The following is a 119,962-nucleotide window of genomic DNA, read 5'->3' as shown; positions in this document are numbered from 1 at the left end:
GAGCTAGGACGGTAGGGGATAAGGATGTTGGAAACTGATATTCACAGGGGCAATGACATGGACACAGCAGCAGGTTAGGAAGAGCAGGGAGGAAGTAGGAACCTGGGCTGGATTACACACACAGTGCAGTAAGGGAGAAAATGTGATGTATGAGTTAGAGCAGCGGTTCTCAACCTGTGGGTCGCGACCCCGTTGGGGGTCAAATGACCCTTTCACAGGGGTCGCCTAAGACCATTGGAAAACACATATATAATTACATATTGTTTTTGTGATTAATCACTATGCTTTATGTTCAATTTGTAACAATGAAAATACATCCTGCATATCAGATATTTACATTACGATTCATAAGAGTAGCAAAATTACAGTTGTGAAGTAGCAACGAAAATAATTTTATGGTTGTGGGTCACCACAACTTGAGGAACTGTATTAAAGGGTTGCAGCATTAGGAAGGTTGAGAACCACTGAATTAGAGTCTTGTATGTCTGGCCACGGATGAGGTAAACATGTCCACAAAGTGTTCTAAAAGTCTCTCAGGCAACATGGAAATGCAACTCCTGAGTAGTCTTTAATAGTGTAGTAGACCTGTAACTATCTCTGAAATAGGATCCCTGGCATCCTATCAATAAATCTTAGCTGACAGTAATAATTGAATGAAGCTAAGAACAAGGCACTTTGCCACTGAACTGAAATACTGGTAGTATCCATATATTCTGCTGCCATTAGGCAGGCAAGCAATAGTGAGTAAGGCTGACTAGTATTATATTGTACTTAGATATCTGATTGGAGAAGGATACTTTGTGTGACCCAATGTTTGTAAAATAGGAAAATAATGATTATAATATTTATCCAAATGACATGGCATTTATTTCAACTTTAATATACTATGCAATTAAAGCAAATTAAATGTGTACTCATTTTTATAAAATAATCTTGAAAATTACTGCAGTGAACAGCTTAATAAGTACTTGTCAAAACATCCTGCTATGAGTTAAGATGTCTACCTAGAATTAAAATACTGACAATATAGTAATTGTTTTAGGCTATTTAGTACTTTGGAGTCATAATTGAATAAATATATTCTCCCACAGTGTGCTGAAAGTACCAATTTACACTTACACATTTTAAATCAAAGACTTCTCCAAGTGTGGCTTAATTTTTTTATTACTATAAATATTCTGAACTAGTAGACAAGTTTAATACATCCTATATAATAAAAGGCTAATATGCAAATTGTCCCCTCGAGAGTTCAACCAACCAGTTTGACCACTCACTATGATGTGCACTGACTACCAGGTGACTTGGAATGAAGGAAGACCCTGGCCAGCAGTCAGCAGCCAGGGGAAGGAAGGCCCCGATTGGCCCTGATCACTGGCCAGGCCTAGGGATCCTACCTGTGCATGAATTTCATGCACTGGGCCTCTAGTAGTAATATAATATATAAAACTGTATACGTTTAAAATACTTTTTATGTGATAAATTTTAGTTGATTAAATTAGTTTTGTAAATATAATAAATATAATTCAGTATAGTTAACAGTACTATCTGCCTAATGCTAATATTACTACAAAAGAAGCCAAAAAAAAAAAAAAAAAAAAAGAAGAGCAGTATTGTACAGACAAGGTTGGGGGTTTGGAGTATTATTATAATGTTTGTTTTCTCATCCATAAGATCTTTCCTTGAATCCAGAGTCAAAGGCACTCTTTCCTGGGGAACATGTATTTTTTCTTTGTATTTGGTATTTCCTCAGTTATACACAAAAAGGAATTGGATAGAACTTGGTAACAGCTAGAGCTCCACATTAACATTTGTTTCACAAGCCATGAATAATGACAGCAGTCCTTTGCGTACATTAAGAAGCTCCTCTTCTTGCTATGGCCAAGAAAGAAAATTGTCATTATTAGGGATTCATTTTAAAACAACCCCTTCCATAATGCTGTAACAAATGTACTCATTCTCTGCTTCCCCAGCATCTAGTCCTAGATATCTACAGCACTTGATGATCATCACTGATCACCAATTGAGAGACGACTTTCAGTCTTTTCAATCCCAAGTCAATGAAATTTATATTTAATATTTAAATAAAGAAAGTAAAGTAAACAATTTCAAAAAGGATCAATCTAGTTAGTTAGCTTGTCTGCTTCAAGCTCAACATCCTGATCTTCAACTATTTCAGCATGTTGAGCTTCTATTAAAATTTATTAAATACATTATGGCCTATATAAAAGGATTAGTACCAAATATACAAAAACATGTCTACTCTCTTTGAGAAAAAACCGACACGCTCACTTGGAGCAGTGCCTTCAGCCCCCATACAACTGTACTTTCCCCCAGAACCAGCTCTGGTCTAGACCTGTAAGAAGCACTTAATTTTATCCCCAAATCTATGTATACAAAGTCTTGCTGTCCAAGTGGATAATAATTTTTGGGGGGTTTCCTGATACCCCTTCTCCTGGAGAAGGCAGAGTTCTACTGCTCTGCATAGTGCTTAGACTCATTCTTCTAGAGACAGTTCAAGTGGGAAACTGATAGTCTTTTTTCTTTTAGGAGGGTCTCTATTTATTCACTATTTATTTATTTATTTTTAACACATATTTTTTATTGATTTCAGAGAGGAAGGGAGAGGGAGAGAGAAAAACATCAATGATGAGAGAGAACTGAGCCCCCCAAGCCAGGCATGTGCCCTAATGGGAAATCAAACCGTGACCTCCTACTTCATGGGTCAATGCTCAACCACTGGGCCACACAGGCAGGGCAGGAGGGTCTCTTTTAAATCACCTCTAGTATTTTACTATAAATATGCTCCCATTATCCTAATTTACATACCAAAGTCAACTAAGCTAAAACTGCCTCCTCTCAATCTAAAAAGAAAACCTGTGAAACAATTTCCTGTTAAAAGAAATAAAGGCATATTTATTCCATTTGAAAAACCCAAACTAGATAATTGATTTACCATTTTCTTAAGAAGCTTGTCTTGCAGAATTTTCATGTTTTCTTTCATGGAACACATCTGTAAAATCAACATATGTATTTTCCCCATGAAATTTACTATAAAATTTTCACAAAGATAGACTAACCAATACTGAAATTATATAAAAAATATGAAATTGATACCTCAGATGTACAAATAGTTTCTTCTTGACCCGTGCCATAGAAGACATTTTTGTCCAAGGAAGCTTTCAAATGGTGAAGCCTAACAAGTAAAATAATGACAAGTTACAAAGGCATTTATCAGGAAGTCAAATTAAATCTCTATAGTATAGTATATAAAGTAAACATTATAAATAATACAAACTAGTTTTATAGATTCCAGTCCTAGAAAGTGTCATACTAACCTCTCTTGTTCACTTTTTTGATAGACACTGAACTTCTGAACCATCTTTTCTCCAAAGTCCTAAATTTTAATACAAAAACTAGTTATGCTTTAATAGCATTAAATATTCAAAGTTGACAGAATTTTCTATATTTCTATTTCTAATTTAAATAAACAAGCTGGCTACATGCTAAGAATATTCCAGATGTTATAAACTCTTTCTAGATAAAAAATATTGAAAGTAAAATCTCTCTTGATTTCTCCCTCATCATAAATTTAAAGTCTATAATTTAAGTGTGTTTATAAGAAATTGACTAAAAATATTTATGGAGGCTCTAAATGCAGGTCACCAGAGGTTTTCCTGAGTGTAGCTCTTTAAAAATGAGGTTATACAATTATTTTTAAATTCTTAAAACACAAACCGCGAATTCCTTCTCCAAATCTTTTAAAGACTGTGAATCTTTTTCAAAATTCTCCAACTCTTTTATGATGCTGAACTGGAATTTATCAAGTTTTTTTATCCTATTAAGGAAACAAAATAAGATTATTTTTAAAAAACTATAGCACTCAGAACATACAGCGTTCAAAGGAGATTTTTATTACATACCTGTATTCCTGAATATGACGGTTCATTATTTTCAGATGTTGTTGAGCTGTTTTCCAAGACTGCATAGTAAAATTATCCATCAATTTGTGGTGACTCTGAAAAATATTTGTTAACAAAATGAAAAACAAAGCCTTTTCCACAAAACGTAAATGACTAAGAACTTAGAAAAGTGAAAAATTAACAGCTCAGTGATTGAGCCGGAAGTGTTAATGAGTAAGCTCAGGCAGAGCAGTGTCTGTTTCCATCAGAAAGGCTTTGACTAAGGGCTGAACTGGCAACTAATCATTTTCATAAGGACACTACACTCTACAATATTTTTTAAAAATGCGAGTGATTACAATTCCCTTCAGGAATACAGCCTCAAAGTCAGAGTCAGAATTATTTATCACCATTTTTCACAAAAACATATACAGGCAGTCCTCGGGTTACGTCGGACTCAATGTACATCATTTCGTGGTTACATCGCTACTCCCATCTATACTAATAAAAGGGTAATATGCTAATTAGACCAGGAGACCTTCCCAACATCCTTCCGGACAAAGCCATGGTGGTGAGGCCAAGGCAGTGGCAGTTAGGGGCGATCAGGTCAGGAGGGGAGGGCAGTTGAGAGCTATCAGTCTGGCGGGGGGCGGGGGGCAGTTGGGGGCAAGCAGGCTGGCAGGGGGGGCTGTTGGGAGTGAGCAGGCCGGCAGGCAGTGATTAGGGGCGATCAGGCAGGCAGGCAGGTGAGCAGTTAAAAGCCAGCAGTCCCGGATTGCAAGAGGGATCCCAAATTGGAGGGTGCAGGCTGGGCTGAGGGAACACCGCTCCCCCCACCTCCGTGCACAAATTTCATGCACCGGGCCATTAGTTTATTTATTAAAAAAAAAAGTTCCGTCATTTTGATGTATGTACATATGTGCTTTGTTTTTTATCATTTATTTACCACAAGTAAAGGTTAGGAATTGTTATCATTATTTTAAATTTTTTTACTGTTTCACTTCATTACTGCTGTGTATGTGCTCCATGTGGGTGATATAGGTGCTTATGTAGGTGGGTTCCAACTTACAGTGAAAATCGCATTACTTCATGCCATAGGAATGGATCTCTGATGTAACCTGAGGACCTACTATATTCACATCAAGCCAGATGTATAATACAGGGTGTGGCAAAAGTAGGTTTACAGTTGTGCATAAGGATAATAAACTGTGTTTTGAGTACTCAGAACTGTAAACCTACTTTTGCCCCACCCTATATACAAGTCAGGGCTTCTCTATTTTTTAAAAAATATATTTTATTGATTTTTTACAGAGAGAAAGGGAAAGGGATAGAGAGTTATAAACATCGATGAGAGAGAAACATCGATCAGCTGCCTCCTGCACACTCCCCAGTGGGGATGGGCTCGCAACCAAGGAGGGCTTCTCTATTTATACTAGGTCAACCTCAAATAAATCAACATGACCACATTGGAACCTCAATAACTAAGGATAGATATATACTAGTAAGTACAGAGCTGGTCAAAGTGAAATGGGATTTCTCTGACAGGCTGCTCATCCTTTAGTACCCTCACTAGCTGTCACCTCTGAGATTAAAAAAAAAGAACCACCACAGAAGAGTCAAAATGTTAAACCAATCTACTTATATAAAAACCATGGGTGGTGTTCATCACATCCAGAAGAACAGCTGCGACCAACCGGAAGGAAGTCAGTCCTACAGGGGTTGTCTTGGCAATGGCTGCACCCTCCCCAGCTGTTTCCTGGAGCTGTTTCCGGCAAGGGCGGGGTTTGAGGCAGGAACCCACCCTGGGAGCGTGGTTCCCTGGGAGTGTGCCACACCAGCATGGCCAGGGGTAAACCTGAGTGGGGGTGGCTGAAACACTTAGAAAAGACAGACAAGAGAATGAAAGCCGGGTCTCGGTGGGACACTGCTTCTCTGAGAGACAACGACCCTGCCCACAGCCATGCCTTTATTTTATAGCAGATGCTATGAGGCAAAATAAGGGTGTGACCAAGTTGTTTACAACATTCTCCTAGGTTTCAATCCTACTCAACAACATGCACCTGAACTCTATCAAGCCCACATCACTCAGGCACATGGGGCCACGTGTTCGGACCATAGGTTCAAGCTTACAGCTACAGTTGTTGGCTATAATTGTGCTGAGAGGGCCCTGCCCTCCAAGCTGGGACCTGCACATGGCAATGAGAGGACTGTGCCCTCTCCTCAGTCCAAGGCTTGAACCTGTCCAAAACACTAGCGGCTCCCCACAATAAAGTTTTAATTGTTTCTTTGTTACTGATGTTGTGGCCCCATCCCAAACAAAGAAACAGTTTCCAGAGGATGAGGCCCAGGAATCAGGATTTTAAAAAGATTCCCAGGTGATTCTAATGTGCAGCCAAGGTTGAGAACCACTGCTATAGATAATATTAAAAATATATCTAAACGTGCAATTCTTTGTCCAAAAAATGAGCATGTTCAAAAATTAAATGAAGAAAATTTGGATATACTCGGAGATTTTCACACATATTTGAGTGATGATTCCACTGATTCCACAGATGATGCTGAAAAGAAAAATTTTCCCATCGAATTTCTTAACACATTGTATGCGGGAAACGTATTCATACCTTTTACGTATTTATATGTTCTACCAGCGTAGTAGAGCGCGGGACACGTATTAATACGTTTTTTTATAGACTCACGGTAGAATGCGGGTAATGTATAAATACGTAAACTAAAGTTATCGTAATTTTCCTGAACGTTGCCATTTGCACAAAAAATTAGCAAAAATGGCCCGTGCCACCTGTTAGCACACGATAAAAACTACCCGCAAACAATGTGTTAATAGTATTAGTCCTTCGGGAATGCCGTGTCATAAATTAAAATTGAAAGTGGGTGCAATCATCATGCTATTGAGAAATCTCAATAGTAAATAGGGTCTTTGTAATGGTACCAGATTTATTTTCAAAATATTACGACCTAACATTATTGAAGCTGAAGTATTAACAGGATCTGCAGTGGGAGAGGCTGTTCTGAATCCAAGAATTAATTTGTCCCTATCTGACACTGGCCTCCCATTTAAATTGATTCAACGACGGTTTCCCGTGATGCCAGCATTTGTGATGACTATTAATAAATCACAAGGACAAACTCTAGACAAAGTAGGCATATTCCTACCTGAACCCGTTTTGGCACATGGTCAGTTATATGTTGCTTTCTCTCAAGTTTGAAGAGCATGTGATGTTACAGTCAAAGTTCTAAGTACTTCATCACAAGGGAAATTAGTCAAGCACTCTGAAAGTGTTTTCACTCTTAATGTGGTGTACAGGGAGATATTAGAATAAGTTGAATCACTTTATCAGTCATTGTTTCCATCACTGTTGTTTTCATATCATGTTTTTGACATTTTTATGTCATGCCTCTGTTGTTGTTATATCCTTTTGATACTGTTTATTAATAAATTTATATATGATTTTCATATACATTTTACTAATTTCCTTTCATCTCTCACAGTTATTATAGAGAAAGGGCAAATAGCAATATTAAAATATCTCTGCTAATTAATTCCCTTTTTAAAAATATATTTTATTGATTTTTTACCGAGAGGAAGGGAGAGGGATAGAGAGTAGAAACATCGATGAGAGAGAAACATTGATCAGCTGCCTCCTGCACACTCCCCACTGGGGATGTGCCCACAACCAAGGTACATACATGCCCTTGACCAGAATCGAACCTGGGACTCTTGAGTCCGCATGCCAATGCTCTATCCACTGAGCCAAACCGGTTAGGGCAATTAATTCCCTTTTAATGTGCATGAATTTCATGCACTGGGCTACTAGTTAAAAAGAAAAATAGGATAAAGAGCCGAAACCGGTTTGGCTCAGTGGATAGAGCGTCAGCCTGCGGACTGAAAGGTCCCAGGTTCGATTCTGGTCAAGGGCATGTACCTTGGTTGCAGGCACATCCCCAGTGGGACATGTGCAGGAGGCAGCTGATCGATGTTCCTCTCCCATCGATGTTTCTAACTATCTCTCTCCCTTCCTCTCTGTGAAAAATCAATAAAATATATATATATATAAAAAAAGAAAAAAAAAGAAAAATAGGATAAAGAGAAAGAACCTGTAGGAAAAAAAAACAATAGGGATAATGCACGGCTTTTAGAAGAGAAATACACTCATGAGATAAAAGGTTTTCACCCAGGAAGCATTCCAATTTTTCACCAGTGCATGAGGAAAGTTGAATTCACAAATGGGTGTTTTGTTGCCAAAAGATCAAACTAGTGGATAGTCTAGAACAGTAGTTCTCAACCTTCCTAATGCCACGACCCTTTAATTCAGTTCCTCATGTTGTGGTGACCCCCAACCATAAAATTATTTTCGTTGCTACTTCACAACTGTAATTTTGCTACTCTTATGAATCGTAATGTAAATATCTGATATGCAGGATGTATTTTCATTGTTACAAATTGAACATAATTATAGCATAGTGATTAATCACAAAAACAATATGTAATTATATATGTGTTTTCCAATGGTCTTAGGCGACCCCTATGAAAGGGTTGTTCGACCCCCAAAGGGGTCACGATCCACAGGTTCAGAACCACTGGTTTAGAAGAAAGTAGGGTTACTGGGTATAATTATAATGTTACTGGGTATAATTTAAATAACTCACATTATATTTCTTCTTAAATTCTGTATTGAACTGCTCACACATCATGTCTACATCTGAAATTTCAGTTCCCCAGTTCTTCACAGGAACAGAAGAGTCATTTGCTGATAATGGACATGTACTTTCAGACACTAAAAAATGAAGGCAAGCAACCAAAGTTAAAATACACTTTACGAATTTAGCCTTACTTGTCATGAGCTGAGAACAAAACCTTATTTTCAGGTTCTATGTGTAAAAAAAGGCAGACATATTTTTAATTTAAAAAGTTGATTTATAAAAAATGTTTTGGCATGGGTATTTAAAGCAGGAATGGTAACATTAATATGGAACATTTTAGATTATTTTTAATGGTTTTAGCTACTTCCATACTCCCCAGTATCTAGTAACACACTAATTTCTCACTAAGTTCACACGCTAGTACAATTTGTATGAGGTAATCAGTAATAGAAAGATGAAGGATATTTATGAGTAAAAAAGACTCTTACTGCATTATTCACATCAATACACTTGTGACAAAACATGGCCCTTCTTGGATTTGACCAAAGTTGTCTTTACAAAGGATTTGTTTTGTAGATAGAGTCACTCAAGATCTACGAAACTACCTTCCCAAATAGCTACATTTTGACAAACACATTTGATCTACCTACTTTTGTGACTGTGATGATCTGCATTTTCCATTTTAGACAGTTTTTTGGGAAGCAAGTTTGCTCTCCCTTCCTCTTCTTCTTCCAATCCTACTTCAACAGGATTAATATCTTCTATGTACATTCGTTTGCGATTAAGATGGTGTGTAGGGCCTTAAGAACAGTTAAAAAATTAATAGTGCTATAATCTTGATTAAATACCTAATATGTTCTTGCTTTTATGAAAAAAGAATTTGTTTCATTAATTATTTATGTCATTTTAGGCAACTGTGCATTAAATTCTATCTAGTTCCTTGTTTTCATTTTGACATGAACTAATGAATAATTTAGTATGACTTAAAATATATAATTCCTTTAGATGAACTTTCACAGCATTTCAATAACTTAGAAACAAAAGCAAGGCTGTGAGTCAAACCTGATAAATGAGCAGAGTCACAGGGCATGTCACATCTTATTTTCTCTCCTTCCTCACTAGACATGGATAGTAGAGATGCTGAATGACTTTCCTAAAATATATATCAAAAATTGAAAAAAATACCGTTAGTATTCTTGGACTCACCTTTGACCATCTCTCTCAAACCCTAAAGTCAGGAAATTACAAAAGCAGTAAATTCTTTTTTTTCAGATTGTCTTGTTTCTCTCCCTCTTTTCTTTTTTTTAAAAATATATTTTATTGATTTTTTACAGAGAGGAAGGGAGATAGTCAGAAACATCGATGAGAGAGAAACATCGATCAGCTGCCTCCTGCACATCTCCTACTGGGGATATGCCCGCAACCAAGGTACATGCCCTTGACCAGAATCGAACCTGGGACCTTTCAGTCCGCAGGCCGACCCTCTATCCACTGAGTCAAACCGGTTTTGGCCTCTTCCTCTTCTTAAAGGATACCTTTCAGCATTTCATATAAACCTGGTTTGGTGGTGGTGAACTCCTTTAGCTTTTCCTTATCTGTGAAGCTCTTTATCTGACCTTCAATTCTGAATGATAGCTTTGCTGGATAAAGTAGGTTCTTGGTATTCATCACTTTGAATATTTCTTGCCATTCCCTTCTGGCCTGCAAAGTTTCTGTTGAGAAATCAGCTGACAGTCGTATGGGTATTCCCTTGTAGGTAACTGAATTTCTTTCTCTTGCTGCTTTTAAGATTCTCTCTTTATCTTTTGCTCTTGGCATTTTAATTATGATGTGTCTTGGTGTGGTCCTTTTTGGATTCCTTTTGTTTGGGGTTCTCTTCGCTTCTTGGACCTGTAAGTCCATTTCTTTCACCAGGTGGGGGAAGTTTTCTGTCATTATTTCTTCAAATAGGTTTTCAATATCTTGCTCTCTCTCATCTTCTGGCACCCCTATAATTCTGATGTTGGTACGCTTGAAGCTGTCCCAGAGGCTCCTTACACTATCCTCGCATTTTTGGATTCTTTTTTCATTCCGCCCCTCCGGTTGGGTGTTTTTGGCTTCCTCGCATTTCAAATCATTGACTTGATTCTTGCGCTCCTCTATTCTGCTGTCGGGAGTCTGTATAATATTCGTTATTTCAGTCCGTGTATGCTTAATTTCTAGTTGGTTCCCCATCATAACACCGAGGGTCTCATTAGTTTTCTTGTAGATCTCATTAAGTTTATCGGCGGCTTCTAAACAGTTCTTGAGAGACCTTAAAAGTGTGGTTCTGAACTGAATATCCTCCATTGACAGTTTTGTCCTGTTTCTTTGTCTCCGCATTTTGTTATGCTTCCTTGGTGCACCCCCTAGTGGTCTTTGTGCGCGGTCTTGTAGTTAAGCCTTGAGTGTTGTAGCTAATACCAGGGAGGGTTTGACCTCCAGGCCAAGTGGCTGTGACAATCAGCTGTGTCTGCAGTGAGAGAACTTCTGTCCTCTAGGGAGGTGCTAATCTAGCCTTTGCCTGAGGCTATCTGGCAAATGCCTCTGTGTAGGGCTTGGGTGGGGCAGGTCGCACAGGATCAACAGGGTGGGCCGGAGAGAGCAGTTATGGCGGCTCTCAGTCCTGTCCCCAGGGGCTCTGCCTCTCTGAGTCCCAGCACCCGCTGCAAAGCTCGGAGAGAAAGCTGCACTCGCTCTGACTGAAGCCAGACAGTCCCGCTTCTCCCGTTTGAGTCTGGGTCCCTAAAGACTCGCCCGTATCTGGAGCTCAGAGTCTGTGACTCCCTCCCGATTGAAAATGCCAACCGCGCCCTCCGCCGCCAGCCCGCTCCGCGCACTCCGCACCTCAGAATTTGACTTCAGCACTGCGCCTCCTCTGAGTGTCCGTATGCATTTCTCTTTCCTCCTAGTTGTAGGACTTCCACTCAGCTAGCGTTCCTGTGGTTCTGGGTGATGTCCGTTCCGTCTTTTAGTTTCACTTTTGAAATAGTTGTTCAAGGCAGCAAACTCCGGCGTTAACCTATGCTGCCATCTTGGTTCTCCCTAGAAATCTGTCTTTTCATCTTTGACACTATTATGCATTAATCTAAATTCCTAGGTGAACCTCAATCTTAAACTATGGTAATAATTTCGAGCTGGCTTTTGTGACTACTCCTACTTTTCAATTCTTCCTTATTAGGGTTTTAATTTATTTGAGTCAGAAACTGGGGGAATATAATAGAAAATAATTCTAAACTTTTTTTCAAGCTGTATCTTTAAGACATCTTTTTCATCTAACCTTGTGTTTTACTGTTTCAACATACAGGTTTCTTTCTTCCAGTCAAATTTCATGAAAGTGTCCACTTCCAGTTCCCTTCCTTTACGTAGTTTACTGTTCTTACTCCATTTAAGTCTAGGGCGAATCCCTGCCCCTCCATGCTTTAAAATTCTGTTTTAACTTTCTGCATTTTACAGATTAAAATATTTTTGTTGATGGAGTGACGGACTTTTTAGTGGCAAAAAATCAACCAAATTCCTATATAATCATGAAGCCTATAAAGTCCTAGTTATAAATATATAAGTCATTGGTTCAGCAGCTATATCCTCACCATTTAAGACCTTATTTCTTCTCATTTTAAAAACTTTTGCTTTTTGCCCTAGCCAGTTTGGCTCAGTGGATAGAGCGTTGGTCTGTGAACTGAAAGGTCCCAGGTTCAGTTCCAGTCAAGGGCACATGCTTGGATTGCAGGCTTGATCCCCAGCAGTGGGCATGCAGGAGGCAGCCAATCAACGATTCTCTCTCACCACTGATGTTTTTCTCTCCCTCTCCCTTCCTCTCTGAAAGTAATATATATAAAAGCCTACGTGACCATTACAGCAGAGTGACCAGAACCAGTTGCTATGATGCGCACTGACCACAGGGGGCAGAAGCTCAACGCAGGAGCTGCCCGCTGGTGGTCAGTGTGCTCCCACAGGGGGAGCGCTGCTCAACCAGAAGCCAGGCTCACGGTTGGTGAGTGCAGCTGCAGCAGCACAAAGGAGCAGTCAGCCGAGCTTTAAGGAGCAGCGAGCAGGTGGGTGTAAGGAGCGAGAGGTACCAGACTGCGAGAGGGCACAGGCTGGCTGAGGGACGCCCCCCCCCCCCAGTGCACGAATTTCATGCACTGGGCCTCTAGTATATATGTAAAGAAAGTATTGAATTCTGTTTTAGAAAAAAGAAAATAAAAATTTCAGTTTTCTATGATCCAATTATCTTACATATTTTAAACATGAGATTTACAGATAATAGTTGAAAATATTACAATAATTATTAAAGGCCAATAATTGATTCTTATCAGACCACCTTAGTTTAGGGAAAGTTTTATGGCCATACTACCATATATACCTCTCCCTTTTGCTTTATATATGATTGTTATTGATATTTGGAGGTTCACTATCTATAAACTGTTTTTTTTCTGAACTATAATTATTTACATCTGAATAGCTATTGCAATTTTATGTTTCTTATTTAAAAACAACAAAATTTACATTTTTTTCTATTCACAATAGTATTATTTTTAATAGGAGTATACTGGGCTATGAATGAGCAAGATATATAGAAACCCAAAAAATTATTTAAAGCCAAAACTATTAAACCAAAACTATTTAAATTTTGAGGGTATAATTCATTTGCTGCTAAAATTCAACATCTATTCAAAATTATAAAAGAAGTCCTTAGATAACAAGAACATTAATTTGATAACAAGTATCTACCAAAAACCATGGCTAAGCATCTGCTAGCACAATATCTATTTAACATCGCTCCAGAGATCATAGCCACCTTAATAAACAAACAAACAAACAAACAAACAAACCCCAGAAAGAATAAGGAGTGGAACAGAATGCAAAATTATCAGGTATAGCAGTTTGTGATTGGCTATACGCAAAATCCAGGAGAATCTAGATTGGCAGGCAATTCTGGTGGAACTGTCAAAGTTGTGGGAGATAAAAAGGCAAGATAAATACTGGAAAAAAATTTTGTGTTGTATATAACCAATACAGAATTAATGTCCAGAGTATATTAAGAACTTCTATAGGTTTGTAAGAAAAATCAAACAACGCAATTTAAAAGTAAGGAAAAAATAGGCAATTCACAAAATGGTCAAAAAACATATGAAAACACTAGATACTGTTAATCAGGAAAATGAAAATTAAAGTGAGAGACATTACATAGGCATCAGGTTGGCAAAAACAGAAACATTTGATAACAGCCAGTTAATGAAAACTATAGAGAAATGAGCACTGTTGGTGAGGGTAAAGTATGCAAGCTGGTACAACTAACTTATAGAGCAAATTTCCAATACCTAATTAATAGCACACAGTAAGTAGGAAACAAAATGTCTCATATAAATGTCCAGCCAATAAATGTAACAATTTAAATTCCATCTAGTACAAAGTAGCATCAAAGAAAGTGGGCGATTACCTAGGTTTTGAGATTTGAAAACCAGGATACCGAAAGGATAAAAGATTCAGTGAAAGTAAGGCTGATAGAGTAATACTGACAAAGGACCATAGGATGATAGTCTAGTGCAGGGGTGGGCAAACTTTTTGACTCAAGGGCCACAATGGGTTCTTAAACTGGATCAGAGGGCCGGAACAAAAGCATGGATGGAGTGTTTGTGTGAACTAATATAAATTCAAAGTAAACATCATTACATAAAAGGGTACGGTCTTTTTTTTTTTTTAGTTTTATTCATTTCAAACGGGCCGCGGGCTGTAGTTTGCCCACGGCTGGTCTAGTGGGAAACTGTTTTTCAAATTGTGGTGTGCAAAAATTGAGAGCCCTGCAAAAGTCCCTTGGGGTTACTGGAGAGAGGCTAAGTAGGCTAAGGTTTAGATCAGGGGTCCTCAAACTTTTTAAACAGGGGGCCAGTTCACTGTCCCTCAGACCGTTGAAGGGCTGGACTATAGTTTAAAAAAAAACTATGAACAAATTCCTATGCACACTGCACATATCTTATTTTAAAGTAAAAAAACAAAACGGAAACAAATACAATATTTGTATTTGCATGTGGCCCGCGGGCCATAGTTTGAGGACCCCTGGTTTAGATCTCCTATCTGCTCTAAACAGCATAGTTCATTTTTATCTGTTTGGCACATTGGAGGTTTCATATAAAAGTCTGTTTGAAAAATATGGTCTGTGAAAACTACTGGTTAAACAGAATAAAAGGACCTTAAAACATTTCTAGGAATAAAAACACTGTTTGAAGTGGTAAAACATAAGGTTGTTTTTATTAGAGGTTGTAGATCTTGGCTATAGGTGTTCTGAACTGTCATTAATTCCACTTTATATACAGAGGTTAGTACATATCAAGAGAATTTACTATGTAAGTATTTGAATATTTACAATGTATCAGGTATTATGCTTACGTAATCAGCCTATTTAATTTTTCACAACCCCATTTGACAGATGAGAAAACAGAGGTGCAGAGGGAATCATCAACTTGTAAAATGTCACACAGGCAACAAATAATGGAGCCAGGCATGGTTTGATTCTGATCGGGGCACATTCCTGGGTTGCAGGCTCAATCCCCAGTGTAGGGGATGTGCAGGAGGCAGCCAATCGATGATGCACTCTAATCATTGATGTTTCTCTCTCCCTTCCTCTCTAAAATCAATTTAAAAAAAAATAGTACATGTAACAACACATAAAAGGAATTTTCAATATATTAAATTTAATATGCATAGTATTTACCTACCAGTTTTAAAGTTCCTTACAAAACTCTAAAGCAGCGGTTTTAAACCTGTGGGTCGCAACCCCTTTGGCGGTCAAATGACCCTTTCACAGGGGTCGCCTAAGACCATCCTGCATATCAGATATTTACATTACGATCATAACAGTAGCAACATTACAGTTATGAAGTAGCCACGAAAATAATTTTATGGCTGGGTCACAACATGAGGAAGTGCATTTAAAGGGCCAGAAGGTTGAGAACCACTGCTCTAAAGCAAATACTATAGTCATACTGTTTTTCTTCCTTTTTAAAAAAATCTTTATTGTTGAGATTATTACAGATATCCCTATTTTTTCCTGCCATAGACCTTCTCCATCTGGTTCCCACCTCGCCCCAGGCCCCTGTCACCCTATTGTCTGCGTCCATAGGTAATGCATACATGCATATAAGATCTTTGTCTAATCTCTTCCTGCACCCTCCTCCCCCAAAGCCCCATTCCTCTGAGAATCGTCAATCTCTTCTATTTCCATGCCCAATTCTATTCCATTTACCAGTTTATTCTGTTTATCAGATTTTTTCTTTGTGTGGAGAGTGACTACAGTGTTTGGACAGGTTCAAGCCTCATGAGAGGGCACAGTCCTCTCATTGCCATGTGCAAGTCCCATCTTGGAGGGCAGAACACTCCCAGCACAATTATAGCCAACAGCTATAGTTGTAAGTTTGAACCTATAGTCTGAACACGTGGCCCCATGTGTCTGAGTAATGTGGGCTTGATAGAGTTCAGGTGCATGTAATTGAGTAGATTAGAACAGTGTAAACATCTGAACCATGCCCTTACTTTACCTTGTGGAATCTGGCTATAAAATAAAGACTTGGCTTGTGAGTGCCAAGACTGTCTCTCCATCAGAGAAGCAGTGTCCCACCGAGACCCAGCTTTATTCTCTTGTCTGTCTTTTCTAAATCCTTCACCACCCTGACTCAGGTTCACCCTTGGCTGTGCTGGCGTGGCACATATTCATTTGATTTTTAAATTCAATTGTTGATACATATGTATTTGTTGCCACTTTGTTGTTCATATTTTTTATCTTTACCTTTTTCTTCTTCCTCCTCTTCTTAAAGAATACCTTTCAGCATTTCATATAATACTGGTTTGGTGGTGATGAACTCCTTCAGCTTTTTCTTGTCTGTGAAGCTCTTTATCTGACTTTCAATTCTAAATGATAGCTTTGCTGGGTAGAGTAATCTTGGTTGTAAGTTCTTGCTATTCATCACTTTGAATATTTATTGCCACTCCTTTCTGGCCTGCATAGTTTCTGTTGAGAAATCAGCGAAGAGTTGTATGGGTACTCCCTTGTAGGTAACTGCTTTTCTCTTGCTCCTTTTAAGATTCTCTGTTTGTTTTTTGCCCTTAGCATTTTACTTATGATGTGTCTTGGTGTGGTCCTCTTTGGGTTCCTCTTGTTTGGAGTTCTCTGTGCGTCCTGGACTTTGAAGTCTATTTCTTTCATCAGGTAGGGGAAGTTTTCTGTCATTATTTCTTCAAATAGGTTTTCAATATCTTGCTCTCTCTCTTCTTCTGGCACCCCCATAATTTGGATGTTGGTATGCTTGAAGTTGTCCCAGAGGCTCCTTACACTATCTTTATATTTTTGGATTCTTTTTTCTGTTGTTTGGGTGTTTTTTGCCTCCTCATATTTCAACTCATTGATTTGATTCTCGGGACCTCTTGTCTACTGTTGAATCCCTGTATATTATGCTTTAGTTCAGTCAGTGTATGCTTAATTTCTGACTGGTTCTTTTCCATTTTTTTTTTTTTTTTGGCATTCTCACTAAGATCTTTTTTTTTTTTTTTTTTTTTTTTTTTTTTTTTTTTTTTTTTTTTGTTATTACTTTCTTTTTTTTTTTTTTTTTTTTTTAATTTTTTTATTGCTTAAAGTATTACAAAGGGTATTACATATGTGTCCATTTTATCCCCCCGCCCTAGACAGTCTCCCAGCCTCCCCTATCCCCCAGTGTCTTATGTCCATTGGTTATGCTTATACGCATGCATACAAGTCCTTTAGTTGAAGATCTTTGAAAGTCTCACTAAGTCCCTTGGAGGTTTCTACAAGATTCTTGAGTAACCTTATAACTGTGATTTTGAACTCTATATCCAGTAGTTTTCTTTCTTCCATTTCTTTCATTTGTGACATGTTTCTTCGTCTCCACACTTTGGCTACTTCCTTGTGTTTGTTTCTATGTACTGGATAGCTGCTAAGTCTCCTCGAGTTGGTAGAATGGCCTTGTGTAGTAGGTGTCCTATAGGGCCTTGTGGCCCAGCTTCCCCAATCACCTGAGGTGGACACTCTATGTACACCCCTTTGTGGGCTGTGTGCACAATCTTGTTGTAGTTGAGTCTTGATTGCTGATGGTGTCACTGGGAGGAATTGACCTCTGGCCAGTTGGCTGTGGGCACCAGCTACGACTACAGTGGGAGAGCTGCTGTGCAGCAGACACCCTTATGAAGCAGGACTTGCTTCAGTGGGGCTTTGGTGTTCACTGAGTCTTCCCCTTAAGTGTTTTGCTTATGGATGTGTAGAGTTTTAATCCGGTATGGTCTCACACTGACCACTGGGTACACTGGCTCTTGGGTCTCCAGAGAGGTGCAAAGTCAGCCACTGCCTGGGACCATCCAGCAAGAGCTACAGAGAGATCTGCATATTCCTTCTTTTTGTATTAGGTTTGGAAGTGCCCAGAGGAGGCCCAGCTGTGAAGCAAAGCAGGCTGGTGCTGGTGCTGGGTCTTGGGCCTTTTAATAGGTTTGGGGCTCCCCAACCCAGCTGCAGCTTGTTTGATAGGTTTTTAGCCTGATAAAGGACAGGGGATTCATATGCAAAAGCTGCTGTGCATAGCTTGGATGGGGTTATAAATTGGGTGGGGCAGGTCTCAGGGAATGACCAGAGCAGAGCAAACAGAAATGGATGCCAGTCAGTCCTGCAACTGGGGAGGTCCCTGCACAGGAACAAGACTGCTGCAAGTACCTCCGTCTGGAAGAAAGCCACGCCCGAGTTCCTGCCCTGATGCCAGACAGTCCAGTTTCTCCTCATATGTGTCTGAGTCCCCCAGAGCCTCACCCAGCACTGGAGCTCAGAGGAAGTGGGAGCTTGTAATTTCAATTCGTGGTGCTGGCCTTTTAAGAGGAGCAGCTGGGTCTCCAGCAGCCTGTGTCACTCAGCTCCAATCTGCGCTGGTTTTTATAGCCCATAGTTCTTACTGCCTGTAGGGACTTCTTTTCCAAGCTCTGGGACTCTGGGCTGGGCATCTGGTGTGGTGCTGGGACCCCATGCTCCTCTGGGTGGCCTCTGCAGAGGCAATTTCCCTCCCGATTAAAAAAGTGGCACATGTGGGTATCAGTCCAGCCCCTTCCATGCCTCCGCACTTCCTACCAGTCTCAATGTGCTTTCTTCTTTACTTCTCTAGTTGTAGTACTTCCATTCAGCCAGCTTTCTGGCAGTTATGGATGATGGTTGTTCTGTATTTTAGTTGTAATTTTGATGTGGTTGTGGGAGGCAGCGAGTACAGGCATTTGTCTACACTGACATCTTGGTTTTCCCCCAGCATACTGTTTTCAACTGCAATTCTTGGCAATTTGCTTTGTCAACCTGTGATTTAGTAACTAAAGGTTACAAACTTCAAATTACGGTAGAATCTGAAACAAGTGTCAGTGTTGCAGGACTAAGCTTATTCAAATCTAGAAAATAATTTCTGTAGTTTTGATGTATAGACAAATAAGTGTGCCTCTTTGGAAACAAGCCTTCCCATCACAGCACTCTTGCCAGCACTCTGTGCTTCTCATACCACCACTTTCCTCCTGTCCAGCAGCTCTAATCAGTCTATTAGGTTTATTGAGGCTATTTTACTTATTGGTAGGATCCTCTTCTCCCCCAGACCAGACACAAAAGCTTAAGCTATAGTAGATAAACAATGTGTATTTGATTAGAGGAAAATGATTTACTAACTATAAATATATCTGATTAAGGAAAATATTCTATAATCTTACCAAAGAGAATAATTGTGGAATTGGTGAACAACTTTCTCTTGCACAGAGTAAATTTTTCACACTGTTTTTCAGTGACTTTACTGGTCTTTCCACTCCATATTTACTGTTGAAGGATTCAGGTGAGGAAGTTTTTGTATTAGATGATATGGATTTTGTTATACAGTCATGATCCTGAGTAAAATCCCTTCCTGTTATTTTTTCTGTGCCTATATTTCCTCACAAGACACAAATAAAAGAGAGATGGCAGGTTTTAATGATGTCTGTTTTAGAACAGCATGATTAATTTAAGTTCTAAAGAATATATAATTTATCAAATTCTCAAGTCTTAGCTGTATTTAAAAAGGGTAAACTTTCACTAAATCAAGACCAAAGTATGTTTAAAATATTATATAAGACTTTGAAAAATATTAAATGGGTCCATTTAAAATGTAATTGTAACCATAAGAATAGTCCAAATATTTCTAAACAAAATTATCTATAGTATAAGCTGCACTACTATAATGAGCAACCAGAGTATTTGACATCAGTACTATTATATATAAGTCACAGAATTTTATGGTTGGAAAGACTTGGCAAATCATTTGGCTTAAATCCTTCATATATATACTAGAGGCCCAGGGCATGAATTCGTGCACCCGTGGGGTCCGGCCAGGGGGAGGGGCCACAGGCAGTTGGCTGGCTGGCCCTGCCCCCTGGTTGAACTCCAGGTTGAGGGGACAATTTGCATATTAGCCTTTTATTACATAGGATGAGGAAATTCATGGCTAAAATAAATCAATATAAGTGAATTCTCAGTTTTCAGAACAAATTTCTCAGTCTTCAGAACAAACTGAGAAACAAATTCTCAGTTTTCAGACAGGGCATATGCATCTGTCTTCGTGAGTATATGCTTATCTGACAGCATTCCCAAGCATTATGAAAATATTCTAGAAAAGAACAAAATAGTCACTTTAGAGGAAGTGTATATGTTAACTGATGTAAGTCTTTAATTTTAACTGAAATTATAGACATTTAGAAACGCTTAAAACACCCTTTAAAGAAACTGAAAGTATAAAAAGTGCAAATATGAACAACTTCAGTGTCATAGTAACATTGATCCCAAGTCTACTTATACTTAGCAAAGACCAAGTTCTGAGCATTAACTAGTTTCAAAATAAAATTTTGACTACCTATAATCTTAATACATCTCTCAAAATTAGTCTTCAAATTATATTTTCATATAATTAGTTATAAGGTTTTTAAATATTCAACTAAAGAAATAAGAAGATACTGACATCTCATTACTTCTATAGAGGGTGAACTCCCAGGTAAAGACACAGAAGATAAGTCAAGGCTGTTGTCTCTTATAGTAGTACTTTTTAGGAGAGATGAGTTTGCCCATTCTTTTGATATATCCTTTTGTGTTTCCGCAGAGCAGGCATTCTGCTGTTTCTTTGGCAGCTTCATGGTTTTGCTTCTGGAATGGATATTCTCCTCCTAAATGTATTAATAACTTTCAAATTATACTATAATACAATTTAAATTACATTGAAATATTTATGAAATGTCTTATATTACTACATATGAGCATAGCAGGGGCTGCAACATGAGTAGTGGAAGACTCTAATACCCCCAAAGACATATGGGAAATTCACCAGAAATATAATATATACACTACTAGAGGCCCAGTGCACGAAATTCATGTTGGGGGTGGGGGTCATCCCTCAGCCCAGCCTGCACCCTCTCCAATCTGGGACCCTTCGGGAGATGTCTGACTGCCTCTCGCAATCCGGGACCACTGGCTCCTAACCGCTCGCCTGCCTGCCTGCCTCATCATCCCTAACCACCTCTGCCTGCCTTCCTGATCACCCCTAACTGCTCCCCTACCGGCCTGATCACCCCTAACTGCTCCCCTGCTGGCCTGATTGCCCCTAATTGCCTCTGCCTTGCCCCACACCCAGGACCCAGGATTCCCTCCTCCAGCCAGTTGCGGACACCCGAGACCCGGGCTTCCCTCCCTCTGGCCAGCCACAGGCACCCAGGCCTGGGATGGCTTCACCCAGGCCAGCCAAAGCTGCAGAGGACCATGGGTTGGCGGCTTCACCCAGGCCACAGCTGCAGGTGCCCAGGACCGTGGTGTGGGTGCTTGTCCCTCTCCTGGGCCACAGCTACAGCCACTGGTGCCCAGGACCATGGGGCAGGCGGCTTGTCCCTCTCCCGGGCTGCAGCCTGGCTGGTCCCCATTCCTCTCTCCCCAGTGTTGAGTGTCTGAGCAGTTACAGTGTGATGGCATGAGGGCATGAGGACCATTTGCATATTAGCTCTTCATTATATAGGACTAGAGGCCCGGTGCACGAAATTTGTGCATGGAAGGTAGGGGTGTCCCTCAGCCCAGCCTGCACACTCTGCAACCTGGGACCCCTTGGGGGACGTCTGACTGCCGATTTACTATCCCTGTGGGATCGGACCTAAACCGGCAGTCAGACATCCCTCTCACAATCCAGGACTATTGGATCCTAACCACTCACCTGCCTGCCTGCCTGCCTGCATGCCCCTAACTGCTTCTGCCTGCCAGCCTGATCACCCCTTAACTGCTCCCCTGCTGGCCTGATTGACACCTAATTGCTCGCCTGACTGACGCCTAACTGCTCCCCTGCCGGCCTGATCACTCCCAATTGCCCTCCCTTGCCGGCCCGATGGCCCCCTACTGCCCTCCTCTGCTGGCCACCTTGTGGTTGCCATCTTGTGATGACATGAGGGAGGCCATCTTGTGGTGGCCATCTTGTGATGGTGACACCACCTAGGCTTTTATTATATAGGATAATAAATACCACAAGAGATAACAATAAAATAAAGTTCAGGAGATTATACTCCGTTTAGTGAAAGCAGAGAGAGTTCCTGGGTTCCAGGGTTCAGGAGTCTGGAAAGGAGGGTGGGGAGAGAAGGAGCATTGAGAGAATGGAGGCCTGCTGGCACACAGAGTAGACAAGTACAGGTCTCATTTGGAAACTGCAGGTATTCTGACTGTCACAGCCCTGGGGGTACACTAGGGAGGAGAGGAAATAAGCTTGGGAAGGTATTTTGATGCTTTGAATGTCTGACTACATGGAGATAGATACTCAAAGTTTTCCTTTGAAGATGGAGAAGATGAGAAGGTGGCCTGGGAAGACTGACCTGACTACATGTATAGTAAACTAAACTAAGACATTACCTTAATGTCTTCCAGGTAAGAGATAAGGTTACAAACAAAGGGATATGGAGGTTTAACGATTTAAAATCAGAACAGTGTAATGGCCAGAGACACATACCTATAGTGCCAAACTCTTTAGGTTCAAACCATTTGTTTACCACTTCCTAGCTGTGCTGATTTGGGCAAGTTCTTTCATCTCTCTGTGCCTCAATTTTCTCATTTGTAAAATGAGATGTCAATAACAGTACTAGTAAAGGGAACACTAGTTCACTGCTGGTGGGAATGCAGACTGGTGCAGCCACTATGGAAAACAGTATGGAGTTTCCTCAAAAAAATTAAAAATGGAACTTCCATTTGACCCAGAGATCCCACTTCTGGGAATATATCTTAAAAATCCTGAAACACCAACCAGAAAGAATATATGTATCCCTATATTTATAGCAGCATTATTACACTAGCTAAGGTCTGGAAACAGCCCAAGTCCCCATCAGTAGATGAGTGGATAAAAAGCTGTGGGAAATTTACACAATGGAATACTATGCAGCTGTAAAAAAGGAGGGATCTCTTACCCTTTGGGACAGCATGGATGAACCTGGAGAATATTATGCTAACTGTAATAAGCCAGTCAGAGAAAGACAAGTATCACATGATCTCACTTATTTGTGGAATCTAATGAACAAAATGAACTGATCAACAAAATAGGACCTGAGGCATGGAGACATGGAACAGACTGACATACCTTGATGTGGGGTTGGGGGGATGAGAAGAGATAAACCAAAGAACTTATATAGTTATATGCATAGCCCATGGACATGGGCATAGGGTAGTGAAGACCTGGGGGATGGGTAGGGGCTGGGAGGAAGGCGGGGGGAAGGGGAGACATCTCTAATACTATCAACAATAAAAAATACATATTAAAAATAATAATAGTACTAGTCACCTATAGTACTTATGGGATTTTAAGAAGTCAAATTTACAAAGTACATATAGATGTTCCTCAATTTACAGTGGGGTATGTCCCTATAAGCCCACTACAAGTTGAAAATATGGTTGTAAAAAATGTACTTACTACATCTAACTACTGAACTTCATTAGTCTCATCTACTTAACTGTGCTCAGAACACATTATCCAAAAAAACCCTGGCAACACAGTGCACTACAGTGTTGTTTGCTGACCCTGGCAATGGTGTGCCTGCCTGGGAGCTGTGGCTTGCTGCCCCTGGCCACAAATTGCTAGTCTGGGCAAAGATAAAACTTCAAAACCTGAAGAATGGTTTCTACTAGTTTCACACCAGTGTAAAGTAAAAAATTATAAGTTGAACAATTGTAAGTTGAGGACTTTCTGCACTTAAAATAGTACCTGGCACATTATAAACAACACTTTAAAAAATATATATTTTTATTGATTTCAGAGAGGAAGGGAGAGGGAGAGACAGAAACATCAATGATGAGAGAGAGTAATTGATTGGCTGTCTCCTGAATGCCCCCTATTGGGGACTGAGCCCACAACCCAGGCATGTCCCCTTGACTGGAATCGAACCCGGGACTCTTTAGTCCTCAAGCCAACGCTCTATCCACTGAGCCAAACCGGCCAGGGCTAAACACCATTTTTTAAAACTTCATTTAAAAGCTTTCAAGCACAAGTGAGTAGGAATGGCTGTGACATTATGAGATCTAAGGAAGAAGTCAGGGATGGACAGAGAGAAAATAATGTATGAGAAGAACCTCAGATCCAGTAGTTTTACTTTCAATCAAGAGAAAGATCTATAGTTTCCTATCAGTCTGTACTTTCTTGAAGCTTTTTGGAAAGATCAAGTATTTCTCTAATTCAAGGAGAAGTACAAATTCTTAAAGTTACAATTCTACTAGAGTCAAACATCTGTTTTGTAACACTAATGACAACTTATTACAAACATTATATTGCCTAAGGATCAATTTTTAGAATTATATAAGTTTTCTCATATAGAGGATTAAATCTTAAAAAGAAGTGAACAGATACATTTGACATTTAAAAAAATCCTATATTTAATATTTTAAAAGGCTTTTAGAAATTATTAATCTAAATTGTTTCTATTTACCTTTACTAGCAATTTTTCTTTCAATGAGTGTGAAACTTCTTGTTCACATTCTGATTCTGAATTTGAGAGATCTTTATAATTTATTTTTGTGTTTGCTGCTCTTCGTGGAAGTCTGGTTCTCCCATCTGGAATGGTTTCATCCACCTTTTTGGTGATATTCTTCTTGGGTGTCTGGGGGAGAAAAATTCCTGAATATTATATCAATATTTGAGTTACAAGAAGCACAAGTTATTTGCTATAATATATTTCTAGAAATAAAAGATTTCGGATTAGTATTTTTAAAAAGACAGGATTTTACAAAAAAGACTAGAATATACCAGAGTATTACTTAGTGATAAAAAAAACCTAGAGAATATCATGTTAATTAAAGTAATTCAGAGAAAAACAAATACTGTATGATTTCAATTACATGTAGAATCTCAAAAACAAAACAGAAACCAACTCAGATACAGAGCAAACTGAAGGTTGCCAAAGCGGGAGGGGGGAAGGAAAGACAAAGGGGCTAAAGATTAAAAAGCATAAACTTCCAGTTATATATTTTAAAAAGACTGGATTTTACATTTCCATTCCAAATATCTTCTCTATTGCCTTTTTATCCCTGTAATTAAAGGTTTGAAAGCCTGATTTATATTACCTAACTTAAGTAAAAAAGAGAGAGAAAAAAAGAGATGTCAAAAATACCTTTCACCACAGAATAAAATAGACGTACAACAGGCTAACATGTTTAAAAAGGCAGAAGGTAGGAGTAAGGGTGCAAAGACTGACACAATTATGAGAAACAAGTGACTGATAAGGATAAAATTATGTGATGACACATGAATTTTTTTTTCATGACAAAGAGAAAAATGATTTTAAAGGGATGTGTGAACACAAACTTCCAAGTTTTACCATTTTAGATCTTGGTTGTTCCCTTTCCAAAGATGGTCCTGCAATTCAAGAAAATAAGGTTAACATTTTCAAATGGTTAAAAACTGGCATTAAAACTTATTGGCCACTTGAACAGGTATAAGGTATCTCATTGTAGTTTTGATTTGCATTTCCCTAATTGCCAGTGAGGTTGAATAATTCTGTTAGAAAAAGCTAAGAACCATATGATTTCACTCATATGTGGGATGTAAGACTGAAACTCATGAACACAAACAGCAGCATGGTGGTTGCCAGAGGTAAGGGGGTGGGAGGAGAAAGGGGTTGTAATATAAAGTTACAGAAGATTTGACTTTGGGTGGTGGACACATGGTGCAATATACAGATCTTGTAAGATAGAAACCCACACCTGAAATCTCATTCATGTTGACCAATGTCACCCCAATCAATTTAATAAATGAATAAATAAATAAATGAATAAATAAGTAAATAAATCTTATTAGAATATTTCTGTATATAAGTTGAAATCATAGAAAATAGGAATACATTTTTAAACTCATTCCAACTTTAAATTTAAAGATGATTTGAGGCCAAATTGACTTTGAAAACTTTAACTGTATAGTATTTGATATCATGTGACTTACCCATTTCCCTTCTCCTTTATATTATAAAACTTTTTAAACATACAAGAGAATATGTAACGTAAGTTATAAAGTTAACAACCATGATGCTACTATTCAGTTTAGGAACTACAGTGGAACCTCGGTTCTCAAACTTAATGCGTTCCAGAAGGCTATTCGAGAAGCACTGAATCATTTGTTCAAACACTGAATCATTTTTTCCCATTAGAAATAAGGTAACTTGAATTAATCTGTTCCAGACCCCCAAATGATTCCATTTTATTTAACACTAGAGGCCCAGTGCACAAAATTCATGCATGGGTGGGGTCCATAGGCCTGGCCAGTGATCAGGTCCAATTGGGGCCAGGCCGATCAGGGCACTGCTGGAGAGGGAGCAACAGTTGCTGGGCGGGGCATGGAAGGAACAGACGCCGGCCATGGCCACTGCCATCATCATTGGCACTCCGCCACTGTGTAGTACTCCCCTCCCCCTTTCCTCACCGCTGCGCCACCACCACGGTGGGAGGGTGGCATGCTGATCGGGGCCTGCTGGCCAGAAGGAGGGATGAGGCATGGGAGGTTGGCTGCCGGCCCTGAGGAGGGAGCCGGCCCTCAGCCCCCTGGGAAAGGGGCCATGTCTGCCGCTACCCATCCCCAATCCTCCTTTCCAACCCCAGGGGCCGGCCCTGATCGGGTGATCAGGGCCTGCTGGCTGGTGGGGAGGGACCCCAGGAGGTTGTCCGGTTGGGGGTGGTTGGCTGTGGGAGCCCACTGAGCACCAGGAGTCTGCTCCTGCATTGAGCACCTGCCCCTGGTGGTCAGTGTGCGTCATAGCAACCGGTCATTCCAGTTGCTTAGGCTTTTATATATATAGACTAGAGGCCTGGTGCACAAAAATTTGTGCACTTGGGGGGGTCCCTCAGCCTGGCCTATGCCCTCTTGCAGTCTGGGACCCGTTGGAGGATATCCACCTGCTGGCTTAGGCTTGCTCCCTGGGGGATCAGGCCCAAGCTGGCAGTCAGACATCCCTCTAGCAGCCCGGCAGCCCTTGGGGGATGTCCACTTACCAGCAGGGAGCAGACCTAAGCTGCAGTCGGACATCCTTAGTGCTGCTGAGGTGGAGGGAGAGGCTCCCACCACCACCACTGTGCTAGCAGCCATCATCCTGGCTTGTGGCTGAGCAGAGCTCCCCATGTGGGAGCGCACTGACAACCAAGGGACAGCGCCTGCATTGAGCATCTGCCCCCTGGTGGTCAGTGTGTGTCATAGTGACCAGTCATTCCCAGTCATTCTGCTGTTAGGATCAATTTGCATATTACCCTTTTATTATATAGGACAGAGGCCTGGTGCATGGGTGGGGGCTGGCTGGTTTGCCCTGAAGGCTGTCCTGGATCAGGGTGGGGGTCCTGCTGGGGTGCCTGGCCAGCCTGGGTGAGGGGCTAATGGGTATTTGCAGGCTGGTCACACCCCCTTCAGGGTGGGGGTCCCTACTGGGGTGCCTGGCCAGCCTGGGTGAGGGGCTGATGGCTGTTTGCAGGTGCTCACACCCCCTTCGGGGTGGGGGTCCCCACTGGGATGCCTGGCCAGCCTGGGTGAGGGGCTGATGGCTGTTTGCAGGCTGGTCAAGTCCCCCCACCCCCAGTGGGGACCCTCACCCCATGGAGGTTTGGCGAGCCTGGGTGAGCGGCTGATGGCTGTTTTCAAGCTGGCCACACCCCCTTTAGGGTGGGGGGTCCACTGGGGTGCCTGGCCAGTCTGGGAAAGGGGCTGAGGGCCATTTTCAGGCTGGCCAAGCGCCCCCGGCGACGGAAGCTCCCAGCCTCTTCGTTTTTTCTTTCTTTTTTAATTCTGAAGTTTATTTACCTTCTATAATTGAAACTTTGTAGCCTTGAGTGGAGTTCAGAGCCGGCCAGGGTGGGCCAGAAGCTTGGCTTCCTCCATTGCCAGGGGCAACCCAAGCCTCCTGCTTGCTCCAGCTCCGTGGCCACGGCTGGCTGAAAGCAGGTATCTGGGGTTTATTTATCTTCTATAATAGAAACTTTGTTGCCTTGAGTGGAGCTCAGAGCTGGCCGCGGCAGGCCGGAAGCTTGGCTTTCTTCATCACTGGGGCAACGAACCCTCCTGCTTGCTCCAGCTCTGTGGCTGCTGGCCGCCATCTTGGTTGGGTTAATTTGCACATAGTCACTCTGATTGGCTGGTGGGCATGGCTTAAGGCAGTGATTCCCAAAGTGGGCACTACCGCCCCCTGGTGGGTGCTGCAGCAATCCAGGGGTGCGGTGATGGCCACAGGTGCATTTGTTTTAACTTTTTTTGTATTACCTTTCTATTCTGAGTTCAATAAATAGTTTCATAATTTCAAACTTCAATGTTTCTAATTTACACCTTTCTTTACTATATTTTACTAAAAAGGTAGAAACATTAATACATATATCTTTCTGTTTAATTGCTATTAAAATTTTAAAAAAATTAATTTCCAGGGGCGCTGAGTAATATTTTTTCTGGAAAGGGGGCGGTAGGCCAAATAAGTTTGGGAACCACTGGCTTAAGGCATAGCGAAGGTACAGTCAATTTGCATGTTTGTCTTTTATTAATGTAGATTTCTTATATATAATACAATGTGTAATGTACTGTGTCATCTATAAACACTTCTTAACTTTATCGAACCACCCTCTACTAGCCTTAAATGAATTTTAAATATATCACTGCCTCCAAAATGCTATCACGGGCTAACTGCTTTTCCTTTATCCAATCAACAACAGTTTTTATAACTATTCAATTGCCCATGATTGTTGTTTTATGAGCACTTTCACATCCTTATCAACATTAATACTCTTTTTTAATTGCTGATCTGTGGTCTTTGTTCTTTATTTCTTATTGACTTCAGAGAGGACAGGAGATGGAGAGATAAAAACTTCAATGATGAGAGAACCGTGGGTTGGCTGTCTTCTGCACACCTCCTACTGGGGATCAAGCCCACAACCCGGGCATGTGCACTTGACTGGAATCAAACCAGGGACCCTTTAGTCTGCAGGCTAATGCTCTACCCACTAAGCCAAACCAGCTAGAGCAACATTAACACTCTTGATGGTCTCTTTGTTTTAAAATTGTGTTAATCATCGTATTCACCAGCAACAAAAACATTCCCTCCTTTGTTGCCTGAGAGATGCTTTTTGTCATGCTGAAGTATCAGCATGAAAGGAATATCAGGTTGAAAACTGAAGTTTTGTCAACAACCGAGACATTATTTCTGTGAAGAACTTGGTGGAGAACCACACTGTTTGGGATGGGAGATGCTCAAGAAATGAGGTTTGACTGTAGATTGTCAATATGTTGAATCTACTTAAATGTATTTTTTTATGTGATCCTCTACATTCCCTCTGCTAAAGGGTAATCACTATCCTGAAATCTGTGTTTCTCATTCATTTGTCTCAAAAAAGGTTTTAATTCGCAAATATGTATCCCTAATCAATACAATCAACTTTATAAAAGTCATATTTTATGTAATATTCTATGACTTGCTTTATTTTTCACCCATTCTGTTTCTGAGATTTATTCACATTCTTGAGAGTAGCTTTAGACCCTATTCCCTTTTTCCTTTCAAGCACAATTTCAATTTCCTGAATATTCTCTGTAGTCTAAGAAGTGGGATTATCCAAGCAAAGCAAGCAATGAAGTTCTGGAAGAAAGATTCCCAGTCTTGGCAATAAGACAGCTCAGACATATTGACTTATCATTCAGTCCTTCAGCAGAGGGAATATGGAGGATCTCATAAAAGAATACATGTAAGTAGATTCAACATATTGACAATCTACAATCAGTCAGACCTCTTTTCTCAAACGTCTCCCATCTTGAACAGTGTGGTTCTCCACCTAATTTTTTACAGAAAAAATGTCTCGGTTGTCGACCAAAACTTCAGTTTTCAACCTGATAACCCCTGACAAAAAGCATCTATTGGGCAACAAAGGAGAGAATGTTTTTGTTGCTGGTGAAATCAATGATTAACACAATTTTAAAACATAAAGAGACCATCAAGAGTGTTAGGGTCCAACCCCAACAGGTCCAGGGGTCCCCAAAGGTGTGGATGGAGTCGGTGAAGAAGGAATGACACAGAGACAGCGTTCAGTTGATCAGCAGCCTAGCCAGGATCTCTAGCCAGGAACTCCAGCCAAGTTCTGGCTCTTGTCTTGTTACATCTGTATTTATACCAGTTGATTTTAATCCTGTCAATTTCTATTGCAAAGGTTAGGGCGTTTCTTATCTCCATTCCAGGGAGTAAAGATTATGTAGCTTAAGGGTGATTGTTTGTAGTTAAAGTGATTAACTACCTGCCTGGCATTTAGTTAAGGGGTTTTATTCCCTCCATAACTTCAGGGAAAAACCCCTACCTGGGGAAACAATCTTTCTTGGAGAGGCGACCTTGGTTAAAAGACATAGCGCCAAGAAGGTGAGCAAACATATTAAGAACAGTATGCCATATATGCCAGGTCCCCTGAAACATATGCTGTGCAGATGTTTCTTCCCTGCAGCGACTGTGTCAAGCAGCAAGGATGGACCGGCTTCCAGCACAAGAGTGTTAATGTTGCCCTAGATGGTTTGGCTCATGGATAGAGCATTGGCCTGTGGACTAAAAGGTCCCTGGTTTGATTCCAGTCAAGGGCACAAAACAATTCACTCAGAAGTTCAACTTTAAAAGTAATTACTGACTACAATATTCTAACCTTTCATGTCTCCTAAGATCTCTAATCTTCCACTTTGTCTTTATTTGTACATCTTCCCACTAGACTAAGTTCCCTGAGAACATGTGAATCTTATGTTTCTCCAATGCTTCAAAGTCCACTAGCGATGACTAGATCTAGTCACATCTTTGAACATTTTCCCACAAATTTGATCTACATTCTAATTACTACAATACTGCATCCTCTGAGCACACTAAGCTACTTCATACTTCTGTCTCTTTTTTATGATAATCCTGTTGCTTCTCTTCCTTGTGCATATGACTGGCCTCTCATCTGTCTTCAAAAATCAGCCTCATATCTAAACACATGACAAAGTTCATTTCCATATCTCTATTTTTATTTCTTTTTAAGCCATTACCTCTTTTCCCACCTCACAGGTTGCTACTGGTTATTTTTATCCTGAAATAAAATAAAAGCTGACTCCCAGAAAAAAAGAATACAAAAAGATGTAGGAGCCTCTGGGACAACTTCAAGGGTACCAATATTTGCATCATGGTAGTGCTGGAAGGAGAAGAGAGTGAGCAAGAAGTTGAAAACCTATTTGAAAAAATGACAAAAAACTTCCCTTACCTGGTGAAGGAAATATTCATACAAGTACAGGAAGCTCATAGTGTACCAAATAAGATGAATCCAAAGAGGCCCACACCAAAACACATCATAATTAAAATGCAAAAGTTTAAAGACAAAAAATCTTAAGAGCAGCAAGAGAAAAGCAGTTAGTTTCCTACAAAGAAGCTCCCATAAGACTGTCAGCTGATTTCTCAACAAAAACTTTGCAGGCAAGAAGGGATTGGCAAGAAATATTCAAAGTGATGAAGAGCAAGGACTTACCACTAAGACTACTCTATCCAGCAAAGCTATCATTTAGAATTGAAGGACATATGTAGAGTTTCCCAGACAAGAAAAAGCTAAAGGAATTTACCTCAAACCAATATTATGTGAAATGTTAAAGTGTATTTTTAAAGAAGTAGAAGAAGAGTAAATAAAAAAATATGAACAATAATATGGCAACAAATGCATATATATCAACAAATGAATCTAAAAACAAAATAAATGAAGAAACAGGACACAAACAGACTGATAGATACAGAGAACATTTTGATGGTTGCCAGATGGGAAGGGAGTTGGAATTGGTAAGTAAATGAAGGGATTCAGAGGTCCAAATTGGTTGTTACAGAATAGTGATGGGGTTGTAAAATATAGCATAGGGAATATAGTCAATAATATTCTAATAACTATGTATGGTGTCAGGTGGGTACTAAATTTATCAGGATGATCACTTAATAAGTTATATTAACGTCAATCACTGGGATATACATGTGAAACTAATATAATATTGTATGTCAAATGTAATTGAAAAAAATGATTTAAATTTAAAAAGCTGATTCCCTTGAAATAAGTATAAATTAAACAGCTCAGTTATGTTGTCTTTATTAAAAATGGAATATATTAAGTCTTTGTGTTTTAGTAAACATTAAAATTGATGTTAAACAATGAAAATGGTCATTATGTCTAGCCCAAAACACATACCTCAAATTCTTATCCAACTACTTCAGGAGATTTACTAGAGAAAGCAGAAGCCATATATATGCTAGCAAAACACTCTGTGAAAATTTGGGAAAAATATTTCTACAAAAAAATTGTTTTCCTTTCAATATATATTTGCTGCATCTGAAAACTCATGTGTGTTGGGTATGGCAGGGAATGGGGATGTTGTCCAAGCTTTGATTTTATTTAGGGTGCTGGGTTCATTAGTACTTAATTATTCACAATAAATACCCAATAACTGAATAACAGTAGGCCAAGAACAGATACATGGTAACAGTATGTCATGAACCCAAGATCATGATAAATCATACTTTATGTCCCTAAAGATCCCATTTTAAAAAAAGCAATTTAAATATAACCATCTTACAAAAGTAATAAAACAAAAAGCAAAACCACTGTAGTGGTTTGTGTATTTGCTTTCACTCTTTTTTCTATTCATAAGGGTGTGTAATAAAAAATACTATCCACATATAAAAATATACTTAGCTACCAACAGAGCATTTTATATAGCTGAAATAGTAAAATTATTTGGAACATTTCTCTAAAAAGTGATTTCTTACTTGATTTCCCACTTTTCTCTTTCTTCTTCACACTTTTATTTCTGCTATATCCTATTAGCTGTGGTTTTGATTTTGATTCTCTTAGCCAGCTAATGTCAGTCTTGCCGTCATCACAGCTGTATTCTGTGTCAGTATCACTAAAGAGGTTTTTATTTTTATGACTTGTTACCTATTTAAAAAAAAAGAATACTCATAATAGATGAAGAAATGTGTCTTATATGGCATCCAAAGTAAGTTAAACCAAAAATAAATTCCACAAACAAAACAACAAACAGAATAACTTCTCATGTTTTTAGCAAACTAATCTACCTGGCATTAAGGACCTATCCAAGAAGTCATGAGAAAATCCAGATCAGAGATTTGTATTTTCTTTTCTGTGCTGTTGTTAATTAAAAGCTGAATCACATCAGCTTGCTTCCATAGAGACACAACCTATTACCATCAAAGAAAGGAACTAAAGTTGTCACATCTATTACTCAATGATCACAGTAGCTCAGAGACCATTAAGAAAAGTCAAATTGGGAACATGGATAAGCTCTGAGGAAAAAAAGATCTAATTGTTTATGTTTTCCAGTTCTGTGACAACCTTTGGTATTGGAAAATTATTAAAAGAAATACTGGTTTTAATATGAGGATATTATAACTCACTCTTTTATCTTTGGTTTTGAGAGAAGGTTCGAGTTCATCATGATTCCTTAAACCAACCCTTAAACAAAAATATACATTAATTTTAATTAATCTTAAGTACTTTTTTCTTAAGGTAGCATGCATTGAACAGTTAGATCTGGATTTTCAGCCTTAGTCTTTACTAATTCACTTATATAATTCTAGCCAAGTGATGTTTCCTGACTTCACTTAATTATAAAATTACAAGATTAGATGAAAGTACTACTAAGTCCTTTCAGTTTTATCATGTAAGATGTACAACTAATATTAAAAGTGCACAGAATCTGGCCCTAGCCGGTTTGGTTCAGTGGATAGAGTGTTGGCCTGCGGACTGAAGGGTCCCGGGTTTGATTCCGGTCAAGGGCACATGCCCAGGGTTGTGGGCTCGATCCCCAGTAGGGGGTGTTGCAGGAGGCAGCTGATCAATGATTCTCTCTCATCATTGATGTTTCTATCTCTCTCTCCCTCCCCCTCTCCCTTCTTCTCTGAAATCAATAAAAATAATAATATAAAAAAGTGCACAGAATCTGCATTATTAACTTTAGAAATATAGTTGACTGTTAAAAAACACAGGATTTGAACTGCGCAGATTCCTTAATACACAGATTATTTTCAATAACTACTACAAATGTATTTTCTCTTCCTTATGATTTTTTTTACATTTTCTTTTCTCTAGCTTACTTTGCTGTAAGAATACTGTATATAACACATACAATATACACAGTATGTGTTACCAACTGTTTATGTTATCAGCAAGGCTTCTGGGTCAACAGTAGGGTATTAGTAATTAAGTTTTTGGGGAGTCAAAAGCTATACTCAAATTTTTAACTACATAGGGGGCTGGTGCTCCTAACCCCCATGTTGTTCAAGGATCAACTATAAATGCTGAAATAATAGGATAATAATGAGAGTAATTATGACAGTATTTCATATATTAAAAACTCTCAGATAAACGGGAAGGAAATGTTTAAGAAAAAGAACAATTGAGACAAGTGTATTTTAATCTGATTCAACTAATTATAATAAAGCACTTACAATTTTATTGAATTATCCATACAGGCTTCTCTAGCTGTAGCTTGAAATTCCTGGATCTATATTGTGAGTAAGCATTAATTTTTTTTTCTTAGTGTCAAAATAAGGTAAACAAAAACTAAAAGAAATAAACACAAAATCTAGTTTCTATCACTTCATATAGTCTTAAGATGTGACAACAAAATTAAGTTTAGAAAGCTAGAACTGTAAAATATACTAAAAATAAAATAAAGAGTAACTGTTTTTAAATTTTCAAGCCAATTGTAAATATTTTAAATTATTGTATCTATAAGAAAAGTGATTTTCTTGATGAAGTAGTCTGAGTTCCTCCATGTCCCAATTACTCATTTTTCTCTATTTCAATGAGAAGTACTTGAAAGGAAACTAAATATAGCTAGGTAGATACCAAACAAATTTTAAAATGTTTAAAAATGTTTGGAAAGAGACTGAACTTTGGGTAGTGAGCACACAATGGAGTATATATATATATATATGTCTTCTTACAAAGTTTTACACTTAAATTCATGTTGTTAACTAATGTCACTCCAATAAGTTTAATAAAAATAAATAGAATATATATTTTAAAATATTTTAAAGCACATAGGTTATAATAACGTTATGGTCATAAGGAAACCCCTCTAATGTGTGGAAATAATTAATGTGTGAAATAATTAATATGTGAAATGTTTGCTGTGTGAAGACCCCAATAACTCTGTAACTTCCAAATGTGGTGAACACCCCACTATCTTGATGTGAATGCCCTAAAGCCCTTAAAGCATAAACACCCTGCTCCTAGCACAAGGCACACCGTCGGGCTCACACTAATAAGACACAAGTTGTTTACCACCGACTATACAAGCAACAGATTTTTCTCCAGTGAACATCTCCTGCCTGATGAAAGGAGGACTCCATGTCACTCTGTGAGACAAGCCCCTGATTGACTGCCCTGCTGTGTGAGCCTGAACCAATTGTGGCCACCTGTCTGTCTCTATCTTCCTCGTCCATCTTTCGGTGTGCATCACCAGGTGGCCTTTGCTGGAGCCTAGGACCACTAGGAATAGGTAAATAAACCTTCTGTGACTGCATACTAATTCTGTCTTGTGTGTTCATGTGTTCCAGTTCGGCTCAGCTGTCTAGACATTGAAGTACCAGGGGATAGGCTGTTATTGCTGACTCCTGGTCACCTGCGTTTGTCCCACTAAGTCTAGACAGATAATCAATTAATTGGGGCATAATTGGGACAACATCTATATGAGGATGGAAATAAAATATACACGCTAATAACTGCATCATAGTTACAAAATAAATACTGAATAAATACAAAATAACTAGACTTCTAGCTTACCCCAAGTTTTATAATAGGCTCATCAGCTCCACTCAAATTAAAATTGTAAACATCATTCCTGTAAAAATGAAGAGAAAAATTAACTCTATTATATAATAAACTTGTTTTCTTCAAATATAAAACAATTTGTAAAATTTATGAAAAATTACTTACAATGAATGTTCAGAAGTAACATTAACAAAAGTAGTCTTCAGTTGTCTATAACATTTTTTCTGACCCTTTTCCTAAATACAAAAGTTTACATAAAACTATTCAAACTTGTATATTATTATACTTGGCAAATAAAGAACATGTGCAATTAAATTTTCATATACTTTCTAGTTGTTTTTCCGCTAATATAAATTTTACATTTGTAACAGTTTCTTTAATGTGAATTAAATAAAAGCATTAAATATCCATACTTAAAAATACTGAAAACTGCCCAGCCGGCGTGGCTCAGTCATTGAGCATTGACCTATGAACCAGGAGGTCAGGGTTTGATTCCCAGTCAAGGCATATGCCTGGGTTGTGGGCTTAATCCCCAGCAGAGGGTGTGCAAGAGGCAGCCAATCAATGATTCTCATCATTGATGTTCCTCTCTCTCTCCCTCTTCCTTCTTCTCTAAAGTCAATAAAAATATATTTTAAAAATACTGAAGACTTCAGGATTAACTAAAAATATAATAGAAAGTATTGAAAATCAAATACAAAATATAAGACCTTATTGAACTTAGATAAAATGACCTCTCTGGTATTCCACAAGCTGAATTTTAGTGATTCGAGAATCACACATACACACAAAGCACCTTTTTAAATACTCATTTGCTTTAAATTCTTCAATAGAAAAATCTTTGGGACAGGCTAAGGTTTATGTAAAATCTCAAGTGTAAGGCTCAAAATTTTATCAATCTACTAGGGCTCTTAGGGAAAAATATGTGTGAGATTATTCCTATAGACTACTGTTCAAAATGTATTCAACCTGATCAAAAAATAGTGAGGGCAGAAAAGTTATTAAATAAAATTCCATAAGACAAGGAAACAGCAATAGGTATATTTCCATAAGACAAGAAAATTGGAAGTAGCCAAAAAAGGTCTATATTTACAAAATAAAGAAGGAACAAAGCCCAGAGGGAATAGGAGGACAATGAAAAAGGGGGGCCTCAGGAGTCACTATAGCAACCAATTTGAAAGGGAATATTGACCAATCAGAGGGGATATTAGGACACAGGAACTACAGCCTTTATAAACTATGGAAACAGGAAGTCAGTGGGACTCTTCCCCCTCCCTATGTGGGAGTCTGTACTTGTTCTTTAATAAATTTCCACCGTTGCTGTACAATTTTTTTTAAATAAAATTGTTTTATTAAAATATTTAACTACTAGAGGCCCGGTGCACAAAAATTTGTGCACTCGGGGGGTGGGGGGGTCCCTCAGCCCGGCCTATGCCCTCTTGCAGTCTGGGACCCCTTAGAGGATGTCCACTTGCTGGCTTAGGCCCGCTCCCTGGGGGATCGGGCCCAAGCTGGCAGTCAGACATCCCTCTGGCAGCCCAGCAGACCTCGGGGGATGTCCACTTGCCAGTGGGGAGCAGGCCTAAGCTGCAGTCAGACATCCTTAGTGCTGCTGAGGAGGCGGGAGAGGCTCCCACCACCACTGCTGTACTGGCAGCGGTCAGCCTGGCTTGTGGCTTAGCAGAGCTCCCCCTGTGGGAGTGCACTGACCACTAGGGGGAAGCTCCTGCATGAGCGTCTGCCCCCTGGTGGTCAGTGTGTGTCATAGTGACCAGTCATTACCAGTCGTTCTGCTGTTAGGGTCAGTTTGCATATTACCCTTTTACTATATAGGATAGAGGCCTGGTGCATGGGTGGGGGCTGGCTGGTTTGCCCTGAAGGCTGTCCTGGATCAGGGTGGGGGTCCCGCTGGGGTGCCTGGCCAGCCTGGGTGAGGGGCTGATGGCTGTTTGCAGGCTGGTCAAGTCCCCCCACCCCCAGTGGGGACCCTCATCCCATGGAGGTTTGGCGAGCCTGGGTGAGGGGCTGATGGCTGTTTTCAGGCTGGCCACACCCCCTTTAGGGTGGGGGGTCCACTTGGGTGCCTGGCCAGTCTGGGTAAGGCAATGAGGGCTGTTTTCAGGCTGGCCAAGCCCCCCGGTGATGGAAGCTCCCAGCCTCTCCTTTTTTTCTTTTTTTTTTATTCTAGGATTTATTTACCTTCTATAATTGAAACTTTGTAGCCTTGAGAGGAGCTCAGAGCCGGCTAGGGCGGGCAGGAGGGAAGCCTCCTGCTTGCTCCAGCTCCATGGCCACGGCCAGCTGAAAGCAGGTATCTGAGGTTTATTTATCTTCTATAATTGAAACTTTGTTGCTTTGAGTGGAGTTCAGAGCTGGCTGCGGCAGGCGGGAAGCTTGGCTTCCTCCATCATTGGGGCAACCAAGCCTCCTGCTTGCTCCAGCTCTGTGGCTGCTGGCCACCATCTTGGTTGGGTTAATTTGCATATAGTCACTCTGATTGGCTGGTGGGAGTGCCTTAAGGTATAGCGAAGGTACAGTCAATTTGCATATTTGTCTTTTATGCGTGTCGATTATTAGGTACACAAATAATTAATGTCACTAAATGATTACTAATCTGAAATAATCAGACATCTAATATAATATTTAGTAAGCTAGAAATATTAAAATGAAAATATTCATTTTAGTTGTAATTCATCTTTAATTTTATTATTTCTTTTAGCTGCTTTATATAGATTAGCATTATTCCAAAAATTTTTTCTCTTAATATGGTGTCCTCCCAAAAATGTATGCACACTTTAAGAGTTGATAGCTCAATTTTGAAAATGAAATGTATTTTAATAAGCACTGCCTTCAGAATTATTCAAAGTGTGTGTATATATTTTTGGGAATATTATTACTTTAACTGACTTACCCTTTCCAATATGATTTTTACTACTATTCAGTTACACTTGTTCATTTCATCTTTTGCATGCCAGTGTGTGCTAGGTATTACAGAAGATACAAAAATGAGAAAAGATATTAAAGAGGATACAAAAATGAGCAAAGATGTTATACAGGATACAAAGATGATATTAAACAGTTACACTCTGCTAAAAGACAGAAGTGATATAAAAATCTGCACTAGTGAAGAAGACATCAAAAGGTACCAAAATAATTGTGCAGATTCAGAATTCTTGTGCATTATGGATTCTGAGTCAGGACATCTTGGAAAGTTTTTGTAAAGAAGGCAGACTCTAAAGCAGCGATTCTCAACCTGTGGGTCGCGACCCCTTTGGGGGTCGAACGACCCTTTCACAGGGGTCGCCTAAGACCATCGGAAAACACATATATAATTACATATTGTTTTTGTGATAAATCACTATGCTTTAATTATGTTCAATTTGTGACAATGAAATTGGGGGTCACCACAACATGAAGAACTGTATTAAAGGGTCGCGGCATTAGGAAGGTTGAGAACCACTGCTAAAGTAAGTCTTACAAAGAAGAATAAAGTTTTGACAATCAGAAAAGAAGGTGGGAACCTGCTGAGTCAGTTCCAAGTTCTTTCCAAAGGTCGAAGAAAAAGAGAATAAACACTTCGGGAATCTGAAGTTATGTTTCAGATTATTAGTTTCCCTAGGAAACTAATATTAAGAAACAAGACTGACTTTGAAAGGCACTAGGGAGCCAGACTAAGTCTCCATGCTTACTTCTATAAGCAACAGGGATCCAAGAAAGGTTCTGAACAAGAGAATGACACGAGTGAAGTGTGATTTAGAAAGAAAGTAGCTGGTATTGAATGGATTGGCACAAAGAAATACTAGCAGCATTAAGACTTACATAAAGGCTATTGTAGCAATCTAGGGATTAGAAATTTAGAATGCAAACTAGAAAAACAGCAGCTGGAATAGGCAGGAGAGGGAAGATTCAAGAGGAAATTACAAAATGTAAACCTCAAAACTTGAAATTAAGTTGAGAGAGAAAGTAATTGTGAGGAAATAAAAGATAATTGATATTTTAAGCCTGGGTGAATAATAAACATTGTTAACAAAAATAAGGGTTTAAGGAGGATCTACTTATGAGGGAAGATAGTATTAGGCAGACATGAGTAGAGCAAGGATGAAGCGCCAGGTACAGAAACTCACCAGGGCAGAAAGCCCGGATGCCTAGCAAGGGGCAAAACTGGGAAAACAAGAACCTTGTCCCCAGGGTAACCTATCCTCCCTTTAGCATATCACCAGGTATGCAGTTTAGAACCCTTGACCTTTTCCTCCCCAAAGATAACATCTAGGCCTCAGTTATATTTCATCTCCAGGTCCAGAAAAGCAGCAAACAAGACAAGTGGTGCTGCCATGGCTGCCCCTGGACTGGTTACATTGACTAATGATCCCCTGCCCTGGCACCGACCAATCAGTGGAGACCACAATCCAGAAAGAGCACACCTGGAAAACTGATGAGTATTCTATGGAGATACCCCCCTGAGACCTCCCCTAAGATTTCCACCTGCAAGAGAGAGATAAATTGTCTCAAGACAAATGACCCAGCATGTATTCTCCCTCCCAGGAGCATGCCCTTACCATTCCCGTTCCCCTTCCTTTCCCCCTCAGGAACATATTCCCTAACCCAAGGGATCCCATGAGACTTGAAACCAGGAGAGCAATGGGCAGAGGCAACTCATCTAGGGTCAACCCCCTGAACCTGTGTCCAAGGCCCCTTCCCTCTGACTTCTCAGTGAGCCAAAGCAGCCCAGCCTAGGCTTTCCTGTTGCTTCTCTCATGCCCTTCCTTGTTTCACTGTCCTAGGTATATTTTTGCTAGCATCATGGAACCAATACCCTTTTGACTCAGTGCTATGTAGTCCTTCCCTTTGGCTATCCCCATCCCCCATCCCCTTTTCCTGAAATAAATTCAATTTTTTTAAAAATATATTTTATTGATTTTTCAGAGAGGAAGGGAGAGAGATAGAAAGTTAGAAACATCGATGAGAGAGAAACATCGATCAGCTGTCTCCTGCACATCTCCCACTGGGGATGTGCCCGCAACCCAGGTACATGCCCTTGACCGGAATCGAACCCGGGACCCTTCAGTCCGCAGGCCGACGCTCTATCCACTGAGCCAAACCGGTTTCGGCAATTCAATTTTTCTTTATTCACCATCTGAGATAGCTATTTAGCCTGCCCACGTATCACCAACTTCAATCTTTCAGATAGGATTAGCTAGAAAAAAATGGAGACGAAGATATACTAAATCATGTCCTTCTACCATGTGAGGATGCAGTAAGAAGATGGCAGTCAGCAGATACCAAATCTGCCAGTGTTTTGATCTTGAACTTTCCAGCCTTCAGAACTGTGAGAAATAAATATTTGTTGTTTCAGCCACCCAATCTATAGTATTTTTTAAAATCCTCACAGAAGGACATGCTTAAAGAGAGGAAGGGAGACAGAAAGAGATAAACATTGATCGGTTGCCTTCCTCACGCACCCCAACTGGGGATCAAACCACAGCCCCGGTATATGCCCTTATCAGGAATTGAACCGGTAACCTTTTGGTGCACAGGATGATGCTCAACCAACTGAGCCACTCCACCAGACAGTGCTATGTTTGTTATAGTGGCCTGCAGAAACTACTGTAACGTCCCTCTGTCTTTGTCATACCTGCACAAGCTCAAGGTTATAAATGACCCACTCATAGTGGGAAACCAAAACCTGGCCACAGAACAATGGAAAACTGGCAGGTGGCCTTAAGAAAGAAGATATACTAAATCAGGAACCAAAAACTAAAAAATCACGCTCATATAGGTAAAAGAAGCATTTTCTTTGAAAAGCAGAGTAGAAGGCTTCTTTGAGTACTTGCCACTAAACATGTTAGTTGTTTAATCCTTTTATCAATATGCTGAAAACATTAAATCTAATTCCATCATGCCATTATTCTATTTTAGTGTTTACAGTCAATTATAGATATATTCATATATATAGTCAAATTCTATGATATATATAGTATAGTTAAATAAATGAAACCTACCTTGCTGAGCTGTAGATCATATTTGTTTGAAAAACCACTATAAAAAAGGTTTTGTCAAAATTAAGAAAGCAATTAAGTATCAGTAGAATGTTTTCCATAAAAGGCATTCTATATAAGGTAGAACATATTTGGGTCACTAAGTCCACATCCATATGTTTCTAAATCACTGTGATGTGATAGCACTAGTACCCTATTTTTGCACCTTCACTCACAGTATATAGCAACAATAATATTTAATTCTAAGCTGAATCATTTATGTAGCAGGAGGTGCCAAGCAATTTAAATTGAATGTTCTACCATGAAAATAATAATTTTCATTTCTTACAATAAGAGTGGAATGAATTTAAATGTGAATTAACCAACTGGCAGCCTATAAAAATACATTTTGTAATAAGAAAAGAACTAACCTTCAGAAAGATTATAAATAAGGAATACATATTTACTATATAAAAGTAAATCATTTCAGCTTATTTAAATTTCATTTTTTTTATTTTTAAGTTCTTTATTGTTTAATGTATTACATAAATCTCCTTTTTCCACCATTGACCTCTCCCCGGCCTTCCCCAACCCCCAGCACATGCCCTCACCTCCCCTCCCCATCTGTGTCCATTGGTTATGCTCATATGAATGCATATTAAGTCCTTTGGTTGATCTCTTACTTAAGCAATATATTTAAATATACTTCATTTTACTCATCACTAGACTCAATGAAAAATTTCTATAATGTCTATATCTTAAAGATTTCTAAAATGATATGCTGCACCAATTTGGTATTTTTGATATTTTATAAAATGTAATCAGATACTACAATGTCTAATTTCAAATTTAGTTCTAATTTAAACAGCTACTAATTTTAAAAGTAAATAAGTTACTATGTGTTCTCTCCTAGAAAGTTACATTACTTTAACTTGTTGAAAACTAACCTTAAAACAGTGTAAAACAATTTAGTTGTATCTGTCAGGAAGATATTCATTTCTAAAACTTAGGAACATACCTGTTAATGAAAGACTCCTTTAATTTTCTTGCAGACCGTATAGCATCATTTGGTTTGTATCTCTTATTAATTTGGCTTATCAAGGATTCTGCTGCATCAGCAAGTATTTTCCCTTTTGACTTTTCTCTCTGAAACAATTCATAAGTTACTTAAAAACTCTGTAAGTTAACCTTCAAATGAAAATAAAGGCTGAAAAAAATTAAGAAAAATCTGGCTCTAAGTATAGCCACAAAGAGAAATAAAGGGAGCCAGAGGTGACTTGGTAGCTTGGGCTTTGTTGAGCATGAAAACAAGCCAGGGTCAGTCCTTTCCCATATAGAAAGGACTATGGAGAGTGCTCTGTAGATATTGCTTTTAAAAGTTTCTATCCATAGAAAAAAAACTCATATAAAAAACTAAAGGAAACTAAAAACTGGTTCTTTGTAAAGATCAATAAAGTTGGCAAGCCTCTAGTAAGGTTAAGAAAAAAAGAAAGAAAGATGTAAAAGACAGATATTACTAATACCAAAAGAGGCTATCACTACTGATTACATGGATATTAAAAAGATAATAAAGAAACACTATAGACAACTCTATGCCCACAAATTTGATAACCTAGATTAAACAGACCATTTCCTTGAAATTCTATAAAAACTCATAGAAGAATTACCTGACTAGGCCTGTATCTATTAAATCAATAGTTAATACCTACCAAAAAAGAAAGCAACCAAGGTGGGTTTATTGGTGAGTTCTATAAAACATTTAAGAAGTATAACAATTTTCTACAATCTTCCAGGAGACAGAAGCATAGGGAATACTTCCTAACTCACTTTATGAAGATTCTAGAGGCCCAGTGCATGAAAATTCATGCACCAGAGGGGGTATCCCTCAGCCTGGTCTGCCCCCTCAGGGGTGGGAGGCGACCCAGCGATCAGGGGAAGGTGAGGCCCCCATCACACTTCTGCTGCTGCCACTGCCGGCAGCGCAAGCCTCGGCCGGTCCTGGTTACCTGAGCCTTGGGCGGCCCTGGGTGGCTGGGTGGCTGAGGGGACTGAGGGGCTCTGGAGGCAGGCCCATGGGGTGGGCCCAGCCTTGCCGCACGCCTGCCACCCCGGTGGGGCTGAGGGGAGTGGGCACCTCCATCTTTGAGGGCGGGGCAGTGAATTAGCATATTCCCTCCTTATTGGCTGTGGGTGCCACCATCTTTATGATGGTGTGAAGGTCAATTAGCATATTCCCTCTTTATTAGATAGGATTATCAGCTCATGAACACAGATGCAAAAATCCTGAATAAAATATTAGCAATCAAATCCAAAAATGTATAAAAAGAATTGTCTACCATAGCCAAGTGGAATTTATTTCAGGTAAGCAAGGCTGATTCAACTTTTGAAAATGAATTAATGTAATCCATAATATTAATAGGCTAAAGAAGAAAATCATGATCACATCAATAGATGCACAAAAAACATTTGACTAAATCCAATATCAATTCATAACTCTTAGAAAACCAGGAATACAGGGAACATCTCCTACTTCATAAAGTTCAGCTATAAAAAGAAAATACAGCAAACATCATACTTAATGGAAACTAGATGTTTTTCCACTAAGATCAGAAATAAGAAAAGGATGTCTGCTCTCACACTCCTATCAACATCATACTGGAAGTCCTAGCTAAGGCAACAGACAAGCAAAGGATATACATAGTAAAAAGATAGGGAAGGAAGAAATAAAACTGTTTTTGTCTATGTAGAAAAATCTCAATCAACAAAAATATTTCTGGAACTAAAAAGCAATTATAGAAATGGTGAAAGGATATAAAAGTAATAATAAAAGCTAATCGCTTTCTTATACATCAGTGACTAACAATTGAAATATGAAATTATATTCCATTTACATTACCACCCCCGAAAATGGAATCAAGAATAAATATGACAAACATATACACAAGATCCATGTGAGGAAAACTACATGACTCTGACGAAAAATTTAAAAAAATCAAAATAAATGGAAAGGCTCAATATTGTCAAGAGGTCAGTTCTTTCCAATTTGATTTATAGATTCAATGTAATCCCAATCAAAATCTCAGACTGTTATTTTTTGGTTATCAACAATATGATTCTCAAGTTTACATGGAGAAGCAAGAGATCCAGAATAGCCAACACAATGCTGAAGGAGAAGAACAAAGTTGGAGAACTGACAGTACTCTACTTTTAAGGCATAATGACAGAGTTATCAGTATAGTGTAGTATTGGTGAAAGAATAAACAAAGAGAATGAAAGAAAACAGAGAGCCCAGATATAGGTCTCAAAGTATGGTACAAAATACCTAAAACTGTCCTAGAGATGTTCTACAGATGATTCATCTGAAGAAAGTGGGGCAGCCAATAGGGATGAGCAACGGTTATAGAAGAAGATAGTATCTTCCACCCCACTTACATCCTTTCTTGAAAAACCTTGTAAAACTTTAATGCAATAATGCAAGAAATACTTCAGATGCTACTATGTGCAAAGTATAAATGTTGAATGAAAGTCTTTACACTTATAAAGTGAAAAAAATCACAAAACACAACCATTTATTTAAGAAGAAAGGTAAGCACCATTTGAGAGGCAAAGGCACACAGTTCTATATGCATGTTCAAAAGAATCTAAGGGACAGAGTGGGAGACCCAATAAGAGGAAACAAGGCAGAAACTAATATTAATATCAAATGTCAACTGTAATTGTAAAGTAAAAGTATATATTAATAAAATGAATTTATCCTGTAAAGTTTACAAATGTATTATAGAAATTGTAATATAACTAGAAAATGAAAAATCACATATGTGGCTCACAGACACACAAAAAGGAGCCAAAACAGGGTTCATTCATGCAATTCCTATGTACATTCCTATGGCACCCACAGGCATGTGATTTATCAGAGCCAGGATTAGGGAGAGATGCAGGAATTCAAGATGCACTTGCTTTGAGTTTGTATTAAAGAACAAGGTATTTACAAATGTTAAATTTACAGTAATCAAACAAGCTTCTTTCTCTTTCTTATGTTATTAAGTAGGCATGTTATGGGTAAGCAGAAATAAAACACACTGAAAGCTCACCATTTTTTTTTGTTTCAAATCCAAGGAATTAAGTTCAGATGTTAATCTTTTCCTTGATTTCCTAAGACTCCTTGCATTTTTACTAGGAGAGGGGCTTTTATCACAAATAGCAGTATTCACATCTTTTGACAATATGTATTTCTTCCTATAGATGAGAGATTCTTCAACTGTTTTATTTAGGAGAACTGATTTAAAAGTAGTTTCAGATTCAATATGCCAATCACTCTGCTTGGTATTTTCAATATTCTTCTGCTTTGAAGATTGATTTAGTTGTTGATTGGTTCTTCTGCAAACATCTGCTTCTCCTTTATCTATTTTGTTACGCTGCGTTACTTCTTTCTTATATTCCACCTTTGCTGTTTCTTCAGAATTATCATCAGATACTGAAGAGGATGATTTTTGTTTAGTAAAATTTTTGTTGATAGGAATATCTAGTGGGAAAAAGAGAAATTAATCCTTATCTATCTATATAAAACCCTAATATGCAAATCGACCCAATGGCAGAACAACCGGTGGAACGACTGGTTGCTATGACATGCACTGACCACCAGGAGGCAGACGCTCACTGCAGGAGCTGCCCCCAACCCGCAGGCCCTGACAGATGCTTGCGGGGGGGTGGGGGGTGGGGGTGGGGCTGGCAAGCAGGAGGTGGCAGGCCAGCCAAGGCAGGTGTGAGTGGGGGCCCCCTGATCGTCCTGCTAGTCATCCCATAAACACCAGCCACCCCACAGAGAGAGGCAACTGGCGGTGGTGGGGCCAGCAAGTGGGCAGCGCCAGGCCAAGGTGGGTGCGAGTGGGGGCCCCAATCACCCTGCTGGTCGCCCCACAGATCGGCCCTGGTCACTGGCCAGGCCTAAGGACCCTACCTGTGCACTAATTTCATGTATCAGGCCTCTAGTTAAATTAATAAACTGATAATGTATAACCTTCATTAAAACCAAAGATATCTGTCAGACATTTCAAGAAATGAATATTCCCCTGAACTACTATTATATACAGAAAAAACTATAGTTGACCCTTGAACAACACAGGGTTAGGGGTATCAATCCCTACACAGCCAAAAATCTACGTATAACTTTTGACTCACAAAACTAAATAACCAGAAGCCTTAATAATAACAGTCAATTAATATATATTTTATATGAAATGTGTATTATATACTAGAGGCCCAGTGCACGAAATTTGTGCAGGGGGGAGGGTGTCCCTCAGCCTGGCTTGCACTCTCTCAAATCTGGGACTCCTTGGGGGATGTCTGACTGCCAGTTTAGGCCTGATCCCCAGGACTGGGCCTAAACCGACACTCAGACATCCCTCTCGCAACCCGGGACCGCTGGCATCTAACCGCTCACCTGCCTGCTTGCCTGATCACCCCTAATCACTCTGCCTGCCTGCCTGCCTGATTCCCATAACTGCTCCCCTGCCTGCCTGATCGCCCCTAATCACCTCTGCCTGCCTGCCAGATCATCCCTAACCGCCTCTGCCTGCCTGCCTGCCTTATTGCCCTAACTGATCTCCCTGCCGACCTGATCCCTCTAACTGCTCCCCCATGCTGACCTGATCACAGTAACTGCACTCCCCTGATGGCCTGATCCCCCTAACTGCTCTCCCCTGCCGGCCTGATCTCCCTAACTGCTCTCCCCTGCCAGCCTGATCACCCCTAATGGCTTCTGCCTTGGCTCCGCCACAGTGGCTTTTTCTGGAAGGATGTCTGGAAGTCGTCCAGAAGATGTCTAGTCTAATTAGCATATTACCCTTTTATTAGTATAGATTCTTTTCTCTAGTAAACTAGAGGAAAAAATATTAAGAAAATCATAAGAAAATACATTTACAAAATTTATTGAAAAAAATCTCCATATAAATGGATGGACCAATGCAATTCAAACCTGTGTTGTTAACACATTGCGTACTGCATAGAAATCTCTAAGACATATGCCAGGGACCACACGTTTTTGGGCAAACTGCACATTATTTAAATCATCATAATGCACTTTAGGTGTTGTTTTTCAATAATTATAACATTTTTATTTACAAAAACAAACAATTAAACAATTAAAGTTCCTAGTACTTTTTAACGTATGGTACTGCGTAAAACATTTTCCTCTATGAAGAAGGACCAAACAAAATTTACATAAGTATCTAGATTCGCTCCTTTTTCCATGGGCGTGAAAAACGAGAACACTCGTGAGAGGTCCTTAACAGATGGCGCGCAAAATGTGAGAAAACTCCTGAGAGGTACGAAATGTGTTAAGAGTCAACTGTAGCTGGACTGGTATGGCTCAGTGGTTGAGTGATGACCTATGAACCATGAGGTCACCAGTTTGATTCTGGGTCAGAGTCAGGGCACATGCCTGTATTTCAGACTTGATCTCCAGTGGGGGACATACAGGAGGCAGCTGCTCAATGATTATCTCTCATCATTGATGTTTCTATCTCTCCCTCCCTCTCTCTTCCTCTCTGAAATCAATAAAATTTTTTTTTTCTAGAATCAACTGTATATGTTTCACCTTGAATAAATGTGTCTCCTTGTGAAGCACTTGATCTTTCATTACTACACGGCGTAATATTTGTTACAGGCGTCCAACATGCCCATTTAGAAGACATTTTATTTCCATGAATGTTGTATGAAACACCAGGTAACCTGAAAAATAAATTCATTTGGTTAATATATCATAAAACATTAGCTATAATTCTGACATAAGACTTTGTTTTTTTTAAATGTAGTCAATGTTTATTGATAGCAATTTTTACTAGTCAAGTATGAAAATGTTTTAGTAAGTCATTATAGAAGTTAAAATTTACCATATAATTAATCAAATTAGAGATTAAAAAGTTCCATTATTGCTACTATATTTATATCTACCTAAATATAACTCCCATAACTTACATGTTCCACTGTATATTTAAAGTAGGTTACATTGGTATACATTCATACTTTATTATTTTTAAAATCTTATTCATCTGAATCTCTCAATTTGAAAGTAGTTATGTTGGTACAAATGGACAAAACAGACTATTCCCCATTGTACTATCATAATACTTGAGAGATGATTAATGCTATAAACAATCCTATCTAATAATAGAGAAACATGGTAATTAACCATAACTTCGCTACCCTTCCCATTGGCTGATCAGTGAGATATGCAAATTAACTGCCAACCAAGATGGCAGCCGGCAGCCAGGCAGCTGAAGCAAACAAGAGGCTTGCTTGCTCCAGTGATGGAGGAAGCCAAGGTTCCCCGCCTGCCGCTGCCGGCCTCTGAGCTGCAACTCTAAGAAACATTGTTGCAATTATAGAAGCTAAACAATCCCCAGAAACCTGCTTTCAGCCGGCCAGCCTCGGAGCTGGAGCTGAAAGTGTTTCAATTATAGAACCCAAACAAACCCAGATCAGCAGCCGAGGTCTCAGAGCTGGAGCCGAGCCTCAGAGCTAAAGCTGACTCTCAGTTCCAGTGACAGCCATAGAAGGTAAATAAATCCCAGAAAAAAAGAAAAAAGAAAAAAAGGAGAGGTTGGGAGCTTCAGTCACCTGCCAGCCTGAAAATGGCCCTCAGCCCCTCACCCAGACTGGCCAGGGGACCCCTACCCTGAAGGGGGTGTGACCAGCTGCAAACAGCCATCATCCCCTCATCCAGGCTGGCCAGGCACCCAAGCGGGACCCCCACCCTGATCCGGGACACCCTTCAGGGCAAACCAGCCAGCCCCCACCCATGCACCAAGCCTATATCCTATATAGTAAAAGGGTAATATGCCTCTCAGCACCGGGATCAGCGGAGCTGCGAGGCCTCCTGAACCCGGGATCAGCGGAGCCATGAGGCCTCCCACACCAGGATCAGCGAAGCCGCGAGGCATCCTGGCCCCTGGGGCAGTGTGACAGGGGGCAGCACCCAAACCCCTTGATCGCCCAGCAGCTCTGTGTGTCACAGGGGGCGGGGCCACAACCTACCTATCCGCCCTGCTCTGTTCATGACAGGGGAAGGCGCCCCAACCCCCTGATCGGCCCTGCTCTGTGCCTGATAGGGGGGAGCTCCCCAACCCCCTGATCGGCCCTGCTCTGTGTGTGACAGGGTGCGGCGCCCCAACCCCCCCATGGGCCCTGCTCTGTGTGTGACGGGGTAGAGCCGCAACCTTCCCATCGGCCCTGCCCTGAGTGTGACAGGGGGGAGTGCCCCAAACCCCTGATCAGCCCTGCTCTGTGCATGACAGGGGGCGGCGCCCCAACCCTCTGATCCGCCCTGCTCTGTGACAGGGGGTGGTGCCCCAACTCCCCTATCGGCCCTACTCTGTGCATGACGGGGGGGGGGAGCTCCCCAAGCCCCTGATCGGCCCTGCTCTGTGCATGACAGGGGGCAGCGCCCCAACCCCCTGATCGGCCCTGCTCTGTGCATGACCAGGGGCTCACCTAGGGATTGGGCCTGCCCTCTGCCACCCGGGAGCAGGCCTAAGCCAGCAGGTTGTTATCTCCCGAGGGGTCCCAGACTGTGAGAGGGCACAAGTGGGGCTGAGGGACACTCCCCCGCACCAGTGCACATATTTTTGTGCACCGGGCCTCTAGTCTATATAATAAAAGCCCAGCAACCATATGGCAGAACGACCAGAATGACCGGTCGCTATGATGCGCACATCAGGGGGCAGACACTCAATGGAGGAGCCTTTCCTGCCTCCGAGGCAGCGCTAAGGAGTGGCAAGCTAAGTGGTAAGGAGCAAGCAGGTGGGCAGTTAGGAGTGAGGGGTCCTGGATTGCGAGAGGGCACAGGCTGAACTGAGGGACCACCACCCCACACACACGAATTTCATGCATTGGGCCTCTAGTAAGACTATAAAGCCTTTTCCTTTAAATTTGTCACATTCATCAAAAAGTAAATATACATGCTTAAAAAATTGATAGGCTTTCTCATACTTACACAGATTTCTCTATTTTCCCCACTGCTTGAGAACCACGAACACTATACTGGGATTCATCTAAATAAAACAAAAATTATGGTATTTTCATTTTTCATGCAGTTGGCAGGGTAAAATTGGTATAGATTTTGATCAAGGTTTACATATAGGGATGGAGAGATTGATTGATCAAGTTTTCCCCTTCTCAAACCCAAACTTCTTGGGAACAGAGAGTATATTATATTTCCTTGTAACCTCTAAGTTCCTTGCATAAAGTTGAATACATTTATTATAAATCTTTCTTTTTCAAATCAAAGAAAGCCAGTGTGGCAAAAAGGAAATTTATAAAGAAGATTAAATCAAAAAGCACTTACTAAAATTTTGGTTTAGGAATTCAATGTTCTTATTTTCTGTCTTTTCTGCAACATCAGCAGTTTTGATATGCTATAAACACAGGAGACATGTTAATGTAAATTTGAATTAAGGTATTGTAGGAAAACAACTTTTAAAAATCATAATATTAAAGATTAAAACTTTAAAAATAAATTTGCTTTGCTATTAAAAGCTGGATAGTATTTCTATTTACAGTTGACCTTAAAACAAATTGGGGTGCCCTGACGGGTTTGGCTTAGTGGATAGAGCATCAGCCTGCAGATTGAACGGTCCCAGGTTTGATTCCAGTCAAAGGCATGTACCTTGGTTGTGAACACATCCCCAGTAGGGGGTATGCAGGAGGCAGCTGATTGATGTCTCTCTCTCATTGATGTTTCTTTCTATCCCGCTCCCTTCCTCTTTGTAAAAAATCAATAAAATATATTTTTTTTATAAAAACAGAAAAAAAAAATCACAGACATTCCAGAAAACTGGGATCTTAAGCCAGCCAAAGGAATGACATTTCAATTTTTCATTTTTATTTTTTAGTTATTGTTTTGTTAGCTTTTTTTTCCCGCTTTTTTCTTTGTTTTCCCTTTTTTTTTGTTTGTTGCTCTTTTTTTTGCTTTTCTCTTTGTTCTCCTTTTTTTTTTTGTTTGTTCCTTTATTTCCTACCTTTTTTCACATTATTTTTTCAACCACGTGAACAGCAGACACATGAGCTGTGCACTCTTGTCCAGGGAGCATCAGCCCCGTGAGCAGCCTGACTCGGGCCTAAGAGAAGCAGCCTCATGTGGCCTGCCCCTGTCCAAGGAGCAGCAGCTGTGTGAGCGGCCCACTTCCCTGTCCGAGGAGCAGCAACCATGCGAGCAGTCCAACCTGTCCGAGGAGCAGCAGCTGCACGAGCAGTCTATCTACGTCTGAGGAACGGCAGCCCTGCGCATCCCGCCCACATCCGAGGAGCAGCAGCTGCTCACAGACGGCACCCTGCACTAGTTCGAGGAGCAGTAGCTGTGCAAGCATCTTGTCCTCGTCCAAGCAGCAGCAGCCGCATGAGCAGCCTGCCCAATCCGAGAAACAGCAGCTGTGTGGGCATCCTGCCCCCATCCGAGGATCAGCAGTTCTGTGAGTGGCCCATCCCCATTCGAGGAGCAGCAGCAGCCTACCCCGGTCCGAGGAGCAGCAGCCACATGAGCAGACTGCCCAAGTCCAAAGAGCGGCAGCCCTATGCAGCACGCACTGGTCCGAGGAGCAGAGCCACAACAGCCTACACCTGTCTGATGAGCAGCAGCCGGGTGAGTGGCACGTCCCCGTCCGAGGAGGAGCAGCCACGCATGCAGCTCACTCCTGTCCAAAGAGCAGCAGCCTCGCAAGCAGCCCACCCGCATCCGAGGAGCAGCAGACTTGCAATCAACCTGTCCAAGTCCAAGGAGCAGTAGCCCCACAAGCAGCCCACCACATCAGAGGAACAACAGCAGTGTGCAGCCAGCCCCCATTCAAGGAACAGTAGCCACATGAGCAGTCCACCCCAGTTCAAGGAGTAGCAACTGTGTGTGTAGCCCACCCCCATCCAAGGAACAACAGCCTCGTGATCAGCACACCCTCTGTCTGAGGAACAGCAGCTGTGTGTGAAGACTCACCCCACCAGCCAGAGGAGCCACCACAGCTGTGAACAGCACCCACCAAAGGAGCTGCTGCCAACTGAGGAGCTACCACAACCACCCGAGGAGCAACCACAGCCTGAGGAGCAGCCCCTGAACGATTCAACAGCTAGATATGTCAGTGAGATCAAACATGGGTAGACAAAGAATCCCCCAAAGGAAAGGAAAGGAGGACTCGCCAGAAAAGCAGCTAAGTGAAACCCAGGCATGCAGCATGACAGAAAAATATTTCAGACTAAGGGTCCTAGAGTGCATAAACTGGATGGAGGAAAAAATCAGCAATTTATGCAAGAATCAAGAAGAAACAGATGAAAAAATCAACAACTTATGTAAGAATCAAAAATAAATGGATGAAAATATCAATAACTTATGTAAGAACCAAGAAGAAATGAAGAGTGATATAGCTGCAATAAAAAACACAATTGAAAGTTTCAACAGCAGACTAGGAGAAGTGGAGGACCGAATTAGCAAATAAGAAGACAGGGAAGCAAAACACACCCAAACTGAACTGCGATTGGAGAAAAAAATTAAAAGACAGGAGGAGAGCCTAAGGGAGCTATAGGACAACATGAAACGAAACAACATACAAATAATAGGGGTGCCAGAACAACAGAAAGAGGAACAAGGGTTAGAAAACCTATTTGAAGAAATAATATCAGAAAACTTCCCTGAGGTAGGGAAGAAAAAAGTCAAACAAGCACAGAGAGTACCAAACAAGGTGAACCCCAAAAGACCCACACATCATAATTACCCTGGCAAATGTTCACGACAAAGAGAGAATCTTAAAGGCTGCAAGAGAGAGACGGAAAGTTACATACAAGGGATCTCCCATTAGATTATCAAATGATTTCTCAACAGAAACACATCAGGCCAGAAAAGAATGGACGGAAATTTACAAAGTGATGCAAAGCAAAGGACTGAATCCAAGAATACTCTATACAGCAAGGCTATCATTCAAAATTGAGGGGGAAATAAGAAGCTTCACAGACAAAAAAAGGCTAAGGGAGTTTATCACCACCAAGCCAGCAATGCAAGAAATGCTAAAGTGTCTGGTATAAAAAGAAGAAATAAAAAGCTCAGAAAGAAAACAGGCACAAAAAATAGAAACGGCTACAAACAAGTACCTTTCTATAATAACTTTAAATGTAAATGTACTAAATGCTCCAATCAAAAGACATCAAGTGGCTGAATGGATAAAAAAAAAACATGACCCATACAAGAGACCCACCTCAGAATAAGGGACTCACACAGACTGAAAGTGAAGGGATGGAAAAATATTCAGGAAAATAGAAATGAAAAAAAAAAAGCTGGGGTAGCAATACTTATATTGGACAAAATAGACCTCAAAGTGAAGGCCATAACAAGAGATAAGGAAGGCCACTTCATAATACTAAAGGGATCAATACAACAAGAGGATATAACCCTGATAAACATATATGCACCCAATACAGGAGCACCCAAATACATAAAATAACTCCTGGAAGATATCAAGGGAGAGATTGACAATACAATCATAGTAGGGGACTTTAATACACCACTGACATCACTGGATAAATCCTCTAGACAAAAAATCAGCAAAGAAACAGCAATCCTAAATGACTCACTAGATCAGATGGACTTAATTGACATCTTCAGAACATTTCACCCCAAAGCCATGGAATATACATTCTTCTCAAGTGCTCATGGGACATTTTCAAAAATAGACCACATATTGGGTCACAAACAAAGTCTCCCTAAATTCAAGAAGATTGAAATCATACCAAGTATCTTCTCAGATCACAATGGCATAATATTAGAAATAAACTACAATAGAAACAACCCAAAATACTCAGACACTTGGAAGCTGAATAGCATGTTATTAAATATTGATTGGATTACCAATGAGATCAAAGAAGAAATTAAAAACATCCTGGAAACTAATGAAAATGAAAACACAACAATCCAAAACCTATGGGACACAATGAAAGCAGTCCTGAGAGGGAAATTTATAGCTCTACAGGCCTATCTCAAAAAACAAGAAAAAATGGTAGTAAATCATCTAACTTTACATCTCAAAGAATTAGAAAGAGAGCAACAAGAAAAGCCCAGAGTGAGCAGAAGGAAGGAGATAATAAAGATTAGAGCAGAAATAAATGACATAGAAACCAAAAAGCAATACATAAAATCAATGAAACCAAGAGCTGGTTCTTTGAAAGGATAAACAAGATTGATGAACCTCTAGCCAGGCTCACCAGAAGCAAAGAGAGAGGACCCAAATAAACAAAATCAGAAATGATAGAGGCGAAATAACAACAGACCCCACAGAAATACAAAGGAGTGTTAAAAAATACTATGGACAACTCTACTCCAACAAACTAGACAACCTGGAGGAAATGGACATATTCCTAAAAAAATAAAACATTCCAAAACTCAATCAGGAAGAATCTAAAAATCTCAACAGGCCAATAACTATGGAAGAAATTGAAGCAGTCATCAAAAAGCTTCCAGCAAACAAAAACCCAGGGCCAGACGGCTTCACAGGGGAGTTTTACCAAACATTGAAGGAAGAACTAAAACCTATCCTCCTCAGACTACTACAGAAAATCCAAGAGGAAGGAACACTTCCAAGCTCATTCTATGAAGCCAGCATCACCCTAATACCAAAACCAGGTAAAGACAACACAATGAAAGAGAATTACAGGCCAATATCCCTCATGAACATAGATGCCAAAATCCTCAACAAAGTCTTAGCCACTACGGAAGACAGTATGGAGTTTCCTCAAAAAACTAAAAATGGAACTCCCATTTGACTCCATGATCCCACTTCTAGGAATATATCCCAAGAAAACAGAAACACCAATCAGAAAGGATATATGCACCCCTATGTTCATAGCAGCACAATTCACCATAGCTAAGATCTGTAAACAGCCTAAGTGCCCATTAGTAGATCAATGGATTAGAAAACTGTGGTACATCTACATGATGGAATACTATGCTGCTGTAAAAAAGAAGGAATTCTTACCATTTGCAACAGCATGGATGGACCTGGAGAGCATTATGCTAAGTGAAATAAGCCAGTCAATTAAGGAAAAATACCACATGATCTCACTCATTTATGGATAATAAAGACCATTATAAACTTATGAACAAAAATAGATACAGAGGCAGAGCAGCCTCAAACAGACTGTCAAACTACAGCGGGAAGGCCGCGGAGGGTTGAGGGCAGGAGGGGGGCGGTAAGAGATCAACCGAAGGACTTGTATGCATGCATATAAGCATAACCAATGGACATAAGACACTGGGGGGTAGGGGAAGCCGGGGGATTGTCAAGGGTGGGAACAAAAGGAGACATAAGTAATACTCTTTGTAATACTTTAAGCAATAAAACAATTAAAAAAAACACCAAGTTGGTGGTTAGGGATACTGACCCCTCACTGTCAAATTTGCATAGAACTTTTGATTCCCCCAAACTTAACTACTAATAGTGAATTGTCTGGGTTCCTTACTGATAACAAATAGTTGACTAATACATATTTTGTATGTTATATGTATTATATATTGTATTCTTTTTTTAAAAATATATTTTATTGATTTTTTACAGAGAGGAAGGGAGAGAGATAGAGAGTCAGAAACATCGATGAGAGAGAAACATCGATCAGCCGCCTCCTGCACATCTCCCACTGGGGATATGCCCGCAACCCAGGTACATGCCCTTGACCGGAATCGAACCTGGGACCCCCCAGTCCGCAGGCCGACGCTCTATCCACTGAGCCAAACCGGTTTCGGCTATATATTGTATTCTTATAATAAAGCCCGAGAAAATAAAATGTTAAGAAAATCTTGATAAAATACATATATTTACAGTATTTATTGAAAAAAATCCATGTATAAGTGAACCACGCAGCTCAAGGTCATGTTGTTCAAGGGTCAACTGTATTTTATTAAGGTTATGCCCATTTTAGAATATCAGTTAATTTAAACTGGGTCTCCAAATTGCCTAACACTGATACTCATTCTTAGCCTTCTCCATTATCTCTCAGGAGCTATTCCAAATCTTTACTTGTCCCTAAAATACAAGAAAATAATTTTCACTGCAGATAAGGAAGCACAAGATCCTATAAATTTTCTGATCACTTCATAGCCAGTAAAACAATTCAATATTCACCTGGAACTGACAATTTCTAGAACCTCCATGGCTCATTTCCTATTGTTTTGATCTCATAACCTGCATCTATTCTGTCTTTTCACTAATATACATAAAGGAGTTGGAAATCATGGAACATTAAATGTTTTGTAACTTTATGGCCATTGCACAGTCAACTTCTTAACTACAGCAAGCTTCCCTTTTTCCACAGCCACAGATACACACTTACCCAGATCAAATAAAAATCTGACATCAGTGTCAGAAGAATATACCCTGTAGACCAGTGATGGCGAACCTTTTGAGCTCGGTGTGTCAGCATTTAGAAAAACCCTAACTTAACTCTGGTGCCATGTCACATATAGAAATTTTTTTATATTTGCAACCATAGTAAAACAAAGACTTATATTTTTTTTATTTATTTTATATATTTAAATGCCATTTAACAAAGAAAAATCAACCAAAAAAATGAGTTCGCGTGTCACCTCTGACAGGTGTGTCATAGGTTCGCCATCACTGCAGTCTAGGCTAAGATATTTTGCTTCATCCTGCTTTTTTTTTTTTAATATATTTTATTGACTTTTTACAGAGAGGAGGGGAGAGGGACAGAGAGTTAGAAACATCGATGAGAGAAACATTGAGCAGCTGCCTCCTGCACACTCCCCACTGGGGATGTGCCTGCAACCAAGGTACATGCCCTTGACCGGAATCGAACCTGGGACCCTGCAGTCCGCAGGATGACGCTCTATCCACTGAGCCAAACCAGCCAGGGCCATCCTGGCTTTCTTCCTACTTACTCCAGCCAGTGGTCCACTACCCTGGGAGAGGAGCAGTATGAAAATGTGTAGGTGTGGTTTTGGTTATCATAAAGAAAGAAGGGTTCCCCTGACAATAAGCCAGCACAGGCCTAGCATGCTTATCATCCTACAACATTCAGTACCACACCACAAAACTGAATAGTGTCCCTAGTAAGAAGCACTTAGTGAGACAATTTGAACCATCATTTTGACTACTTTTTCTAATATCTTCAACTCTTGCACCCTTTATCTTTATGCCATATAACCATTTACTTTTTTAAAAATCACCATCTATTCTTTTTCTTTTTTCTGTTTGCAATCTTCTTTTATTATATTCTTTTTCAATCTAACATCAAGAATACTAAACTCTGAAAGAGTACTACACGTTAATTCATAGTCTCTAATTTAAACTGGGTCTCCACATTGCCTACCATGATACTCATTCTTAGCTTTCTCCATTATCTCTCAGTAGCTATTCCAAATCTTTAATTGTCCTTGAACACTCTACATCAATTTATCCCCAAGAAAAATCCACCATCCTCACACTTCAGAGGAAAGAAAAGCTAGCTAGTAGGTGTTCTTCACCTACAAAATTATCTGTATCTCTGATTACCTCCTATTTCTCCAAGAAACAACTTTCTCTTATCCATTCCCTGCTCTGTTTCCTCAGAGCAGGAATGAATACCCTTCTTCTCAATGTCCATTTAAATAACCTTTATTTATCCTTCAAAAACCAACTCATTTTCCATCTCCTTAGAGCAGCGGTTCTCAACCTGTGAGTCGCAACCCCTTTGAGGGTCAAAAACCCTTTCACAGGGGTCGCCTAAGACCATCGGAAAACACATATATAATTACATGTTGTTTTTGTGATTAATCACTATGCTTTAATTATGTTCAATTTGTAATAATGAAAATACATCCTGCATATCAGATATTTACATTACGATTCATAACAGTAGCAAAATTACAGTTATGAAGTAGCAACGAAAATAATTTTATGGTTGGGGGTTACCACAACATGAGGAACTGTATTAAAGGGTTGCGGCATTAGGAAGGTTGAGAACCACTGCCTTAGAGAGCCTCTCTTGATTTTTCCTTCCCTCTCCAGCTCTGGGGTTAGACATTAGCCTCCCAATAGGTTCCTACTGAACCCTATAGGTCAGTGATGGCGAACCTATGACACGCATGTCAGAGGTGACAGGCGAACTCATTTTTTTGGTTGATTTTTCTTTGTTAAATGGCATTTAAATATATAAAATAAATATCAAAAATATAAGTCTTTGTTTTACTATGGTTGCAAATATAAAAAAATTTCTATATGTGACACGGCACCAGAGTTAAGTTAGGGTTTTTCAAAATGCTGACACGCCGAGCTCAAAAGGCTCGCCATCACTGCTATAAGTACATGTGAGAAGATGTATACAATAGTAGAATGATCTTATTAATTTATCTAATTCCCATGCTAGAGTTGGAGATACTTAAGGCCAGAGTCCACTTGTATTTTATATTTTTATACTAGAACATCCCCATAGCACACACTAATTTGTATAACTCAAAGAATGATGATGAGTCCATTCTCCCACCAAATGGGTAGGTAAATCAGAGTTATATTGAATGGATATTACTAAAGTCTATTGTCAGCACAGTAAATGAGTTGTATGTGAGAATGACCTTACTTTCAAGGACAATAAATGATAACTTTTAAGAAAGCAATGCCTTAAGCAAAGACACTCACTGCTTGTAAAAACTTAGTTCTATATGTATTTCTACAATAACTTGATAAATAACTTATGTAAAAATGCTTTCAAAGTAAAGTTACTTTGTGTGTCTCATCTCCTCTACTTCTTTCTGCAGGTGATTTAGACTGACGTGATACAGCATTATCCACTCCAGTTTCAGAAACAACAGGTTTCTCTGCAGAACTCCTCACTTGCAGCGGTGGTTTAATTTTTCCTCTTCGTGATGTTGCTAAAAAGGAGAATGAAGGACTGGTATATTTGTGGGTTTTTAACATTACATATTGCTATTATTGAGGTACTATTTAGATGAGGAAGGTAAAAAGGGAAGGTTCTAGGATGGGTCCCAGGTTTCTGGTTTAGATGAGTAAGTGGATACCATTTACCAAGGTAAGATATGGAGAAAAAATTGGCGGGGAGTGGTGGTGGAAAGATGAATTTATCGTGGACCTGTTAAATTTGAGGAGCCTATTGGACATTAGACAGCAGCCCAGTAGGCAATTTGATTCTGGAAACAGAAAGTCACTATTAAATTGTCATAAAGATTAAAAAAAATTGTCATAAAAATGAAATAAGATGGTATTTATAGCAATTTGTATATCGTATCGGGTTATTTTTATTTAGCTCTTAGTATGTAACAGGTACTGTCCAAATGTTTCACAATATTCCTTGTCATGTGAATGAATGATTTTTGCTTAAACCTTTATACAACTTTTATAGAAAAGAAACTGGTTCTAAGCTTAGCTAGAGGATAATCTGTACCATGAACATAGTTGGGAGTGGGGAAACAACCCAATGTGGCCTAATTCAATGTTTTATCCACTATGTCATTCTGCTGCCACTTGTGATATTAAATTATTATGCTGGATATTAATATTTTGAATAATATTTATATGTCAATACCCATTAAACCTTTCTTAGTCATTTGAAATTTCTTGACAATTACAAGATATTAGTGGTTCATAGTTTTCAATTTTTATATCCCCAACTTATCGCACAGGTAAATTATGTCCAGAATATCCCTGAATTTAAAAAGGCCTGATTTAAAATATATTAACGGTTGTTAGAAATCTTTTAAGACTGGAAAACTCACATGTGTTGGTTAAATGTAATGGACTTCTCTTGTTGTATATTTCTGCACCAGTAACAAGAATTGAGGCTTCAGACATTTTTCTTTTGCCAGGAGTAAATATCTTAAACCATGAGAAACAGAGTAAATACACAATATCTTTTGAAATTAAATATTCTACAATATTCTTCATAACAATTTACCTTAACTATACACAAAAGATATGTGGCATTTTATAAACAACACTAGAGGCCCAGTGCACAAAATTTGTGCACTCAGGGGGTCCCTCAGTCTGGCCTGTGCCCTCTCACAGTCTGGGAGCCCGTGGGGGAGAGGGCCTAAGCCATCAGTTTGACATCCTTAGTACTGCCGTGGAGGTGGGAGAGGCTCCTACCACCGCTGCTGTGCTCACTAGCCGTAAGTCTGGCTCAGGGCTTCTGGCTGAGCAGCGCTCCCCCTGTGGGAGCGCACTGACCACCAGGGAGCAGCTCCTGCATTGAGCGTCTGCCTCCTGGTGGTCAGTGCGCATCATAGCGACCAGTCATTCTGCTGTCCGGTCAATTTGCATATTAGCTTTTTATTATATAGGATGATGCCCAAAAATTTCTGTTTTAGGCTTTCATTAAAAATTTAATCCTAATATTTGGTATTGAACAGGTAGCCAAAACAAGAAAGAAATGTTGTTTTTAAAGAATATTTATAGAACATCTAGACATTTAAAAAAATTTTTTTATTGCTACTGAGTTTATCTAGTTAACCAATGGCTCACAGTTTCCTATTCTATTTCATGTAGAGGATGTTTAGACATATTGATGTAAACTTGTTTGTGAATACATTCATAATGTTAATCATTGTCTAAAACTTTCTCACATTTAAAAATGTGTTTTAATATTTTGTGAAGACTACTAGTAAACTGCTTTTGGAGTAAAAAGTAGCTACAGGAATTCAGAAACTCAATGACACACAAGCTATGAGCTGCATTTTTAACTTCATCCTGGAATGACTGGTAAGAGCCACAGAAGTAGATAAGCAGAGGCAGGGATAACATGGGACAGGAATGTTAGAGGGTACCATATAAAGGAGTAGATGGTAACCAAGTATAGAGGAGGAGGAGAGCTATTTAAAAAATGCACCTGCCCCTAAAAGAAAAAAATACTGATGGAGTCTGGTGTAGGTCTGCATATGGTGCATGGAAGAAATGTGGGAGAGCACAGGAGAAAAGTGCATTCTAACATTAAGCTGGAAACAAACTACGAAACCAGTTGCTTCTCCTTAAAAAAAAAAAAAAAAGGCAGTTCCTAGTGGTATAGCAAATGGGACTTGACACAGTTTATTCAATCATATAAATGCTTCAGTGACTCCTTATTGAGGCATCAGACATTTTTCTTCTGCTAGGACAGTGGTTCTCAACCTTCCTAATGCCACAACCCTTTAATACAATTCCTCATGTTGTGGTGACCCCCAATTTCATTGTTACAAATTGAACATAATTAAAGCATAGTGATTTATCACAAAAACAACATGTAATTATATATGTGTTTTCCGATGGTCTTAGGCAACCCCTGTGAAAGGGTCATTCGACCCCCAAAGGGGTCGCGAACCACAGGTTGAGAACCGCTGTGCTAGGAGTTAATTATCTTAAACCATGAGAAACAACCACAGTAAACACACAATATCTTTTGAAATCACTGAAAACATAGTGGCAATTTCACAATACTGCAATATTTTAAAACTTTACTGTGCTTAAGATCTTTCCCAGAGGTTTATGATTTAGTAGTTATAAGGGGGTGGTGGGAAGAGTCCAAGAATCTGCATTTTAATAAGTACTCAAGTTATGATTCTGATATAAAGACACAAAAATGCCTTTTATGATATAATCATCTAAGGAAATTATGACATTTTAAATTTAATGACAGACACAAGATTAAAGGGAAAAATCATAACAAACATGATTAAATGTATGGAAAAGCCTGTGTGATTTATAGTTGCTTAAAGGTAAGCGATTAGTAAACACTGAAATAATCAGAAAAAAACTCCAGGAAGAAGAAAAATGAACCAAGATTTGCAAATGTATGTACACCTTAGATGAGTAAAGGTAAAATAGGAACAAACAATTTAAGTAAAAGTATCGAGGCAAGAATGACCATGACATAAAAGAGAGTAAAGCAACTGACCTTCTCAAAGTGAAGGGCATTTTGATATAGTAAAATTGTAGTCTCAGAACAGAGTCAAAGGTTAGACTGAGTGAGATCAACACGGATCACAAAGTTTTCTGAGCAGAAAAGTGCTAATATTAAGAAAAACCAGTGTTTACCATATAAGGTAATCAGAGGAAAAACAATGTTCAAATAAGATCAATTAAGAGGTTACTATGTTAATTGAGGTCAGTTAAAGTGAGCAATAAAGGGAACAAGGAGGAGAGTAGGGAGATACAGGAAACACAATCACTAACACCGTGGTTGTAGTAAGGGGGAGAAGAGGCTGGAATAAAGGATACTGTCAATGGTGCATTATGGAAGTATGAAGGCAGATACAAATTTGAGGTGAAAGATAAAGACTTACCTGTTAGGCTTCAGAAAAGGGCTTGAGGAGACACAGAGAAGGAAATATTAAAACACTAAGTGGAGATGTAGCTACAGAACTTTAAGAGCTTAAATTAATGCACAGGAAGGAAGCTGGCTAAAGGAGAAGGCATAGAGATTTTGGGTATGAAGCTTTGAGAGCAAATCTACTTTCTGGAGGTAGGGAGAGACAGTATCTCTGATACAGTAATAGAAGGAGGTAGAGAATTAAAATACTAACATAGACGTCAAACAATAGGAGGACATTAAGGAAGAGAGGGCTGTTAGCAATGTTCAGTGTCCTAGGAAGCTATGACAAAGAAGGCTGAGGCTGAGAAATGGTGCTATAGGACATGACCTAGAGAAGATCCCCAATGGCACAGGAAGAGGGGAAAACAGAGGACAGAAAGGTTATATCTCTAACTTGGAATTTCCAAGTATAGAGTGCACCTTGTTCTAACCTTACACATGAACACAATTTGCTAAAACACTACCTTTTGTTTCTATTTGTAAAAGGCAGGGAAAGTACTTTGAAATGTTACAGATGCTTTTCTCTGTAATTATATATAACAATAATTTGATCTATCTATATATTTTTTATAAATAACTATTTTGACACCATATTTACCTCAGATTGACTGTTTTTTCTGTCCCCTTGAGTACTATTTTTGATGTATTCTGGAGGTTTAGGAAATTTCTTTTGGGAGTTAGGATTTTCTTTCAAACTAATGAGTTCTTCTGCAACAGGTGAGATTTGACTTTCTGGCACAAGAATCTGTTGGAGAATGTGGAAAAAAATATTTAAAACTGAAAACTATAGGACATCCTCAAAAACCATTGGATATCTCACACTTCCGAAGGTCAATTCTTTCCATATTCTATGTATTGTTATAATTTTTAGTCCTACAAAATAACTCAACTAAAGGCATCCACCTTTTGAAATGTTAATAGACCTAACAAAAGCTTTTGCATTAGTGGAAGGACATATTCTTCTGATTTTTAAACTTACCAAAACTGATATTGATTAAAAACTTAATACCTATCTTCTGTACTCAAATAATCCTATCTAATAATAGACAAACATGGTAATTAACCATACCTCTGCTATGCTTCCCATTGGCTAATCAGGGTGATATGCAAATTAACTGCCAACCAAGATGGCGGCCGGTAGCCAGGCAGCTGAAGCGAACATGAGGCTTGCTTGCTCCAGTGATGGAGGAAGCCAAGGTTCCCTGCCTGCCGCAGCCGGGCTCTGAGCTCCAGTCTAAGCAACTATGTTGCAATTATAGAAGCTAAACAAACCCTAGATACCTGCTTTCAGCCAGCCGGCCCTGGAGCTGGAGCCGCAACAAAGTTTCAATTACAGAAGGTAAATAAATCCCAGAATAAAAAAAAAAAAAAGAAAAGAAAAAAAAGGAGAGACTGGGAGCTTCAGTTGCAGGCTTGGTCCACCTGAAAACAGCCCTCAGCCCCTCATCCAGGCTGGCCAGGCACCCCAGGGGGGACCCCCACCTTGAAGGGGGTGCGGGCAGCCTGAAAACAGCCATCAGCCCCTCACCCAGCTGGCCAAGCGGGACCCCCAACCTGATCCGGGACACCATTCAGGGCAAACCAGCCGGCCCCCACCCGTGCACCAGGCCTCTATCCTATATAGTAAAAGGGTAATATGCAAACTGACCCTAACAGCAGAAAGACTGGGAATGACTGGTCACTATGACACACACTGACCACCAGGGGGCAGATGCTCAATGCAGGATCTACCCTCTGGTGGTCAGTGTGCTCCCACATGGGGGAGCTCTGCTCAGCCACAAGCCAGGCTGATGGCTGCCAGTACAGTGGTGGTGGTGGGAGCCTCTCCTGCCTCCTCAGCAGCGCTAAGGATGTCCGACTGCAGCTTAGGTCTGCTCCCAGCTGGCAAGTGGACATCCCCCGAGGGCTGCCGGGCTGCCAGAGGGATGTCTGATTGCCATCTTAGGCCCAATTCCCCGGGGAGCAGGCCTCAGCCAGCAGGTGGTCATCCCCTGAGGGGTCCCAGACTGAGAGAGGGCATAGGCCGGGCTGAGGGATTCCCCTCCTCACAAGTGCACAAATTTTTGTGCACCGGGCCTCTAGTCATTAATAACATGTCTAAAAATCATTAACATCTTATTGAAGCATTCATTATCCATGTTTAGACAATTTAATTTTTAGACAGTTACCCTACAACATGAACTTTTATTATTGTGCTATTATTTGAGTTAAACTTAGCCCAATGATTAAAATCAAGTAAGTTAGACACATACCTGTGATCCACTTGCGTCAAAATGTATATGCACAGATGTTTGGGCAACTGAAATACCTTGTTTGCTGGTATACTCCTAAAATTAAATTAATTCAGTGATATCATTTTCTTCTAGCTCTTTCTATTTTAATATATTTCCTACCTGTTTCAAAATTGCCAAATTATTTCAAGTCATTACTTTGTATATATAAATACATTTCTCAGAATACATTAATGACTCCCCACTAACCAGTCTTCTTAGCCCGTCATTTTGGTAAGGGCTGCTCATAAACATATTCTCTGTTTTTCACCATAAATCTTTTACACTATATAGACTGACTGTGCTCCCACCCCAATTCATGTTGAAACCCAAACCCCAATGTGATAGTGTTAGGAGGCAGGGCCTTTGGGAGGTGAAGAGCTAACCAAAATAGAGCCCTCATAAATGGGATAGTGCCCTAATAAAAGAGACTGAAGAGAGCTCCCTCACCTTTCCTACCCACCATGTGAGGACCCAGTGAAAAGATGGCCACTATGAACCAGGAAAAGTGCTCCCATGAGACACCATGTCTGCTGGTACCTTGGATCATGGACTTTCCAGCCTCCAGAACAGTGAGATATCAATGTTTGTTGTTTAAGCCACCTAGTCTATGGTATTTTTGTTATAGCAGCCTGAACTTGTCGACAGACTATTTCCCCACAACATAACATGAATTGTCACCTTGGATTTCCAATTAGACAATATCTAACTCATACTGTGGTGGAAAGGGTCGTACCTACTTTTATCCATAAACTTCAAAGGCCATTCAAACCCCATCTCTACAGCCTTTCCTTCAAGTCTGACTTCTAAAGAGTATTCTCTTCCCTCAATGTCTATACTTCATTTTCCTTATGTCACTTACTTACATCTTCTGAGGTTTATTCTGTAATTCTCACAAATTATATTTATTATCTTGAAAACAGGGCTTCATCTCATTTTATGTTTTAAATAGTTGGCAGGAATTCACTAAATGCTTTTAGTAGCTGCTGCTAATTTTGTCATCTGAAATTTTTCCTAATAGGTATCTCAAAGGGTATGGCTAACAATCTAATGGCTATTCCAATACAAATTTAAAGAACTAAAAATCTATGTGTCATTTAAAAAATTCTAGTAAAAATTAATGAAACTTATAATCCCAAGTAACCAAGTTTCCAGAATCTGAAAATAATGGATTATAAATAGTTTAAACACTTACCCAATGTTTATTTGCACCAAAAAGTTTTTCTGTCACAATAGTGATTTCTAATGAAGCATCAAAATACAAAAGCAATTCTTTCCCTTCTGTGTTACTAATTTTTAAAATACTTTTCAGAATTATGGTCAGTAGCTTCTTCGATTCTTTCTCTGTACACAAACAAATCACACTGATTACTTTATATTCATTTCTATGATACTACTCTATAGGTATACTATAAATAAGAAAAGTATACAGCATATTCATAAAAGTAAATTTGATAAAGTTAACTTTTAGAATTTCACAGTATTTAAATTAATTCTAATATTATCTATGTAAACAAATCAAGTCAATTTTAAAATAAATTTTAAGTCAATTTATTTTTCAGAGCCTCCCTTTCTGATCTATAAATTAACGGGCCATAAAATAACTAATGAGCTAAAAGCTCTGAATATATTCTGAACACCAACAGGTTCTTAATAAATAGTCCTTGAACATATCTGAGAAAACTATTTTCTTAATTTAAAAGAGGCAAAGAAAAGAGCTCATTCCATAAATAACAATATTTCTATACGTAAGCATCTGTTTGAACATTTCTATTAAATTCACAGTAGTTACAAACATGTTGACAGTAGACAAACAGCATTTGCTAAAAACATGAGTGCTAGGAAATTGTGAAGTAAGGATATAGTGTTAACCTTCAATGAATTTATCAATCCAGTGAAAAGAAGATATTGTAAGTGCCAGTTTATAAGAGGTATTCACCTCCCATCCTCCAAGAAATCATCAAAGATTTACTTGGCACCCAATGCCTGTTCCTGTATTATGGGCCAACCGCCACTTTGGCCCTGTCCAACCTCCACTAGTGCTCTTCTTGCTGATCATGTATAGTTTTGTCTCCCCTCCTCTCCCCGCCCCCCCGTCCCTGTGCCCCATGTACCCATTTATACTTTTGGGCAGGAAATAATCTTGAGGGAAAAGGAGCACACCAAGTAGAAAAATTTATCCCTACAACAGGAAAAGCTCTGTTGGCCACTCAGTGACCTACACTAAAGGACACGTGTCCCCACAGCCTAGAATACTCTGATTCTTTTATTTATTTTTGTTTTATTGTTTAAGGTATTACAAATAGAACATATGTCTCCTTTTTTTTGCCCCATTGACCTCCTCTTGGCCTCCCCTACCCCCTGGCACTTGCACTCAACTGCCCCCCCAGTGTTTTGTGTCTACTGGTTATGCTTATATGTATGCATACAAGTCCTTCGGTTGATCTCTTACCCCCCACTAAACCTCCCCTGCCTTCCCACTGTAGTTTGACAGTCTGTTCCATGCTTCCTTGCCTCTATTTTTGTTCAACAGTTTATAATGTTCTTTATATTCCACAAATGAGTGAAATCATGTGATATTTATCTTTCACTGACTGGCTTATTTCACTTAGCATAATATGCTCTCCAGTTCCATGCATGCTGTTGCAAATGGTAAGAATTCCTTCCTTTTTACAGCAGCGTAGTATTCCACTGTGTAGATGTACCACTATTTTCTAATCCACTCATCTGCTGATGGGCATTTAGACTATTTCCAAATCTTAGCTACTGTAAATTGTGCTGCTATGAACATAGGGGTGAATTATTCTTACTGATTGGTGTTTCTGTTTTCTTGGGATATATTCCTAGAAGTGGTATTACTGGGTCAAATGGCAGTGCCATTTTTAATTTTTTGAGGAAACGCCACACTGTTTTCCACAATAGTTGCACCTGTATGCATTTCCACCAGCAGTGAAGAAGGGTTCCTTTTTCTCCACATCCACTCCAGCACTTGTCATTTGTTGATTTATTGATGATAGCCATTCTGACAGGTGGGAGATGGTACCTCATTGTTGTTTTGATTTGCATTTCTTGGATGATTAGTGACTATGAGCATGTTTTCATATGTCTCTTGGCTTTCTGATGTCCTCTTATAAAAAGTGTCTATTTAGGTCTTTTGCCCATTTTTTGTTTGGATTTTCTTCCTTTTGTTAAGTTGTATGAGTTTCCTATAAATGTTGGAGATTAAACCCTTATCAGAGATAACATTGGCAAATATGTTCACCCATACTGTAGGCTTGTTTTATTGATGGGTTTATTTTGTTGTGCAGAAGCTTTTTATTTTGATGTAGTCCCATTTGTTTATTTTTCTCTTTAGTTTCCACTGCCCTAGGAGCTGTATCGGTAAAGATATTGCTATGACAAATGTCTGCTATTTTGCTGCCTATGGCTTCTTCTAAGATTTTTATGGCTTAACATCTTACATTAAGTCCTTTATCCATTTTGAGTTTATTTTTGTGTATCGCGTAAGTTGGTGGTCTAGTTTCATTTTTTTGCAAGTATCTGTCCAGTTTTCCCAACACCATTTATTGAAGAAACTGTCTTGTCTCCATTGTGTGCTCTTGCTTCTTTAGTCAAATATTAATTGAGCATAATGGCTTGGGTTGATTTCTGGGTTCTCTGTTTTGTTCCATTGGTCTATATGTCTGTTTTTGTGCCAGTACCAGGCAGTTTTGAGAACAGTGACTTTGTAGTATAGCTTGATATCTGGTATTATGACCCCTCCAACACTGTTCTTCTTTCTCAAGATTGCTGCAGCTATTCGGGGTCTTTTTTTTATTCTAGATGAATTTTTGTAGAATTTGTTCTAGGTCTTTGAAGTATGCTGTTGGTATTTTAATGGGGATTGCATTGAATTTATAGATTGCTTTGGGTAGTATGGACATTTTAATGATGTTGATTCTACCAATCCATGAACATGGTATATTCTTCCATTTGTTCATGTCTTCCTCTATCTTTTTTTTTTAATATATATTTTATTGACTTTGTACAGAGAGGAAGAGAGAAGGATAGTTAGAAACATCAATGAGAGAGAAACATCAATCAGCTGCCTTCTGCATACTCCCTACTGGCGATGTGCCCACAACCAAGGTACATGCCCTTGACCAGAATCGAACCTGGGACCCTTCAGTCCACAGGTTGACGCTCTATCCACTGAGCCAAAGCAGTTAGGGCCCTCTAGCTCTTTTTTAAGCGTCCTGAAATTTTCTGAGTACAGGTCTTTTGTCCCCTTGGTTAAGTTTATTCCCAGTTATCTTAATTTTTTTGTTGCAATGGTAAATGGGATTGCTTTTTAATTTCTCTTTCTGTGAGTTCATTATTGGTGTATCGAAAAGCTATAGACTTCTGGGTGTTAATTTTGTATCCTGCTAAATTGCCGAATTCATTTATTAAGTCTAATAGTTTTGTGATGAAGTCTTTGGGGTTTTCTATGTACAATTTCATATCATCTGTGAATAAGGACAGTTTTACGTCTTCTTTTCCAATTTGGATGCCTTTTATTCCTTCTTCTTGTCTGGAGAAGAAATGGCTAGTACTTCTAGTATTATGTCGAACAGGAGTGGTGAGAGTGGGCATCCCTGTCTTGTTCCTGTTCTTAGGGGAAATGGTTTCAGTTTTTGCCCATTGAGTATGATGTTGATTGTGGGTTTGTCATATATGGCTTTTATTATGTTGAGGTATGATCCTTCTATTCCCACCTTGCTGAGAGTTATTATCAAGAAAGGATGTTAGGGAGAAACCAAGATGGCGGCTTAGGTAACCACTGGAAATTGCTGCCTCACACAACCACTTCAAAAAACAACTAAAAGATGGAACTGACATAATCCAGAACCACAGGAAGGCTGGATGAGTGGAAATTCTACAACTAGGAGGAAAGAGAATATCATACCCAGACTCAGAGGAGGCGCAGTGCTGAAGTGAAATACTAAGGTGCCGAGTGCACGAGGAGCGGGATGGAGGTGGAGGGCGCAGTTGTTGTTTTCAATCGGGAGGGAGTTTCAGACTCTGAGCTCCAGATCCGGGCGAGTCTCTAGGGACCCAGACTCAAACGGGAGAAGCGGGACTGTCTGGCTTCGGTCGGAACTCGAAGGCAGCTTTCTCTCCGAGGTTTGCAGCGATTGCTAGGACTCTGTGAGGCGGAGCCCCTAGGGATGGGACTGAGAGCAGCCATAACTGTTCCCTCCGGCCCACCCTGTAGAACCCCGGGGACCCGCCCTGCCCAAGCCCTGCGCAGAGCCATTTGGCAGATAGCCTCAGGTAAACGCTAGATTAGCACCGCCCTAGAGATCCAGCACAGAAGCTCTCCCACTGCAGACACAGTGGACTCTCATAGCCAGTTGGCCTGGAGGTCAAATCACCCCCGGTATTGCCGACAAAAATCAAGGCTTAACTACAACAAGACTGCGCACAAAGACCACTAGGGGGTGCACCAAGAAAGCATAAAAAATGCGGAGACAAAGAAACAGGACAAAACTGTCAATGGAGGATATTGAGTTCAGAACCACACTTTTAAGGTCTCTTAAGAACTGTCTAGAAGCCGCCGATAAATGTAGTGAGATCCTCAAGAAATCTAATGAGACCCTCGATGTTATGATAAAGAACCAACTAGAAATTAAACATACACGGACTGAAATAACAAATATTATACAGACTCCCAACAGCAGACCAGAGGACCGCAAGAATCAAGGCAAAGATTTGAAATGCGAAGAAGCAAAAAAACACCCAACCAGAAAAGCAAAATGAAAAAAGAATCCGAAAATAGGAAGATAGTGTAAGGAGCCTCTGGGACAGCTTCAAGCGTACCAACATCAGAATTATAGGGGTGCCAGAAGATGAGAGAGACCAAGATATTGAAAACCTATCTGAAGAAATAATGACAGAAAACTTCCCCCACCTGGTGAAAGAAATAGACTTACAGGTCCAGGAAGCGCAGAGAACCCCAAACAAAAGGAACCCAAAGAGGACCACACCAAGACACATCATAATTAAAATGCCAAGAGCAAAAGATAAAGAGAGAATCTTAAAAGCAGCAAGAGAAAGAAACTCAGTTACCTACAAGGGAGTACCCATACGACTGTCAGCTGATTTCTCAACAGAAACTTTGCAGGCCAGAAGGGAGTGGCAAGAAATATTCAAAGTGATGAATACCAAGAACCTACAACCAAGATTACTTTATCCAGCAAAGCTATCATTCAGAACTGAAGGTCAGATAAAGAGCTTCACAGATAAGGAAAAACTAAAGGAGTTCATCACCACCAAACCAGTATTATATGAAATGCTGAAAGGTATCCTTTAAGAAGAGGAAGAAGAAGAAAAAGGTAAAGATACAAATTATGAACAACAAACATGCATCTATCAACAAGTGAATCTAAGAATCAAGTGAATAAATAATCTGGTGATCATAATAGAATCAGGGACATGGAAAGGGAATGGACTGACTATTCTTGGGGGGGAAAGGGGTGTGGGAGATGCGGGAAGAGACTGAACAAAAATCATGCACCTATGGATGAGGACAGTGGGTGGGGAGTGAGGGTGGAGGGTGGGGTGGGAACTGGGAGTAGGGGAGTTATGGGGGGGAAAAAGAGGAACAAATGTAATAATCTGAACAATAAAGATTTAATTAAAAAAAAAATACAACTAAAAGACAAAACGGACATCATCCAGAACCACAGGAAGCCTGGCCGAGTGGAAATTCTACAACTATAAGGAAAGAGAAAAGCACTTGAGACTCAAAGGAGGTGCGGAAGTAAAATGCAGAGGTACAGAGGTGCACGCCGAAAGGCCTGGCAACTGAAGATGCTGCGCACTTGGAAAGGGCTGGTGGCTGAGGACGTGGCGCATGTGGAGAGGGCTGGCGGCTGAGGACGCTGCGCATGTGGAAAGAGCTGGCGGCTGAGGACGCGGTTGTCTTTTTCAATTGGGTGGGAGTCTCAAGCTCCCGACTGCTCCTAACTCCAGTTCCGAGTGAGTCTCTGGGGACCCAGACTCATACGGGGAGAAACTGGACTGTCTGGCATCAGGCAGAACTCGAGGGTAGCTTTCTCTCAGAGGTGCTTGCAGCGATTACTTGGACACTGAGACGCGGGGCCTCTTATGGTAGGACTGGGGAGTAGCCACAGCTGCTTGCTCCGCCCTGTTGATCCCGAGACCCCGCGCTACCCAAGGGGTGCACAGGGGCTTTTGCATATGAAAGGCTTGGTCCTTTGCAACCTGAAAATTACCTAACATACTGCAGCTGAATCAGAGCGACCCAGATCTTCCAAAAGAAGGTCCAAGGCCCCACAGCAGCTTGCATAGCTTCACAGCTGGGCCTCATCTAGGCACCTCCAAACCCCAAACAAAGAAGAGGAAACTCTTCATAGCTCCTGCTGGGTAGCCTCAGGCAGAGGCTAAATTAGCACCTCCTTAGAGATCAAAGAGCCAGTGTGCCCGGTGGTCAGAGTGGGACCATCCAAATTACAACTCCTCAGATATATAAGGGACACACTCAGGGGGCAGACTCAGTGAGCACCAAAGCCCCACTGAAGCAAGTCTTGCCCCAGAAGAGTGTCTCCAGCTCAGAAGTTCTCCCACTGCAAACGCAGCTGATTCTCACAGCCAATTGGCCTGGAGGTCAATTCCTCCCAGTGATACCTACAACAATCAAGGCTTAACTACAACAAGACTGTGCACAAAGCCTACACGGGGGTGCACCAAGAGTGTCCACCTCAGGTAATTGTGGTGGCTCAGCCACTGGGCCCTATAGGACATTTAACACAGAAAACCACTCTATCAACACAGGGAAGCATAAAAAATGCGGAGACAAAGAAACAAGTCACAAATGACAGATATGGAGGAAAGCAAACTACTGGATATAGAGTTCAAAACCACACTTTTAAGGTTTTTCAAGAATTTTCTAGAAAAAGCCGATAAACTTAGTGACACCCTCAAGAAATCTAGTGAGACCGCTGATAAATTTAGTGAGATCCTCAAGAAATCTAGTGAGACCCTCGAGGTTATGTAAAAGGACCAACTAGAAATTAAGCATACACTGACTGAAATAAAGGATATTATGCAGAGTTCTAACAGCAGACTAGAGGATCGCAAGAATCAAGTCAAAGATTTGAAATACGAAGAAGCAAAAATCACCCAACCGGAAAAAACAAAAAGAAAAAAGAATCCAAAAATATGAAGATAGTGTAAGGAGCCTCTGGGACAGCTTCAAGCGTACCAACATCAGAATTATAGGGGTGCCAGAAGAAGAGAGAGAACAAGATATTGAAAACCTATTTGAAGAAACAATGACAGAAAACTTCTCCTACCTGGTGAAAGAAATAGACTTACAAGTCCAGGAAGCGCAGAGAACCCCAAACCAAAGGAATCTAAAGAGGACCACACCAAGACACATCATAATTAAAATGCCAAGAGCAAAAGACAAAGAGAGAATCTTAAAAGCAGCAAGAGAAAAACAATCAGTTACCTACAAGGAAGTACGCATACGACTGTCAGCTGAACAACAAATACACATCTATCAACAAGTGAATCTAAAAATCAAGTGAATAAATAATCTGATGAACAGAATAAACTGGTGAATATAATAGAATCAGTGGCATAGAAAGGGAGTGGACTGACCATTCTTGGGGGGGAAAGGGGAGTGGGAAGAGACTGGACAAAAATTGTACACCTATGGATGAGAACAGTGGGTTGCGGGGATATGGGCAGCGGGTGGGGTGGGAACAGAGTGGAGGGGAGCTATGGGGGGAAAAAAGAGGAACAACTGTAATAATCTGAACAATAAAGATTTAATTTAAAAAAAAAACAACAAGTGAAATCCACACAAAAAAAGGATGTTAGATTTTGTCAAATGCTTTTTAAAAAAAATATATTTTATTGATTTTTTACAGAGAGGAAGGGAGAGAGATAGAGAGTTAGAAACATCGATGAGAGAGAAACATCAATGAGCTGCCTCCTGCACATCTCCCACTGAGGATGTGCCTGCAACCCAGGCACATGCCCTTGACCGGAATCGAACCCGGGACCCCTCAGTCTGCAGGCCGAGGCTCTATCCACTGAGCCAAACCGGTTTTGGCCAAATGCTTTTTCTGCATCAATGGATATGATTATATGGTTTTTATCTCTCAGTTTGTTTATGTGGTGTATCACATTTATTGATTTGCAGATATTGTACCATCCTTGCATCCCTGGAATAAATCCCAATTGGTCATGGTGCATGATCTTTCCAATGTAATGCTGGATTCGATTTCCTAGGATTTTGTTGAGGATTTTGGCGTCTATGTTCATGAGTGGTATTGGCCTGTAATTCTCTTTCTTTGTATTGTCTTTATCTGGGTTAGGGATTAGGGTAATGCTGGCTTCATAGAAAGAGCTTGGAAGTGCTCCTTCCTCTTGAATTTTTTGGAATAGTCTGAGGAAGATAGGCTTTATTCCTTCTTTGAATGTTTGATAAAACTCCCCTGTGAAGCCATCTGGTCCAGGGCTTTTTTTTTGTTAGAAGTTTTTTGATTACTGCTTCAATTTCCTCCATAGTTATTGGCCTATTCAGATTTTTTTATTCCTCCTGGTTGAGTTTTGGAAGGTTGTATTTTTTCTAGGAATATGTCCATTTCTTGTAGGTTGACCAGTTTGTTGGAGCAGAGTTGCTCACAGTATTTTTTTTTTTTTTACAATTCTACGTATTTCTGTGGGGTCTGTTGTTATTTCACCTCTTTCGTTTCTGATTTTGTTTATTTGGGTCCTCTCTCTCTGCTTCTTGGTGAGCCTGGCTAGAGGTTCATCAATCTTGTTTATCCTTTCAAAGAACCAACTCTTGGTTTCATTGATATTTTGTATTGTTTTTTTGGTCTCTATGTCATTTATTTCTGCTATGATCTTTATTATTTCCTTCCTTCTCCTCACACTGGGCTTTTCTTGTTGCTCTCTTTCTAATTCTTTGAATTGCATAGTTAAATGGTTTATTACTACTTTTTCTTGTGTTTGTTTGTTTGTTTGTTTGTTTTGTTTGTTTTTTAGGTAGGCCTGTAATGCTATGAACTTCCCTCTCAGGAATGCTTTCACTGTGTCCCAAAGATTTTGGATTGTTATGTTTTCATTGTCATTTATTTCCAGGATGTTTTTTACTTTTTCTTTGATCTGTTTGGTAACCCATTCATTGTTTAACCGTATGCTATTCAGCCTCTAAGCGTTTGAATTTTTGTGATTGTTTTTACTGTAGTTGACTTCTAATTTTATGCTATTGTGATCTGAGAAGATGCTTGACATGATTTCAATCCTCTTGAATTTGGATAGACTCTTCCTGTGTCCCAATATGTGGTCTACCTTTAAAAATGTCCCATGTGTGCTTGAGAAAAATTTATATCTGTAGTTTTGGGGTGGAATGTTCTAAAGATGTCAATTAAGTCCATCTGATCTAGTGAGTTGTTTAGGATTGATGTTTCTTTGCTAATTTTTTTGTTTAGAGGATTTATCCAGTGATGTTAATGGGGTAATAAAGTCTCCTACTATGATTGCATTGCTGTCAATCTTTCCCCTGATATCTTCCAGAAGTGTTTTTATGTATTTGGGAGCTCCTGCATTGGGTGCATAAATGTTTACCAGAGTATATCCTCTTGGTGTATTGATCCCTTTAAAATTATGAAGTGGCCTTTTTTGTGTCTTATTATGGTCTTCACTTTGACGTCTATTTTGTCAGATATAAGTATTGCTACCTCAGGTTTTTTTTTTTATTTCCATTTGTCTGATAGATATTTTTCCATCCCTTCACTTTCAGTCTGTGTGAGTCCCTTGTTCTGCAGTGGTCTCCTGTAGACAGCATATATATGAGTCATGTTTTCTTATCCATTCAGTCACCTGATGTCTTTTGATTGGGGCATTTAATCCATTTATGTTTAATGTTATTATTCATAGGTACTTGTTTGTAGCCATTTCTGTACTTTATGTCTGTGTTACTTCCTCTCTTTCTCTTTCTTCTTTTTACAGCATTCCCTTTAGCATTTCTTGCATTGCTAGCGTGGTAGTGATAAACTCCCTTAGCTTTTTTTTTTTTTTTGTCTGTGAAGCTCCTGATTTCCCCCTCAATTTTGATTGATAGTCTTGCTGGATAGAGTATTCTTGGATTCAGTCCTTTGCTTTGCATCACTTTGTATACTTCATTCCATTCCCTTCTAGCTTGATGTGTTTCTGTTGAGAAATCATTTGATAATCTGATGGGGGATCCTTTGTACGTAACTTTCTGTCTCTCTCTTGCAGACTTTAAGATTCTCTCTTTGTCGTTAACATTTGCCATTGTAATTATGACGTGTCTTGGTGTGGGTCTTTTGGGATTCATCTGGCTTGGGACTCTGTACTTATGTTTTTTCTTCCCCATATCAGGGAAGTTTTCTGTCATTATTTCTTCACATAGATTTTCTAATCCTTGCTGTTCTTCTTGTCCTTCTGGTAGCCCTATTATACGTATGTTTCTTTGTTTCAAGTTTTCCCAAAGCTCCCACAGGCTCTCTTCCTGCTTTCTAATTTTTTTCTCCAGTTGCTATCCAGCTTGGGCTTGTTTCTCTACCTTATCTTGTAACTCACTAATTCAGTCCTCTGCTTCTTCTAGTGTACTGTTGAAACCTTACATAGCGTTTTTGATTGTAGCTATATCACTTTTGATTTCTTTCTGATTTTTGCATAGGTTATTGATTTTCTCATCCATCAGGTTTATGAACTGTATGACCATTACTCAGAATTCTTTTCATGTCATGTTGCATGCCTCTGTTTCACTTATTTCCTTCCTTGGTGATGCCTCTTTTTCTTTCCTCTGGGGATTGCTTTGTTGTCTCCCCATTCTGGCTATCACCAGAAGGTTCAAATGACTAGTTGTGGGGGCCTGGGCCATGTGCAGTGGGAGCTTCGTGCCACACGAGCGTCACTGAAGAACTCCGACACCAAGACATGTGGCTACCATGGGTCGGTGGGAGCCATGCTCACCCAGGATCAGAGTCACCAGCACTCAATGTGGCTTTGTGCACACACCTAGAATCAAGAACTCCACTGGTGTGTGCCAAAAATCAGAGTCCCCTAGCGCACGCCAGGAGTCAGAGTCCCCCTGTGCCCGCACCACAAATCGAGTATCAGAGTCTCTGTTGCTTGGTGGGGCCTTGTGCCAAGAATCAGGGTCCCTGTGTGTGCATGCGCTGAGAATTGGAGGAGTCACTGGCTCTTAGTGTGCGTGCGCTGGGAATCAGGGATCCCATGTATGTACGATGAGAAACAGAGTCAAGTCACTGGTACTCAGTGCTGCCTCTCATGTGGAGAATCAGGGTCCCCGGTCTGCTTGGGGGACTGGGTAGCACAGCCTCCCTGTGTCGGCAGGAGGTCCACTCCTGTGCTGTGGGAAACAGACTTCCATGTGCGCTTGCCCAGAATCAAAGTCAGGTGGCACAGCTGCCCTGTGTGGGCTTGGGGTCTGGTCATGCAAGTGCACAATGTGGGAAACAGCCTCCCTATGTCTGTGCACTCAGGCTCAAATTCAGGTAGCGCAGCCTCCCTATGTTGGCATGGGGTCTGGTCGCGCAAGTGCGCGCTGCAGGAAATAGCCTCCCAGTATCTGCGCGCCCAGGCTCAAATTCAGGTAGTGCAGCCACCTTGTGTGGGCATGGGGTCTGGTCACGTGAGTGCGCACTTTGGGAAACAGCCTCCCAGTGTCTGTGCACCCAGGCTCAAATTCAGGTAGTACAGCTGCCCTGTGTGGGCAGGAGGCCTCCTTGCGCAGAGTGGGTCTAGCAGTTCCTATGCCGCTGTAGTGGGCCTGTGGGGAGGGGGTTGGGCTCTGTGACTCACAGAAATCTGGAGCCAGGATGTCTGGATTCTTGGTGTCTGTGGGTCTGCAGCTGTGGTTGCAGGTCTTTGTCCCCAGTGGCTGTAGGGTCCTGGTTTGTGTCTGAGACCAGATTGGGTTGTGGTGAGGCTAGGATACTAGTCTCAAGCAATTCTGTTTTTCAAGATGGCGTGGTCTCTGTGCCCGTGCTGGCTGCCCCTGGAGTGTCTGTGGTGGCAGCAGGGTTTCGCTGTCTAAGACTGCCCGGTTTGGCAGTACCCTGGAAGACCTGCAGGATCTAACTGTCCCTAGCTCACACACACACAAACACCACACACTCCTCTATCACTCCCTCACTCTCTCCCTCCCTACCTTCTTGCCGGTCACTATCTTGCAATCTAGAACATTCTGATTTTTATGAGGCTACCCAGCTGAAAATGTCTTACTTGCTTTTGCAACTATACAGTCATGAAACTTCCACAGTAATGTCATTTGATAGAACTAAGAATTATTAATTGTTTGAAGATAGTTGCAACATTTTCTAACTCAAACAGTGCCAGTGGTTGTTTTTTGTGTGTGTTTTTTGTGGGGGGGGGGAGGGCGGGGGGGGAGGAGGTTACTAGGGGGAGTCATGAGTTTCAACATTAAGTTTTCAGGTTTTAGAAATGAATATTAATTAATTACACTTAAAAGTCAAATTCATACAAATAAAACATGGAACGATGGTTATCACTGGCTAGGTGAAGGGGTGAAAGTGGAGTTGTTTAATGGATACAGACTTTCAATTTTGCAAGATGACAAAAGTTCTGGAGATCTATTTCACAACAATGTAAATATACTTAATATTCTGAACTATACACTTAAAAATGGCCAAGATGGTCAATTTTATATTATACTTTTTTTTATTATTGCAAAAAAAAAACAAAAGAGAAACTGAGTGAGCAAACATTCTATGCTATTTTGGAAGTATATTGTGTTACAAGGTTCTTATACTCTACATAAAGGGGTATAATATTACTTGAACATACACACTATTAGGTTAAAGATGTATCAAATAAACCCTAAATCAACCACTAAGAAAAGAAGTATAAAGCCAACAAAAGAGATACAATACAAGCATGTAAAATGTATTAACACAAAGGAAGAAAAAGAGAGAAAAATAGAAACATGGCAGGTGGAATGGAAAGATTTTACAAGAGCTAGATGGTAAATTTAAAGTATATCAATAATTACATTTAAAAATTACAAATTACATTTAAAAAACAAGAGCCAATATATGACACCTGCAAGAAATTCATTATATATACGTAAACACACACACACACACACACACACACACACAAATGAATAAGTTAAAAATAAAATATATGCCTTGCTATAACTAACCAATGAAAAGCTAGAAGGGTATATTAATGTTACATAAAGTAGATTACAGAGCAAATAATATTACCATAGGCAAAATAGGGCCATTTCATAATGACCATTAAGAAAATAAGTAAGAGATAGACTGGGAGAAAAATATTCATGGAACATATATCTGTCAAAGAATTGGTATCTAGTATATGTAAGAACTCAAAAATGTAGTAAAAGAAGGCAGTCCAGTAAAAAATGGACAAAATGTTTAAATATTTATTTATTTACTTATTTTTTTAAATATATTTTATTGATTTTTTACAGAGAGGAAGGGAGAGAGATAGAGAGCTAGAAAGATCGATGAGAGAGAATCATCGATCAGCTGCCTCCTGCACATCTCCCACTGGGGATATGCCCGCAACCCAGGTACATGCCCTTGACCGGAATCGAACCTGGGACCTCTCAGTCCGCAGGCCGACGCTCTATCCACTGAGCCAAACCGGTTTCGGCATAAATATTTAAATAAATACTTCACAAAGGAAGATGCATGAATGGCCACTACGTATATGAGAAAGTGCTCAATACCACTCGTCATTAGGAAAATACAAATAAGAACTGTCATGATGTTTTACCCCAGTGGTCACCAAACTTTCGGACCTCATGGACCACCAGTTGGCGACCGCTGCTCCAAAGGTTTCCTTGAACCAGCAGTTGCCAACTTTTCGGACCTTATGGACCACCAGTGGTCCACAGACCATCGGATGGCTACTGCTGCTCTACTCCATGCCAATTGCAATGATTAATAGGTCTTGATATCTGAACCTGCAGTGGTGCCAGTCTGCCAAACTGTTTTTGTCCACCAGGATTATGCAGTTCCAGTTGTTTGGATCTAATTGAAAAAATACTATGGAAGGGCAAGACTCCTGAACATAATAACAAGAACGTGACTGTTCATGGACTGTAGACTAGACAGAGAAGGAAATAAGTACAGGAGGGAGCTGGGAGATTATGGGAGGGGGGAAAGTAACCATCAAATTTATGAAGGTGAACATAATGAAAATGTTGACTTTGCTTTTATTAGCCTATTTAGTTTTCCCAGACAGCATCCAACTTGTACTCCATATGATGAGTCAAGAAGAGAATCAGAAAATAAGACTAATACCTTTAATGTAGTATATTTGTACTTCTTCCTCAGGCACAGTGACTGCTTCCCACTGATGATCCTTAAAATTTAAAAACAGGTTTTAACTATAAACAAATAATTTATTCCTGCTTTAAAGCTTCTATAATCACAATTTTTCAGTTATACAACCAATAATGGTTATTTATTACTAAGTAACCAGTTGATATAACATGTTTCTTGCTCCATCTATTGACTGCATAATACATTATACATGTCACATTTATTTGTTTCACTCTTAAAAGGAAATTAATGGTATTAATTTTATGGTTTCTGACTCTTGACATAAAAAAGTGACTGTTCATTAATATTTATTTGAAGATACCTTTTAAAAAATTACCAAATCCTGCCCTGGCTGGTGTGGTTCAGTGGTTACAGTGTCAGCCCATGCACCAAAGGGACTCAGGTTCCATTTCTGATCAAGGGCATGTACCTGAGTTTCAGGTTTGCTCCATGTCCTGGTCAGGCCACGGGCAAGAGGCAACCAGTTGATGTGTCTCTCTCACTACCAGGTCTCTCTCTCTCTCTCTCCCCCTCCTCCCCTCCATTCCACTGTCTCTGAAAAACCAACAAAAAAACAAATATCCTCAGGTGAGGATTAACAACAACAACAAAAATGTTATCAAAACCTGTCATTTCTTCCTTGGAAGTGTTTTGTGAAATACACATTCCTCAATTTTCACTTATTGACTGTCCTTAGATTTAAACATTGAATGCACAGTAATAACCTAAAATAATTTTCCCTTCAAGTACTTTCATTGAAAATGTGTATAGCCCTAGCTGGTTTGGCTCAGTGGATAGAGCATCGGGCTGTGGACTGAAGGGTCCCAGGTTTGATTCCAGTTAAGGGCACATGCCTGGATTGCTGGCTCGATCCCCAGTAAGGGGCATGCAGGAGGCAGCCAATCAATGATTCTCTCTCATCACTGATGTTTCTATCTCTCTTTCTCTCTGAAATCAATAAAAATACATTTAAAAAAGAAAATGTGTATAACTGAATAAAATACTGAATTAACAAAAAAAGTCAGTGAACATTGGATGCCATTCCTAAGAGATGGAATCCTAAAACCTTCCAGTAATCTGTGAGAAAAATAGATGCAGTTTTGTAGTTAACTTAAGGACCACTCTCATTCTATAGAAATTCTCCCTAATTGAAACCAGTCTATACTCTGATGGCAACACTACCATTATAACCCTCTTCAGTTAAGGTGCTAATTCTCCCAAAGCTCAAAAGCTCCGGGTCAGGAGGAAAGTGTTGGAATCATCTAAGCCCAGTGCTCTGAGCAGCTTTCTGTTTCTCTGTGTGTAAAACACAGATGTTACCTTCCAGGCCCATGCCAAGTGACATACTCTGTGCCAGAACCTACTGGTTATCATCTACTAACTTCAAAATGACTCTTCCTTGTATATGGAGGCACATGGTTCACTGCCTTCCTTTACATTTTTTTTATATTATGGAAAATTTTAAGCAGCTTTTTAAAAAGTAGAAATCATTATATAACTAATGCAAAATATGTGCTTACCTAGTTTCAACAGTTACTAATACATTGTGTCCATCTTATTTCATCTTCACCCCCTACTCTCCCTCCATTACACTCTCTTCCTCTTGGCATTAACTTTTTATTTAACCTGCCATCCCAGTCATCAACTTAAAAAAGTTCTTATCCTTAAAAGAAAGTACCTAACAAAAATCCCTCCCTTGAATCCACATCACACTTGAGCTATTAGTGTGCTCTTTTCCTTAGCTTGATAGCTTATTTCCTCTATATTTCCGCTTTCCAGGAATGTCTAAATCCTTGTTTCTTAAGTGAAACTGCTTTCATTGATAACATTTTTTACAGTGTGGATCATTTCCTCATGAAAACACTAAGCCCTTGTCTTCCATAACATACCTTTTAACTGTGTTCTCTTTTGACTGATTCTTCAAGTATCCTCCAGGCTAAAGTCTCTTCTACCTACCTTGTATAAATTTGTGTTTTCCACAGTTCTGTTATCTAGGCATTCATTAAATCTATGATTTTATTTATCAGCTATATGTAGATAGCTTCTAAATCTCTACTAAGGCTCAGTTCCCTTACCTGAATGTCAGACCAGTATATGCAACTGCCCACCAGATATCCCCAGCTAAATATCCCGCAAGTATCTCCAAATCAAAATGCTCAAAGCTAAACTCATCATCTTTTATCTACAAAACATCCTCCTGTGACAGCATCCCCAACCATCCAGTTAACCCCAGTTTTATTAATCCTTTCTCTTTTTACCACAAACAAATCACCAGGTCTTCTCAATTCTATCTATTCTCAAGTTTTTCTGGAATCTATGTTTCCATCCATCACCACTGTAACTTTCTAAAACCATGCCACCATGATTTCTCACCTGGATTATTGCAAATCTCCTACCTGCTTCTGGTCTTGTCCCTTTTTAATCTATTGTCCCCAGTAGGAGAATCTTTTATATGATGTGGTATTCAGCACCTCGCACATATCTGGCACATAGTTCCTAATGTTCATTAAATGGATGTTACCTCCTACTTTTATTCTTTATCTTCTTTCTTTTTTTAAAAAAAAATTAAATCTTTATTGTTCAGATTATTACAGTTGTTCCTCTTTTTTCCCCCCATAGCTCCCCTCCACCCTATTCCCATCCCAACCTCCGCCCTCACCCCCACCCCCCACTGTCCTCATCCATAGGTGCACGATTTTTGTCCAGTCTCTTCCCACATTCCCCACACCCCTTCCCCCCCAAGAATAGTCAGTCCACTCCATTTTTATGCCCCTGATTCTATTATAATCACCAGTTTATTCTGTTCATCAGATTATTCACTTGATTTTTAGATTCACTTGTTGATAGATGTGTATTTGTTGTTTATAATTTGTATCTTTACCTTTTTCTTCTTCCTCTTCTTAAAGGATACCTTTCAGCATTTCATATAATACTGGTTTGGTGGTGATGAACTCCTTTAGCTTTTCCTTATCTGTGAAGCTCTTTATCTGACCTTCAATTCTGAATGATAGCTTTGCTGGATAAAGTAATCTTGGTTGTAGGTTCTTGGCATTCAACACTTTGAATATTTCTTGCCACTCCCTTCTGGCCTGCAAAGTTTCTGTTGAGAAATCCGCTGACAGTCATATGGGTACTCCCTTGTAGGTAACTGAGTTTCTTTCTCTTGCTGCTTTTAAGATTCTTTCTTTGTCTTTTGCTCTTGGCATTTTACTTATGATGTGTCTTGGTGTGGTCCTCTTTAGATTCCTTTGGTTTGGGGTTCTCTGCGCTTCCTGGACTTGTAAGTCTATTTCTTTCACCAGGTAGGAGAAGTTTTCTGTCATTGTTTCTTCAAATAGGTTTTCAATATCTTGTTCTCTCTCTTCTTCTGGCACCCCTATAATTCTGATGTTGGTACGCTTGAAGCTGTCCCAGAGGCTCCTTACACTATCTTCGTATTTTTGGATTCTTTTTTCATTTTGCTTTTCCGGTTGGGTGTTTTTTGCTTCTTCGTATTTCAAATCGTTGACTTGATTCTTGCGCTCCTCTAGTCTGCTAGTGGGAGTCTGTATAATATCCTTTATTTCAGTCAGTGTATGCTTAATTTCTAGTTGGTCCTTTTTCACAACCTCGAGGGTCTCATTAGATTTCTTGTAGATCTCATTAAGTTTATCGGCAGTTTCTAGAAAATTCTTGAAAAATCTTAAAAGTGTGGTTTTGAACTCTATACCCAGTAGTTTGCTTTCCTCCATTTCTGTCACTTGTGTCCTGTTTCTTTGTCTCTGCATTTTTTATGCTTCCCTGGGTTGATAGAGTGGTTTTCTGTGATAGGTGTCCTATAGGGCCCAGTGGCTCAGCCTCCCCAATTACCTGAGGTGGACACTCTTGGTGCACCCCCTTGTGGGCTTTGTGCACAGTCTTGTTGTAGTTAAGCCTTGATTGTTGTAGGTATCACTGGGAGGAATTGACCTCCAGGCCAACTGGCTGTGAGAATCAGCTGTGTCTGCAGTGGGAGAACTTCTGAGCTGGAGACACTCTTCTGGGGCAAGACTTGCTTCAGTGGGGCTTTGGTGCTCACTGAGTCTGCCCCCTGAGTGTGTCCTTTATGTATCCGAGGAGCTGCAGTCTGGATGGTCCCACTCTGACCACCGGGCACACTGGCTCCTGGATCCCTAAGGAGGTGCTAATTTAGCCTCTGCCTAAGGCTACCCAGCAGGAGATCAGCTGTGAAGCAATGCAAGTTGCTGTGCGGCCTTGGGCCAGCTGCAAGTTTGTTAGGTAATTTTCAGATTGCAAAGGGCCAGGCCTTTCATATGCAAAAGCCGGCGCACAGCTTGGGCAGGGCAGGGGTCTCAGGGGATCAACAGGGTGGAGCAAGCAGCTATGGCTGCCCTCAGAGGCCCTGCTTCTCAGTGTCCTGGCAATCGCTGCAAGCACCTCCAAGAGAAAGCTGCCCTCGAGTTCCAACTGATGCCAGACAGTCCAGTTTCTTCCGTATGAGTCTGGGTCCCCAGAGACTCGCCCGGAACTAGAGCTCAGAGGTTGAGACTCCCTACCAATTGAAAAAGACAACCGTGTCCTCAGCCTCCAGCCCTCTCTGCGTGTGCCTCCATACCTCTGTACTTTACTTCCACACCGTAGCTCCTCTGAGTCTCAGTATGCTTTTCTCCTTCCTTCTAGTTGTAGAATTTCCACTTAGCCAGCCTTCCTGTGGTTCTGGATGATGTCTGTTCCGTCTTTTAGTTGTATTCTTGAAGTGGTTGTGCTAAGCAGCAATTTCCAGTGTTTACCTATACCACCATCTTGGTTTTCTCCGTTACCTCCTACTTTTAATCATTTGGCTTCACACTGCCTTATTATTTCCAGTCTCCTTTGCACTAACCATACAATGTAACTTTCAGTTTTTTGAATATTCTATTTATTTATTCTTATAATAAATATGGATAGCTATAAATGAGAAAGTTGTGCTCTGGATTTCATGAATCTTACATTCAATGGGGAGAAAGCAGACAACAAACAAACAAACAATAAACACAGTAACTTTAAGTAGAAACAGCTTACTAAAAAAAAAATAAAGCAGGACAATGTGTTGTGATGTGGCTGGGAGGTTACTTTAGGTTATTAGAGAATATCTCTACAAGGAGGTGAGCTTTGTGCTAGAATCTAAATGGGAAGGAACTAAGATACAAAGATCTGGAGGAGGTTTCTAAGCAGAAGAGCCAGCAAGCAGAAAGACCTAAAATGGGCATAATCTGTATTAGAGGACCAGAAAAAAGTAAGATGCAGCTGGAACACAGTAAGCATAAAGAACAGTTTGAGCTGTCAGAGCAATAGCCAGAGGTCAGATCATAAAGACCATCTATACCAGTGATGGCAAACCTATGACACGCATGTCAGAGGTGACACGCAAACTCATTTTTTGGTTGATTTTTCTTTGTTAAATGGCATTTAAATATATAAAATAAATATCAAAAATATAAATCTCTGTTTTACTATGGTTGCAAAGATCAAAAAATTTCTATGTGTGACACAGCACCAGAGTTAAGTTAGGGTTTTTCAAAATGCTGACATGCCGAGCTCAAAAGGTTCACCATCACTGATCTATACCAGGGTAAAGAAGCAAAAAAAGGGTTCTAAGCAGCTGCTCATGTAGAATGGCTTCTAGAGAATACAGGGATAATGTACTATTACTATAGAAATCCAGAGGAGAGAGGATTCCAAATACTCTATTTTGGGGGAAAAGAATTTCCTAGCATCTCCAGATCACTGTCTGGAACATAACAGGATTAAATACTTATAAATGCATTTTATGCTATCCTAATCATGTTTAATACTATATTGCTTATTTTTTCTAAATCATCCAATAAACCGAGCTGAATGAAGGCAGGAACTGCATCAATACGATTCTGTCCTCTTCTCCCAAAACTGAAGTTCAGTTTCTGAAGAAAATCCAGTTAAAAATATTCCTATAGCCTGGCCGGCGTGGCTCAGTGGTTGAGCATCAACCTATGAACCAGGAGGTCATGGTTCGATTCCTGGTCAGGGCACACGCCAGGGTTGCGAGCTCGATCCCCAGTGGGGGGTGTGCAGGAGGCATCCAATCAATGATTCTCTCTCATCATTGATGTTTCTCTTTCTCTCTCTCTCCCCCTTTCTCTCTGAAATCAATAAAAATAAACAAAATATTCCTACAAATCCAGCAGGAATAAATAAACTAATGAAAACTGTCAGTGCACCTCTTAGAAACAGTGCTAGTATTTGGAACTCCATTTTAATCAAGCAGTCTAAGAAGTACTACAAAATAAAAAGAAACAAAGGTATGTGGAAGTCCTAAGAGGCATTTGATTAATGTTCATTTTTAAGAGTTGAACTGGAAGAAAAAGCAGGATTTTACAAGAGATCAACTAAAAGGACTAATGCTTCATTATAATATCAGATGCCACAATTAGATTAGTACATACAGATCAATTCTTTGCTCAGATTTTGGCAAAGTGATAATACAGTTTGAGCTAAAGTATCCCAAAGTATCAAATATTAAGGAGCAGCTATTTGGAAACAAAGGCTCAAGAGTTTTCCTCAGGTTAAAAAGAGGTCAGTAGAAAATATACTGCCTGGTTGGAGGTTTTAAACATAGCTACCATATACCACAGAAGGAAAAGAACTAAAATTCACTTCCAAATACTACCAATAAGAATTAACGCCGATTTTCAAGCAGAAGATTATATGACTGAATAAGAGCATTTGTCATTATCTGTTAATGTTATTTCTGAGTGCCTCTGTATTTGAGTAACTGTTTTTTTTCTAGACTCAATTCACTTTATTCATGTGAATGGTAAATTTTATCTGACATTAACCTGTAACTTATTTCTGAAAAGCTGTTAAAAATTTAGTGTTAATTTCTCTTTTCTGTTGCAATAAATCATCAGAAATAGTTTTGATTTCTAACTAGAAGCCCAGTGCACGAATCCATGCACCAGTGGGGTTCTGTGGCCTGGCCTGTAGGATCAGGCCGAAACCGGCTCCCCGACAACCCCCACGGGGTCCCGGATTGCGAGAGGGTGCAGGCCAGGCCGAGGGACCCCCACTGGTACACAATTGGGGCCAGGGAGGGATGCGGGAGGGCTCCAGGGTGTGTCCAACCCATCCTGATTGGCCGGGCCTCAGCAGAAAGCTAACCTACCAATTGGAGCGTCTGCCCCGTGGTGGTCAGTGCATGACATAGAGAGAGGTTGAGTGGCCTTAGCATATCATTAGCATATTATGCTTTGATTGGTTGAACAGCTAACTGGACGACCAGACACTTAGCATATTAGGCTTTTATTATATAGGACTAGAGGCCCGGTGCACAAAAATTTGTGCACTTATGGGGGGAGGGGTGTCCCTCAGCCCCACTTGTGCCCTCTCACAGTCTGGGACCCCTCGGGAGATAACGACCTGCTGGCTTAGGCCCGCTCCCGGGTGGCAGAGGGCAGGCCCAACCCCTAGGTGCAGCCCCTGGTCGGGATCAGAGCAGGGCCAATTGGGGAGCTGAGGCACCACCCCGTCATGCACAGAGCAGGGCAGATCGGGAGGTTGCGATGCCATCCCCAGTCACACTCAGGGTAGGGCCGATTGGGGGGTTGGGGCACCGCCCCCTGTCACATTCAAGGCAGGGTCAATGGGGAGGTTGTGGCGCTGCCCCGTCATGCACAGAGCAGGGCCCATCAGGGGGTTGGGGCGCTCCCCCTAGTCACGCACAGAGCAGGGCCGATCAGGGGGTTGGGGAGCTCCCCCATGTCACGCACAGAACAGGGCCGATCAGGGGGTTGGGGAGCTCCCCCCTGTCACTCACAGAGTAGGGCCAATAGGGGAGTTGGGGCACCACCCCCTGTGACACACAGAGCAGGGCCGATCAGGGGGTTGGGGCGCCGCCCCGTCACCCACAGAGCAGGGCCGATCAGGGGGTTTGGGCACTCTCCCGTCACACTCAGGGCAGGGCTGATGGGGAGGTTGCGGCTCTACCCCATCACACACAGCAGGACCCATGGGGGGGTTGGGGCGCCACATCCTGTCACACACAGAGCAGGGCCAATCGATGTTGGGGCGCCTTCCCCTGTCACCAACAGAGCAGGGTAGATAGGGAGGTTGTGGCCCAGCCCCCTGTCACACACAGATCCACAGGGCGATCAGGGGGTTTGGGCGCTGCCCCGTCATGCTGTTCCAGGGGCCAGGAGGCCTCACAGCTCCACTGATCCCGGTGCTGGGAGGCATATTACCCTTTTACTATATAGGATAGAGGCCTGGTGCACGGGTGGGAGCCAGCTGGTTTGCCCTGAAGGGTGTCCCGGATCAGGGTGGGGGTCCCGCTTGGGTGCCTGGCCAGCCTGGATGAGGGGATGATGGCTGTTTGCAGCTGGTCACACCCCCTTCAGGGTAGGGGTCCCCACTGGGGTGCCTGGCCGGTATGGGTGAGGGGCTGAGGGCAGTTTTCAGGCTGACGGGCGACTGAAGCTCCCAAGCTCTCCTTTTTTTCTTTTTTTTTATTCTGGGATTTATTTACCTTCTATGGCTGTCACTGGAACTGAGAGCCGGCTTTAGCTCTGAAGCTTGGCTCCAGCTCTGAGACCTCGGCTGCTGATCTGGGTTTGTTTGGATTCTATAATTGAAACACTGTTTCAGCTCCAGCTCCAAAGCCGGCTGGCTGAAAGCAGGTTTCTGGGGTTTGTTTAGGTTCTATAATTGCAACATTGTTTCTTAGAGTGCAAGCTCAGAGGCCGGCAGCGGCAGGTGGGGAACCTTGGCTTCCTCCATCACTGGAGCAAGCAAGCCTCCTGTTCGCTCAGCTGCCTAGCTGCCATCTTAGTTGGCAGTTAATTTGCATATCTCGCTGATTAGCCAATGGGAAGGGTAGCGAAGTTACGGTTAATTACCATGTTTCTCTTTTATTAGTTAGGATTAGCTTGATACATTACCATACTAATAGAAATCACTCAGATAACACTAAAATATATTGAAATAGCTATAAAATATACAATGAAATCAATATTACTAAATTGGTTTTTTGTTTGTTTTGTTGATCCTCTTCCGAGGATATTTTTCCATTGATTTTTAGAGAGTGGAAGGGAAGGGGTGGGAGGGGGGGGAGAGAGACACTGATGTAAAAGAGACACATTGATTGACTGCCTCCCACATGCGCTCTGACCAGGACCAGGGATTGAGCCTTCGGTACCCTTGACCGAAATTGAATCCTGGACCCTTCAGTCCACATGCTGATGCTCTATCCACCAAGCCAAACTGGCTAAGGCTACATTGTTAAATTGAATTTCTCCTACTGGGATCGAGCCTGCAACATGGGCATGTGCCCTGACCCTCAATCAAATTGAGACATCCTCGTTCATGGGTTGACACTCAACACTGAGCCACACTGATAGGGTTTGAATAAGGACATTTTACATATACATATACATACATATAAAATAGTACAAAGGGAATAAAACTTACCTCATCTCCAGCAATGTAGAATGATAGGGTCTGGCTCCCAAAATTAAAATCTACCCAAAATTCCTCAAGTTTTTCATCTGATGGTATTTGCAGCTAATAAAATAAACATATAAAACTAAAATAAACATATAAAACTAATATATCCTATGCTATTAAAAGTGACAACGGAGAATTATGATCATGTAATTCATAGTTGAGTGTTGTTTTTTAAAAGAGTATAGATGGAAGGGGAGGGAACATAGAGGAGACAAGTATTGCATTTAAATAAATTTAGAAAGAATAAAAAAAATGCTTAGTATTATACACAGAAATTAGCTAGCTCAATCATGAATATTCCAAGTGCAAATAAAGGTTGAAAGTTTTAGTTTGAATATATTCATGAATGATAAATCAATAATGAAATTAAGGAAACAGAAAAATATTTGAAATACAGCTCTTTGTATTTCATTTATCTACAGCTACAAATATGCCATGTTATAAAATGTCTTTTAGATACAGAATAATAGACCAGCTGTATTTTTTGTCTAATTATGACTATTGTTAAAGTTTTTGTCACTTTGTAATCTATAATTCACTTGGCTCTTCCATCAAAATTTATCCAATAACTAAAACACATGTTAATTTAAAACTTACCTCATATTTATCAAGAAATGCTGATAAACAAGGAAATGTAAAGACCCTGAAATAAGAAGTTTGAGGTAAAGAAATAAATTAATCAGACTTTACAACAGCATAAGCTTGACTAGCCATAGAAATCATGCCTAGGATCAATGGGAAATCAGGCAGTGGTCAAAGCAATTTAAATAAAATCGTATCTCTTTTATTACTTTAAAAAAGAGCTTAATGAAAATTTATTTCTGTAGAGAAAGCATATTATCTTGAGGGTACTACTCAAACTACCATTATGTCTGAAGTGATTGACTCTGAGCAGAGATTGCTATTACATTCCATGCTATTGACTCTGAGCAGAGATTCCCATCTTAGCATGTACTATTAATACAATGAAAGTTCCCATAGACCTTAGATGGGAAAAGAAGAGAAGTGAATAATACTCCTAATAAAAATGGCTGAATTCAGTGAATACTTCCTTGGTCAGATATGATTACAAGTACTCCCATATAATTATCTCCTTTAAACCTCACAATAAATGTATTAAGTACATATTATTAGTATTCTTATTTTACAGATAAGGAAACAGAGGTGAGTAAGGTTAAATAATCTGCCCAATGTTAGAATAGAAAGAGAGAAATTTATGATTCAAATCCAAATAGTATGACTTATTGCACTTACCCCTCAACCTATTTTTCATTTCCTTAGTAAGTAAAGAAAATGTGAACTCAGACATCCAGTGTATCTGAGCACCTAGAAGGTGCCAGGCACTGCAAATACTGTGCTCTTCTGTCATTATCAAAGTGATACAAGTTTACATCACTTAACCTCACATGCCTACTCCTGAGATTAAATAATCTGCATTAAATTTACCTTCTCTTGTCTCCAAGCATGCCATTTACAAGGTTGAGAAAAATCCTGCAATCCTAATTTTTTTAAAAAAGAGAGACTTTAAAAAAGCATAGTAAATTGACAAATCTCAGAGGGAGGGGGGTGGCAGGGAGAGATTAGCCAAAGAACTTATATACTTACTAGAGGCCCGGTGCATAAAATTCGTGCATGGAGGAAAGGGGGTGTCCCTCAGCCCAGCCTGCACCCTCTCAATCTGGGACTGCTTGGGGGATGTCCGACTGCCGGTTTTGGACATCCCTCTCACAATCCAGGACTGCTGGCTCCTAACTGCCCGCCTGCCCACCTGCCTGCCTGATTGCTCCTAACCGCTCCCTACCGGCCTGATTGACACCTAACCGCTCCCCTGCTGGCCCGATTGCCCCCAACTACCCTCCCCTGACAGCCTGATTTCCCCCAACTGCCCTCCTCTGCAGGCCTGGTTACCCCCAACTGCCCTCCCCTGCTGGCGTGGTTGCACCCAGCTGCCCTCCCCTGCTGGCCCCATAGCCCCCAACTGCCCACCCCTGTTGGAGTGCTCACCCCCAACTGCCTCCCCTGTTGGCCTGATCGCCCACAACTGCCCTCCCCTGCCGGCCATCTTGTGACGACCTGAGGGTGGCCATCTTGTGATGATGTCACATGTGACGCCACCTAGGCTTTTATTATATAGGATATGTATAGCCCATGGACACAGACAATAGTGGGTTGGGGAAGGGACTGTGTAATGGGGGTCACCTGTAATAATGTCAATAATAAAAAACATATTTAAAAAGCATATTAATTTTCAAAAGCTATTAATAATTTACTAGAGGCCTGATGCACGAAGATTCGTGCAAGAATGAGCCTTCCTTCCCCTGGCTGCTGGCACCACCTTTGCTCCGGCTGGAGCCACCTTTCTGCCTTCGTTCCGGCATAGAGCTGCCTTTTTGCCTTCCCATGCTGCCCAGATGCCCTGAGGGGTTGGGGCGGTATGGAATGCCTGCATCGTCGCCATGGCCACAATACAAGCATTCCGCCCCACCCCTGGCCACTTGGCACCTGTGTATGCAAATTAACCTGCCATCTTTGGTGGGTTAATTTGCATACTCACGCCTGATTGGCTGCTGGGCGTCATGAAGGTATGGTCAATTTGCATCTTTCTCTTTTATTAGTGTAGATTTTTATACTACTTACTGTTTCAAATTCAGAGTCTTTAATTCCTTTAAATGCATTAGCAATAAAATCCATTGAAAACCAATGACATGCCAGTTTCCGTCTTTGTTTTTCTGTCGTCATTCTACATAAAGCCTCTACGATACCTACTTGTAAGTCATAATCTTGAAAAAAAAGTTAATGTATTACTTGAAATTATAAAAATTAAGAGTTTATAAATGTCAATATATTTTATAAGGTATTACAACTAGCAAGATAAAGAAAACATTAGTGTAAATTACTTATCTGTTGCCATTTCTTCATATGAATTAAAACTAGCTCCTTATTATAGAAATGAATACAGCCCAAATAACAAAACAAGCTTACTAACAAGAGAGAAAAAAAATTTCTAAAGGTTACTTAAGAGACACTCCTAAATATTCAAAGACTATGCATTCCATTATTATTAGAGTTGTGAACTATAAAACAACTCAATGGCCTATAAATCACAGAATCTTTGTTTTCCTTTTGTGTAATATGACATTTAAAGTTATTCCAAAGTACTTTGTTTATTCTATAGATAAAATCACAAGATCAAAATTTTCTAATATGGAACTTAGAAAAGAAAATTTGAGTTCTTTCAATAAACATATTGCTTAAAAATAAATCTATCAATCCCAGGAATATTTAACCTCCTAACTTCATAAAATACCATTTGAGGCACTTCTTAGCAAAAGTAATTAAAATCTATTGGAAAATTAAGTTATTATTCATAAATCTACAACTTGGGTACAAATTATATTTAACTCCTGCTTAATTATTTCAGTTAATTACTAAAATATTTGTCATTTAATTACTTGTTAAAGTAATTAAAATTGCTTGACTATAGTTTATAATCCTCTCACATCTCACTACATTAAAATGTTAATATATTTTGACTAAAACAATTCTATTATGTGTGTAATAACTTCAAATATAAACATTTTGAAAAAAAACTTACCTCCAGCATCTAAAATCCTTTCTCCCATACTATTCCTATGAATCAAAAGAATAGATTATATACTAGACTAATATAAATTATATAGAAAGACTATGTTGGGGAGAGGGACTTCACTAAAATTTACAATTGGCTAGTATCACACTTTTACAGAAATTATATCCATAAATTATAATAGAAACCTACAACAGTTTTATGAGTTTTAATTATCAATGCAATTCATGGTTGCCTTATAAAGCATCCTTTAAATTCTTAACTTGAACCACTAATTAAAGCAATACAGTAGAAATTATTACATGAGATTTAACATTTCTTGGTTATAGAGTATTTTCCTGGCATCTTGAGGTATTTTGTCAAGCATAGCATTCATATTTTTTAGAGTCTACAAAAGAAAAGAAAAAAGATAAGCCATCAATATTTTATATTCTGTGAAACATTACAGAAAAATATTCTAGGTATATAAATTTAGAAGCCTATTTTTTTCTTTATCATAGCACTAGAGACCCAGTGCACAAAATTGTGCATGGGTAGGGTCCTTAGGCCTAGCCTGCGATCACGGCCATCTTCTGCCCACTCTCCAGTCCCAGTCCTGCCCTGCCGCCACCTCCACCCTGGTTCCCCGTGGTTCCCCGTTCACCATGCTGCAATCAGAGCCTGTGGGCTGGGGGGGAGGGACCGAGAGGTGGTCAAAGCACCTCACAGTGACTAGTCAATCAGTCATTCTGGTCGTGACACCATTATGGTACTAGGCTTTTTTTATATAGGATTTTTTGCAGGGAATGGAGAAAGGTAAAGACTATCCTATATAATAAAAGGCTAATATGCAAATAGACTGAATGGCAGAATGACCAGTCACAATGATGTGCACTGACCACCAGGGGGTAGATGCTCAACACAGGAGCTTCCCCCTGGTGGTCAGTGCGATTCCACAGCGGGAGCGCCGCTCAGCCAGAAGCCCTGAGCTGGGCTCATAGCTGGCTGGTGCAGCGGTTCCACGGCAGTCGGACATCCCCCGCGGGCTCCCAGACTACGTGAGGGTACAGGCAAGGCTGAGGGACACACCCGAGCGCACAAATTTCATGCACCGGGCCTCTAGTAAAATATAAAATAGTGAATACAAAAAAAATGTAGAATATAAGAAAAAAGAATATACCATGATTTCTATACTAAAATAGTTATACTCTTTGCAATACAACATATGTTTATTATCACTTTACGAACTAGGAAGGCAAAAATATTAACTTATTAATATTTATTCTTATGGTTATACAAATGTACAAATATCTACACACTATTAAGGTTATTTTTAGTATTTAATACTTAAGAACTCCTAATATTAGATGGTATATGAGATATCTGTATACATAAGCCAATATGGTTATTCATTTTCAATAAATAGGTAACATATTCATCATGTCAGGCAGTGAATTAAGACAACAGATATATACTACATGATAAATAATTTAGTGCCAAGATAAAATGATTATTTAATTTGATAAATTGCTACCACATTTTCTTCTTTCTCATTTTTAAGTTTCAAAAGAAAAATCTAACAAATGACTTTACCTCCTGCTGAATACAAATATTCACTCTTGAGTCAATAACCAGGGCACAAATTCGAGGTATGAAACTTTCCACTACTTGCTTTTTACCTGAATAAAAGTGTTAAATTATTGATAAATGTGTATTTTAAATTCTTTTAAAAGACAGTCTTTACTTATATGAGTTAATGTAAAGGAAGTACTGGTTCAGTTGAGAAGGTCGACTTGACAGGCCTGGGCATCAGGAAGCATACAATTCAGTCCTGGTTCTGCTATGAACTAGCTATGTGTGTGGCTTTGGAAAAAAACACACACAAAACCAACAGATATGACTGAATTCTGGCAAAGAAATCCAAATCCAGCTTCTTATTTCAGGCACATAAGGCACTTTTCTGGATGAAATAAATATCATTCAAAAGTGTAAACTTCTATATTGAGATTTTTAGAAAACTGACCTCATTAATACTAATAACTCAAAAATTCCATAATAGCCATCAATACTTCTGAGCTATTCCTAAAAGGTAACCGTATTCTCAAAAGACTAGGCTTTATCAATACTAAATATATTTAAAGAAATTTTCCACATGCTATTTCATAATACAAATTTTAAAAATAATTTTTAAAAATGCCAATAATGTAACAGAACATTCCAAAGTGACCACATTAAAAAAAATCACTCAATTAGGGGAAAATATATAATAATTTACTTTTTAAAAACCCTGTTAGATCACTTTATAATCACTAGTGGTTTAAGACTGTTTTCTACTCTAAAAATGTAAGAATTCAGGCTAGATTGTAAAGAAATCATTGAAAAAGTAGTAGCTACTATTGAAATAAACAGTAATTGATTTTTTTTTAGTGATACATGGGTATATTTTAGAGAAAACTGCTTAGTAAGGCTACTTTAAAGTGGGTTTTGAGGTTAAGACCTAAATAAATTCAATAGTGAGTCATGAGCATATCTGAGGTAGATCATTCCAATGTGAGGAGATGGCAAGTGCTAACACAGAGAGCAAAGTAACAGTGATCAATGAGGTACTGTCTCCAAATGAGGTCAGAGAAGTTGGGTCTCAAAGACACAGTAAACAATTTTGATATCTAGACAACCACATTTAGCTAATGATCAATGGCCTAAAATTTTATATCTATGTAATTCTCAACTATCATATGATTTCTTTTGTATAGTAGTTCAACTAAAAGCACATATGGTCTTTCAAAGACATTTTCAAAAATGTTTAAAAAATGAGGGACAAATTAAAACTTTTTCAAAATGTAAACTTATTTTGAGAAGGTGACTACATAAAAAGCAAGTCTATTAGTTTTTCCATCTTATAGGGAAATCTCCATTAATTTTTATTAAATTACAGCTAACAAAATAGCAACTGATCTTTAACATTTTGGCTTTGATGGCAGCAAATAGCAGCTGTTCCTTTATGTATAAATAATTCACCAGCCTCAGTTACCAATTCTAGTTAATTCTTTCTCAAGCAACACAGAGATAAACATAACTTGGACTGACTGCTTTTCACAAGACACCTGCTAGCCATAAGTGAATGGAAGAGTTCTCAGTGGACTATTGAAAATTTTGTTCCATTAGCTCAAGGGTTGGCAAACTATGGCCCATGAACCAAATTCAACCCACCGCTGATGAATAATACATTTCATCAGCAAGTACTCTGGAAATGTTTGAATCTATCATGTTTTATTGAACTAGTAGCATCAAGGTGAATTTCATTTACTTTCATGAACTTAGCCATCTTCAGTTACCAGTGAATGATTTTGGTAATACCTTGTGCTGCAGAGTCAATAATGTTTCTTAATGACCTCAACCCAAAATTACAAGGCAAAAATGTGCTATATAAGAAACTTATAATTCAGTAAAGTCATTTTAATGACACTAAATGAAGTTATTTGCATTACAAGTAATGCCAAGCTTCTTTCTGTACTTCCTAGGTTGTCAAAAACTAAAACAAGAATTGACATCTCCATTCCCACACACATATTTATAGGGGATATTTTTTTTTTCAAGTTCCAACTACAGGTCCAGCAGCATTTTTAGACATTGATGTAAGTGCAAGGGAAAGTTTCCATATGTCAAAATCTTTTTAATTGTGCAGATGAGGAGCTTCTACTTAACCTTCAATTAAAGTGATTAATCTGTAGTGCAATGACATTTTAAAAGGCAAATATTAAGAAAATAACTTAATATAATTCTATAAATGCTTTCTAAGTGATGAATATGCTCAATTAAGAATCATGCTTATAGCCCTGGCTGGTTTGGCTCAGTGGATAGAGCGTCGGCTTGCGGACTGAAGGGTCCCAGGTTCGATTCCGGTCAAGGGCATGTACCTCGGTTATGGGCACATCCCCAGTAGGGGTGTGCAGGAGGCAGCTGATAGATACTTCTCTCTCATCGATGTTTCTAACTCTCTATCCCTCTCCCTTCCTCTCTGTAAAAAATCAATAAAATATATTTTTAAAAAAGAATCATGCTTATAAACTTATAGCAGTATTTGTCATTGGCATGAAAAGATTTTCTAATGCACTATATATGTATATATATTCTCATTACATATAAGCATCAATAAATGAATATAATCAATTTTGACTAGAGCAAAAACTAACTCTGAACCTGAATAAGTGATATATCATCCCCTCAAAAAAGAGTGCTATTCTTCACATTAGTATACCTGTATTACAAAAACATCATACTCAATTATTATGTTTTGAATTGCACCAATAAAACATTTGTGGAAATGTGTTTTCTTTCTTGTTATAGTACCTACATATTATCCTCAATTTTTTTTCTGGCCCACAAAACCTAAAATATTTACTATATGGCCCTTTACAAAAAAAGTTTGTTGATCCCCGAATTAGATAATGAATTCCTAATATTGGGAAAATTGCTATGAGAATTGCAAAATTATACTAAAACTCTAACTGCAAATTACTGTTCCATAAAAGAAAATGTTTATTATACCTTCATCACTGATGCCATATACGACCTGAAAAGCAAGGAATAATATTAATATTTTACTGTCTTATATTATAAACCATTATAAATAGTATTAAAATAACAGGTTAAATTTGAACTCACCACATAAGTACTAATTATTTAATTACATTACACAAGATAAATGCTTTACAATCTGAATAGGTTAATCCAACCAAGTCACAAGCCATTCTGTTACTGTCTTTTAGGCTTAAGGCATATAGAACACAAATTGTTTTTATTTATTTTTAATTTAATTTTTTTCATCATGAACTGTGTTTTCTTTTTCTTTCTTTTCTTTGTTTATTGTTTAAAGTATTACAAATATAAGCATAACCAATGGACGCAAGACACTGGGAGGGAGTGAGGGCATGTGCCTGGGGGTAGGGGAGACTGGGAGAAGGTCAATTGTGGGGGGAAAAAAAGGAGACATATGTACAAGTTGTTTTTAAATAAAGTGCTCACTTAGGCAGCATATATACTAAATAAGCACAAGCTTTATAACATTGGTTACTCAATGTGATTTTACCATCAAAAGATCAAATAAGTCTTCTATCATATTTATAAGAGCTTCATCTTTTGAAGTTCCTCGACTCAGAATTATCTCCTTGGATTTTTCAAACCAGGCAACCATGTAAAGAAAAATGTATATTAGTTATTTTAAATTCAATTTTGAGAATGTACTTATCTATATTTGTATAAATAGTAAACCTAGGAATAAAGAAATAATAAAAATTAAAATTCCAGTATTGTATCAAAATAAATTTATGCTTTCAAAACATCGTGATTGTTTTTGTTTTTTTGGTAACTCACTCTATGTGCCCATTGTTTGGATGGGAATGGATAAAGTTAATACTAATTCCAGGTAGAAGACCTTTATTTCCCCCTTCAAATTCCTTGTTCAGATACATTCATATACTAGATGAAAATAATAATCACAAGTTAGATTATTTCGGCACTGTTACTATTTGATAATTTTTGGTATTTTTCACTTTTATGAATTAAAATATTTGAATATAAACTACATCTCAGATACTGTTCAGGGCACTGGGTATACAGCAACGAACAAAACAAACAAAAATTAATGCCATACATTCTAGTATGGCAGACAGACAATAAATATTAAAAAATAATAAAGTCAGATAGTGATTAAGATGAGCTGAAGAGAAAATAAAGCAAGTAAAGTCGCTAGAGAGTCTTGTGGCCTTAAATTCACATGATTATCAAGGATCCTGTGAATAGTTTCCTTGTGACATACTACAGGTTATAAAAATCTTTATTGTAACTCAAAGTTTTATATAAAGTACCCAAATTTATTTTTCAACGGTTTGAAGCATTTACTTTATTAGAAAGCACACCTTTAATAATATTCCCCTCATATGAATGTTACACAGTCTATACTTATCTTTTGGACTAGTCCTTGTTTTATCAAAGTTAGAAGTCCAACTTGCCCCAAAATACTGATATTCCTGCTACATCTTCCAAAAGAAATCAAAATGATTGAAACAGTTTGGATATCCTTTTTATTAAGTTCCTGAAATGAAAAGTATACATTTAAACATCTGTTAACACAAAATAGCATGGAACTGGCTAAGGACTTTATAATTCTCACAAATCCTGAAAGCTATAATTTTAATCTCCAAGGACAAAGGACAAAATGTGGTTTAAAAAAAGCAACTTGTCTAAAGCCTGTAAATGACAAACTCAGTACAAAAATGCAGATCTAGCAGTTGGTTGGCGTATCATCCCATACACCAAAAGGTTGTGGGTTCGATTCCTGGTCAGGGCACATACCTAGGTTGCAGTTTTGAACCCTAGTTGGGACGCATATGGGAGGCAACCAATCAATGTTTCTCTTTCTTTCTCCCTTTCATCAATAAAAAACATATTCTCGAGTGAGGATAAAAAATGCAGATCTGTATAAATTCAAGAAACTTTAGACTATGATACAAAGTTACTTTCCATTCTAAAAAGCTCTAGGTATTTAACAAATAAAATAAATTTTTACGCAATCTTTTAGAATCAAAGCAAATCTCAAATACTGGGAGAGATTGTCAATAACCACATTTTCTTGCATATAAACCTGTCTTACAAAGTCCAAGGTTTTGGATATTATTTTTTATATTTGCAAGCAACAAACTTTGTCCATATAACATGCAGAATATATTGATAGGCTTTTAAAAAAGAGATTAAATTGTTTAAACTTCCAAGATGTATACTATTTTTCACCAGTGGTAACCCGGCAAACATAGCTATTTTAGTACTTTATTTAGAAAATGGTCCAATATGCTATTTGGAGCTTGTCAAATTAAAAAAAAAAGCAAGTGGTAAAATAAAGATTTATTTATATAATTATAAGCGAGTTTGCCAAAGGTTTTTATTCATTTTTTTTCCAATGGTACTTTCCTGGAAAGTAGACTGCTATCAAATAATGATAACAATAATTCAACAAAAATAAATATATTTACCCTGCATATAAGGTCATCCAACTTGTGGAAAAACTGTTTGCTGCATTTAATCTTCACATCTTCAAAAACATCAATTTGTAAAAGTGTTTTCAAAGGTTTGAAATCATTTTTTCTTAAAGCATCATCAATGCATTTTTCCAACTGCTAGAGAAATATAATTAATGGCACATATATTGAATCAAAACGAAAATTATTCACCTTATGCAATCTAGTAATTTGAGAATGGTTTTCACATGAAAATTCTCAAAAGAATTTATATAATATCAATGCACACTTATTTTTTTTAAACTGCCCACTCTTAAATTTGGAGTAATGTAGTCAGATTAAGTTTCTTTGATAAGATTCTATATAAGAAAAATATATTTTACTAATTTTCCACTTAATGTCTTAAATTGGAAAGTCATCATTATGTTGAATTCAACAAAAACCTGTTAATGAAAGAAGTAAAATAAATTTTATGGTAAATAATCTGTAATACCATGGATAAAACTTAAATATATCTATCAACTTCTTAATGAGATTTAAATGTATAAAAAATGCATAGATGGTTAAAAGCACTATTTAGAAACTATACCAACCAATGAGTTAAGCATCTCTCTCACACAAACACAATATTTATTGTATTACATATTTATAGTCATGTGCCACATAATGAGGTTTGGGTCAACAACAGACCACGTATATAATGGTGGTCCCACAAGATTATAATGGAGCTAAAATGCTCCTATTGCCTAGTGATATCATAGCCATTGTAACCTCGTATCACAACACGTTGCTCACATATTTGTGTAAACAAACCTATTGCACTGCCAATCATAGAAAAGCACAGCACATACAATTATGTACAGTACATAGTACTTGATAATGATAATAAATGACTATGTTACTGGTTTACGTATATTTACTGCACTATACTTTTTATTACATTAGAGTATACTAGTACTCTTTCTAATTATAGATATCTGCTGTAAAACAGTATGCCATTAGGCCTGCAAGCAGCCTCATACATCTCATGTTTATTACATCTTCTGAATGCATAATTTTCTCTTATGTTTGATTTAATCTCATGTTGTTTTATAAATTTAGTTTAGCCTATGTGTACAGTGTTTATAAAGTCTGCATTAGTGTACAGTGATGTGCTAGGCTTTCAAAATCCCTCACTACTCACTCATTGACTCACTCAGAGCAACTTCAATTCTTGCAAGCTCCATTCATAGTTAAGAGCCTGATAGAGCTGTACCATTTTCCATCTTTCATATCATATTTTTACTGTACCTTTTCTATGTTTAGATACACAAATACCATTGTGTTATAACTGCCTTAATATTCAGTACAGTAACAAGCTACACAGGTTTGCAGCCTAGAAGCAACAGGCTACATACCATATAGCCTACGTGTGTAGACCACCTAGGTTTGTGTACATGCACTATGGTGTTCACACAACGACAGAATTGCCTAATGACGCATTTCTCAGAAAGCATCCCCATCATTAAGCAGCGCATGACTGTATAACCTTTACAAAATCTGTCATTCCAGGTATTAATGTAAACATCATTAATAAGTAATTTTCATACTACAATCTGATTGGAGTGAATTGCATAGCAATTAAATAGATAAAACTTAGTCTTTACCTAAATGAAGTATCTTACCATTTTAAACTTTGATATGATAATATTCAGGCATAAGTTTTAAACATGAATCAATGCATGATTCTTTTCAATATAAAAGATATTTAGATACATATACACATAAATAATTAGCGTCTATAATTTAAATATTTTTAAATATTGAAAACAAATCTATTAAAAATGAAAAGATAACATTTGCATTTATTCTCCTCTTGACCTCTTCATAAAAACAAGAACGCTTGTCTTTCTTAAAAATATAGCACTTAATACCTATGAACAAACAAAAAATGATTTTAGAGACTAAAATAAAATACTTGCTTTTGGTCCAGGACTACATACCTGGAGATCTGGTCTTATTGGCATTTTGATTTAATTTTTAAAATGGCAGGTCAAAACAAACACCTATAAAAGAAAACATATACTCTGTATCTTACAATCTGTTCTACATATTTAAAATCTTAATACACATACATATGCATTGCTGTTTATACCAAAGGCAATAAATATTGTTTCTTCAATTTCCTCGCTGTTTATGAAATTACTCATTTTAATTTGGCCAAAAAAGTTTCTGGAAAAAAGCCTAAGTAGCATTTATTCAAGCTGTTACTGTTTATGAACTACTTAAACGCCAAAAACTCTGCTAAAAGGTCACAAAACTAGTGAAAGAAAAATCGGGATCTGCCTCATCCTAGAGTCTTGCTATATTTGTTCCAATTTTGGGTAAAAGAAGAAAAATAACCTTGAATTATTGTCTAAATGATATTCAGACTTATAAACACAATAGGTTAAGAAGGGAAGAATATGCGAGTATGTTACCAAAGAATAGGATATATGGGAACACACAAAAATACAATGAGAAGAGTGAGGAAAAGATAACCTAAACACATTTTCTCTTAAAAAGAGAATGGAAACAAGAAACAATGCGGTTACATGAAGCACCACCTACCACCTTAACAAAAGTGTCTAAAATTTCCAAATGCAATTTGGAGGTTAGCTCTATAAAGGAAAAGAAATACTACAATCTTTTCTAGATATCACGACTAGAACAATTTAAAATTAATCTACTATGTAACAGAAAGGTTAGGACATCCAACATAGAGAGGCAATTAATTCATTAATCCAACAGGAATAGAGGACTGTGTACTATAAGACAACAAGAGGCATTAGTTTACTTTCTTGCAGATATGGCAGTAGAGAAATTTAAGTGCCAATGAGGATATACATATAAGGCAAACAAAAAGGGTGAGTCAAAATAATCTCTTGCATTTCCAAAGATTAACTCTAGGGAAAAAGTTCTGATCCCCAAAGAAATATTTGCTCTATGTACATAAGAAACTAGGTCTAAAGATGTTTTTACAGCATTGTTTTGAGTGGCAATGATTCAAAAGCACCTAGATGGGATTTGGGAATGAGAGGAGCATGAGAAATAAATAAATACAATGTGGTAACTAATTTTGTGAATATAATAGTCAAATAAAAAGGCCCAGAATTTTAGGTATTTGTATTAAATTTTAAGTGATTAAAAATATGTTGCTAAATGATACAGCGAAAAAAGAAACTTTGTATCATTTATATGTTTAGGTATATGCATGTACATATACACATATTTGTGTGTGCATGTATGTAGACAGACAGACATTCACATATACCAATGGTCGGCAAACTCATTAGTCAGCAGAGCCAAATATCAACAGTACAACGATTGAAATTTCTTTGAGAGCCGAATTTTTTAAACTTAAACTATATAAGTAGGTACATTGTTATTAACTTAATTAGGGTACTCCTAAGCTGGCCTTTGCTAAAAACGTCCTCGATCTGAGGGGTCGACCTCAGCGAACGTACCCCCACTTCTTCAAAATAGACTCGCCCAGGCCGAAAACTGACTTCTGCACATGGGCCATAAAGTTTCAATTACACTGTACGTGCACGCCCGCACATGGTATTTTGTGGAAGAGCCACACTCAAGGGGTCAAAGAGCCGCATGTGGCTTGCGAGCCGTGGTTTGCCGACCATTGACCTATACCAATCAAGACAGTTGGAATGCTTATCAGGCTCATTGGAGAGGAGCAGTAAGGAGTTGTACAGAACTGTAAACTGTAAACTATTTCTCAAAGTAAGACTTTAGTTTTATTTGTAATTTATATTTATACTAGAGGCCTGGTACATGAATTCATGCAGGGGTGGGGGTGGGGGAGGGACCACAGGAGGTTGACTGGCAGGCCCCAATCCAGTTGTGTACATGTGCTGAGGTAGTGGCAAGCAAAGACCACAGACAGAGTGCTCCAAAATGGCCTCAACACCAGCTATGCTCTGAGGTGGAAATACAGCTCTATTTTGCTGCCCACCCTCGGGCATCTCACTCTCCCCAGGGCAGAGTTGCTGACAGACAGGTCATCTCTCCTACCTCTGCTGCACATTTTTTGGGGGCTCTGTGCCCAAGCATGATAGGTAGCTGACTTTGGCCAATGGTGGCACACCGCTGTAGGAGCACTAGCCAATTAGTGGTTGGGAGCCCAGAAAGGTGCGGGGCTGAGCTAGAAGTGGCTGACAGGGGCAGAAGGGCGAGTGGCACTATGCGGTGGTAGAGGCCAGGTGGCGGTGGTGCTTACTTTGCGTCTTTGCAGTTAGGCTGCTGCCTTGCTCCTTCTGCCCCCTCTGAGCGGCTACTCTGTTTCAATCAGTGTCAGGTTCGCTCTCTTCCTACAGATTTCCCAGACCCAGATTCTCTTGTGCCCGGAGCCTTAGCCTGGGGGAGGGACTGGCTGGGGGGAGGGACCGCTAGAGGTTGGCTGTGGAAGTGCACTGACCACGAGGGGGCAGCTCCTGCATTGAGCATCTGCCCCCTGGTGGTCAGTGCACGTCATAGTGACCAGTCAATCCGGTCCTTTGGCAGGAACAGTTGTTTAGGCTTTTATATATATAGACTAGAGGACCGGTGCACAAAAATTTGTGCACTCGGGGGGGAGGGGGGGTCCCTCAGCCCAACCTGTGCCCTCTCGCAGTCTGGAACCCCTCGGGAGATAACGACCTGCTGGCTTAGGCCTGCTCCCGGGTGGCAGAGGGCAGGCCCAATCCCTAGGTGCAGCCCCTGGTCGGGATCAGAGCAGGGCCGATTGGGGGGTTGGGGCGCCGCCCCGTCATGCACAGAGCAGGGCAGATTGGGAGGTTGTGATGCCACCCTCAGTCACACTCAGGGTAGGGTCAATTGGGGGGTTGGGGCACCGTCCTCTCTCACACTCAAGGCAGGGTCGATGGGGAGGTTGCGGCGCCACCCCCTGTCACGTACAGAGCAGGGCCAATCAGGGGGTTAGGGTGCTGCCCCCATCACACACAGAGCAGGGCCCATCAGGGGGTTGGGGCACCGCCCTCTATCACCCACAGAGCAGGGCCGATCAGGGGGTTGGGGCGCTGCCACTCTCACACTCAGGGCAGGGCCGATGGGGAGGTTATGGCTCTACCCCATCACACACAGAGCAGGGCCTGTGGGGGGGGGGGGTTAGGGAGCCCACCCCTATCAGACACAGAGCAGGGCTGCTCAGGGGGTTGGGGCCCCGCCCCCTGTCACACACAGAGCCGCAGGGCGATCAGGGGGTTTGGGCGCTGCCCCCTGTCACGGTGATCCCGGTGCCGGGAGGCATATTACCCTTTTACTATATAGGGTAGAGGCCTGGTGCATGGGTGGGGCCGGCTGGTTTGCCCTGAAGGGTGTCCTGGATCAGGGTGGGGGTCCCCACTGGGGTGCCTGGCCAGTCTGGGTGAGGGGCTGAGGGCTGTTTTCAGGCTGGGAGTGACTGAAGTTCCCAACTGCTCCTTTTTCTCTTTTTCTTTTTTTATTCTGGGCCAGCTTTACCTTGAGGCTTGGCTCCAGCTCTTAGGCCTCCCTCCACTGCTGAAAGTAGGTTTCTGGCCTTTGCTTACAATGTTGTGAATCTGCTGGCTGAAGTCAGGTGGTATTTGTTACAATGTTTCTTAAACTGCCCGCTCAGAGGCCTGCAGCTGCAGGCGGGGAACATTGGTTTCCTCCGTCACTGAGGCAAGCAAGCCTCATGTTAGTTTCAAGCTGCCTGGCTGCCGGCCGCCATCTTGGCTGACAGTTAATTTGCATATCTCGCTGATTAGCCAATGAAAAGGGTAGCGGTTGTACGCCAATTACCATGTTTCTCTTTTATTAGTGTAGATACCTTACTAAAAGTATAGCAAATTCTTGCCAAAATGCAGGTAAGCGACATCCAAAACATGGGATCAGTAAATTGTGGGTTTGAGTTATTGTGAGGGAACTGAAATGACCAAAGCTAGCCTTTGCAGTTAAACATCTAGGAGTCCAGCTACTCCATCCAAATCTATCCTGGGCCTAACTGTGGTTTTGCCCCATCTGGTTGTATTTATTTACTCTGGCTTAACTCTAAAAGGGGCCAGTCTAGTTGTGGTAGCTAGGGATTCCAATAAACCAACAATGATTCCAGGACCTCTACATAGTCAGAAGTAATTGTATCCAACTCAGAGATGCAGGGACACACTCTTTGCCTCCCCAATTCCTAAAAAGGAGTTTGCCTATTTTCTATGTAGTTTCACTCTTTCATTCTTCCCAGGCCATCACAGAAGATAGAAATTTAGCCTGGTCCTGTTTGAAAATATTATTATTACAAGTTACAAGATTTTAGCTTAAAATATGCATGTGCATTTATATATGCATGTATACACAAACACACACACACACACATACACACATATATGAAGACATATGTATAAACTTGCTTCATAGATAGAACGTTTTTTAAAAGATAGGAAAGTATTATTTCAAAATGGAGATAAATAAGTATTTGAGGTCAGCAACCCATATCATCATAGGCCTGAAAGCTCAGGGGGATGGCTGTTTTCAGGAGGAAAAATTCTTTGGGACAGAAAAACCAGGTTGAAAACATAATCCAGAATATCACAAAGAATATACAGAAGATAAAGTTGGGATATAAAGGAGAAATTCAGACATTCCAATACCTATTCAATAAGAATTTCAGTAGAGAAACCAAGATGGCGTCATAGGTAAACACCGGAGATTGCTGCCTCGCACAACCACTTCAAAAATACAACTAAAAGACAGAACGGACATCACCCAGAACCACAGGAAGGCTGGCTGAGTGGAAATTCCACAACTAGAAGGAAAGAAAAAAGCATACCGAGACTCAGAGGAGGCGCAGTGCGGAAGTGAAATACTAAGATGCAGAGGTGCGCGCGGAGCGGGCTGGCGGCTGAGGGCACAGTTATCTTTTTCAATCGGGAGGGAGGCTCAGGCTCTGAGCTCCAGTTCCGGGTGAGTCTCTAGGGACCCAGACTCAAATGGGAGAAGTGGGACTGTCTGGCATCGGTCTGAACTCGAGGGCAGCTTTCTCTCCGAGGTTTGCAGCGGTTGCTGGGACACTGAGAGGCAGAGCCTCTGAGGACGGGACTGAGAGCAGCCATAACTGCTTGCTCGGCCAGCCCTGTTGATCCCCTGGGACCCGCCCCGCCCAAGCCCTGCGCAGAGGCATTTGCGGGATAGCCTCAGGCAAAGGCTAGATTAGCACCTCCCTAGAGGACAGAAGTTTTCCCACTGCAGACACAGCTGATTCTCACAGCCAGTTGGCCTGGAGGTCAAATCCCTCCCAGTGTTACCTACAACAATCAAGGCTTAGCTACAACAAGACTGTGCACAAAACCACAAGGGGTGCACCAAGAGTGTCTACCTCAGGTAATTGGGACACTTAGCACAGAAAGCCACTCTATTGACACAGCGAAGCATAAAAAATGCCGAGACAAAGAAACAGGACACAAATGACAGAACTGGAGGAAAGCAGGCTGCTGGATATGGAATTCAAAACCACACTTTGAGGTCTTTCAAGAGGCTTCTAGAGACTGCCGATAAACTTAATGAGATGTACAAGAAATCTAATGAGACCCTCGAGGTTGTGATAAAGGACCAACTAGAAATTAAGCATACACTGACTGAAATAAAGAATATTATACAGACTCCCAACAGCAGACCAGAGGAGTGCAAGAATCAAGATTATGATTTCAAATGCGAAGAAGCAAAAAACACCCAACCGGAAAAGCAAAATGAAAAAAGAATCCGAAAATACGAAGATAGTGTAAGGAGCCTCTGGGACAGCTTCAAGAGTACCAACATCAGAATTATAGGGGTGCCAGAAGATGAGAGAGACCAAGATATTGAAAACCTATTTGAAGAAATAATGACAGAAAACTTCTCCTACCTGGTGAAAGAAATAGACTTACAAGTCCAGGAAGCGCAGAGAACCCCAACAAAAGGAATCCAAGGAGGACCACACCAAGACACATCATAAGTAAAATGCCAAGAGCAAAAGATAAAGAGAGAATCTTAAAAGCAGCAAGAGAAAGAAACTCAGTTACCTACAAGGAGTACCCATACGACTGTCAGCTGATTTCTCAACAGAAACTTTGCAGGCCAGAAGGGAGTGGCAAGAAATATTCAAAGTGATGAATACCAAGAACCTACAACCAAGATTACTTTATCCAGCAAAGCTATCATTCAGAATTGAAGGTCAGATAAAGAGCTTCACAAATATTGAAAAGCTAAAGGAGTTCATCACCACCAAACCAGTATTATATGAAATGCTGAAAGGTATCCTTTAAGAAGAGGAAGAAGAAGAAAAAGGTAAAGATACAAATTATGAACAACAAATATGCATCTATCAACAAGTGAATCTAAGAATCAAGTGAATAAATAATCTGATGAACAGAATGAACTGGTGATTATAATAGAATCAGGGACATAGAAAGGGAATGGACTGACTATTCTTGGGGGGAAAAGGGGTGAGGGAGATGCGGGAAGAGACTGAACAAAAATCGTGCACCTATGGATGAGGACAGTGGGTGGGGAGTGAGGGTGGAGGGTGGGGTGGGAACTGGGAGTAGGGGAGTTATGGGGGGGAAAAAGAGGAACAAATGTAATAATTTGAACAATAAAGATTTAATTTAAAAAAAAAGAATTTCAGAAAAAAAATAAAATAAAATAAAAAAAGGGTGACAACATTTGAATAATAGCCAAGAAATTTCCCAAAATAAATATAAACACCCACAAATTGAAGGAATCCACTGAATTCCAAGGAAGATAAATAAAAAAAGTACATCTTGACACACTGTGAGGAAATTTCTGAATAAGATAAAAGAGAAAATCTTAGGTCACCAGAGCAAAAACAAACAGAAGCATGCAAATAAATCAACATAATAGATACCCTGTTCTTAGAATGCAATAAAAATGTAGAAATTAGGTACAATGGTAGCCTCAGACTTCCTATATATCTGGAAATTAAAATACATACATTTGAATAGTCCATGGGATATAAAAAGATGGAAATGACAAAATATTTAACTGCATAAGAACATGTGTACATACATAAAAACCTACAGGATGCAACCAAAGCAATATTTAAATGCAATTCATAGACTTAAATGAATTTATTAAAAGGTAAAAAACAGCCCTAGGCCAATTTGGCTCAGTGGGAAGAGCATCGGCCTGCAGATTGAAGGGTCTCATGTTTGATTCTGGTCAAGGGCATGTACCTTAGTTGCAGGCTCAATCCCTGAGCCTGGTCAGACGTTTGTGAAGGCAACCAATGGATGTGTCTCTCTCGCATATATGTTTGTCTCTCTCTCCCTTCCACTCTCTCTAAAAACCAATGGAAAAATATCCTCAGGTGAGGATTAACAAACAAACAAAAATGGTGAGAAACAGATCCCTAGGATCTTCAGAAGGTAGGGTTATTAAACAAATGGTAGGGTTATTAAACAAATATTTTAAAATAACTGTAAATATGACGTACATAAAGATTATTAAACAAGGCCATGGACGGTGTTTCTCAGTGGTTAGACTTGACCAAGCACCAAAGGGATGTGGGTTCTATTCCAGGTCAAGGACACATACCTGGGCTGAGGGTTCGCTTCCCACCCCCACACCCCTGGTTGGGACATGTGCCGGAGGCAACCGATTGGTGTGTCTTTCACATCAATGTCTGTCTGCGCCTCTCTCTCTCTCTCTCTCTCTCTCTCTCTCTCTCTCTCTCTCCACCCCTTCACCCTCCCTTACACTCTCTCTGAAAAGCAATGGAAAAGATATCCTCACATGAGGATTAATAAACAAAAAAAAGATTATTAAACAAGACTGAGAAATTTGGCAGAGAACTGGAAACTCAGGGGGGAGGGGGAGAACAAGCACAGAAAATTTGAAAAACAACCAAATAATTCTAGAAACAAAAATAGTCAATTAAAAAAATAAGTTAAGAACAAAGGCGATAGGTTTAAATGGCAGATTAGACACAGATGAAATGAAAATGAGATAAACACAACAAATTGGACAACCTAGACCAGTGATGGTGAACCTATGACACGCGTGTCAGAGGTGACACGAGAACTCATTTTTTTGGTTGATTTTTCTTTGTTAAATGGCATTTAAATATATAAAATAAATATCAAAAATGTAAGTCTTTGTTTTACTATGGTTGCAAATATAAAAAAAATTCTATATGTGACACGGCACCAGAGTTAAGTTAGGGTTTTTCAAAATGCTGACACGCCGAGCTCAAAAGGTTCACCATCATTGATAGACAGTGGTTCTCAACCTTCTGGCCCTTTAAATACAGTTCCTCATGTTGTGACACAACCATAAAATTATTTTCGTTGCTACTTCATAACTGTAATGTTGCTACTGTTATGAATTGTCATGTAAATATCTGATATGCAGGATGGTCTTAGGCGACCCCTGTGAAAGGGTTGTTCGACCGCCAAAGGGGTCGCGACCCACAGGTTGAGAACCTCTGACATAGAAGCAATGAAAGCTGGAGGAAACATCCAACCTACTAATACTTAATCAATCTTAAAGAAATATAAAATCTGAACAGATCAATTACAAAAGGAGATTTAATCAGCAATCAAAAACCTTTTAACAACAAAAAGTTCAGGATCAGATGGCTTCACTGGTGAATTATACTATACATTTAAAGAACTACACAAATCCTTCTCAAATGAAGAAGGAAGAAGAGGATGAGGAAGAAGAGGAGGAGGAGGAGGAGAAGGAGGAGGAGGAAGAAGAAAGGAAAAACACTTCCAAACTCATTTTAAGAAGCATCATTGCCATGATACCAAAGTCAAAGCAGAAACACAAGAAAAGAAATTACAATTGCTGAAAGAAAAAACTAAAAACTAGAATTCTATAGCCAGCAAAAATACTATTCAAAAATAAAGGGAAGGATCATCCCATTTGATATTAAAACATATCACAAAGTCACAATTACCAAAAAACAGTATTAGGAATAGAAATAGACAAATGGATCAATAAAAGAGAAGTGAAATGCATACCATCCAAGCATATATTGGAAGTTCATTTATAAGTAAGGTTTTGCAAACCAGAGGATGAAGGTAAACTAGTTAATAAATGGTATGCGCAAATTAACCATATGGGAAAAAATAAAATTAGACCTCTATCTCCCACCATTCACAAAAATAAACTCTAGATGAATTAACTGCTTAGTACTGGCTCAGCAAGTCCTATAACCATAACACCTCTACTGTCAACTTACACCCATCACGTCCCAAAGAAACACTTCCCTTGGCCATGCCTCTGAAAGAGGGGGACTGTAGTAAATTGCACTATTCTGTTTATTTGGTATTAGATGCCCAGTGCATGAAAATTCATGCACTGGAGGCGGGGGGTCCCTCAGCCCTGCCTTCCCCCTCTCACAGTCCAGGAGCTCTCCGGGGTGGGAGGCGACCTGGCGATCAGGGGAAGGAGACACCCCATCACACCTCTGTTGCTGCCACTGCTGACAGTGCAAGCCTTGGCTGGCCCTGGTTACCTGTGCCTCAGGCAGCCCTGGGTGGCTGGGCAGCTGCCATCCAAGGCTTGCTGCATGCCTGCCACCCTGGCGGGGCTGAGGGGACTGGGTGCCGCCATCTTGTGGTTGTGGGTGCTGCCATCTTTGAGGGCGTGGCAGTCAATTAGCATATTTCCTTCTTATTGGTTGTGGGCACAGCCATCTTTGTGACAGCATGAGGGTCAATTAGCATATTCCCTCTTTATTAGATAGGATGGGATAGAAATCCTCCATAATAAAAAGTTTAAAGAATGGGCTGGGGGGGGGGGGGTTTAAAACAATGCAGAGAAGGATATAGATTGCGCTGATACTGATATTTTAGTCTATACTTCAGAATGACGCTATAATTTGAGCAATTTAAGTGCTCTCAGGTAAGAGAAAAGATAGTAATTAAATCAAATCCTTCCTCTGGCAGAGCTTACAGTAGATTCTTGCATAAAGAAGAACTGATTCTTAATAATGCCTAATGTCCATTTTCTTGCTTCTCTTTGTATTCCAACTTGTGGTACTAGAAGCACTAGCAATTTTGTGCACAATACCAGTATTTGCAACAGTTATACATAGTGACTGGGGAACACTTATAGTTCTAAGCAATTCATATTATTCTTTAATTTGTATCTATGTAAATCTAGACATATCTGCATGAACATGATATGAACTCTTTAAAATGGCAATTAGATGGCAAGTAAAGACTAGAATGATGACTAAGTTTATATTAAAATAATAAGATTTACATATTAAAAATAAATAATGTTATTCAAATAATTTTTATTAATATTCATTGTATTGTACCTTAATTTTAAAATAATTTTAATATTTCAGAGAATTTTAAACAATACTTTTTATACTTATTTTATGTTTTTGATAAAAATATACTCAAATTAGTATTTTTTGAATAAATAGATAGTTTTATCCTTAAATCATACTGTCACTAGAACAAATAAGTCTTGCTTATAACATATTCACTGATTTTGATAAAAAAATATGGTATACTAATTTATTCATTATATATTGATATAATTAATATCTACACTAATAAAAGAGAAAGATGCAAATTGCCCATACCTTCACAACACCCACCAGCCAATCAGGAGTGAGTATGCCAATTAACCCAACAAAGATGGTGGGTAATTTGCATACACAGGCATGAAGCGCACTGCCCCACCCTCTGGGGGCCTGTGGGAAGGCAGAAAGGCAGATCTGGCCTCAGCGAAGGCAGTGCACGCAGCCAGGGTGAGGAAGGCCATTCTTGCATGAATCTTTGTGCATTGGGCCTCTAGTTTACACTAATAAAAGAGAAACATGGTAATTGGCGTACAACCGCTACGCTTTTCATTAGCTAATCAGCAAGATATGCAAATTAACTGTCAGCCAAGATGGCGGCCGGCAGCCAGGCAGCTTGAAACTAACATGAGGCTTGCTTGCCTCAGTGACGGAGGAAACCAATGTTCCCCGCCTGCAGCTGCAGGCCTCTGAGCAGGCAGTTTAAGAAACATTGTAACAAATACCACCTGACTTCAGCCAGCAGATTCACAACATTGTAAGCAAAGGCCAGAAACCTACTTTCAGCAGTGGAGGGAGGCCTAAGAGCTGGAGCCAAGCCTCAAGGTAAAGCTGGCCCAGAATAAAAAAAGAAAAAGAGAAAAAGGAGCAGTTGGGAACTTCAGTCACTCCCAGCCTGAAAACAGCCCTCAGCCCCTCACCCAGACTGGCCAGGCACCCCAGTGGGGACCCCCACCCTGATCCAGGACACCCTTCAGGGCAAACCAGCCGGCCCCACCCATGCACCAGGCCTCTACCCTATATAGTAAAAGGGTAATATGCCTCCCGGCACCGGGATCACCGTGACAGGGGGCAGCGCCCAAACCCCCTGATCGCCCTGCGGCTCTGTGTGTGACAGGGGGCGGGGCCCCAACCCCCTGAGCAGCCCTGCTCTGTGCCTGATAGGGGGGAGCTCCCCAACACCCCCCCCCCCACGGGCCCTGCTCTGTGTGTGATGGGGTAGAGCCATAACCTCCCCATCGGCCCTGCCCTGAGTGTGAGAGTGGCGGCGCCCCAACCCCCTGATGGGCCCTGCTCTGTGTGTGACGGGGGCAGCGCCCCAACCCCCTGATTGGTCCTGCTCTGTGCATGACAGGGGACGGTGCCCCAACCCCCCAATTGGCCCTACCCTGAGTGTGACTGAGGGTGGCATCACAACCTCCCAATCTGCCCTGCTCTGTGCATGATGGGGCGGCGCCCCAACCCCCCAATCGGCCCTGCTCTGATCCCGACCAGGGGCTGCACCTAGGGATTGGGCCTGCCCTCTGCCACCCGGGAGCAGGCCTAAGCCAGCAGGTCGTTATCTCCCGAGGGGTCCCAGACTGCGAGAGGGCACAGGCTGGGCTGAGGGACCCCCCCTCTCCCTGAGTGCACAAATTTTTGTGCACTGGGCCTCTAGTATAAGTTATAAAATAATAGATGAATTAACTGCCTAATGTAAAATGTAAAAATATCAAATAGCAATTTGTGTAAGAGACAATGATATACAAAAACTTCATATCTATTACTTTTCATGATTGTGCTTTTTGTCTTAAATATTCCCATATTATAAAGCCTGAGAGATATCCTACGTATTTCCTTGTAAGTTTTTAAACTTTTACATTTTACATTAGGCAGTTAATTCATTGTTATTTTATTACTTTTCCAAAATTCACCAGTCTATCATCAAATAGCCATAATAAATGCATTCAAATATCTTTGATATTTTTCCAAGTCAGTCATAAAAATAGCTTTACATATATTTTTCTATTTTGTTGCAATGGTGGTATATTTGTGAGGTTGAAGACTAGAACATTTTATTTCACAATTTTAAAACTTCATTAAAAGGCTGAAATACTTAAATATACAGTAGGGGCCTCCATTCGTACTCTGCTTGGGTCCAGTAACCGTTGGGCCAGGCCCCCCACCTGGAAACAACCTCAAGTTAAGTGTAATTTACAAAGTGGTCCTCGACAAGGACATAGCACAGAATTACTTGAGGCCCAGAGGCATGTAAAGCTAACAAGTTGATTTAGTTTCTAAATCTACTTTTGTGCAAGTCAGCCGAAGAAAAGGAAAATTAGCATCCACACAGGCAGATTTTTAAAAAGTAAGGAAACGGAACAATGCGGGCACTCCCCCCTCCCCCCTCCTCGGAAGACTGGATTCACTGGAGCCAAAAAGGGAGTACTCTCTATTCAGCGGGCAAACATTCGCGCCTGCAAGCAAAGGCGACCTCCAGGAGGAAACGTGGCTCACCCCCTTTCCCGCACCAAGAGCACACAACTAAAGCAGCCTCACCACACACCACCTCGCCAACAAGGAACGACGCGCCGCCCCGGAAGCCCGGACAGAATCACTGCGAGAAGCGCCGGGCCTGCGCGTCCACCCAGCAGGCTCCGCGCCCTGGTCGGCTCCGTGTGCAAGCCGGCAGAAAACCGCTAAGGGTTAAAACTCCCGGCAGCTTCACAGAGCCCGGGGGCAAAGCCGGACGCACGCATGCAGCGATAGTTCAATACAAGGTCCTCGCGACATGCAACGTTTCCCAAACGCGAGCCGCTGGCCAAGAGGGAGGGCAACACCTTCTGTAACGACTGAAGTGTTAACGCAACTATCTAATAAAGCACGCGTCATGCCGCCCCGACATTCAGCATACAGACCCATTTTGTTCTGACCACTATTCGGATACAGGGGGCCTCGGAACAGAGCCTGAAAAAGGGACCCAGGGGCAGCCGAGCAGACCGTGCAGGCCCTGAAGGCCCGCGGGGCGGGGCCTGGGGCGGGCACCATCCTCCCGAAGTGGGCCTCGTGCCAGTCCCGCCCCGCCTGCCGCACCTCGCACCGCACTGCCACCCCTGGGAACCACCGTGGCCTCCACCCTGAAACCATAAGATCACACCTGCCGAGCCGGCCCGGTTCCGAGGCACACTGCGGGCACGCAGAGGGCTCCCGTCACATCCGCCCCTAACCGAGTGACCGAGTGACCGAAGCCGCTCAGAGCACAGGCTGAGCCCACACAGCGCACACCGCCCCCTCGGACCCCAGAGCGCCTCTTCCCCACCCCCACCCCCGCCCCCGCGGGCTACGCAAGGCCCTCTGGACGCCCTCAAACCTGGCACCGCGCCTGCCTGGCCTTTTCCACAATGGCTCCTCCTTCACCCTTCACCGTCTGGGCCGGCAGGTCCCCCGCCCCTGGGCCCAGCTCAACCTGCCGCTCTCGGAGTTTGCGTCGAGTCCAGACCCAACGGCCGCCCAGAGTCGTGTCTCAGCGCCTGAGGCGGCCAGCGGAAGGCGGGAAGCGCCCGTCCAATCAGCGCTATGCACCATGTCCAATCAGCGCTACCGCCCAGCAAGGTCCCGCCCCTTGTAACCGTCGCGCGTGCCGGCAGCAGGAGGCCAGAGTCAGGAGCGCCGCGGTGGGCGTGGCTCTGAGCCTCAAGTAAGTGGACTGCAGCGTCCTGATCCTGACCCCAACTCCGACCCTTGACCCCTCCCGGGCGCCGTCCTCGCCGGAAGGCTGCTCCTCAGGTATGCGCAGCCAGAGGAGGCCTCAGCTTCTCTTCCGTATCTTCCTCCGAGGGCCCCTGCCATCCCCACAACCACCGGGAGGGCTAGTCAGGGCCGCACAGACAAGGGGGACCAGCGAACCTGCGAGGATGCTTGGGTTGCACGCCCTCTGGAGCGTCCCACGCTGCGGGCCGGCAGAGGGCAGCAGAGCCACACGGACCAAGTCCCCGCGGACCTCAAAGCCTCACTGCCGCGCCCTAGCCCTGGCTTCCGGCCAAGATTCAGTCTGCGTCAGTCTTACTCCCTCTCCGCCGGCCACGCCCCCTCCTCCCGACGGCCCCGCCCCGCCCCGCCCCGCCCCGCCAGGCGGCCAAGCCCGGGTCCTGTTCTGCTGGAGGGTTTCCTGCCTGGGTTTCCTGGAAGCAGGAGCTGCTGCCTCTTCAGTAGGCAGAACCCAAGTCCCCTATGGGAAATTAGGCTTCGCCCCTCTGGGCCTGATACTGAGCAGGAGCATCAGTATAGCCCAGGCTTTTTACCATGTTTCCATTTAAAGTATCAGTTTAAAAGCAATCGTGCTTGTGTAAAATATACAAGCCATGCAGAAATGGATACAGCGGACACTTCAAAAATTATAAGTAGCGATTTCTCAATTTGCCGCTTTGTAGCAGAGGAGAAGAGTTAGAGTTCTTTTATTGTTTCATTTGTACAAAAAGCATAGGAATTGTTTGGTAAACATCAGTATACCACCACAAGGAAGAAAAAAAGGCAATCACTCTTTTTAATCTTATTTGTTGTTAAATAGGTTTTTTGATTATACTGTTAGATGAAAATTCTTTTCTATCAGTCATCATCAAAATTGGGTTCTGGGGTAGGTTTGGGTACTGACTGCTATTTACCAGCTGTGGGACTTCAGGTGCGCTCCACTCTCTTCAACTAAAAAATATGGGGATGTTATCTACCAGGTAGTGTAATTTTCAGAATTAAATGAAATCAAATACAGCACCGAGCACTGTGGGCAAGCAAATAAGAGAGGACACAATGAATATTAGTTTCGGTCCCCTGTGTGCAAGGCACAATCCAGGAGGAGCCAGACACACAAAAGTACAATACTGTCTCATCCCCTGCAACCCCCTAGAGCAGTGGTTCTCAACCTTGACTGCACATTAGAGTCACCTGGGAATCTTTTTAAAATCCTGATTTCTGGGCCTCATCCTCCAGAAATTCTGTTTCTTTGTTACTAATGTTGTGGCCCCACCCCATAACAAAGAAACAGAATTTCCAGAGGATGAGGCTCAGAAATCAGGATTTTAAAAATTCCCAGGTGATTCTAATGTGCAGCCAAGGTTGAGAACCACTGCCCTAGAGCTTTCTTCATATGTGACTTGGCACAAAAGATTGTATTTCAGTTTCTCAAAGACATGCACAACTGTGCTACAGGAACTGAGGTACTAGCATACAATTTAAAAAAAAAATGTTTTTTGCAAGGCACTAATTTGACTATTTAGGTAAAAATAAGACGTAACCATGAAATTATTTAAACAATCAAGAAGTTTCTAACATGTTTCTGTAATGAGACTACAAGAAAAACACATTCCAGCTAACAATTTGTGCACATACAATTTAATTTCACGTCTGGGTGAGATAGCTTCAAATGATAGACATTAAAATATATTTGGGGAGACAACCCACTACAAAATGTTAACATTTAAGCAATATAACTGTGTTTTAGGGTCTGAAAGTTCTCGTTAAACTCAACTTTATCAACTAGGCAAGTATATTTAAGTTTTTTAAAGGCACATTGAGGTTCTTTTAATACTGAAGATATAATATTTACTTTATACTCCATGACTAGAACCTTTTGGCAAGTAACTTTTACATGGATTATAAGATTCTCTACATGCTTTTATACATTTGGCAGCTCTAACCTTCGTACATGAATACTCTGGATAATTTCTTGCAATCTGGGTTGGGACCAAGGACATAGCAGCCAGGGCCCTTACAGGAGTGCTGACCTAATTGGACAGTTTGTTAAACAACAGGAAATGCAACCAGGATTCTCTCTCTCTTGCAAGTTAATGAAGTGAAAAATGCTAATAGCCAAAGCTTGTTCAACTTAATCACAATATTTTAAATCAAAATTCAGTGTTCTTAAATCAGAAAGTACTCCCTCTAGATCAGAAAGCCTTTTTCTTCTTGGAATTTTAAAAACACAAAAGTTGCCATTGTAAAAAACTGGTTAAAAGGCAAAACTCGCCCTTTATATACTGATTTAACAAATGTCAACAAGCATTAAAAAAATTCAGAGTTAATTCATTGGTGACAGCTGTCACAATTTACCTCAGAGGTTTCAACTGTGTCATAATTAAACTCCACAAGTTGGAGGCCTTGTCTACCCTGGCTGGGTTTTCACACTTCAGAGCTAGCACCTGTTGTCAGAAAACCATCACTCAGCACCAAAAGACATCACCAGCCCCTTGCTGGGAGTTTCACTAATAAGTCATTGTCCCCTCTGCAGGGGACAATGGCCTTGACTTCTTAGTTGGAGATATTTAAAAAAAAAAAAAAGAAAGAAGAAGAGAATTTAACATTTTAAAACTGGGAAACAAGTCCCAACAATGTTAGAAACTCTCTGATCTGAAGGCACAAAGAATTAAGTTGGCAGGTAGCTGATAAAACCAGGTACATATAATTTAAAATAAAACCTGGGCATATATAAATACAATTTAAAACAATTAAAAAGTATAAATATTTGTGAATTATTTTTCCTCCAGTGCTCTGGCTATTGCTGAATAAACTTCCTAATTCCACTTGGCATCCTCACTTCTGAAAGATGACTGCTGGAATCGTCTGATGCTTAAAAAGACAGAGTCATCTTGATCATCAAAAAGGTAATTGAAAAGGGCGTTGTGCCTGAAATTTTTAATAACTTAAGGCAGAGTTTCTTATCCTGTTTAGGTAGTTTCAAGCCTAAACAGAATTAATTGCCTGATAACA

At 40.2% G+C, this 119,962-nt stretch overlaps 1 protein-coding gene across 1 annotated transcript; it reads right to left on the bottom strand.

Annotated features, from left to right (window-relative positions):
• Positions 1-1,737: 1,737 nt before the first annotated feature.
• Positions 1,738-102,923, bottom strand: SYCP2 (synaptonemal complex protein 2; the record flags this gene model as incomplete). The annotated part of the gene is made up of 40 exons (XM_081097502.1): positions 1,738-1,872; positions 2,954-3,010; positions 3,115-3,193; positions 3,336-3,394; positions 3,736-3,835; positions 3,921-4,015; positions 8,565-8,692; positions 9,209-9,358; positions 9,621-9,711; positions 24,558-24,728; positions 25,446-25,483; positions 32,886-33,054; positions 33,534-33,591; positions 34,587-34,642; positions 35,929-35,986; positions 36,082-36,152; positions 41,916-41,952; positions 42,910-43,037; positions 45,983-46,413; positions 48,487-48,620; positions 50,884-50,941; positions 51,235-51,304; positions 59,630-59,778; positions 60,640-60,739; positions 63,805-63,951; positions 65,459-65,533; positions 66,672-66,820; positions 80,824-80,884; positions 90,304-90,396; positions 90,937-90,982; positions 91,786-91,838; positions 92,977-93,119; positions 93,935-93,969; positions 94,228-94,313; positions 95,498-95,583; positions 98,453-98,477; positions 98,994-99,098; positions 99,870-99,998; positions 100,933-101,076; positions 102,900-102,923. The coding sequence occupies 40 exons, from the start codon at positions 102,921-102,923 to the stop codon at positions 1,789-1,791; spliced, it is 3,972 nt and encodes a 1,323-aa protein (XP_080953628.1). The 3' UTR covers positions 1,738-1,788.
• Positions 102,924-119,962: the final 17,039 nt, after the last annotated feature.

The sequence above is a fragment of the Myotis nattereri genome (assembly GCF_964212035.1).
Source record: "Myotis nattereri genome assembly, chromosome: 8".
Taxonomy (NCBI): Eukaryota; Metazoa; Chordata; class Mammalia; order Chiroptera; family Vespertilionidae; genus Myotis; species Myotis nattereri.
Note: the sequence above shows the minus strand (reverse complement) of the source record. Positions and strands in the feature narration are given on the sequence as shown.